The following is a 122,990-nucleotide window of genomic DNA, read 5'->3' as shown; positions in this document are numbered from 1 at the left end:
CACTCATCTCTTTTCTGTCTCTATAAATCTGTGTATCGTGGCTATTCCATATAAATGGAATTATACAGTTTGCTATGTCCATCTTTTACTTAGCATAGTATTTTTAAGGTTCATCCATATTACAGCACATATCAAGTCTCTATTCCTTTTTATTGTCAAATAACATTCCACTGTACAGATATACCACATTATCCATTCATCTGAGGATAAACCTTCCAGTTGTTTCTACTTTGAGTATGGTGAATAAGGCTGATATGAATATACACACGCAGGTTATAGTGTGGGATCTGTGTTGTTTTTTTCTCTTGGGTACATACCTAGGAGTGGAATCACGGGGTGCATGACTCAAGTGATTTTTCAAAGTTATTTGGATGCAACTGCAGTACTGTCTCTACATACTCAATGGATGAGGGAGTCAGGAGTATGCAACATTTTTCTAGCCCCATCTTACCATTCACCACCAACTCTCTCTCTCTTATTCTCTCCTTGTCTGATGTTACCCTCCACATTTGCTCTGCATATGCAAAGTACTCTGAGTTCTGCAGTATGAGAGCACATCAGAGCCGGATGGAATTTCCAAAGTTCTATTATCCCAATCATCTTTTTTTTTTTTTTTTTTGGTACCAGGGATTGAACTCAGGTCCTTGCACTTGAGCAGCAGGTGGCAAAACCACTGAGCTAAATCCCAGGCCCTCCCAATCATCTTTTCAAACAGGATTGACCTACAACCATCTAATTCTCAAATGTCCCCCGAAAAGAAACTGCAATTTCCCTTAGTTGCCCATTCTCAGAAATGCCTTCAAATCACTAATCCCAAAGTGTACACACACTATGCAGATACTGAAGGAGAACAATGTTCAGGTTTTCAAACAAGTTCAAGACATCCTCCATAGACCTTCTTTCTTCTCCCTGAACGCATTATCTTGATGCCAGCTCATTTTATGCATCTATAGTATTGCCATGTCTTAAACTGAGTTCCAGGGTGGGAGAGCTCTGCTATCCTTGCTTGAGGTATTTCTCTTCTCCTCCAGTAGTCTTATTAAATTTATTTTCAGAGCCAACAACAGTGCCGCACAATTTAACATCAAGAATTTGGGGCTGATACTGCTTCTTTAACGGCCTGGAATTTCTTTTTCTTCTCAGTTCCTCTCTGTGGCTGGCTGGGCCCCTTCTCAGCAGTGCAAAGGTTCAGGACATGTACCTCCTGTGGCAGCCTGGTGGTGCCTCTGCTGGCACAGCCTGACAGGATGCTGAAGGTCTCCAACAAGTCCTGGACAGGGTGGGAGGCATTGACAGGCGACAGTTCACACTGGGCACTGGGCTCTGGACCTGCTGCAGTGGCTAAACAGGAGCTCATCTAGGTTCTAACTAGAAAAAGAGGACATTGGAGTTAAGATTTCAGAGGGAAAGGAGATGATCATGAGCTCTGAGAGGGAGCCGGTTAATGAAGGAGATGAAAGGCACTATGTTTCTTAAGATCCTGGAGCATTAAGGAGTTTGCATTTTACTTGAAATTTATAGAAAATCAAAGTGACAGACAGTATTAATCTTTCAGAAACTACTCTGATGGCTGTGTGATAATGGGTGAAAAAAAGGTGATAACTGGCAGCAATCAGAGACACAGTAAGCTCATTGCTACAAATTTTTGCACCAAACGGAGGGTCTTGTTTCAGGAGGGGAGGTTTTCTGCCACATTTCCTACCCCCTTCACTAAACCCACTTAATTGAACTAACACCCCACCCCACCCTCTGTCTGGGAATTGAACTCGGGGAGCACTGAGCTGCATGTCCAGCCTTTTTTATTTTAACACAGCGTCTTCTTCTTTTTATTTTTTATTTTATTTTATTTTTTAACACAGGGTCTTCTTAAGTTGCCTAGGCTGACCTCAAACTTGTGATCATCCTACTTCAGACTCTGTGAGATTACAGATGTTCATTACCACGCCTGGCACCAATCTATCTTGAACTCCTGGAAAGATCACATCTCCTCAGCTGTATTTTGTCCATAGTCATCGTTATTATATACAATTAGAACTTTCTTTTCTGGATTACACCAAGGAAAGGCTGACTTGATGTTTTTATTATATTGAAGTTGTGGGGTCAGGGCTGCAGTGGATGAAAACAGTGTAACCCTTTTCTTTACTTTTTATTACTTTTCTGAGAGGGCCTGGGATTTTTCTGAAACTGACATACAAATTCTGACTTCAATGTTTTTACACTCTGAAACTATATCTTTTATGTTACTTGTCCTGTCGAATTGTGAGTTCCTTCATGTTAACCTGAATCTAATTCATCTTGTTCTTAAAAATCCTAGTATTCTGCTTAAAATATATATAAGAAGTGTTCACTGAGTGAATGAATGAACGATGGCTTTCACATAGGAGGGAACTGTATGTATTCTTCTGTAGAATGCATGGTCTCAAGGTTCCTAATCTCTCCTGGAACAGGCTCAGCTGTGATGCCCAAACAGTTCTCGGGCTAACAAAAAGTGTCGCTCCATCTAGCTATGCTTAATTTGCAAGCAGCTGTCAGGAAACAGGCGGCCGGCTCAAGTTTCTCCCACTAGGGAAGAGGCAGGAGATTGTTTCCCGTACAACAACATGGCGCCTGGGTGGTGGCGCTCGGCCGCGGTGTTCCCCCTCGAGGGAAGAAGCCGAGACACTCTCCGTACAGAGTCATGGCGGCCGCCTACAGGAGCGGGTCAGGGCCTTACGAAAGGGGCTGTCGTAAAGGAGGCACCGCTTCCTCCTCTTCTCCCGCCTCCCACCGGCTGTCGTAAAAGGGTGAATGGAGAGCGAATTGTGGGGGGGGAAAGGGGGAAAATAGGGGGCGCGGAGTCGGAGTGGCGCAGCAAGTGGCTGCAGGTGGTGACGGTGGCGGCGGGTAGGGAGTGAGGTAGGGTAGGGGTCGAGGAGGAGGAGGCCCAGCGGGTCCCAGGAAAGCTGAAGCTGCAGTCTGGCCTACTTGCCCGGGGGCCGCGGAGCCCCCAGCCGGGAAGATGGACCTCAACCGGATCATCCAGGCGCTGAAGGGCACCATCGACCCGAAGCTGCGCGTCGCCGCGGAAAGCGAGCTCAACCAGGTGAGGAGCGGGCCGCGCCGGGCCTCCACCTGCACCTGTGGCGCCTTCGCCTCCTCCCGGCCCGCCCGCCTGCCCGGCGGCGTGCTCAGCCTTAGCGGTTCTTGGGAGCGGTTGCTTCTCTGAGTGCGAGGACACGGGGGCGCCGATGGGAACTCGCCGCCTCGTCAGACCCGGGTGCACACTGCTCCACACCCAGCCCTCTTCAGGTGCAGCTGTGGGAAACCCAGCCCTCGCTTCGCCCGCCTGGCAGGACTGCTGTGACAGAGTGGCAGAGTTCTGTTGGCACTCAGGGCAGTGCTGTCGGGGACAGGTTGGGGGAGAGCAAGCGGTTTTGTGTTGTACCAAAGACACATCAAGTGTTTGGAGGTATTTCTTTCTTTTTGCCCTACTGATACTGAACCAAGGGCCTTACTCTTGCTAGGCAAGCACTCCACTACTAAGCTGCACTCCTAGCCTTTTATTTTATGGAACTGGGGCTTGAGCCAGGCCCTCTCGTGCTACATCCCCAGCCTGTTGTATTTATTTTTTTGAGACAGGGTCCAATGAGCTGCCCAGGCAGGCGTCGTGGAACTTGTGATCCTCCTGCTTCATCCTCATGAATAGCTGGGATTACAGACGTCCCAAACAGGCCGGGATGCTCTTTTAAAAGCTAAAATGTGTTAAGACTTTCTTTTGCTCTCCATTCACTGTTCTTCCTAACCGGCCTTGACCTTGATCCAGCGTCATCCCTGTTGAATGATCCCAAACACTAGTTGTTTCCCCCCTTTTCATACATGTACGAGTGAACCATGGACCTCTTACGAAAAGGTTCAAATTAAGGTGTACCCCTAGGAAGGGGCGAAGGCGGTTTGAGGTTGTGATAACCCTTAAAACATGAAGGAATATTCTAAATTGGGGGTTCTCAAATGTTGCCCAGGGCCAGATGCATTAGCGTCACCTGGGAACTTGTTGGAAATGCAAATTATGGGGCTTCAACCCAGACTTTAAAGAATCAGAATCTCTGTGGGTGGAAACCAGTTGTGTTTTAACTAGCTCTCTCTGTGGCTTCTACAGTGTGATAACAGCTGTCTTGAGTAAATGTTTCTGTTGGAGTTGATTTTTCAAGAACAGATACTGTTGCGAATCTTTGAAAGAGATTATTTAAATTGGAAATCTGTGTGGAGTTTGGAGTAGATGAGAATCAGGATTCCCAAGAGATAAGAGGTCAGCGAAACACTGTGGAACAGACGTTGTGTTGAACTGAAGCCCAAAATACCTCAAAAGGAAAGGACTGCCACCCAGAGTAGGGAAAGTTAAAGTCGGTACCTGTCTCACGCTTTGCAGAGTACAAGTGCTGCATGCAGGTTGATTGGCTGGAAGAATAGCAATTCCTGGGTTAGTTAGGAAGAACAAAACAAGGGCTGAGCTTGAAATCTACTAGTGTGAACAGAAGAGGAGGCCAGAGGTTACTTTGATAGTGTCAGTAAGCAACGTATTTTGGAGTTTACATTACACTTTCCTGCCCTTGTTAGCCTAACCTTGCTTTGTTTCTGATTCATCGGTATATAAGTGCAGTTAATGCTGCAGGAGTGGACAGGATAGGTAGTAGGAAGATTTGCAGAACTAGGAGGCATTTAAGGCTCAATTCTATTTTTTTGTGCATAGTATTTCAACCCCAGTCGATTTCATCTTCACCCTGCCCTGCCCTACATCTACACAACTTATCAAAGACCATTTCCCTGAAACTTCTTAAAGTCGCTTATTCATGCACAAGGCCCAGGGTTCACCTATAGGACTGCTAAAAAAATAAAAAGATTGTTATGCCGTTTATTTATCATTTATATTTTATATGTTTTGGATTCTAACATGCTCTAAGCTTTTTGGAATTGTCTGTACGAAGACTACCAAAGTAAAATATCATTTACCCTTATTGTAAAACATGGTTATATTGTTGGGTTTTATATGCTTGTCCTTTTTGTTTTTCTTTTTTAATAGCACTGGGGATTGCACCCAGGCCCTTCACACTGAGCTACATCTCCAGATTTATTTATTTATTTTTTGAGACAGGGTCTTATTAAGTTACTGTGTTGTCCAGGCTGGGCTGGAATTCAAGATCCTCCTGCCTCAGCCTCCCAGAATGCTGGGATTATAGGCATGTGCCACCAAGCTTGGCTGTATATTGTCCTTTACCACACTGTAATATCCTACTTTGTCAAATAAATGAGTGGGTAACCTACCCTAAGTGATTGTAGTCCAGCTCATATAAACATTTTATTTTATTTTTAAAATTTTATTTTTTTATTTTTTAATGTGCTTATTTTTGTAATGTTGGGAGTGGAACCCAAGGCACTGCACATGCTAGTCAAGTGCTCTCCTACCGACCTCTGTCCCTGGCCCCCAGCTTATTTGCTGTACTTTGGTTCTGGTCTCCCTCAGCAGACACACTCTATGAAGGAGGCGGGGCAGCTCCTGCAGTGCAGCTCATCAATCGATCAGTTGCTTGTTAAAAGAGGAGGCAGCTCATCCTAACAGCCTGCGTTCCCAGGGATAAATTCCTACTAGAAGGTCTGTTTTCTCAGGCACACATTTTTCTCTTACCAGAAACTGGTTTGCTGCCTGCCATTTGTGACATTGTTTCTATGGGAAATGGATTTTCAGTTTTTCTCAGGATGCTAAGAGTGAATCTTGCATGCCTTCCTCATTTTTTCTCTACCACAAGTCCCCTTAGCTTCAGCATAGGGGAGTAGGATTAGTAACACATCCTTTAAATCATCCTCCACTTGTTCTCATCAGGGAAATAGAGATATTCTCACTGCCAAGTTTGGAAACCCGCTTTCCATGTAGCTGTGTGTATCTTTTTCTTTCCATGTAGCTGTGTGTATCTTTCTTTCCATGTAGCTGTGTATCTTTTTTGCTTCTGCCTGTCCTGCATGCTGAGCCCAGGGTTCACCACATGCTCAGCAAGTGCTATCCCACTGAGCTGTGCCTCCTCCAGCCCATCTTGCTTATTGTCCTTTAAGAGCATTTCTATATGAATCATATATTTATTGAGTTACATAGTACAGGCAAGGTCACATGCTAGTGGAGTGGGCTGCAGAGAGGTGAGTGATATCTTTGAGGTCATCGGTGTGGGGACCTGTAAGTAGTGGAGTCACTGTGATCCCTTGGCTGAGACCCCCCAAGCTGGGGGGAGAACTGTAACAGAGTAGAGGGAAGAGTAAGCTCAGGAAAAAACCTCATCCTGGCATGTTGGGAAACTAGGAAGGTTATTGTGGTTGGAGCAGTGAGTCAGAAAATGGAAAAACAGCAGGACTTCACTCTATTTGAGGGCTCATAAAATGCAGAACTTAGCTAAGCAAGACAACTTTATTTTCAGAAAACATCACAGACACAAAGTAAATATCCTCAAGAAATCATTGAGAAATGAGTCGTCTTATTTTGTTAGAAATTTGGAGCCCAAAGAGGGACAAAGCCACTGGGTGATATTTGTGAGGAAAGTTGTATGAGAGTATACTTAAATTTACCCTTGAATACTCTAGCTGCCAAATTAACATAGATTGAATCGAAGTTGGAAGAGGACAGTCTTCGAAGTTTTGAAAATGGCAAACAAAATGTGTATAATGCCAACAATGTGAAATTAAATAACTACTTTAAGTAGCTTAATTTTAATGTAAAACTTTTTTTTGTATTTATATATCGTAAGATTTTAAAAAACAGTTTTTATGATTGGAATGAACTATATTTGTTTTATTTTGATTTACTGAAAGATCTTTCAGTAAAAAGTTATAAACTTGAGTTGTTTTATGATATATATGTGGAATTTGTAGAAAACTTGGCTGAATGTATATTAATTTTTCTCATGTAAACTGCTGTTAAAACAAATCTTTTTTTTTTTTTTTTGGGTACCGGGTGTTGAACTTAGGACCTTGGGCTTGCAAGGCAGGCAGCAGCACCACTGAGCTAAATCCCCTGCCCACAAATCTGTTTTTTAAAATATCTATTTTTAAGTTCTGGTGGTTTCGATTAGGGATAAAAAAGAATTTACCTTGAGTATAACAGATTTGAGATTCTGAAGATTGTGGCTGAAAGGAAGAATAATTACCAGGTAATTGAAAATTTTACTGAAGGATATGGAAAGACTTGAAAAGTAGTGTTCCTAGGTGGAAAGGATCAATACTTTGAAGATGTCACTTTTCTCCAAATTAATTTTTTAGTGTTTAATGTTTACACAAGCATTTACCTTAAGTGCTACTAGAAGTAAATTAATAAGAAGTGATTAAGTAAAAGTATGAGTAGTGTGCACAAGCCTAGCTGTGTGTTGAAGGGGTTGGTACCATAGATCCAGGCTCTGTCTAGGAGAAAGCTGACCAGACCCCTCTGGAGCACGGCCTGATCTGTTCTCAGAGTTCCTGAGTATGTTTTAGTAGTGTCCTGGGCAAGGCCACGTGTGGGCTCTGGGAGTGTGGCAGGGCTGCTGAGTAGCCCAGGCACTAGACCTCTGTACGGTGCATGGTCAGAAGGAAAAGGCTGCTCTGTTTTTGTTCTTCGTTTTTTTGCTTCTGAGGTCATGATGGCCAAACGGAGGAGCAGATCGAAGTGGAACCTGCCTGTGTGGTGAAATGACAGGCAGCAGGGTGGAGGTGGAGCTCCCTCAGCACTGTCTCCCTACACAGTGTTGAGTTTGAAAGACGCTGAAGTAGCAGAGGGCAGCTGTGCACATGGCTTTTGGCCCTGTCTTGTGAGTCACAGTGCTCCAGTCTGGACGGGCTCCTCCTTGTTTTGTGCACACTGTTTAACTTATCACGTCTGTTTCGCTGTGTTGGAGCACCTGTGTTCTGTAGATGACGTCTTCTGTTTTTTGTTTTAGTGCCATGAACAGATTTGAAGCACAAATAATCTGGGAAGAAACACTTGTGATGAATAGGTCAAATAAAAGGCTGAGATTTAAAATTCATAAATAGCTTTTTGAATTAAGAAAAAACCAAATATCCCATTTACAAAGTGATAAAGGGAACAAGGAATTTGTAGGAGAAACAGCCCACAAAAAGGAAACAACAAACTTAGAAAAACGCAACAAAATGCTTCCCCCAACAAAGAAACCCAGCAGCCTCCTTAGTAGCAGAGGAAATGTAATTTAAAAGGTTCTAAAGTTTCAAAGGAATGCTACTACTGTACCTATGTTAGATAGATGGACACTCACATTCTACTGTTGGGAGTGTAAATTGGTACACTCTTTCTGGAGAGCATTTTGGCAAACTTGAGTATGAAAGGGAATTATTTTGACTTAAAGTATTTTAGTAATCTTCATTTATCCTTGGAGAAGTTCTCTCACATTAAAAGTTTCTCTTTGACTAGTGATGTATTCAGTAGTAGGTGCTAGTAGCTATTCATTTATATTGCCTTATTTTATAAAAACATTTGTTTGTAATTTCAGTCCTACAAGATTATCAATTTTGCCCCCAGTTTACTTCGGATTATAGTCTCTGACCATGTGGAATTCCCAGTTCGCCAGGCAGGTGAGTTGATTTTTTTTAATCCGTTATAAATAGTTTATTTATAGATGAAAGTAGAATGAGAGTTTTAATTCTAAATATCTGTAATTTTTTGAAAAATTAAGCACCCCTTAAGTATTTCTAAGGCATAAAAACTCACTTGCTTTTACCATGGAAATTTGAGAGGTCAATCCTGAGCGCTCAGATCTTCCCTGGCCAACCCCTGGCCTGCTTCCACCCACCAGTTCCTTCCATTTGTAACATTTTCCTTCTCTCATTTAGCATTCCCAATTTAATAGCTTATCTCCCTAGTGTCTTATGATTTCCCCATAGCCTTACTTTTGGCCTCAGATTAAGACTGGATTTATGTATGTGTAGAATGTCAGTTGTTTTTCTGCGTGGTCTCATGGCTGACCAGGACCTGCAGCATACAGCCACTGCCTCACATCATGGTGTGGAGTATTTTACCACACATCGTTAAGTCCCAGAAAAGAGCAAAATTCAAAATTTCAAGTGTGGTTTCTACTGAATGCATATTGCTTTTGCATGGTTGTATAGTAAAAATATAAGTTAAACCATGGTAAGCCACAGTATTCATTAGCTGAAGAATATAGAGCAATATAAAATACAGAGAAGAAAGTGTCACTCAGAAGTGACCGTCATTGACATTAGGTGAACATTAGTTTTGCTGTATTTGGGTAGAAGGCAGTTTTATAGAAATAAGATCGTAATCTACCTGCTGATAAAAGCATTTAATTTCACTTGAACATAGACATGCTCTTTTTTTTTTTTTTTGAGACAGGGTCTCACTATGTAGTTCAGGCTGGACTTAAACTATGTAGCCCAGGCTGGCCTTGAACTCCTGGCAATCCCCCTGCCTCAGCCTCCCGAGTGCTGGGATTACAAGTGTATGCTGCCATGCCCAGCCACTTGAACATAGAAATGAAGAAAAGAATTACTAAGCTTTGGGAAAATGTTTGTAAAAATATACAGTGTCACTTGACAGGGACACATCCTGAGAAGGATGTTGATAGGCAGTTTGTGATTGTGTAAACATCAGAGTGTTGGTACAGAAACCCACATACATAATATGTTAAGGCCTACCACACATCTAGGCTATGCAGTGTAGACTTTGGTTGTGCAACCTGCGGTTTATGAAAATGTCATTATGTGGCCCATCACTGTATATGATTTCCTAAAAGATTCCTTTGTGATTAAGGTTAAAAAAAAAGAAAAACCAAAAAAAAAAAAAAGAGCCAGGGATTTGGCTCAGTGGCACCCATGCCTGCTTCACAAACGCAAGGTCCTGAGTTCGATCCCCGGTACCAAAAAAAAAAAAAAAAAAAGAAAAATGATGGGAAAAAATTCATGCTGTAATTGTTATTTACTTGAATAAGGTATATAAGGCTTCTATGTAAATTTTTTGCAGCTGTCGGTTGTTTAATCTTTGTTATAAAGTAGGGCAGTTCTGAAATTACATTTTGCTAAATGGAACTGTTTTAATAATCTAAGAATTTATAGTGCCATTGTGAACTTCCTATGAAACTTTTTAGAAGTAACATTTTAAAAGATCTTAATTTATTAATGTTTTGTTTACATGACATATAAACATTATAGAAACACAATTTATATATTAGGTTGCTCTTAATATTCTCTAAGATAGCTGCTGTCAAATTTGGTGCGTAGTTAACTGTTTTCTGTTTATATTATACATAAATATAATTCCTTGGGGATTATTCCATATTACTGCATATACATATGAGGTGCAATAAAAATATATGTTGAATGTTAAATTAAAATGTATTACAACAAAAGATATATCACCACTAATCTCCCTCAAAATAGACTCCCTCCCTTCAGACACACTTATTTCATCTTTCTTGCCACTTCCTGAAATAGTTCTGGAAGTCATCTTTCATGAGTGTCTGTATGAGCTGTGATCAAAAATATTTGTGCTGTCCAACAGAAATACAGGGTCATAAAAACATTAGAATGTCCTCATCCACCTTAGTCACCAGATCTAGCTCTTCCTCAAGGTCAAATGATAATGAAATGTAAAGGTTTTGAATTGATTTATGACATTGAGGCAGTCATAACAGTGTGACTAAAAACATTGATGAAAGGGGACTTCCACAACTGCTTCTAGAAATGAAATTAGGCAAAACAAAACAAAGTGATGGAATGATCTGTTTGGAGCAAAGAGGGGAGGTATTTTGAGGGAAATGATTGGCGATGTGTCTTTTACTGTAATATGTTTTAAAATGTCATGCATTCATCATATTTTTCAATCACATTTTGTATACTTTATAATAGCCACTCAGTATTTGTTGTATGGAGCTACCATGGCTTGTTTATTTATTTAAAAAACTTTTATTAGTAAATTTTGAGTTTGATTCTTACCTGCTCTGTCATGCCCCTTCTTGGTGGACTTTTCTACAAGAAAGGTTTCCTGTACTCTACCATACTTTCCTTAATGTATAGAATATTTATGGACACTGTATCATTTCCTTTTTAAGTTTTACTAGTACATATTTTCAGTACATAATGATTGCATTCATCTTGGGGAGCTCATAGATGTACATGACACATATTGATTATTTTTACATCCTCTTCCCCTCACGCTCTCCTCCTGCCATCTCTTGGTCCCCTTCCCATTTGCAAAAGATCTGTCTCCCTATTTTGTATTATTTATCTTTTATCTTGCTCTTTAATTTAGTTAAGTGCTGGGTTTCTCATATAACAGAAACTATACAATATATAAGCTGGAGTGTCTGATTTACTTAACGTTATGGTCTCAAGGTGCATCCATTTTCCTACAAACGACTCGAAGTTATCTTTCTTTATGGCAGACTAGTACTCCAATGTTTGTAAATGGCACATTTTCTTTATCCATTCATCTATTGATGGACGTATAGGCTGCTTCCAAGATTTAGCTGTAATAAATCATGCTGTTATAAATATGGGTATATGTGTATTACATTAATATGATGTTTTTAAGTCTTTTGGGAAAATATCTAAAGAGAAATACGTGAATAGAATGGAATTTCTATTTTTAGTTTTTTGAGGAATCTCCATACTGATTTCCATAGTAGTTGTATTAGTTTACACTCCCACCAACAATGCAGAAGAATTCCTTTGTCCTTGCAGCCTCTCCAGCATTTGTTATTGATTTTTTAAAAAAATTATTTTATTCTTTATTTTAATAAATTTTATTTTATCCCATCCCCTCTTACACCCCCGTCCCTCCCTATGTACAAAAGCTTTGTTTCCATTTTTCCTTCTATTTTCACTTTTTTTTCTTGTCTCTTCCTTCCTTTCTCCCTCTCTCCTCCTTTGTTCCCCTTCCCATTTGAATATTTTCTTCACATTCCCCTTTTTCCAGTATCTATTATACATTTTAGTCCTTATTTCCACTTTTGGTTTCTCACACCAGAGAAACAATGTGGTATTTAAACATGTGTGTTCGATTTCTCTCACTTAGGAGTATGGTATCAAGGTCCATCCATTTAGCTAGAAATGTCTGAAGCTCAACCTTTTTTATGGCAGAGTAATACTCCATTGTATAAAAAAAACCCCACATCTTCTTTATCCATTCATCAGTTGATGGGCATTTGGCTGTTTCCAAGATTTAGCTATTACAAACTGTGCTGCTCTAAACATGGGTGTGAATATATCACTGTGGTATGATGCTTTTAATTCTTTTGGGATGATACCAAGGAGAGGAATAGCTGGGTCAAATGGACCTCTAGTTTTAGTTTTTTGAGAAATCTCCACATTGATTTTCACAGTGGTTGTACCAGTCTACACTCCCACCAACAGTGGAGAAGGGTTCCTTTTTCCTCACAGCCCCGCCAGCATTTGTTATTGATTTCTTTTTAACAACCATTCTTTCTAGAGTGAGATGGAATCTCAGTGTTGTTTTAATTTGCATTTCACGAATCACCAGTTGGATGGTGAACATTTTTTCATATATTTATTTGCCATTTGTACTTCTTCATCTGGGAAGTGTCTTTTCATTTCAGATGCCTGTTTTTGGATTGGGTCTTTAAATTTGGTTTGTAGTTTTCTTTTTTTGGTACTGGGGATTGAACTCGGGACCTTGTGCTTGCAATGCAGGCAGCAGAACCACTGAGCTAAATCCCTGGCCCTGATCTTTAAATTTGGGGTGTCTAATTTTTTTGAGTTCTTTATATATTCTAGATAATAGTTGGGGATTTAGCTCAGTGGTGCCATGCTTGCCTGGCAAGCACAAGGTCCCAAGTTTGATTCCCAGTACCGGGGGAAAAAAGAAAGGGTGGGATATAGCTCAGTGGTGCTGCACCTGCCTGGCAAGTGCAAGGTCTTGAGTTTAATCCCTGGGATTGGGGGGAAAATACTCAAAAAAACTAGGTAATAGTACTCTATTTGATGAATAGCTGGTAAAAAATTTTTCACATGCTGTGGGTTGTCTCTTCACTCTGTTGATGGTTTCTCTTGCTGTGCAAAAGCTTTTTAATGAGATGAGGTCCCAGTTGTTGATTCTTTGTAGTATTTTCTGTGTGGTCTGGGATTTGTTCATGAAGTCTTTGACTGCTCCTATGTCCTCAAGGCATTCTATCTATTCTCTCTTGAAGCAGATTTAATGTTTTTGTTTTAATATTTTGATCTTTGATCCATTTTGATTTTAGGTTAGTGTGTGTTGAAAGATGTGGCTCTAGGTTCGATCTACAACATGTGGAAAGCCAGTTTTTCTAGCACCATTTATTAAAGAAGTTATCTTTCTTTTTGTTTTTGTTTTTTGTTACCGGTGATCAAACTTGGGACCTTGCGCTTGTGAGGCAGGGGCTGGAACCACTGAGCTAAATCCCCGGCCCCAACATTAGGTCGTTTTTTTGAGCCTGCTCTGTTTTCCTGATATGGGAATTCACTGCTATAAATTTCCCTCATAGGAGATTTTTCTATTAATTCCCAAAAGTTCTGGTATGTTATATTGTCATTATTGTTTAATTGTAGAAACTGTCTGATTTCTTCTTTAATTTCATCTGTGGCCCATTGGTTGTTCAGGAGGGTGTTATATAATTTCTATATGTTTATGAAATTCTTGTGGTTCCTTTTGCCATTGATTTCCAATTTCTTTGCACTATGGTCTGATAATACGCATGGGATAATTTCAGTTCCTTTGCATTTACTTAAGCATGTTCTATGTGCTAGTAAATGGTTTGTTTTGGAGAATGTCCCTTGTGCAGCTGAAAAGAATTTGTATTCTGATGTTGTGGGGTGGAACACTGTAGACATCTACTAAGTCCATTTTTTCAAAAGTTTGGTTCAGTTCTAATATTTCATTGTTGATTTTTTTGTCTAGTTGATCTTTCTATTTGTGACAGTGGGGTATTGAGGTCTCCCATTGCAATGGTATTAGTGCTTATATGATTTTTCATGTCCATTAATAATTGTTTTATATAGTTGGGTGCACTGCTATTTGGTGCATATATATTTATGATTGTTGTCTCTTCCTCTTGGATTGTTTCCTTTACAAGGATGTAGTGACCTTCTTTGTCTCTCTTAATCAATGTTGGCTTGAAATCTACTTTGTCTTTGAATATAATAGCTACCCCTGCTTTTTTCTGGGTTCCTGTCACACGAAATACTGTTTTCCATACCTTGACTTTCAGTCTGTGAATTTGTTTGTTTTTGCTTAAATTCTTTTATTGGTATATTTTAGGTATACAATATGTTTACATTTATCATTGGGTGCTTGTACCTGTACATGATGTATCTTGGTTCTTATTTTTTCCCCATTACCTGTGCGCCCTTCACCCCTCCACCCTTCCCTGTTTACATAGACTTCGTTTCCATTTTTTTTTCTTTTCTCATAATTTTTCCTTTCCATTCTTTCCTTTCCCCATCTCCACCCACCACCCCTATCCCTTTGGACCTTTTCCTATTTCAAAGTATCAATTATTAGTTATTAATCCTTTTAATCCTTATTTACACTCTCAGTTTCTCACACTAGAGAAACTATTTGGTATTTACACATGTGTGTCCTATTTATTTCACTGAAGAGTATGGCCTCAGTATGCATCCATTTAGCTATCAATGACTAGTTTCTTGTTCTTTATGGCTGAGTAGTACTCCATTTTATAAAAAACCCACACCTTCTTTATCCAGTTTCAAGTTGATGGACACTTGGGCTATTTCCAAGCTTTAGCTGTTACAAACTGTGCCGCTGTAAACATGGGTGCACATATATCACTGTGGTATGATTCTTTTACTTCTTTGGGGAAGATACCCAGCAGGGGAGTAGCTGGGTCAAATGGGACCTCCAGCCCTAGTTCTTTGAGGTATCTCCATACTGATTTCCATAGTGGTCGCACCAGTCTGCAATCCCACCAGCAATGGAGAAGGGTTCCTTTCTTTCACCCCCCACCAGCATTTGTTATTTGTTAATTTCTTGATAGCAGCCACTCTTTCTGGGGTGAGGTGAAACCTCAGTGTTGTTTTCATCGGCATCTCTCGAATGACCAGTGATGTTGAACATTTTTTCATATGTTTATTTGCTGTTTTTCCTTCTTTGTCTGAGAAATGTCTGTTCATTTCAGATGCCCATTTTTGAACTGGGTCTTTGAATTTGGGGGGGCTGATTTTTTTCAGTTCTTCATATATTCTAGATAGTAGCCCTTTGTCTGAGTTATAGCTGCTAAAATTTTTTTCCCACATTGTAGGTTGTCTCTTAGCTCTGTTGGTGGTTTCTCTTGCAGTGCAGAAGCTTTTTAATAAGATGAAATCCCAGTTGTTGATTCTTTCTGCTAGTTCCCATGTTGTTGAGGTTTTGTTCATAAAGTCTTTTCCTATGCCAATGTCTTCAAGAGTTCTACCTAACTTATCTTCCAGCAAGTTTAGTGTTTCTGTCTTAATATTTAGATCTTTAATCCACTTCGATCTTACTTAAGTACATGGTGATAGTGATAGGTATGGGTCTAGTTTTAATCTTTGGCAGGTTGAAATCCAGTTTTTCCAACACCATTTATTAAATAGGCTATCTTTCCTCCAATGAGGGTGGTTTACTCCTTTGTCAAAGATGAGGTGGCTGAGTATGTCTGAAGTTGTTTCTGTGTCTTCTAAACTATTCCACTGATTCTTGGGTCTGTTTCTTTGCCAGTACCATGCTGTTTTTATCACAATAGCTTTGTAGTATAGCTTCAAGTTTGGTAATGTGATACCCCTAGCTATGTCTCTGTTGCCCAGAATTGCTTTTGCTATTCTAGGTCTCTTCTGGTTCCAAATGAAGTTTTGAATTGTTTTCTCTAGTTCTGTGAAGTATATTGTTGGAATTTCAATCGGCATTGTATTAAATCTATATAGTAGTTTTGGAAGTATGGCCATTTTCACTATATTGGTTCTTCCTACCCAGGAACAAGGGATGTCTTTACATTTTCTTATATCCTCCTCAATCTCCTTTTTCAGGGTGCTGTAATTTTCAGTGTAGAGGTCTTTTGCTTCCTTTGTTAGATTGATTCCTAGATATTTTGTTTTTTTGGATGCTATTGTAAAAGGAATTGTTTCCCTAATTTCTCTCTCAGCGATTCTACTATTTTTGTATAAGAAGGCTATTGGTTTTTGAGTGTTGACCTTGTATCCAGCTACTCTCTTGAATCTGTCAATTAAGTCTAGAAGTCTTTTGGTAGAGTTTTTTGGGTCTTCTGTGTAAAGTATCATATCATCAGCAGATAATGACAGTTTAACTTCTTCCTTCCCTAACTTTATTCCTTTTATTTCTTTCTCTTTTCTAATTTCTGTGGCTAATGTTTCCAGAACTATATTGAACAGGAGTGGTGATAGTGGGCATCCTTGTCTTGTTCCTGATTTTAGTGTGAAAGTTTTCAGTTTTTGACCATTTAGTATGATGTTGGCTGTTGGTTTTTCATAGACAGCCTTAATCAGGTAGAGATAAAGACTTTTTATTCCAATTTTCTGTAGAGTTTTTAATCATGAATGGGTGTTGGATTTTGTCGAATGCTTTTTCTGCATCTGTTGAGATGATCATATGGTTTTTGTCCTTGACTCTGTTAATATAGTGTATTACATTTTTTGATTTACGAATGTTGAACCATCCTTGCATCCCTGGGATAAATCCGACTTGGTCATGGTGAATGATCTTCTTGATGACCCTCTGTATTCTGTTTGCCAGTATCTTGTTGAGGATTTTTGCATCTATGTTCATTAGGGAGATTGGCCTGTAGTTCTCTTTGTGGGTTGGGTCTTTCCCTGGGTTTGGAATCAAAGTCACACTTGCTTCCAGGAATGAATTTGGAAGTATTGCTTCCCTTTCAATTTCCTTGATGAGTTTAAAGAGTAATGGTGATAGTTCTTCTTTAAATGTCTTGTAGAATTCAGCAGTGAAGCCATTAGGACCTGGGCTTTTCTTTGTTGGTAAATATTTTATTATATTTTCATTTTCAGTGATTGTAATTGGGGTGTTAAGAATTTCTATATCTTCTTCATTTAACTTTGGCAATTCATATGTATCTAGGAATCTGTCCATTTCTTCTGTGTTTTCCATTTTATTAGAGTACAGGTTCTCGAAGTAGGTATTGATGATCCTCTGGATTTCTGCTGGGCCTGTTGTGACTTCCCCTTTTTCATTCTTAATTGCATGGATTTGAGCCTTTTCTTTCCTTTTTTTGATAAGGTTGGCTAAAAGTTTATCGATTTTATTTATTCTTTCAAAAAATCAACTCTTTGATTCATTAATTTTTTTGTATCGTTCTCTTAGTTTCCATTGCATTGATTTCTGCTCTGATCTTTATAATTTCCTCTCTTGTGTGAGCTTCAGGTTTGTTATTCTCTTCTTTTTCTAGGAGTTTGAGGTTCTGCATTAGGTTGTTTATTTGAGCTCTCTCTGTTTTCATAATATGGGCATTCACTGCTATGAATTTTCATGTAGAACTGCTTTCATTGTGTCCCATAGATTCCTGTATTTTGTACTGGCATTATCATTTACTTGTAGAAACTAATTTCTTTAATTTCCTCTGTGACTCATTGGTTGTTCAGGAGAGTGTTTTCAATTTCCAGGTGTTTGTGGGAGTTTTGCAGTTTCTCATGTTAGTGATCTCCAATTTTATTGCACTATGGTCTGATAATATACAGGGGGTAATTTCAATTCTTTTACATTGACTTAGACATGTCCTGTGGGCTAGCATGTGGTCTGTTTTGTAGAATGACCCATGTGCAGCCAAAAAGAATGTGTATTCCGATTTTGTGGGTTGGAACACTCTGTAAACATCTATTAAGTCCATTTGTTCAATAGCTTGGTTCAGTTCTAGAATTTCGTTGTTAATTTTTTGTCTAGATGATCTGTCTATTTGTGATAGTGGGGTATTGAGGTCCCCCACTACAGTTGTATTAGTGCTCATTTGGTTTTTCATGTCCATTAATACTAGTTTTGTATAGTTAGGGCATTCGTATTTGGGGTGTGTGTGTGTGTGTGTGTGTGTGTGTGTATATATATATATATATATATATATATATATATTTTATTTTATTTTTTTTTTGTACCAGGGATTGAACTTGGGTCCTTGCGCTTGCGAGGCAGGTGCCAGAACCACTGAGCTAAATCCCTGGCCCTTTTAATTAAGTGCATATATATTTTTGATTGTCATTTCCTTTTGGATTGTTCACTTCCCAAGGATGTAGTGACCATCTTTGTCTCTCTTAATTATTTTTGGTTTGAAATCTACTTTGTCTGCAATTAAGATTGCTACCCCTGCCTTTTTCTAGGTGCCTGTCACTTGGAGAGCCATTTTCCATTCTTTTACTTTCAGTGTATGAATTTCTTTTTGAGTTAGGTGTGTTTCTTGGATACAGCATATTGCTGGATTTTGCTTCTTAATCCATTCTGCCAGTCTACTTCTTTTGATTGGTGAATTGAGGCCATTAACATTGATAGTTACAATTGATATTGACTTATCCTTGTCATGATGTTTTACTATTGTTGGCTCTTTTATTTCTTGGGTTTTTCCCCCCCTTTCCCTTTAGTTTCTTACCTTGCCTGGTGGCCTCCCTCTGTTGGGCCTCATGGAGTTGAGACCTTCATTGCCTTTTTCTAGGGTATTGCTTAGAATTGTTTGGAGTGATGGTTTGGTGTTCCTGAAATTTCTCAAGTGTTCTTTATCATGGAAGTATTTAATTTCCCCATTGATTTTGAAAGATAATTTTGCAGGATACAACAGTCCAGGTTGGAAGTTGTTTTCTTTAAGGGCTCGAAATACTTGACTCCAGGCTCTCCTTGATTTGAGGGTTTGTGTTGAGAAGTCTGTCGTGATTCTGATGGGCTTTTCTTTATAAGTGATTTGTTTCTTTTCTCTAACTGCCTGTAGGATTTTGTTCTTCTGTTGGGTTTCTGGGATCTTGACTATTATATGTCTAGGTGTAGGTTTTTTTTTGATTGTGGCTAGGTGGAGTTCTATATGCCTCATTTATCTGTATGTCCAATTCTCCACCTCTGTCTGGGAAGTTTTCTACTATTACTTCTGTGAACAGTTTTTTAATGTCAATTGTACTTTCTCCTCTTTTTTCGTGGATTCGTATCAGTCTTATGTTATTCTTCTTTGCATCATCTAGCAGCTGCTGAATTGATTTCTCATGGTCCTTTACTATTTTTTAAAAAATCTCTGTTTTCATGGTCCATTACTGCAATCCTGTCTTCTATTTCTGATATTCTAACTTCAGATTCTCTTAATCTGCTCTGCATGCTTTCAATGGAGTTTTTAATCTCCTGAATATCTGTTTGAATCTGTTTTCATGGATTCCATTTCTTTCTTATGCTGGATGATCATGGTTTCCATTTCTTTCTTATGTTGGGCAATCATGGTTTCCATTTCTTTATGCTGAGCATTCATGGCTTCCTGCATGTTTCTGAGCTCATCTATTTTTTTATGTTTCTGTTCTAGAGCCTCTAATCATGTCTTTCACTCTGCTCACCATCTCTGTAGTTATCTGGGAGATTATTTCTGCTTTGAATTTTTCTAGAGCCTCATTCATCTGTTTGGTTACTTCCTGTGCTATCAGTTCAGGGTGCCCAGGTGGGTGATTATCAGAGTTTTCCACCTCATTTCCCTCAGAATTTGCCTTTTGTGGGGTGGAAGTTTGAGTTTGTGACTTGCTTAAATGTCTTCTCATTTTTGTTTTTGGTGCTGTCCTTGGTTTAGTTCCTGGGTTGATATTTTGAAGTTGCTTATTCTAAGTGTCTTTGTTGATGTATCTAGAACCCTTATGGAATGATTGCTTCTCAGTGGTGTCTTCCAGATATAGCTGGTCTTTAGGTTTTGAGTCTCTAATGGCTCTGAGGCTATCTCATTTTCATTATACCAGGAAGGACAACTGATTAGGTCAACCACAACACCTTAGCCCAAGTGATACAATCAGCAACACCATAGCATCAAATACATCTCAGAGAATGACAATTTGTGGTAGTTATTAATCTACCACCTTTAAAAATGAAGGGCCTCCTTCAGGGTATGTCTCTGCTGTCACAATAGACAATGTGAGCAGCAGTGTGCAGTTATAAGTCAATGTGTCTCAGTAAGCTAGTCCCAGATCTGTGAGATTCAGGCAGGTTTCTGGCTGCAAGTCCCAAGTTGAGCTCCCTGTCCTCCTGTAGGGTTGCACTCTGCAAGGTTCTATTGCAAGTTTCAGCTGCCTTTCCCCTGAAGAAAGTCCAGGTTCCGATGGGAGCTCATGATCCCTCCAATTTACCAGGCATGGTGGTCTGGTGTGCCTTTATTCCAGAGATTCTCTTCACTTTTCCAGTGGGCTTGTTTTCATCAGGGAGCCTGAGAGAGACCCTCTCTCTGTTGTTCACTTCTGCAGCTCAGGACAGTAGCTTTTATGTTCCCCTGTGCCTTTGCAATGTGGAACCAAGTAGCTGCACAGCCAAAAGGCCAGAGGTGGTGGTGGGGTTGTTGTTTGAGGCACCCGTGCAGCCAAGCTGTCGACTGGTGGGGGGTCCTCCTCACCTTGTCTTGTTTGCAAGCCTGTCTTGGTCTCTAGCTGGTGGAACAAGCCGGAGAAAGCAGGTCCCAGTCAGCCTGCAACTGCTCGGCCCCACTCGGCCCCACTCCTGAATTTGTTTTTTAAGTAAACATGTTTCTTGTATGCAGCATATTGTTGGATCTTGCCTCTTGATCCTTTCTGCCAGTCTGTTTCTTTTGAATGGTGAATTGAGACCATTAACATTGATGGTTATAAATAATGTGTATTGTCGTACCTCTGTCATGTTATTTTCCTGTTGTTGGCTTCCTTCTTTCCTTTTCTGTTTAATTTCTTGCTTTGCCTGATAGATTTATTCTGTTGGGATTCTTGGAGTTGTAATCCTTCTTGTCTCTTTCTAGAATATCTTAAAGAATACTTAGGAGTGCTGGTTTGGTTGTCAAGAATTTCTTTAGGTATTCTTTGTCATGGAAGTATCTTATTTCTCCATCAGTTTTGAAAGATAGTTTTGCAAGGTACATCAATCTAGGTTGGCGGTTGTTTTCTTTTAGGGCTTGAAATACTTCAGTCCAAGCTCTCCTTGACTTGAGAGTTTGTATTGAGAAGGCTGCTGTGATTCTGATGGGTTTTCCTTCATAAGTGATTTGTTTCTTTTCTCTAACAGCTTTGAATATTCTGTCCTTGTGTTGAATTTCTGGAATCTTGATTAGTGTATGCCTTGGGGAAGATTTTTTTTGATCATGGATAATCGTAGTCCTATATGCCTCACTTATCAGTATGTCAAATTCTTTCACCTGTTTGGGACGTGTTCTGCCATTACTTCTGAAAACAGCTTTTTTATGTCATCTGCACTCTCTCGTGCTTTTTCATTGACTCCAATCAGTCTTATGTTATGCTTCTTTGCATCATGTAGCAGCTGCTGGATTGATTTCTCATGATCCCTTGCTATTTTTAAGAATTCTCTCTTTTCATGATTGCTAACTGCAATCCTGTCTTCTATATCTGATATTCTGTCCTCACACTGGCTTGTTCTGCTGCATATAGTTTCAATGGAGTTTTTAATGTCCTGGATATCTGTTTAAATCTGTTTCATGGTTTCCATTTGTTTCCTATGCTGGATGTTCATGGTTTCCATTTCTTTCCTATGCTGGGCATTCATGGTTTCCATCATGTTCCTGAGCCCCTCTATTTTTTTAATCTGTATGTGCTCTAGAGTCATTAACCATGTCTTTTATTCTGGTCACCATCTCTGTAGTTATCTGGGAAATTATTTCAGATTTGAGTTTTCTCTAGAGCCTCATTCATCTGCTTTGTTACTTGTGGTGTTACCACTTCAGAGAATCCAGGTGGGTGGCTTTCAGATTGTTCCATGTCATTGCCCCTGGGATTTGCCTTTGGTGAGCTGAAAGTCTGTTGGGGTTCTATTTTTTGTAAGTGTCTTCTCATTTTCTATTTTTTTTAAGTTTGATTTCTGGGTTGATGCTTATAAATTGCTTATGGCGAGTTGCTTCATTGCCAGTATTCAGAACTCTTAGGAAATGACTACTTCTCAGAAGTGTTTTACAGGTGTAGCTGGCTTTCGGGTTTTGAGTCTGTTGCAAGATGCTACTTTTCAATTTATTGGGGATGAGAAGTTTTTGCCTACTTGGCCCAGCCTGCAGTTCTTTGGCACTGGCCTGTAGGTTTGTTTTGTTTTTTTTTGGTACCGGGGATCGAACTTGGGTCCTTGTGCTTGCGAAGCAGGTGGTGGAACCACAGAGCTAAATCCCCAGCCCCTAGGTTTTTTTTTTTTTTAAAGACCCTTAGGCAATCTCAGTCTTGGTATAGTAGGAGGAACAACAGATTATCACAATTATGTTACCTTGGCTAAAATCGTTCAATTAGCAATAACAGCATCAAATACAACATAGAAAATGACAAACTGTGGTAACTATTATTTTGCTACCTTTACCAATATGATCTAGATTTGTGGTTATATAATGAAATCTAGAATGAATCCAAAAATTGTATGCAATACATAAGCTCTTAATATGGCAATTTTACCCTTAAGGGAGAAGATTTAAAAGGGGTTGCAGGTAAAAAATATAAATAGAAGAAGAGGAAGAGATCAGAAGTAAGTTTGGAGGACAAACTTTAGGAAACTGGTGAAGAAGACTAGTGAGAAAGAGAAAAGGAAAAAAATAAAAAGAACAGAACAGAACAACAACAAAACAAACTAGAAATCATGTTCATACAGTCAAGAAAAAACAAAACAAGAACCAGAAAGGAGGAAAAAAAGGAAGATAAAAGAAAAAAAGAGCTGGGGATTTAGCTCAGTGGTTCCAGCATCTGCCTCACAAGTGCATGTCCCAAGTTCGATCCCCAATATGGAAAAAAAAAAAAAAAAGAAAGAAAGAAAGGAAAAAGGAAAAGCATAAAAACATACCCAAAGAAAATTTAAAAAACCCCAAAACATCCAATTCAAGGTGTGTCTTTGCTGTCACTGGTAGGCAGCGTGAGCAAACAGAATTCAGAGCTGAATTGATCCCAGCAAGCCAGCTGGAGCTTCACAGTGGGGTAATGGATAATCCCAAGAAGACTACACCTTTAGTTCCTCTAAAGTTTAGGTCAGTTTCTGGTTATGAGGCTGCAACCGAATTTCTTGAGCCTACAACAGTCTGTATGCCTCCTGCTGGCTTGAACTCTGCTCCCTGGCTTCCTAAGGACCTGAACTCAGCACCTGCACTGAGGCACTTGGAGGCACTAAATGGGGCTGGCCCCTCTCTGAGATGGCTATCAGCCAATCACCCTCACCTGGGTTAGGTCTGAACCCAGATAACTCACTATCTGCTGCAGTCTGCTGTGTCCACTGGTCCGTTCCACTGATATGTTTCTCCTTGGAGGCCTCTGGGGTTGCCAGTAGTCACTGTGCTTCTCTAGGAATGGCCCACTGTTCCCTTGCCAAGAGTTTGTGCTCTGGGAGAGAGCACTGCTTGTTACCTCCGTCCTCTTCATTAAAGTCTCTCTTCACTCTGCCTATGGACTTCACTTCTCACCTCAGGTCCTTTCTGGGTCCTGGGGACCCACTTCCCTTTCTTCTTGCGCCATTATATTCCAGTGTCAAGACACCAAATCTTGGAGAGGTTCTTTCTCTGCTGCTCACCACTCTGCCATCTTCTGGAAATTCTATTACTTAATTTATTGATGACAACCATCCTTTCTGGAGTGAAATGAAATCTCTGTGTTATTTTAATTTGCATTTCTGTGATAGCCAGCGATGTTGAGCATTTTTTTTTGTTTCTTTTTTTTTTTTTTGGTACTGGGGATCAAACTCGGGACCTTATGCTTGCGAAGAAGGTGGAGGAACCACTGAGCTAAATCCCCAGCCCCTGTTGAGCATTTTTTAATGTATATGTTGGCCATTTGTACTTCTTTTGAGAAGTATGCATTTCAATTGGCCATTTTTTGATTGCATCTTTATTTTGGGTGATCTAAGTTTTTTTGAGTTCTTTATATATTCTAGATATTAGTCCTTTGAGGAATAGTTGGCAGAATTTTTTTTCTCATTCTTTTGGTTATCTCTTCATTCTGTTGCTTGTTTCCTTTGCTGTGCAAAATTTTATGTAATCCAACTTGTTGATTCTTGGTGTTATTTCTTGTGCAATTGGGGTTCTGTTCAAAAAATCCTTGCCTTTGCATATGTCTTCAAGAGTTTTACCTTTATTGCCTTCCAGCAAACTGTTTCTGTTTTAATATTTAGATCTTTGATCCATTTTGATTTTAGTAGATGGTGAGAGATAAGGGTGTAAATTCAGTCTTCAAACTGGATAGCCAGTTTTCCCAGCACCATTTGCTAAATAAGAAATTTTTTCCTTCAGTGTATGTTTTTTACCTCAGTCAAAGATCACATTGCTGAATGTGCTTGAGGTTGTTTCTGCATGCTCTATTCAGTTCCATTAATCCGCTTGTCTTTTTTATGCTTTTTTTTTTTTTTTTAAATCACTGCAGCTTTATAATATAACTTGAAATCTGGGATTGTGATGCCTCCTGCTTTTCCCCTTTTGCCCAGGATTAGTTTTGCTATTCTGGATCTCTTCTTGTTCTATATGATTTTGGGATTGTTTTCTCCTTCCGTGAGGAATGCCATTGGTATTTTTGATTAGAAATGCATTAAATCTGTATATCAATTTGGAAGTATGGCCATTTTGACAATATTGGTTCATTCTATCCAGGAACAGGGCATGTCTTTCCATTTTCCAATGTCCTCTTCAAGCTCTTTTTTCAGGGTACTGTAGTTTTCATTATAGAGATCTTTGACTTCCTTGGTTAGGTTAATTACTAAGAACTTAATTTTTCTTGATGGTATTTTAAATAGTATTGTTTTTCTAATTTCATTTTCAGTGAGTTCATTATTTGTGTTAGAAGAACACTATTGGTTTTTGTGTGTTGACTTTGTGTCCTGCTGTGTTGCTGAATTTAGTACTCAGGCTGGCCTTGCACTCACTATGTAGCCCAGGCTGGTTGTGCTTCAGCCTCCTGAGAGCTGGGATTACAAGCAGGTACCACCACGCCTGGCTGAATTTGATTTTTTTTTTTTTTTTGGTACCGGGGATTGAACTCGGGTCCTTGTGCTTGCTCAGCAGGCGGTGAAACCACTGAGCTAAATCCCCGGCCCCTGAATTTGGTTTTTAATTCTAAGAGTCTTGGTAGAATCTTTTGGATCTTCTATGTAGACAATAATGTCATCTGAAATTAATGATAATTTGATGTTTTCTTTCTGTATATTTCTCTTTTATTTCTTTCTCTTACCTGATTGCACTTACCTAATGCTTCAGTAGGAGCGGTGATAGTGGACATCCTTGTCTTGTTCCTGATTTTAGAGGCAAAGCTTTCAACTTTTGCCCCTTTAATATAGTACTGGCAGTAGATTTGCCATAAATTGCTTTTATCTAATTGGAATAAGGTCCTTCTATACCTATTCAGGTTTTTTTTTTTAATGATGAATGAATGTTGGATTTTGTCAAAAGCTTTTTCTGCATCTGTTGAGATAATCATGTGATTTTGTTTTTTCGGTCCTTGTTTCTGTTTATGTGGTACATTACAGTATTGATTTGCATGTGTTGAACCATCTTTGCATCCCTGGGGTGAAGTCTAGTGGTTATGATGTATGATCTTTTTGATGTTTTGCTGAATTCTGTTTGCCAGAATCTTGAAGACTTTTGCTCACTATAGAAATTTTTCTCTCTCGATTCCTTGTCTGGTTTTGGAATCAGGGTAATGATAGCTTCCAGGAATGATTTTGGGTGCACTCCTTCCCTTTTAATTTCATCAAAGAGTTTGAGGAGTATTGGTGTTAGATCTTCCCTGAAATTCTTGTAGAATTCAGCGGTGAATCTATTAGGTCCGAGGCTTTTCTTTGTTGGTAGGTTTTTAAAAAAATTATTATTATTACTGCCTCAATTTCATTGCCTATTATTTTTTGTTTTGTTTTGTTTTTTGGTACCGGGGATCGAACTCGGGTCCTTGCACTTGTGTAGCAGGCAGCGAAACCACTGAGCTAAATCCCTGGCCCTAATTATTGAGTCATTCAAGGTTTCTATACCTTGGTTCAGTTTTGGTAATTCGTATATACCTAGGTATCTGTCTGTTTCTTCTACATTCTCCCATTTGTTTTTTTTTTAGTTTCCCATTTGTTTGAATACACATTTTTATAGTATTTCCTAATAATCTTCTGAACTTTGGTTGTGTTTGTTGTGATTTTGCCCTTTTCACTTCTTATTGTATTAATATATGTACTGTGTTTCCTTGAAAATAAGACCTAAATAGAAAAATCAGCCCTGAATACTAGAGGTCAAAAATGCAGCCCTTGGGCTGGGGATTTAGCTCAGTGGTCCCGGCGCCTGCCTCGCAAGTGCAAGGTCCTGAGTTTAATCCCCGGTACCAAAAAAAAAAAAAATGCAGCCCCAATCACCTGCTTTACCTGCCATTACGGAATAGCAGCGGAATAGTGAGTCATGTATAATCTGCATGACACTGGCCATCACCATGGTAATGATCAGCACTTATTTTTCAGGTAGAACTTTTTTGGGGGGAAACACAGTAGTATGTTTTTTCTTTCCTTCTTTTGGTAAGATTGGCTAGGGTTTGCCTGTTTATTCTTTTCCAGAACCATTTCTTCAAAGCATTCTTTGTACTTTTTTTTGGTCTCAATTTCATTAATTTCTGCTCTCACTTTTATGATTTTCTTCCTTGTATTGGGTTTGGATTTAGACTGTTCTTGTTTGTCTGAGACCTTGAGGTACATTGTTAGGTTATTTAATTGGGCTTGCTCTATTTTTCTAATGTGGCCATTCACAACAATTAAACTTCCCTCTTAGGACTTCTTTCATTGTGTCCCTTAAGTTCTGCTTTGCTGTACTGGCATTATCATTTAATTCTTGGAATTGTTTAATTTCCTCTTTGATTTCTTCTGTGACCCATTGATTATTCAGGAGTATTTTGTTTAATTTCCACATGTTTATGTAATTTCTGTGGCTTCTTTTGCCATTGATTTCTAGTTGCATTGCAGTATGATCCAGTGATATGCATGAGATAATTTGTATTTCTTTGTGTGTGGTCTGTTTTGGAGAAAATTCCATGTGCTACTGAGAAGAATGTATAGTCTCTTGTTGGGTAGAACACTCTGTAGCCATCTATTAAGTCTATTTGTTTGAAGGTGTAGTTCAACTCTGTTATTTCTTTGTTGATTGTTTTTTGTCTAGTTGATCTATTTGTGATAGTGGAGTATTGTGATCTTTCACTATAATTGTGTTGATGTTCATCTGATTATTTGTTTGTTTTATGAAGTTAGGTGCACCACTATTGGGTACATACATTTTTATAATTGTTATCTTTTCCTGTTGAGTTGTTCCCTTAACCAATATGATGTGATATCTTTGCCTCTTCTGACCAGTTTTGACTTAAAATCCACTCTGTCTGAAAATAGGATAGCTATTCCTGCTTGTCTTCTGTGACCTGTTGCATGAAATATTGTTTTCCATCCCTTGATTTTAGTCAGTGAATTTCTTTTTGGATTAAATATGTTTCTTGTATATAACATATTATTGGGTTTTGCTTTTTACCTCATCTGACAACCTGTGTCTTTGACTGGGGAATTGAGACCATTTGCATTGAGGGTTGTTACTGAAAGGGATTGCTTTATTCTTGTCAGTGCACTATTTTCCTGTTGCTGGTTTCTTTTTTCCCTCTACTGCTTAACTACTTGCCATACCTAATGTATGTATTCCATTAGACTTTTTCACATTATTGCCTTTGTTGTCGTTTTCTAGGATATCCTTGAGAATTTTTGAATACTGGTTTGGTGGACATGAATTTCTTTCTTTTTTTTGGTACTGGGGATCAAACTCAGGACCTTGTGCTTGTGAGGCAGGCGGTGGAACCACTGAGCTAAATCCCCGGCCCAGATATGAATTTCTTAAGGTGTTCTTTGTCATGGAAGGACATTATTTTCCATCCAATTTTGAAAAATAGTTTTGCAGGATTTATCAATCTGGGTTGGAAGTTGTTTTCTTTTACAGCTTGAAACACTTCACTTCAGGTTCTTCTGTCTTTTAAGATTTGTGTTAAGTCTGATGTAATTCTAATAGATTTACCTTTTTATGTGATGTGTTGCTATTCTCTAACAGCTTTTAAGATTCTATCCTTGTGTTTGATTTATGAGATTTTGACTATGATGTATTGTGGAGAACTTCTTTTCCGATTGTGGTTACTTGTAGTTCTGTATCCCTCATTTATCTGTAGGTAAATTCTTTCCTCATATTTTGAAAGTTTTCTGGTATTATTTTTATAAGCAGGTTTTCAATTTTTTTTTTTTTTTGCTATTTGTACTGTCTTCTGATTTTCCACTAAATCTAATTAATCTTAGACTAGCCTTTGTGTTAGCTAGCAGCTGTTGGAACCATTTTTCATATTCTCATGTTGTTTTAAAGGTATCTCTGAGTATGGTCACCTGCATCAGGCCTGTCTTCTAGTTCTTCTAGTGACTGTCTTCTAGTGACTTTTTTTCTCACATTGGTCACTTCTGCTCCCCATATTTTCAGTAGACCTTTTTATCTCCTGGATTGCTGGGCTGGTACCTTTTCATGGACTCTAATTCTTTGCTATACTTGTCATTTATGTTTTATATTGTTTTATTTAGCTCAGTTAGATTTTTGTTAGTGTCTTTCATAAGCTCAGTGGTCATTTGTTGAATAAGTATTATCTATCTAGTTATATCATCTTTGAACTTACTGAGCACCTTATTGATCTGTTTTTTTTTTTGTCTCCACCTTTATTAATAGTGTCCTTTGTATAATTCAGGTGTTTGGCTTTTGATTTCCTCTCTATCAATGTCCAGGGATCAGCTTAGAGAGACTTGGAAATTTTTGGAGGCATTTTGTTTCCTTGTTTTCTCATATTTCTATTGTGGGTTTTTTTTTTCCCTGAGGGTTGTGGGTAGGGGAAAGACTTTGTTGCTAGTATGGAGATCTCTTTAGTTAGTGTCTGCTTTCCAGTGATATACTCTGAATGTTGTGAACTAAGGGGTCCTATTAGGAGTAAAAGGAAATTAATAGAATTATATAAAAATGGAAAAGAATAAATAAAAAAGTATATCAAAAGAAAAAACAGCAAAATAAAAAAAAAAAAGAGAAAGTAACTCCCCAAATCCCAAAAAAAAACCAAAGAAAAAAAAGAGATGAATCCCACCCCCTCCCCCTGCCAAAAAAATTGCTCTGTGTTTTTGATTTGAATCTGCCAGATATAGGGAGGGAATAGTGAGTCACTACTAAGACCTGTTTTATTTCTACACTCCTGTTTGTGTGTGTGAATGCTAAGTCCTGCCCTACCTTTCCTGCTGAATGTAGCTGGTTGATGGTGTCCATGCTAGGGCTGCATTCACTCCAGCTGCTTCCAGTTTCTGTGTTACTCTGTGCCCTAAGTCATAGCTTTCTCCACCTAGCTTTATGGCCTGTGGGTTTGCGAGGTTCCCCCATGCTCCAAGGTCCTTGTGTCTGTGTATCCCAGGCTGTGGCAACCATTCAAATAGAGTGTGTCCCTGCTGTGGTTGTAGATGGGGAAAGCAGTTATTCCTTTGAACTCTGTGTTGGATGGGTAGGGGGTCAGGCAGGTTAGTGGACTTAGTGCCAGCACTCTCATACCCACCCTTCTGAAACCCTCAGGCAGTTGATCTGGCTTCTCAGCTTGGCCAGTGAGACGCCAGTGACCTCTCAGGCTGAGCTTACACTTCTCAGGAGGTCTGTGTCTACTTTGGGGCCTCTCCGTGACTGTATCTTGTGGGCAGCTCCTACCCAGTCACTATGGTAGAGTGACACCAAAAACCCTGAATGTGGTTGTTGTGTAGCTTAGTCATGAACAATGAACCCCTTCCCCAAATGGCTCCTTAATACTCTCAAATACAGTGGTGCTGCAGTTTCTTCTCCATCTCTACCCTGTCGGGTGAAGGAAGTCACTTTCAGAGTAAAACCCCCACTCTAGCTGTGGGGTCTTCTTGGAGTGAGTGCTGCTGACCCTCTCCAGCCTTGTGTCAGCAGAGGCAGGTCCTTCTCTCTGGGACCTGGGCTGTTTTTCTGATGCTTTGTTATTTTTTTTCCACTGTGCTCTGTTGCTCCAGCTTCTCTGTAGTTTCCAGTTTTCCTGTCAGCTCCCTCCAAGTTCTTAGAGATCTACTTCTTTTTTCTTCACTGAGTTGTTTTCTAGGTACCTTGATTCCAGGTCCTGGAAAGGCTGTATTTTGCTGCTAGCTTCTACCTTGCTATTTTTAATGTACCATGGCTCACTTAAACAGTTTGATATTGATGGATATTTCTCTTACTAACTCTTTTTTTGTTTTTAATGGAGACAGTGCTAAAAGATGAGCATCTTTGGACATGTATTTCTGGATGCTTGTGGAAATGTTTTCTATAGAATGAATTATTTGAAATGGAAATGCTAGCTAAAACTGGCTAAGAATTTAATGGTATTAACATTTAGAATTTTCTTTTTGGTACCAGGGATTGAACTCAGGACCTTGTGCTTGTGAGGCAGGTGATGAAACCACTGAACTAAATCCCTGGCCCAACATTTAGAATTTTAAATCTTATCACTGAATTACTTTTTCTATCAATTGTACTCTAGATTGTTAGGTTCCCATATCCTTACCAACTTTGTGCAACTTTTCCTCTTCTTTTTTTTAAGTTTTATTTGTGGTGCTGGGGATTAAACCCAGGGCCTCATGCATGTTAGTCAAGAATTTTACCACTGATCTACATCTGTAGCCCCACAACTTTGAATCTTAATCAGTTGTGTAGTAAAGATTTGATACAAATGTAAACAGCATTTTAAAGCATTTTTTTCGTCATAACTTATGTGGATTTCCAGTCTGTTAGCCACAAGGTCAGAGTTTATCTTGGTGATTGGTCACTTCTAATTTATTAGGAAAATGTTCTATCTTAAAGCCCTTTTTATCATAGTTTGGAATATATTGTGTGAAATTCTAAAATTATCTAAAAGTACCATTTATACATTTTCTTCTCTACTTTGCCTATTATTAAAATCAGAAATACCCCAAGAACTTTATGATGTCATCCAGACAGATAATTCATTATTTTAGCATGACATTTAAAAAAGAATGATGTGATGTTTGTTTTTAGGAATAGTTATTTTATATAAAGCTGTAAAGAATTATGGTAATGTTAAGTACTTACCATAGCTCTGTGTAGTTTGGTTTTTATAGAAAAATAAACTTCTCTGTGAATTGGATTAACATTAGTATTTTGTTTTTTAGCTCTGACAATTGGTTTTCTTGATTTTTTTGTTTGTTTGTTTGGCTTGTGGGCCGTTCTGAAAATGACATTAATATTATGTAGTGTGCAAAGAAGGAAGCCCAATTCAGATATGGAATGCAAGAGTTGTGATTGGGAATCTCAAGTCACTTTTGTTTCCAAGCTTTTTTCCTTACGTATAAAGAGGCCCTTTTGTAAAATTTCTTTAATACAAGTAAAAAAGTTTAGAAATAACTTTTTAAAAATTAAGTTTATTGGTACATTTTAGGGTATACAGTACAGTTACATTCATCATTGGGATCTTGTACCTTTACATGATGTATCTCGGTTCTTATTTTTTCCCCATTCCCTGCCCTCCCTTCAACTCCTCCACCCTTCCCTATTTACAAAGACTTTCTTTCCATTTTTTCCTTTTCTTATGTTTTTTTCTTTTCCCTTCTTTCCTTTCCCCTACCCCTTCCACTTCCCCTACCTCTTTAGAACTTTTCTTCCTATTTCAATTATCAATTATACATTTCATCCTTATTTACACTTTGAGTTTTCACACCAGAGAAACTATTCGATATTTACACGTGTGTCCTATTTATAGAAATAACTCTTTATAGTGCATTTTGGAGTTGCTATGGGACGAGGCATAGTTTTGAATTTAACACTGGTGGTTGAGGGCATTATATTAGTCCTGAAGAAGTCATCAGGGTGACTGATGTGGGGTCATCATTTGAAAAACATCATGGAGCTGACCATGGTGGTGCACACCTGGAATCCCAGCTCTGTGTAAAGCTAAGGCAGAAGTATTTCAAGATTGAGGCTAGCCTGGGCAACTTAGTGGCTTATTGAGGCTGTCTCTAAAAATAAAAATAATTTTTTAAAAGGGTTGGAAATGAGAAAAAAAATGGCACGGTTTCCATTTCTGTAACCTGCTTGGTTTTTGTTCTTCTGGTATTTTTACTTTTTGTATGTCCAAAATATGGATAAGGAGATGATAAAAAATTTAGCTTACAGTTATCTAATCAGAGATTGGTGGGTTTTTTTTTTTTTTTGGTACCGAGGATCAAACTTGGGTCCTTGTGCTTGTGAGGCAGTCGAAATCAGATTGTTAAGACCAAGCTCAGTGTTCTAAAATGTAGTAACTAGAAACAAATAGAAGGAGGATGCTGATCAGTTAGAAGCAGCTCAAGAAACATGTTTATTAAAACTGTTTCATTTGTAGGTAGTTTCTCAGCTATTCCTCATAATGTATTTAATTTTATTTTAGTTATAGTTTACATATTTGTTTTTTAGTCTTTTAATAGGTTAGGGAAAGGTGACCAAATAAATTATGATAGAAAAAGGTGACCAGATTTAGAAAGACCTCTTAAAAGCATGGCATTCTGCTTCATCAGGTTTGTAACAGCACCTTCTCAGCCCTTTGAGCTTGTAGAACCCAGACTACTTCTGTAGTTCTGTTTCTGGGTCCAGAGAGTAGAGTTTAGGTGATGATTCACTGTGTTTGAGAAGGAGAGAGGCATGTGTATGTTTCAGAAAGTCCACTTCATACAAATCTGAGGCACGTGATATCATTGCACCTCAGAATAGCTATCATCAAAAAGACAAAAATGGCCTAGCAATCATGAGGCTGAGGCAGGAGGATCACTGCCAGGTTGAGGCAAGCTTGGGCTGCTTAGTAAGTTCAAGGCCAGCTTGTAGCAAGACCCTGTCTCAAAAAAACCCCAAACCAAATAAAAAACAAAACAAACAAACCCCAAAATCAAAAGCAAACAGACAAAAATTGACTGGGGACATAGTTCAGTGGTGGAACATTTGCCTCGCATATTTGAGGCCCTGGGTTCCATTCCCATCACCACAGGGGAAAACAAAAACAAACGTTGCTGAGAATGTAGAGAAAAAGGAACTCTTGGGGGTGGGGATTTAGCTCGGTGGTTCTGCTGCCTGCCTTGCAAGCATAAAGTCTCGAGTTTGATCCCTGGTACCGAAGAAAAAAAAAGAAAAAGGAACTCTTTTACAGTTGATGGAAATGTAAATTAGTAAAGCTACTATGGCAGTTGTGGAAATTCCTCAAAAAACTAAAAATAGATATACCATATGATCTAACAAGGCTGCTGCTGGGGATGTATCCAAAGGACATTAAATCATTCCAGAAAGACATTTGCACTTCCATGCTTATTTATTTATGTTTATTAGTAGCTAAAATACAGAATCAACCCAGATACCTTTTCATAGATGAGTGGATAAAAAAAAATTGGCACCTGTACAAAATAGAATACTATTTGTGTTACTTACTTTTCTCGTGGCTGAGACAAAATACCCAACACCCAAAGTTAAAGGGGAAAAGCTTTATTTGGCTTATAGTTCATAGAGATTTCAGTCCATAATCAGCTGGCTCCAGGGCAGGGTGGCAGAGGGGCAACAGTTCATGGCAGCAGAAGACAGCAAAACAATAAGAGACCTTAATAGCATCTTTCTGCCCCTTTTATCCCATTCTGACTACCTGGCTTAGAGCACTCAGGTGTAGTGGTTTAGTAATCACACACCTTTAATCCCAGCATCACACATTCCAGATTCAGCCACCTCTGACTGTATGAGGCTTTAGGGGGATATCCAGGCCCAAACCAGAACACTATTCCACTGTAAAAAAGAATGAAATCTTGTCTTTGTAGTAACATGGAAGGAACTGGTGGTCATTATGTTAAATGAAATTAGCAAACACAGAAAGACAAATGCCCAGTGTTCTCCTTTGTGGAAACTAATAAGCTAGTCTCACAGAAGAACAGAATGGAACAGTGGTCACTGAAGACTGGGAAGGGCAGGGGGACGGGGATGGAAGTTCAGTAAGGGGACCAGAACCCAGGGTGCAGAATTGCTTCTGGTTCTTCCTTAGCACAGTAAGATGTGTATAGGTTAAAACACACTCTGATAGGCCAGTTGTGGTGGTGCACACCTGTAATTGCAGCCCTTAGGAGACTGAGGCATGGAGATGGAGAGTTTGAGGCCACCCTGTATTACATCCTGAGACCTTGTCTTAAAATACAAGGCCAATCCATGATAGGTTTCAAGATGATTAGAAGAGTTCAAAATTCCTAACACAGGAAAATGGGTAATGTTTAAAGAGCTGGAAATGCTTATTATCCTGACTTGATTATTATATACTATATTCATGTGTTACATTTCATGAATTGTGTGTACTGAATTACTATAATATATTTTGTAAAAAAGTACAAATATTAAATAAAAATAAAATTTAAAAGTTAAAAGATACATAAAATGGTTAAGTGGATTTTGTAGGAAAACAAAATTTAATACTTTATGAATTGGATTATATTAGTGTTTTGTTTTTCAGCTTTGACAAGTAATTAAATTGATAATTTGAATTAAATGATTTAAGGGAGGTTTTTAGATTATTAATATGGTTACTATTATCTTTGGTATTTTTCCTTCATTATCCTTAGTAATCCATAATTATCTGTAAGGATAATTAATATTCTCTTCTCAAATTATTATATTAAATTAAATTTTAATTATATATATATTTAACCATATACAAATCAGTGTGCCTTTATAACAAGCTATCTTGTATGGTGACCCATAATAAAATCAATTTTTAGTTATAAAATTAACAGCATATAATTATAAATAAATTCATGATTTTACCATGCCTATATCTTTGCTGTCTGAAGTTTGCTTTTATTTTTAAGACTAGTCCTATGGGGATTGAAATGATTTTTTGTATAATACAGTTTATTTTCCTTTTTTAATTTTGGTTGTTCCTGAGGATCGAACTCAGGACCTTGTGCTTGCAAGGTGGCAGCACCACTGAGCTAAATCCCCAGCCTCAGTTGATTGTCCTTTTTCCAAAGATTAATTCCATGAAATCAATATGAACTATTGACAGGTTGGTTCATATCCTTAGATCATTCATTCATTCATTATTTTGAACTGTCTACACATTTTTAGTAAATGTGTACTCTGCCAATTACAGTTATAGAACGTAGTAATTATATTGAGATAAAAGATGGTACTAAGTGTAGCGCTTGGTCTAAATTAAAACAAAATCCCTCAGATTAACACAAAGATTATTAATATGGTTACTATTACTGGTTTTTTACCCAAATTGAAATCCTAGGTGAAATCTTTACAGAGATCTTTCATGAGTCAAAACTAATAAAAGAGGAGCATATAGAATGTCAAGTTTATAGTATCATTAAATTTTTATTATGTTTTAGCCAATGCAGAGCATATTGGTTTATACTCTTGTATAATTATTCCTCCTCCCCTTGAGGTACTGGGATCAGACCTAGGGACATATTCATGCTAGGCAAGCACTCTACTACTGAGCTACAACCCAGCCCTGGGGCAATGCTTTTACTAACCCATTTAGTTTTATGTTAAAAGTGTGGTGTGGTGGGCTGGGCTGGGCTGGGGATTTAGTTTAGTGCTTCTGCCGTCTGCTTCACAAGTGCAAGGTCCCAAGTTTGACCAAAAAAAAAAAAAAAACCAAAACAAGTGTGGTGGGTGGGCGGCATTTAGCTCAACACCTGCCTCGAAAGCTCAGGGTCCCGAGTTCGATCTCCTGTACCAAAAAACCAAAAAACCCAAACCACAAACAAAAGTGGGGTGAAAGAAGGGTTGGTGGGGGCAGCAGGGAATCTTAAAGTTACGATGTTTTATGGGTCATATCTTTATTCACATGAGTGTAAGAATATATATATTTAATTACATTCAATGTTCAACTGGGATAGTTAGAAAGTTTCACATTTCCTCTTAAATTCTTGTAGCAAGGGGGGCCGGGATTTAGCTCAGTGGTTTCATCACCTGCTGTGCAAGCTCAAGGACCCGAGTTTGATCCCCAATACCAAAAAAAAAAAAATCTTGTAGCAGTATTTCAGCTTATTTGTTTCAAAAGCTTTTTATTAAAAGTTGAAGGTGGTTAGAAAGGAACAGGAGCCAGGTGTTGTAACTCATACTAACAAACCAAAAACCCCTAAAGAATAGGAAGAAAACATTGTTTATGGATTTTGTTAGCAATAAACAGATAAAAATTTCCTGAGATTTTCCAAAAATATTTGAAGATTAATGTCTATTTTCTTACTAATTATATTTGAATAAATATTTCAAAAGAATTACATAAAAATCTGTTGGGGTCTCCTCGGTGGGAGACTGGAACCTGAAGACAGTATCTGACAAAACCTATTAAAAGAAGGGCACGGGGGACCAGAGCTCCATGAGGAGTTAAGGCAAGGTTTATTGTTAGTATTTTTCTTTTATACATTTTTCAGCGGGATACATCAATCATTAACAGTTTACAGTTTTAGTCAACTAACCACAGTTATACTGTGAGTACATAAAACATCTAAAGAACCATCTGTGCATGTTTAATCTTAATACATTTTATCTAAATCGTCTTTGTTAAAGCTTCTAAAGGATTAGCTACTTTTATCTATTCTTATGTCAAGCAAATATTTGAGAGTCTCAAGGGACCACTGGGGAACAACACTGTGGGAACAACAAACAGCTTTCTGAAGTTATTTTTAACTTCTCTATCTGGGCTTGCCACAGACATCAGGACCATCTGTCTTCCCAAGGCCTTCTGAGGGCCCAGAACTTCTCACATTTTTTTTTTTTTTTTGGTACCCGGGATTGAGCTTGGGTCCTTGCACTTGCTTGCGCAGCAGCTGGCGAAACCACTGAGCTAAATCCCTGGCCCCTCCAATTCTTTAAAAACCATAGAAATTCCAAAATGGTAGTGCAGGATAACAATAAAATCTACAGGAAGAGAAGTAGAACTGTACCTGTCATCAACTCAGCGCTGTGAGAAGTGTAATTTTACGATCTTAATGTGTACCTCATCTGGTCTGGTTTAGAACACCTGTGTTTAGTCTAAAGATACATACATTATGCCTAGATAATTTTTTTGTTATTTAGGCTCTGGAGGTTGATTTAACAAAATGTTTCTGCTTAGACTAGTTAAAGAGAAACCTTTAAATTCTTGCTCATTTCCACTTTACCTCTTGCTATTGATACCTCTAAGGTTTTCCATGCTTAACACTGAAGAATTTAGCCGTTCATGCTCTGTAAAGCTGAGTTAAAGCCATTTTTCTGATACTAACACATTAGAACTTTTTTCTCAAATGTAGCTGCTATCTATCTGAAGAACATGGTGACACAGTACTGGCCAGACCGAGAACCTCCACCAGGAGAAGCAGTCTTTCCATTCAACATTCATGAAAATGATCGCCAGCAGATACGTGATAATATTGTGGAAGGGATAATTCGGTCTCCTGATTTAGTGAGGTATGTTATGCTCTATATGTGGTTACCAGGAAGCATGAAATACTTGGAATTGGGGATGGGTCCTGTTGGATCTGATCATCAGCCTCAAGTTTATTTTTTTATTTTTTATTTATTTTTTGGTACTGGGGATCGAACTTGGGTCCTTGTGCTTTCAAGGCAGGCAGCGGAACCACTGAGCTAAATCCCCGGCCCTCAAGTTTATTTTTTAAAGAGGTATAATAATGAAGATGAACACTCAAAGAAGATTATTTTACTTATTTATCTTTGCATTTTTAATTGCCTCAAAATATTTTGGAAAATATTTAATTGCCATAAATTGCTATAAAAAGAGGTAAGGTAGAAATCACACTTAACCAAAATGTAAATCCTTGCAAAGAGAATAGCCTGAATTCTTAGTCATAGTCCCTTGATTTTTTTACTGTCTGCCTTTCTTTACTTTGATTAATAGAGATTGGTTCTGGGAATTCTCACCTACCACTTTTCATCACCCTTTATTTATATTTTTATTCATATTTTATGAACTGATTATCCTTTTCTTTGAAGGAGATAGGATAGAGTACGTGTAAACTAGAATAATTGACATCAGCTTTTAAAACTCATAGATGAAATTAGATGTGTCGGGCAGCACTGTCTGCTGCAGTGATAGAAACATTCTTTATTCTTGCTGTCCAGCCTTTAGCCATGTGGCATAGGTGGCTTTTCTCCACTTGAAATGTGGCTAGTCATAGGAACTGTACTTTACCTAATTTTGATTCATTTGAAGTGTGCACATGGAGCTAGTGGTGGCTGCTGTGTTGGATAACATAGCTGTAGAGTCATATCAATTTTGCAGTCCTACACTGAGAAGTTTTTTTGGTGTTTGTGGAACCAGGGATTAAATCTAGGATCTTACACATGTTAGGCAAGTACTCTACTATTGAGCCACACCCTCAGCCACTGATTTTGCAATCTTAAAACAGGAGAAACAAAGCCTATTCAAAATATGAGCTAGCAAGTTTCTTTTGAAAATGGAGGGGCAAACCAATAAAGCAGTGGTAGGGGAATATGATTATTAAGATGTTAGTTAGAACTTTAACCCTGAGTGTCTACTATACATTATGATATAAGCATAAAAAAGGAAAGAAGTTTGAGGAGAATGGTAACAGGAACAACAGACATTGAGCAGTTATTCTGATAGTTAAAAATCACCATTGTTCTCGTTGGTTGCCCAAATGCCAGTTGTGGCCCTGATACCCCTGTTGTGATAACATCATATATCCATTTCTTGTCAAATTCTTACAATTTATGACGTCTTTGAATCTTCCAATGATTCTACATAGTGATACATGAAGGGCCATCCTTTGCTTGGCTTGGCATGAGAAAGGACTGATGATGAAATTTTAAAAAAGCTTCAGTTTTTGTTGCAGTGTGTGACAGTGGTGGCACAGAGGATGAAAGATTACTCAGAGATGAGACTTGGATCAATCACTGAGAAACCCATAGGGGCTGCTTCTCTGCCTGAGAAAGCCTCAGGAAACAGCAGTGAGCTGAGACCTCCATGGTCATTTATTTGTAACTCAAGGACATGAGAACAAAGATATAGAAGAAAAGTCCTTGCAACATTTGTGTAGGAGTTTTGGTTGGGGAAAGGGAGAAATGGGGTGCTTTGTTACATGACACATGTTGACTTAGTTCAAGTAGTCTTATCAGGGCAGAGGGGATAAAATAGCCAAAGCAAACATCTCTGAGAATAATTATTGTTGATTCTGCTGACTGCTGTCTTGCAGATCTGCTCTAAACTTAACCATGTGTTCCAGGTGCCTGGGAACTGTTGTTCCCAAGATCCCTTCCTTTTCCCATTCATATCAATCACTCCTTTGGCCAAAGTCTCCCCACATTTTATTGCATAAAAATATGACTTATTCATTTAAGGACAGGTTACTATGGCACAAAAGGGATCTCTGTCTTTATTATGTAACACAGTTATTTGTGGCTTTGCTTCTTCTGTGTCCTTATGGCTTAATTGTAACTGTCCTTGGAGGCTGATTTTCTTATTCTCCAACTTTGTTTAAAAACATTGGAAAGAAAATTTTCTAATACATATTGCAATATAAGGAATCAAACTTATTGGCTCTTCAACTGAATAGTTTTTGTTCTTTTGCACTGTAGAATCCTTTTTGCCAGGTTAATTTTCTTACCAATTGCAAATGACCATGTAGGACATATTTAGTGATAATATTGATTGTAGTTTGTAGAAGGGATGTTTTTCCTCATTTCTTTTTAATCTCAAATACAGTGGAGGTCTCACTAAGGAAATGATAATTGATCTAAGTGTTATGAGCTAACATCTTTTACCTCTTTGTGTTTTCACTAAAGGCATATTCTCTTTTTCTGCCCATACCTTTCCTGTTGCTTTTCTCATTTATTCCTTTGAAAATGGCTCTTAGTTTTCCTCTCCAGAGATGCTTAGTTAATACATACTTCTTTCTCATGCTCAAAGAACAAAAGTTGTGTCTCAGGTTCAGCACACTAGGCTGGCTGAGGCTGATGAGGGGTGGTGGTCATGTTTGGCACACAGAGAGGGTCCTGCAGTGAGTAGGCTTCTGTATCCCTTATTCCTACCATCTGTAGACTAGGTTTGTGTGAAATGATAACATGCTTTTGCCTTCCTCTCCTTTAGGGTATGATTACCAAAATACAAAATATAGCAAGATGAGAAATTTTACAGAGCTGAAGTAGAGTCACTGTATTGAAATTTTTATGAAACTTATATTTATGTTCACTTTTTTAAAAGTTGCCTTTAGGATAAGATAGTTTGAGAGGTTTCATTCATTTTAAGATATCCTCCATTCTGTTTATTTTCAATAAATGAAGACATGAGTTTTTTTTATATGGGACTATTTTTTTTCCTCCCATCCCATGTAGATACAGCCAAGAGCTGCATAGTAATGTTTTGGTCACCCACATAAACAGTGGTGGTCCGTCAAGATTGCATCACCTGGTAGTGAGGTAGCCATCTTGGTTTATGAAAGTGCAGTCTTTAACTGCACTTAACACAACTTAACTGCATGAGACATTTCTTAGAACATTATCCAGGTTGTCAAGTGATGCACGACTGTAGCTGCAATACGGGTAAATAGGAGGTAAGAACACTTTTATGTAAAATATCAGAGGTTTTCGATACATGATACTTGTAACTACTTAAATTTTGCCTTTTTTCCCCTCACCTTATAGAGTCCAGTTAACAATGTGTCTCCGTGTTATCATTAAACATGATTTTCCTGGTCACTGGCCAGCGGTGGTTGACAAGATAGACTATTACTTGCAATCACAGAACAGTGGAAGCTGGCTTGGCAGTTTATTATGTCTATATCAACTGGTGAAGACTTATGAGTAAGTAACTTTGGAAATAAGTTGTATAGAGGGGTCCTTTGTTGGTGTTGTGCAGAATCAGTTTAGCTTGGAAAATGTAGCATTAAACACAATTAAACATATTTACTTGCTGCGTTTCTTTTCGTGTGTGTGTGTGTGTGTGTATGTGTGCACATGTGTGTGTTAGTGGAGATTGAACTCAGGGCCTTGTGTGTGTGAGGCAAGTGCTCTGTCACCGAGCTATAGCCCCAGACCATTTGACTGCAGTTATTTAAAGAGGCTTTAACTTTGTAGTGCATATTGCTGATTTCCAAGACAGTGACATAATACTGTGCAGTGCTTCTCAAATTTGTTAGTTTCAGAACATCATTTACTTACTAGCAGCTTATCCTGGAAACTATGATGTAGAGATATCAGAACATTTGATTTGAAATAAATCAAATCAGGTATCTTTCTGGATGCAAGATAGAAAATAGTTTTTTTTCAGTTTCTTTGTTAGTAACATTCTCCATAAAAGTTGTTTGGGAGGTGGAGGACTAGTATCACATTTAATACTGTTTTTTGGTTTCTCAATAGGATTGATACCTTTGCATACAAAATCCTATAGCTTTTTCTATATTGAATTGGTTAGTTCATGTTCTATTTGTAGATATTTTTAGAGAACATTTTAGATGTATAGCAATTAAAGTGATTTAAGAGCACTTTATAAACTGTTAACTTCTCAACATAGGGTAAATAAGAAAATTCTCCCCATATTATTTGGTATATAACATGAATGTCCATTGAAACTAGCATGTCAGCTTATATTTTATAGAAAAATTGTGGTTTGATGAAAATTAAATGCTAGATAAATTTACATAAGAAAGCTATAGAATAGTCCTCAATTCTTTTAAGCTATTCTTTCTAGAAAGATTTTAGGTATCTTGCCTAAAACAAGGAAATGTGCTCTTAAAATTCCTTTCAACTATTTCCACACTACAAACAGAATATAAGTCTGGCTTTTTTGATGTTGTTGTTATTTGTTTGTTTCTATGTAATTAAAATTTCTCAGTCATTATTTATAGATTGTTGAGGAAGAGGGAAGAAATTACTTTTCTTTTTGTCTTTCTCATGTAGATATAAGAAAGCAGAAGAAAGAGAGCCTCTTATTGCAGCAATGCAGATATTTCTGCCACGTATTCAGCAACAGATCATGCAACTCCTTCCGGATTCCTCCCATTATTCTGTGTTACTACAGAAACAGATTCTGAAGATCTTTTATGCACTTGTTCAGGTGAGTTTCTATTCCAAAAACAGACATGAGCCTTATATTTTTACCTGACACATCAAAAATGCTCAGTACTTGTCAATTATTATTAAAAATTGTATCTTTTCATAGATATTTCTTTAAAAAAACCTTTATGATATTCACAGAAATTAATTGCTCAGTGTTTTGGGCAGCAGAGGAGAGATTCAAAGTCTATGCTGTCACCTCAGTGTGTATGAAGTCTTGGGTGAACATGAACCAGGATTACTTGCCTTAAAAGCTGTGTCTGGGGCCAGGGATTTAGCTTAGTGGTTCCAGCACCTGGCTCGCAAGTGCAAGGTCCCGAGTTCAATCCCTGGTACCAAAAAAAATAAGGAAGAAAGTTAAAAAAAAAGCAAAACCTGTGTCTGAATTACTTGTTCCAAGCATCCGTCAGGCTACATAACTAGTGATGTTACAGCTAATTTCACTTTATGAAAGTACACTCTGTGTTGTTTACACAGCTTAAGTTGCATGATGACACACATTATAGGAGAAAAGGAAGGAGTCTTTTTTTATTGGGAAATCATATTGATAACAGTTTCTCTGTCTTCCATCCAACCTAAAGCTAACAAAGAAGGTTTAGTGTCTTATTTTCCTTGATTAAAATATCTTCTTTTCTTATCTGAAAACTATGATAGCTACTAACATGAGAATCGAAAATACTTAGAAGATAGAGATAATATGTTTGAAAAGCAAAGATATTTAACATTGAATTCTTAAAGGACTTGGTGAATTATTTAGGTCTGGATTAGGAAGAGTAATTGGTTATCAGCCTAAATCATTTGAGAATGAGTACATCAGAACTCACATATTTTCTATTTAAATTCCTTTTGCCAAAAGGATAGCTTTGTTCAGTTAGAAAGTTGAGATTGTTTAGATCTGTTCTATGCTTTCACTTAGGTACCTTTGCGTACCTAAAGTCTCATCTTCTTCATCTTTTAAACTTTTAATAGAGATAATCTAAGCAATATTTTTTTTCAGGTCAGCCTTTTTGTTTTTGGTACTTGGGATTGAACTCGGGACCTTGCGCTTGAGAGGCAGGCGCTGGAACCACTGAGCTAAATCCCAGGCCCACAGGTCAGCCTTTTGGAAGGAGGCAAATCTGAGAGAAGAAAGTAGACTACAGTGGACTGCGAACTTACAAACTCAATTTATTCTCGAGGGCCGGTTGTAACTCAAGGTGGTCCATGAAGGCTCAGGCTCCTCTGTACAGCCTTCATCATCTCTCTCCTGGATACAGGCAGATCTCAGTGTCCTTAGATATTGGCCTAGGATTTCTCACTTAACCCCACACGGGAAAGGATGTTGTCATGTTCCTCCCAGAACTCTTCAAGGGTTCAATCTGCATCTGAGACCATCTCAGCACAAGGGGCCAGCATCCGGCTTGTCACTCGACTTTTTTTGTAAGTTAAAACTAAAATTCTGGTTGTAACCCGAGTTGTTTGTATGTCAGGCCAGTCGTAACTCGAGGGTCCACTGTACTAGGAAAATATATTGCCCCATCTTTTTTAAAAAAAATAAGGAAGATGTATGGTTCCTTTATGAAAGCGATATTTAGAAATTGTCCTCAGGAGGATTGCTTTACCCTGAGGCAAAGTTTTTATTCAGCAAGATGTTCGGCCATGAGGTGCAGAAGTGGTCCATTTATCTAGGGCCAGACTTGCCTTTTCTTTTGGGAGAAAGATAGCTGGGAATCAGGCAATAAAGACAAAGGCTGAGGAAGTAATTGTTTTAAAGCCTCTTCCTCTACTTGGTCTGCTAAAAAGCCAAACTCTAAAATTTTTCTCTCAACCTATTATATATATGCTAAAAACCTATAAAAAACAATGAAAAACCCACAACATATGAAACTATTTTGGTAATCTCTTATGCACCAATCCTCTGAAAGCAATAATTTAAAAAGCTATAAGAGACCCCATTATAGTGATAATGTAAGTAAAACATGGAGCAGTATAAGAAGAGGTGGAGGAATTGTTTCTAAAAGTCTGAGAAGTCGGGCCAGGAATTTAGCTCAGTGGCACTGCACCTGCCTCAAAACCGCAAGGTCATGAGTTCAATCCCAGGTACCAGAAAAAGTCTGAGAAGTGAGATTGATTCTGTCTGTGTAGCATTTATCTGTACATGACTCTTGGATATTTCATACTTATCTCAGAAATTGCCCCTTTCTTCCTATCCCTCAGCCTGCTCCTCTGAATTTTATCTCAAGTTCAGATGCCTCTCCCAGGGCACTTGGAATGGACTGTAAACTTCTTAACCCATAACGCTTGGCCCTCTGCCTTTATCTTTTACCATTCCTTCCCTTTGTGCTTCTATGTGGTTTTTCTTCCAGCTCTGGGGTGTAAGCCTTGTGGGGGCACCGACTGTGTCTGACTAGCTCACTGTTAGGTCTTCAGTGTGCAGCAAGCACACGTGGAATGAGTGGGGTGGGCCCCCCAGTCCTCTCTTGTCACTTGCAGCAGGGGAGGAGGTGTGTGCATGTGCAGTACAGACTGTGCTTACGATGCCACAGTGCAGAGGAAAGTAGTGGAGAAGGGGTCTCGTGAGTGTTTAATAAAGTGAGGGTTTTCATCAAAGTGGTTAAAATGAACAGTTTGATAGAGGAGTAAATGGTAAAAATCACTCACCACAATCTCATGCAGAATAATGAGAATTTCATTAAAAATATTTTTCATTTTAAAAAGCCCAGAGAAACAAATCATAGCATATATATGTCTGAGTTTTAGAAGTTAAAATATATATGTGTATGGATTTAAGTTAAATTTTAAGTTAAATCATGAAATTATTATTTTTATGCTCAAACATTAGTTATTCTATATACTTAACACTCTAATATAGATAAAATCACCAAGTTCATGGAGAGGAGAAACGATTGTGCTGTTCTGTTTTGTAGTATGCATTGCCTCTTCAACTGGTGAATAACCAAACAATGACGACATGGATGGAGATCTTCCGAACCATCATTGACCGGACAGTGCCCCCGGTGAGGCAGGGCTTTTTTCTCTTCCTTGAGAGGCCTGGGAAACTTGGGTTTGGGGCCCTCTTCTAAGAACCTCGTGCATGGTTTAGCGAGCACTGTACCACCAAGCAGGTGGTGAGCCATGGTAGGGTAGACTTCATCACCCCAGCCTGCTATTCAAAAAACAATTCCGACTTTAACAAAACTAATTAATAAAATAATAATACTGTACTCATTTTTAGTAAGCTTAGATAGGCAAAAGTTAAAAAAAATGAATATATTCCTACTAAAGTGGAAAAATAATTTTAAGACAATAATTTCTCCTCTAGTCTCTTTTCTCTGCATTTATATATAATATTTGTAAAAATAGTACATGTAGATACAGTACATGTAGGTATCTCGAAGTTCATTTTTCATCTAAGATGAACATTTTCATATTTTTTATACATTGTCATTTTTATCAGATGCTTCATTTGCTGGATGTTTAGGTTTTTAATTTTTCAGGGTTTTAACTCTAGGGATGTTTATAAATTTTTGTGCACATACATGATTAGATTATTTTCTTTGGGTAAATGCCTAGAACTATACTTTAATGGGCAGTGATTGAGGATGCTGTCATAAGTATACACTTAATTCTAGGTTTGCCTATTTCTTAGGTAAAAGATAGTTTCTCATTTTTATCTGCAGTAATGATATTGTTTTTCATTTATTAAATTAACTTACATACAAGGGGTGATTGAAGAATATGGTGAATGCTTAAGTTAAAATTTTATAGTAAAAGACACATTGCCATTAATTTCCCTCAGAACTCCCCATTGGGTTTGAATACATCTATCCCATCATTCTTGCCACTTTCTGAAGCACTTCTGGAAGTCCTCATTTGTGTCTTTATGAGCTGTGATAAATACAGTGAACACTGCTGTTGAGTGCCATCCACCAGAAGGTGGGGTTGTACAAACACTACAGTGTCCTCATCCACCTCATTCCCTGGATCTGGTACTGTGCAACCTTTTGCTTGCCCCCAAAGTCAAAATGACCATGAAAGAGAAACATTTTGAATCGATTCAGGGCATCAAGGCAGCCAGGACATCACAATTAAAAGACACTCGTGAAAGAGGACTTGCAGGACTATTTCAGAAAGTGGCAGGAACGATGGGATAAGTGTGTCTGAAATGAGGGGTTGCATTTTGAGAGAGATTAAAGGTGATGTGCCTTTTACTGTAATGTATCTTAAAAAATATAAACATTCACTGTATTTCTCATTTGTATTTCATATTTAAAATTTAAGCCAACCTTAAAAGGTAGTTTTTTTTTCTTTTGGAAACCAGGGATTGAACCGAGGGCTAAGCGCTCTCTACTACTGAGCTACACCGCCAACCCCATTGTGGGTTTTCTTGAAACAAAGTGAAGGTTTAAGGTACATACATAAATACACAAAATTTGGTAAATGGTCCAGTGAATTTTGATAACATTGAGTTACTGGTGCTTACATCAAAATGTAGAACTGTTTCCTCATCTCAGAGAGTGTCATTAAGGGACTGTGGTGTTTGTATTTTGTTTTCTACTTATTTGATCCTTTTGAAGATAGGAGATAAAGTGAAGAGCAGCATTGGTTAGTTGAAATTTGCTACATAGTGTCTGTAAAGTGAGAATCTGCATTTGCATAGCAATCTAGCCTCATATTTAATAGTACTTAATCTGTACAAATATTTATTTTACTTTTGTTATTCACATAAATTGTTTTTGTGTAGAAATTTGATCTGGTGTTTTTCATTGTCTTAGGAGACGCTGCAGATTGACGAGGATGATAGACCAGAACTGGTGTGGTGGAAGTGTAAGAAGTGGGCACTGCATATTGTAGCTCGTCTTTTTGAGCGGTAATTCTTTATTATATTTATTATATTAACTCAGGACTGTGGATGATAAAACTGAATAGCTCTCTTGTTGCACTGCAGTATATGATTATTTTTCTTTAAAGCTGTAGAGGGGAAGGAGTCACTTTCTGTTTAAAGTGGCTTGTGATCATTGGTTTTGAGATGATGAGGTGGGCAGCTTTCTATCTTTTCTATTTTTCTATATGAAAATATGGAAAAATAACAAGTCAGTCCATTGGAAATATCCAGGAATTATGCAAGAAGGTGCAAGGCCACTAGCTCCTTAAGAAAAATCTTAATTTTAAAAGCATTTATTGAAAGAAATCTGTTCCATGTTAGATACAGCATTTTCATTCTTGATATTGGTCCTTTAGGGCCTCTTGGTTTAGAAAGCAATGTTTTTGTGTGAAATGTGTAAGTATAGTTAGGTCCTAAGTACGTAAATACATAGCCATAAGTATAGCTCCCCATGAGTTCATTTTGTGGCTTTGAAAAAGGGTAAAATGTTAGTTTTCTGCCCCAAGAAAATATGTCTTTTAATGATTAATTTAAATGAGTGAGCACGGTTTGTTTTAAAATTTCACATTTTAAACATTTTATCTTTGAATTTTAAGGTATGGAAGCCCAGGAAATGTCACAAAAGAATACTTTGAATTTTCTGAATTCTTTTTGAAAACCTATGCAGTGGGAATTCAGCAGGTAATACACATATGCTTTTGGAAGAGAAGCATGATTATTGCTGAAGAGGTAGTTAAGCCATTTCTATGACTTTAAAAATAGATCACAGGGCAGGGGATGTAGCTCAGTGGTGCTGCCGCCTGCCTCACAAGCGCAAGGTCTGATCTTTGGTACCAAAAACAAAACAAAACAAACAAAAAAGTAGATCACAAACACATTACTTCATTACACATTTGTAGAGGATGAAATGGCTGCTCTGGGAACCAATACAGTGCAATTAGTTCTATTATCAAACGTCGCAAGGGAGCTGCCCCAGGACTGCCTATGCTTGACTGCTAGACTGTGGCCCAGACCTTCTAAGTTGCAGAAATGGGGTTAGGTTAGATTGGGTTCACCTGTGAACTCTCTGACCTCTTACAAGTTTCTTTAAACTTTTATGTCTCTGAGCTTTGCCTCTTTCTTTCTTTTTTTTTTTTTTCTTGCAGTACTAAGGATAGAGTCTAAGGGTTGTGCCTGCTCTGCTACTAAGCTGCATAGGCAGTATTTTATTTTATTATATTTATTATTACCATTTTTTGGTGACAGTATTTTACTGAGTTTCCCAAGTGGCCTCAAACTGATCCTCCTGTCTCAGTGTCCCAAGAAGCTAGGAGCTTCACCTCTGTCTATACTTTTATCTTAAAAGTTTTATATAACATGAATTGATCTCTTTTAAGAGTAGTTGAGCTTAGATGTTAAGACTCTCAACTGAGAATTGATGCATCTTAAGCTGCTTGCTGTGACACTCCTGTAATCCAACTACTTGGGAGGCTGAGGTAGGAGTATCACAAGTTTGAGCCCAGCCATGGCACTTTAGTGAGATCTTATCTCAAAATAAAAAAAGGGTTGAAAATGTAGCACAGTGATAGAGCTCTTGCCTAGCATGTGTGAGATCTTAGGTTCAATCTCCAGCATTACAAAAAAAGAAAAAAAAACAACTCCCAAAAAACAAAAACAAAACTTACACATGTGTGTAAGTACAGAATTTGGGAAACATTGTGAAATGTTTCCCTAGTGAAAATTAGGAGTTCTTGAGAAACTTAAGTTAATACAAATATTTAAAGACGTTCAAAACTATAGAGGAGTGTTGCCATTTGGATCATGATATTTTTGTTTATATTTAAACAAAACTTAATTATTAACTACCTGCTGTACCAGGACCAAGATTAATTAGACATAGGCAATGGCTTTAATGATAAAGGAGTATTTTGGGGTTTTCACACATCTTTATTGTCAGTGATACAAAGTTAAGTACATTTAGCCTGGCACCTTAGGGTGGAGTATTTCTGTTTATGGACCATCATTTTGGCTACTAGAACACGTCTAAAAAGTACTATGGTACAATTCAGGAAAACTAGCTATAATTTCCTCACAATTATTTTGTTGGTCCAAAGGACAAATCATTAGGGAAAATTAGTGAATAGTGAATAAAATGATCTATTTAGTAATTCACTGTGGATACCAAGATAATCAGGGAGCCTATGAGCCCTGTTTTCTGTTCCTCTGCGGTTGTGAAATTCCATTAAGCATCCAAGGTTGATGTCCATTTGAAGTGTGTTCAGTAGGATTTTTCTAGTATCATATAAACATATATTTAAAAATAAATCTCATGCCATTGTATCCTTGTCACAAATCCTTTGTACTTGGCTATTTAAGATAAAGGTTTCTGATACTTAAAAATAGTTTTCTTGTGAAGAATTGTTCATTCCACTTTGTGTGAGCTACTTTTTGTTCTCCACTTTGTGTGAGCCACACCTGTGCTAGGAAGAGTGATGGTCGGTATTATTTTTTAGAATTCATTGAGGAAGGAGTTTCTAGGTGATCGTAGGACTTCTAACAAATCTTGTAAACCCGAATAAATGTTACTTGAGTACAATTCATATTCTGAATTTATAAAATTTTGTATGTATTTTGAAAGATTTGGCAGTTCTCTGAGGCAGCGAAGTGCTGGAGACTAGGGTTTGGGCTGTGCAGTAGCACTGCCTCTACCTGATGGCCTCTGGCCCACACTGTGCTCCTGTGTGTGGCTCTCTCCTTATACACAGCTGCTTAGTCAGCCTTAGAGAAAGAGAACTCCTCACTTGTTGGATGTTTACAGAGAACTTCTGTGGTCTGAGATTATAAAGTAAAATTCTCCAATGTTTTCTTCTAAGAACTATTATGATTTTGTTGTTTTTGAAATATTTTTCCATCTGGAGTTTATTTGGGTATGAAGTTTAATTAGGGATCTAATTTAACTTTTTTTCAGAGGGCTAATCAGTGGTACAAGTACAGTTTTTTAAAATAACATTTCTCTTCAATCTGAAAGAATCTTTTGTATCAAGTAATAAAATCTGTTCTGTCTCTTGCTATGTGGAAGTTTTTATTTTTTTATTTTTTAAAATATTTTTATTTTTTGGTACCGGGGATTGAACTCAGGTCCTTGCTCTTGTGCAGCAGGTGGTGAAACCACTGAGCTAAATCCCTGGTCCTATATGGAAGTTTTTAAATGTTTATTCAATCACATCTGTCATTTTTAAAAACAGGAGACTTACTTTATTCTGGAGAGCTAGAAGTAGAATAGAATTTAGATTTTTCTTGAGTAGTTCGACAAGTCAGACAGGACACATACCTAGAAACTGTGATAAGATACCCTTAGCTCAGTATAACAGGGACATATATTAAAAGTACCATGTGAGCTTTCTCACAAAATACTGACTTCCCTCAAAATCTGTTAATTTTTATCTCTGTCTGGATTTTATATCATGCTTAAAATGTTCCCTACTTCTTTTAACCTTATAATTATTCTCTTATCTTTTTCTTCCTATTTTCCTGTAGGTGCTACTAAAAATTTTAGATCAATATAGACAGAAAGAATACATTGCACCCCGTGTTCTTCAGCAAGCATTCAATTACCTCAACCAAGGGGTTGTGCATTCTGTAACCTGGAAACAGATGAAGCCACACATACAGGTAGTGTACAGACAGCAGCTTTCCAAAATTATCCCTCTGTTCAATTAGGTTTTCTAGATATAAGTACTTCCAATCTTATATTTTATGCTTAATATAATTTTATTTCTGTTAATAACTTCTAATGAGTAGTTTTCTGTCTGATATGAAAGGCTTGGGAATTTAAGCTTTGAGATGATTCTGTGAGTGGAAAGACTTGGATTCAGTTGATCATGTTTGAAATCTCGTTTGGCCTGTTTGTTTTCTGTTAAGGCATGTAGTATTTTTCTACCCTTATCGAAAGGTTGCTAGGATTAAATGAAGAATTTTGAAAGAATTTTGAAAACTGTCAGTGGGGCCTCACTAAGGTGGTATTTTGCAGAAAATGATATCTGATACATGACCATTTTCTTCTGTAGGTATGAGCAAAAAAGTTTCTATGCCTTTCTTTAGACAATTAAGTTCTATAGCAGAAATTAAAAATTTTCTTTTTTTATACCAACTGTTTACTTAAAGATAGAATTCAGTATTGCTATTTAAAGAAATAGAGAATGGAAAATTATAGGCCATTTAAGATCTGAATCTTCTCTAAAATGTAAGTTCTTAAATTCTGTAAGATGGTATGTGACAAGAAAAATTCTTTCCCTTTGCCTTTGGTATGTGGGTAGAGTTTGGCTAGTGTTATTTTATTAAAGATCTGACAGATATAATATCTCTTTATTTTGTTTTTGTGAACATCTTAATAACTGTTTGCCTACTCACTTTGATCTAATAGTAATTCTATGCAGTTAATAAAATACTGAGTTTATTTCCTGTATCTCTGTAAAGTAAGAATGAGTAGTGATAGTGTTTGTTCTCCACTTGATATCTTTGGCCTTATTTCTACATGGCTGTGATGTAGGAATAAGAAAGCAACCCTTAGGTTGACTTTTTTTTCTTAGAATTATTCAATTTGAGTAAACAATAAAAGACACTCCTGTTTTTATATAAGTAGTTACTAGAGCATAGAGGGCCTATGGAACGTTGGTGGCAGTGTACAGAGGGACGGCTGGCTAGGAATTTTTTCCCTGAAGCGCACTGTTGTCAAGTAGTTTTTTGAAAATGGAAAAAGAAAATTAAATTTTAGTACTTACTTTGGCAGCACATGTACTAAAATTGGAATAAGACAGAGAAGATTAGCATGGCCCCTGTGCAAGGATGACATGCAAATTCATGACGTATTCTATATTTAAAAAAAAATTTAATATTGCTCATATATTGGCATTTACAACCAAAATGGAAATGTTAGAAATTTTAAAAATAAGAAATCTAACAGTAAATATAATTCTGAGTTGATATTTTCTTCTTTAAGGAACTCAACATCTGTTTAATGTTGAATTGTTAGTAAAACTTTATTATCCCTGTTGTTGCTTCAAAGAATAGTGTTTACATGGTCTCTTTCTCTGTGCTTTTAATCACCTGCTGTTCAAAAAGAGTACTGTAACTCTTCAATGCCATGCCCTCTCAGGGGCTCTTGCTCTTCCACTGTCACTGTAGTGCATTCAGGCTTAAAAGAAGCATTAAAATAAGTGGAAAACTCACACCATAAATGTTGTCCATAAATACATGTTGGCAGTCCCCAAGTTTCAATAGTCTGTACCCTTTGTGCCATTTGTTGTTTTGTTTCTCATCTTAGGAAATCTCTGAAGACGTGATTTTTTCTGTGATGTGCTATAAAGATGAAGATGAGGAGCTATGGCAAGAAGATCCATACGAATACATAAGGATGAAATTTGGTAATAGAGATGGTTTATTTTATTTGTTCATTCCCAGATATGTGAAGTCATATAACTAAATGTATAATTTTAAGCTGGTTTTATTCACTAAATTCCCAAAGTTCTGTTTTACATGATAAACTCTTGGAACTCATGAGTTTGATGTTCTTTTGAACCAAAGAACCTGAGGCCTGTGGATGTCAGAGAGGAAGAGCCACCTACTCCTTCCTTCTGGGGGCTGAAGCACTCATGGAGCCATTGATTACTTTGCTGTGGTGCAGATCTGCAGGGACCAGGCTTTCCTGTGCTTGTGGGATTCTCCATTGTAGATCAGGTTGCTTTCAACTCTGTGGATCCCAATTCTTCTTTTCCTGTGAACAAACTATCCCACAAGGGAATTTGATTTCTCTCCGTGGCTGTATGCAGTGTCTCTGGGGGTCCTTTTAGCTTGCATCTTCCTAGAGCTGTTGAACTACTACATGGGTTATCTGAGTCATTTCCTTTTAACCCCAGTAATAGCAAAACGTTAATTTGTGTACTTCTGGCTCTTCTACAGTTAGAAGCTGTCAGAGAGCAGGAACTTTAATTTGCTTTATTTTGCATTCTTTTTCTTTCTTTTCTTCCTTCGTATTCCTCCCTAGAGTGCCTTCAAAAAATGTTGAAATGATTGCTGGAACTGTAACTAAGGCATGCCCAAGGCACTGTGACAGAGCAGTGCTGTCCCTTGGAGCCTGATGCCTCCACCTGTCTGAGTTAAATCCGTTGGTGTGGATGCCAGGTTATGGGATAGTACTCTTCGAGTGCTTTGTGTGACCTGACTCAGTAAGTGAGGAGGCGCCTCTTCTGGGGACAATAAGTGCAGGAAAGGCAAATGAATGGGTAATAGCATTCACTATCTGCTTTATCTCTCCATTCTACCTTTTTCTTTAGAAAATAATTTCTCGTGCAAAATTTATTATTTTCCTTTCCTCATGCCTCTGTTTTCCTAGTTTGCTTTGACAGAGCAGAATCATGAGCTAAGTTTTTCGTGTCTGTAAGGCATTGTGTTAGTGTTTTATCTTTTTCCTAGTATCTGTGTGTGTGTTTAGCTTCCAGGAAACTCCCACTGTTTCACTTACCATATCTGATAATGTAGTATCTCAGTTTTTAAAAAATGGAGTAATTAAAAGTTTTCTGTATTAACAGTGGGAATTTACATTTTATTGACTGTTTAAAAGAGAATATGAGTAAATCAAGACTATCTAGTTTGCGTTTTTCTTAATCATTTCCTTTTTTGGACTAGAATGCAGTAAGCATTGTTTGATGTGTGTATTTGCTTATGAGTAATTATAGGAAAGAATAATTACTGTATTTTTATATTTCTGTTGTTTGCAATTATGTATACAAAGACAACATGCATATTATCTATTGCATAAATTAATGTGTGTAAGACAATATGCATATTGATATTAATAGTATTATTTTATTTAATAGTATTATTTTATTTATTCTTTCTTTTTATTATACCCTTTGATAAATTTCACCATTTTCCCTAATAGTACTATGATTTGGTAAAAACTGACAAAGAGTTCAGGCTTTGATGTTAAGTTGGCCTGAATATGATTGCCGGCGTAGCCATTTACTTGTATAATGCTGGGCAGGTTATGTAACCTCTCTAAGATGTAGTATCTTAGCTATAAAACAGGTAATGATGGGCCAGGGATTTAACTCAGTGGTTCAGGCGCCTGCCTTGCAAGCACAAGGTCCTGAGTTCGATCCCCGGTACCAAAAAAAAGCCCAAATAGACAGGTAATGATAATGATAATGATATTGGGAGGATTGAATAAGACAATACATAGTAACTAAAATCATAATATAAGCTTGTGCTGTAAAAATCATAGTTTGCTGTCTGGTACAGAGGTACTGTCAAAATACACAGTGAATGTTTAAATTAAAACAAATGTAATACATTTGTAATACAACAATGCCATTACCGTTAATTCCCCCTTATTATACTCCCCCTTATTTAGAACATACTTACCCCATCACTCTTGCCACTTTCTGAAGCCCTTCTGAAAGTCCTCTCTCACCAGTTTTTCAAATGACACCTGAGAGTTTGAGCAGCACCTCTGTGCATGAGCGCTCTGCTGAGATGTCCACAGCTGCTCTCCACTGTGAACCAGCCTCATGTGGCCTGATGTGTTCCTTGGTGTGAGTGATGGTCAGTTAGGGTTAAAATCTGTATGATAATTAACTATATTTTTACTAACATGGTTTAACTTTTTGCAATCTTAGATATTTTTGAAGATTATGCTTCTCCCACTACAGCAGCCCAGACTCTTCTATATACTGCTGCAAAGAAAAGGAAAGAGGTACGTAGTTACCTTCTTAAAATGCAGACTAAAAGATGACCTGTGTTGATTTGATATTCTGTGTTTGTAGTATTTGAAAAGTCATATTGTTAATAGTTATAACTTGTTACTTTTAAGAACTTTTTCCGTGTTAAAGGAAAAAGGTGAAGTATCTTTTATTGTATTTTCTTAATAAATTGTCCTTACTGAGCTTATAGTTGCTTAAAAAAAACCACATTAAAATGGCTTTACTTTTGAAAATGGATTCTTCCATTTCTTTAGGTGTTGCCAAAAATGATGGCGTTCTGTTACCAAATCCTCACAGACCCGAACTTTGACCCTAGGAAGAAAGATGGGGCCTTGCATGTGATTGGTTCCTTGGCGGAGATTTTATTGAAGGTTAAGATTATCAAAATTTAATTTATTTAATAAAACTGTGAAGCACGGGCAAATAAATGTATGAAAGTTGTGGATAATTTAAAACTGGAGGGCCGGGGATTTAGCTCAGTGGTGCTGCACCTGTCTCGCAAGCACAAGGTCCTGAGTTTGGTACCAGAAAAAACAAAACAAAACAAAACAAAACTGGAGACTACTTCTGGATGATTTATTGACTGTAAATATTCTTCCTCTTGCCTGTTTCTTTAATTGAAAAGAAAATTTGGCTTTGATCTGTCGATTTTTCAGTATGAAACTAGTGCTGTGTAAAAAGGATACAAAATAACATTAGTGTTCTTATTTCTACAAAAATCAGTATCAAATTGATCTAAAGAATTGTGATAGAAGTATATTAAATGGAAATCTTTATTAGGAAATGATTCTGACATATGAAAAACCCTTTGATAAGCTGAACTTTCTTTTTCCTGACAGAAAAGTTTATTCAAGGACCAAATTGAGTTATTTCTACAGAACCATGTGTTTCCACTATTACTGTCTAACCTGGGATATCTTCGAGCTAGAGTAAGTTTTCCACGCATTTGTTATATGTCTTAAAGCCTTCATCTGTAAGGTAATTATTGACATAAATATGTTTCCTTAAGAAGTTCTCATATATGTGACATTATTGCAGAATGCCACAATCCCAGTAGCTTCCTACTTTTCTTTTCATAGTCCTGCTGGGTGCTTCATGCATTTAGTTCTTTGAAGTTTCATAATGAGCTCAACCTGAGAACTGCTGTGGAATTGGCAAAGAAGAGCCTGATTGAAGATAAGGAGATGCCTGTCAAAGTTGAGGCTGCCCTCGCCCTCCAGTCATTAATTTCTAACCAGATACAAGGTAAACCAAAGCACTGCTTAGGGGGTTTATTTTTTATATTTTGGAATGATCTTCTTAATTCATTTACTTCCTTCCCTGAGGAAGGTGGGCTTTTATCTCCTTAGAACTTTTTAAGAGTTTATTCTTGCTCTTTTTTAGGAATTCCTATTGATTGTGGTTTCTAGAAAAAATTGAGAAGGAAACAAGTTAGTGACTGGTGTGCAGTGGGGTTGGCTAGAAATTAAATGCCTTGGGTCCACTTTTGATCCTGCTGATTTGCCGTGTTAGGTCAGGTGAAGCATATGTCTGTATTTACATTGTGCGGGTTGACAAGATGGCTTCATGATGCCTTTCAACTCCAGGATGCTATGCTTCTATCAGTTCTGAAAGTAGCAATCTTTCTAGAGAATAATAGCATAGATGATTCATTTATTTGCTTAAAAGAATGTTCTGTTCAAAGTTCAGATAAACCTCTGCAGATAATTCCAGCTTTATGAAGAATACAAGCCTTGTTTACCTCTATTCAGCAGTGTTTCAGTGGACGGACTGGATGTTGTAAACAGATGTGCTGGGAGGAGGGACAGTAGAGATGGGTTAGGGCAGGCTATAGGGCCCATCAGTGTTGGATGTGTTTCTCATTGTTTATGTTTGATATCATAATATTCATGTTCTCCAAGTCAGACTGATGAAAGAGCACATGTATAATTAGAATTTCTCTGAGGGACCATGGCATTTGGAGCAGAACAGTCCTTTCATGTGCAGAACTGCTTATCTGGGTTATGTGTGGGACACCCTTACAGGAGTGGGCATTATTTAGTGCTACCGTATTATTTATTCCCTGCAGGGCAAGTTGGCAGCTAGAATTCTCTGTGGGTATTAACCTGTGTCCCTTGGCCTTGTGCCTGAGATCGTTCCTTTCACCATCTGTGCATAGATATTTTTCACTAATTTTGTTTTATTGCATTAGCTAAGGAATATATGAAGCCACATGTGAGGCCCATTATGCAGGAGCTGTTGCACATTGTCAGAGAGACAGAAAATGATGATGTTACTAATGTCATCCAAAAGATGATATGCGAATATAGTCAGGAGGTAGCATCATTTGCTGTCGACATGACCCAACACTTGGTAAGACTGACATAAATTATTTTATTATGTTAAGTTCTAGGGATTGAACCAAGGTTCTCCTATATGTTAGGCAAGCATTCTGCCACTTTGCTAATCCCCAGCCCTTTTAAAACTTTAGAGTCAAAGTCTTAAAAAGTTGAAGACTGGGCAGAATTTTATGTTAGTTTGGTATAGAAGGTTTTAATGAGCTAAGTAAATTAAACTCCAAAATTTAGAGTTCTGTTTTACTTATAATATTAATATAAAAAGTTTTACTGTAATGACTGATATTCTTGTACGTAATTAGACTTACATGTAATAACATTCAGTCGATCTCTTTTCATCTATAATATTCTGAGATTTCATAGTGGTGTGCCTTGATATAAGCCTTCTAAATTTTCTCTTTCTGGACTTTGAATTCGCAATCTCATTTCCTTTAGTTTAGAGCAAATTTTATATTACATCTTTAATAAATTTCTCCATACTTTTTCCCCCATTCTATATTTCCAAATATGGAATATCAGAGCTGGACTGAGTCTCTAGTTTCCTTAGCCCAACACCCTTTCCAGGCCTGTTCTTCATGTTTTGTTTTCTAGGTGACCTTTTTTAAATCTTCTATTACATTTTTCTTTTTGGTATTGAGTTTTTTTTTCTAAGATTTTGATTTTTGTTTAATAACAACCAGAAGTTAAATATTAGGCAATGGTTGTAATTGCTAATGGATCTTCTACCCTGGTGATTAGAAAAGGAAAGACAGTTGTGTTTAAGACGTGACAGGTTCTGTGATTGTAAGAAAAAACATTCAGCAAAGTGCAGAGCTTAATGTTTGAACAGTGTTGACATTTAGATGTGTGATATTTCCTTTTATTAACTTTTATAGTGGGAAGGAGTTTAACTAAATGAATATTTTAATGTGATTTTCATAGGCTGAGATATTTGGCAAAGTTCTTCAGAGTGATGAATATGAAGAAGTTGAAGACAAAACAGTGATGGCAATGGGAATTTTACATACTATTGATACTATTTTAACAGTTGTAGAAGATCATAAAGAGGTGAGATTTCTGTTTTATTATGATATAATAGTAATATTAACTGAACTTTATATGACCAGTAGGCATGAATTTTAAAGTTTTGGCTGCTGCTGCTTTTCCCTTCCTCTACTGGGGATTGAGCACAGGGCCTTCGCACTGACCCACATCACCAGTCCTTTTCTGAGACAGAATTGGACTGAGTTGCTGAGTTGCCCATGCTGGACTCAAAGTTGCAATCCTCCTGCCTTAGCCTCCTTGAGTGCCAGGATTATAGGTATGCACCGCCATGCCTGCCAAGTCTTGGCCTTTAAATTGCTCCTTACTTTTGGTGCTAGGCTTTAAAAATTGCTCTCAAATTTTAAAGAAACGTTTTAAAATGATTAAGGGGAACTATTACATGTGTATTTACATAGTATATCCTTTTGTATTAAACGGTTCAGTTCTTTTGTGTCCAGGCTAGGTTTTGGGGGACTATCAAATGCCATCCCTGCCTTCTGGGAACCCACAGTCTAATTTTCTTGGTAGAGTGACAGTCATTCAGTCACAGTGACACTCTGTATTAGTCAGCTTTTTTGTTGCTGGACAAAGTACCTGACACCCACAACTTAAAGGAGGAGAGGTTTCATTTGGCTCATGGTTTTAGGGTTTTCAGTCCGTGGTTGGCTGGCTCCAAGGCAGGAGCATCATAGGCAAACGATGTGGTGGAGCAAAGTTGCTTAGTTCCTGGCAGCTGGGAAGCAGACAAGGCAGTGCCAGAGAGGAAAGGGCCAGGGAGCAGACGTAGACCCAAGGTCATGACCCACCCAGACACAGCCTCAAGTGGGTTTTACCCGTTTCTGGGCAGCTCCCAAGCCACTCAAGTGGACAGTCCAGTTTACCTGTAAAAGGACAGCATTCTGATGTAACACGTAGTAGTGGTAGCACAAGACCAGAAGGGAATAAGGGCAAGAGCTTCATAAACCAAATTCTTGAATAGTGTTGGAATAAGAATGTACAGACATTTATGCAGTGCTGTCACAGTGCTGATGTGATCTTATTAATGCCACTGAGAGAGAACAGGTAGCCATGATGTCCTTGTGCAAAAGTGGAAAACAAGGTTCAGGTCAGTTCAGGAGATCTGTTGGCAATCAGAGAGCTAGTAAGATATACATTTTAGTTTATAGTCTGCTTATTCTGATAATGTATCATTTTTTTCCTACTTACGACCTGCAGTTCTTGCCAAGTATAACATGACCTTACCTCAAATTAGATTTTGTTCACTACTTCTGTGAGCCCAGGTTGACTTGTTTGGCTTTCTGTGGCGAGGTCTTAGGAAGCAGGTGCAAATTCTTTAAATAAATTATTAAACCACATGGCTGTTGACATGTGCTGTGTTTATCAGTTACCAGTGGGAGATTGCTTGGTTCTTACAGATGGTTCAGTAGTCTTCTCTTGGACCCAAAGGGATTAATGTGAAATTTTTCCCATATTAATTATTTTATTATTTTTTATTTTATTTTTATATCCTTCCATGTTGAAATTCTGTGGTCTTCTAACAGTAAGACATTCCAAATAAAATTACAAGTAACTTAACAGTATTCTTTTACCTTATATATTTGGAACTTATATTTTAAATTTAAAGAAGTCTTAGGAATCATCTGGTCCATTTTACCTAGTGTGTTGGGGGTGTGAGTAGGAGAATTAGCTGCAGGATTAGTTTAAAATCATAATAGCATTTTATCTTTTTTAAAAAATTTTTTGCTCTTGATATTTATTTTGAATGTCAAATGGTAATGGAGCATGTGAAGTTACTGTGATTACCAAGGGAGAAATGGGTTAAAATAGAGAAACACTAATTGAATCTGGGTTTCGTACCCAAAGATGAGAACACTTAAAACCTTCAGCTAAATAATTTTCCCAATTTTCCCAGTGGATAATTAAAGACAAAACCACCTGGAATCTTTGGCTCCTGATGCCCTCCTTTAATTTGGAACTTTGATTCATTACAAGCAAACTTCAAAAATAGTATTTCCTTAAGAGGAAAAACTACATGTGTATGAAAACATGTGCAGGTACTTAATGTTTGAAGAGCAAAGTTGGAAATTAGACTGGGTGATAAGCAAGTGCATTTTTTAAAAGCATGTACATTTTAATCTAATGGTTGTGTGAGTAATATTCGCAGTTTTTTAAGTTGGAAAATTTTGGATTATTTGAATTTTAACAGCTTTTTAACATGTATTATGAAACTACACCCTACAAATATGTACAATTATTACGTGTCAATTAAAAATTTAAAAATACAAAAAATTGAAACAGTATTAAAATATGCTTCAAAGGATATTTACATGAAAGATACAACTATTACTTATTTGAAAAATATTTAATAGAAACATGTTGAATAATTTAAGTTATAAAATGATATTCAGTGAAATTTTACCTTATCACTCTGTAGTCATTTTACCCCTCTCAGAATGTAGCAATTTTTATCAAGTTTTTTTTCCTAAAAGGTAGAGTTTATATTTTTTCATGACAACAACCACATATTACATGCAGCTTTTAGCTGCCATTTTTTTTTTGTACTGGGGATTGAACTTGAGACCTTGCACTTGCGAGGCAGGTGCTGGAACTACTGAGCTAAATCCTAGGCCCTTAGCTGCCATTTTTAACTTAATCTTGGTGATCCTTATTTATCTTGGTAATCCCACTGTATCAGTTGATAAACAATGTATTTTTAGTGGCTGCATAATATTCTTGCATGATATGTCAAATTTATATTACCATTCCCCAGTTAATGGATGTGTTTTAGCTGTCCCTTGTTTAAGTGGACAGTTGGCTGCAATGACAAGTACTGGTGTAATGGATGCCCTTTGGCATGTCATTAGCACAGGTTAAGAATATGTCTGGATGTTAGAATTGGTGGGTCACAGGCACTGTGTATGAGGAGGCTCGAAGGATGTTGCTCACTTGTCCTACATAGTGTGTACTAGCTTACTGTCCACAATTTGGTCTTCCTAGCCCCATGCTTTCTGATCACTGCCAGTCTAATAGGTTAAAAATGTAATACTGCATTTTGAATTTGTAATCTTATTGTGTATTAGTGAGCATCTTTTTATCAGCTTAAGCCTTGTTCATATTTATTTTTTGTAACCTTTGCCTTTGTTGGCTTGATGTAAGGGGAATTTGACCTTTGTGATACCATTTGATAATATTTCACTCAACTTTTCATTTGTCTTCTCTTCCTCATGCCTTGAGCAGAAATTTCTAATTTTTGGTATCACATTGTTTAGTTTTTTAAATTTCTTTTTTTTCTTTTTTCAGTACCAGGGATTGAACTCAGGACCTTGTGCTTGAGAGGCAGGCGCAGTACCAATGAGCTAAATCCCTGGCCCGTATTTTTTTTAATTTCTTATTTCTGGGTTTGCAGTCACTTTCCCTCTTCAAGATTATAAAACTTTTGTATTTCTTCTATTATTTTCTATTTTATGTTTCAATTCTCTACATCAAAATCTCTCTCATCTAGTAGGAATTTATTTTGATATGAAGTATATGAGAAGGAACTAATTTAATTCACAGTAGCTTTAACAACTCACTATGGATTTAACCCCTGTCCCTGTCATTGGGCTACATTTTGGAATTTTCTTGTATTTTTGCATGTTTAATTTTTCACATGAAGAGTAAAATTAACTTTTGAGAGGGGTCAAGTTCCCCTTTCAAAAATGTCCTGTAGGTATTTTTATTGGAATATTAACATATATTAATTTGAGGATTATGCTGAATTTTAAACGTATTTGTCATTTATCTTTAGATTACACAGCAACTAGAGAATATCTGTCTACGGATTATTGATCTTGTTATACAGAAACATATAATGGGTAAGTTGAAAGGTTTACTAAAAAAGGTAAACTGAGGTTTTGTTTTTAAGTTGATGTACTCAGATGCATTTTTAGCTCTTGAAATTTAACAAGATGGATGATTTGAGAAGGAGAAATTTGGATTCTTTTCAATTTGGGATATTCTTTCTAATGTTAGATACTACTTTTTCATTCAGATAGACCTGTAATACATCCAATTGAGAATTGTTGGCCTTGGAAACTTAAAGGACAGAGAATGTGATTAGATTTAGTTTTTTTCATTTCTTATTTCTGGGCTTGGAGTCACTTTCCCCCTTTAGGATTATAAAATAATTTTTTGTATTTCTTCTATTATTTTCCATTTTCTGTTTTAATTCTCTACATCAAAATCTTTCATCTAGTAGGAATTTATTTTGGTATGAACATTCTCTGGTAGGACATGTTTTCAGAAATGAACTGGGACAGTTGTTAAAAACAGTCATGTTTCTTGCCAGAAGTGGGAATTGTCCTGTTGCAGCCTGTCTTCTGAGTGGAGTCAGTAATGAATGGCAGATGTGACAGTGGCTGGGTGTTTTGTAGAGTATGCAGAGTATTCAGACCCATGCAGTCTGAAATTGGCAGCCCCAGGTCACTTGGATGTGAGGGAAATTCAGGTTGTATATGAAGATGTAAGAAGAGAGATAACTGTGGTCTCCAGTCTTCTTTTTTTTGTTTTGTTTTTTGGTACCAGGGATCAAACTTGGGACCTTGCGCTTGCGAGGCAGGAGGCAGAACCACTGAACTAAATCCCTGGCCCATTAAATTTTTACTTTTTTTTTTTTTTTGTACCGGGGATCGAACTCAGGACCTTGCATTTGCGAGGCAAGTGGTGGAATCACTGAGCTGAATCCCCGGCCCTCCAGTCTTCTGTAGTTCACTTCACTAATAAAAATGTCTAAATATTTGAATATTATTTGAGTAAAATATGATATATATATACACAATGGAAAGACAGCGTTAAAAAAAAAGGAAATCCTGTGTTAACAACCTGGATGAACCTGTAGGACATTATTCTGAGTAAAATAAGCCAGCGCAGAAAGACAGATACTACAGAATCTCACTTATGTGAAACCTAAAAAAATGGAACTCATCGAGAGACTATAGAATGATGGTTACAGGCATGATGCTGGGTTGGAATGGAGAGATACTGGTCAAGATACATGGCTGTCATGAGCAGCAAGGTATTGCATACTTGAAAATTGCCAAGAGAGTAACTTCAAGTATTCTCAGAACAGAAATGGGTATATGAAATAAGGGATATGTTAATTCGCTGGATTTAGCCATTCTACAAAATAATACATATTTTAAAATATGTTGTACACCATAAATATATATGATTTTAATTTGTCAATTAAAAAATAAGTATAATAATTTTTAAAGAGTTTGTCAGTAAAGACCAGTGCTTTCCAAGGGTTGGGAGTGAGAAATAGGGATGAGTTTTAGGGCAGTGAGACTGTTTTGTGTGGTATGGAAATGATGGATGTATGCGCTATACCTCTGTCAAAAGGCATAAAATGGACCATGCAGAGTGAACCCTCGTGTAAGCTATGGGCTTTTGTTAATAATAATAGAAAAACTTTTGTGAGTATTTTTATGGCTTATTTCACATAGCACAGTGACCTCAAGGTCTGTCCATGTTGTAGTAATGATGGAATGTCCATTTCTTCTGAATATATACCACATTTTCTTTATTCAGTCATTTAGGCTTTTCTGTATCTTGGCTGTTGTGAATGGTACTGCAGCAAACATGGAGATACAGACAGCTCTTCAAGATCTTGGATTTAGTTTCTTTGGATAAATATTAGTAGTGAGATTGTTGAATCATGTGGTAGGTCTAATTTGCACTTTCAAGCAATCTCTATTTTCCCCAGGGGCTGCACAAGTATCCATTCCCACCGACACTATAAAAGCGTTCCCTTTTCTTATACCCTCTCCAGTAGTGATCCTTTGTCTTTATAATAGCCATCCTAACAAGTATGATGTGATTTTAATTTGCGTTTGCCTAATGATCGGTCATGTTGAACATTTTTATTTTTGAGACTTCTTTAACTTTTAAATTGCCTTGCTGGCCTTGAATTTGCAATTCTGCCTCAGCCTCCCAGGAAGCTCAGTGTGTCACTGAGCCTGGCCTATGTTGATCATTTTTGCATACACCTGCTAGCCATTTGTATGTCTTGGGGTCTCTCAATGTTACCCAGCCTGGCCTTGAATCCCTCGACTCAAGCAGTCATCCTGCCCCTGCCTTCTGAGTAGCTGGAACTACGATGCATGGCCCATGCCTGGTTCCCATTTTTAAATTATTTATTTTCTTGCTGTAGAGTTCCTAATGTATTTTAAATATTAATTCTTTTTTTTTTGGTACTGGGGATGGAACTCGGGTCCTTGCGCTTTTGAGACAGGTGGCATAACCACTGAGCTAAATCCCCGGCCCTTAAATATTAATTCTTTATCAGATCCATTGCAAATATTTTCTTGCATTCTGGAGGTTGTCTCTTTTCCCTCATTCCCTTTACTCTACAGAAACCTTTTAGGTTGATATAATCCCATTTGTCTATTTTTTGGTGTTGTTTCCTAGATTTTTCGGGTTGTATCAAAAAACATTTCTTAGATCAATGTCATAGAGCTTTCCCCCAGTATTTTCTTCTAGTTCTTTTACAATTTCAGGTGCTAATTTTTTTTAATTCATTAAGTGTATTGGTATACTTTAGATATACAATATGATGACATTCATCATTGGGAATTTGTACCTTTACATGATATATCTTGGTTCTTATTTTTTCCCCATTCCCCTGCCCTCCCTTCAGCCCCTCCACCCCTCCTTATTTACAAAGACTTTGTTTCCATTTTTTCCTTTTCTCATATTTTTTCCTTGCTAATGTTTGTTTAAACCATTCTGAGTTGATTTTTGTAACACAGATGTCTAGTTTTACCAGCATCATCTACTAAAAAGACTGTCCCTCCCCAGTGTCATCTTATTCTCTTTTCAGAAAACTGGTTGACTATAAATACATGGATTTATTTGTAGTGCTCTTTGCTATTCTTTTGGTCTATTTATCTGTTTTAATGCTATGCTAGAACTTTCAGGAATCCTATGTGCAGATAATTTGTTGTTCTACAAGTGATTGTTTCCCAGTACTTGTGATTTCCATCTCATTTTGTTTTCAATAAGGCAAATGTATTATTAACTTCTGAGTGTGTTTTAAATGTTATACAAAAAATATTCAAGTTTCTAGGGTAAGTATTAGTTCCTCCTATGAGAGAAAAACAAAACTTTCAGGTTAGACTTTGCTCAAGAACATGATAGGAGTTATTTGTAATTTTTGTATTGAGGTTTATATTTCTGATTGTGTAAAGATACAATTTACTTTTGACTGATGGTAATTATAATAAATATGTGTGAGAATATAAGAACATTTCCTTTGGGCTCTTCCTTATAGTGGGTGTAACCCTTTTGAGGTAAATTGAAGAATTTTTGCACAAATGTTTAAGTTTCATAAAATGAAAAAAATACAGTATATAGTTATTTGTAAAAATATAACGTGAGCTAAGCAGATATTTTTACCCTGTGTAATTAAGCACTCCGAAGAAAATTTCTAATCATTTGTAAACTTAAAATCCACTATGAGTGAGGCGTGATCATCAATTTCTTCTCTCATATATTTCTAATACAATTTTATAAATATAAACCATATTTAACATGTTATAAAATAAGAAATTAATTTTTAGTATTATAAGAAATGTTAGTAAAAACATCTTTTTGCCTTACTGCAAAGGCAGTGAGGGGAGGACAGGTGTTGGGAAGGAATAAAAGATGGTGAATCTGTAGCTGCTGAGGCAGAGCCAAGAAAGGGGTGCGTGGAACCCATGTGAGATACAAGAGGCCGCATGTGTGGAAACCCACTCTGTGTGGTCTCTGTGTGGAGTTTATGCTGTTTCCTAGCATTCTAACTGGACATTTTCTTCCAGAGTTCTATGAAGAAATTCTTTCACTGGCATACAGTTTAACCTGCCACACTATTTCCCCTCAAATGTGGCAGCTTCTAGGTATTTTATATGAAGTTTTTCAGCAGGATTGCTTTGAATACTTCACAGGTATGGCTTTAGTCATATAATATGTTTGCTTTTCTGTATCTAGGTATTACTTTGCCACTTGAAGTAAATACACATGAGTCCAGTACTAGTAAGAAAATGTTCTTTTTTACCTGTTGAAGGGTGGAGCTATTGTAGCAGTGTCTTTCAGCTGTCAGTAGAGGTAGAGTCTTTTTTTTTTCTTTTCATTACTAAGGATCAAACCCAGGGCCTTTGCACTGAACCACATCTAAGTGCCTTTAAAAAAAAATTTTTTTTGGTACTGGGGATCGAACTCAGGACCTTGTGCTTGCGAGGCAGGCGGTGGCACCACTGAGCCAAATCCCTGGCCCCTTGCCTTTTGAAATTTTGAGGCAGTGTCTAAGTTGCCCAGAGTAGGCTTGAACTTGGAATCCTCCTGCTTCAGCCTCCCAGAGAGGCCTGAGCCACCATGCTCAGTTTATTATGTCTTTAGTTGGTTTGTCCTAGAGTGTATATCCATGTTTAATTCAGTAAATATTTTCTGAGTACTAGCTATATTCTCAGCAGTATTCTAAGCTTAGCAGTACAGCTGTGCACTTTGGTGGCTCTTTTGAAGCTCATATTCTAGCGGGGAAGAGATGGAGGACGCACTCAGGTGACAAAGCGAGAAAATTTACAGTGTCAGATGTTGATGAGTGCAGCGGAGCAGAAAAAGATTTGAAGCAATCACTACAATACATTGTGCACATTGTAATCTTTCTGCCCCACATTTTCTTTACAAGTAGGGCGGAGGTGTCACTCTCATGCCTAGTGTTCTGTGGTCCCTGGGAAAACAGTAAAGTGTGGGGTCCACAGAAGTGTGGTGTTGGGGGGAATAATTTGTTTCTACTCCTGTTGCTTAAGTCTCATTGGAGTTTTGAATTTCCTCCTTAGACATGATGCCTCTCCTGCATAATTATGTGACAATAGATACAAACACCTTACTCTCAAATCCAAAGCATTTAGAAGTACTTTTTACAATGTGTAGAAAGGTAAGTGTGTTCTAGTCAGTTGTTCCAGCGTTCTTACTGGTGTTTGAGTGTTTAGCTTCTTTCTTATCTGTACTCTGCCTTACCCTTATCAACGTATGTTGATCAATTCGCATCTTCAGAATGTGCTTGCAATTGTAATTTGAAAGTTTCATGATATGTGTTGTGTCCAGAAATGTTTAGCACTTTAATATCTGTGTACTTTTTAATTTTCAAAGTACCTGTAGTCATCCCTTGGCTTCAGCCTTGGGAACTGGTTCCAGGACTCCTGGGTGCCCAGATCCATGGATGCTTAGGTCCTTTAAAGAAAATAGAACAGTATCTGCATATAACCATTGTCCATCCTCCTATATACTTTAAGTCACGCTTAAACCACACAGTTTGTCAATCTATGACCAAAGGGCACTAATCTTTTTTATTCTAGGTGAGGGTATATATTAGAATCTGTTAGATGAACATAAAAGTATAAGATAAAACAGTTGTGATACTGTAGTTGGAAAAGGACACCATTAAAAAAAAAAGAATGCTATTCAGTGCATACAAGATAATTTATAATCCTCATAATGGCTGTTGCTATATTTACACCCAGACATGATTGTTCATCGTGTATCTTTGTCACAGGTTAGATTTGCCCTGCTAGGGGTTACAACTTGGAATCTTTGATGACTAAATGTTTTCCTCTCCTCTTTTTTTTTTTTGGTACCGGGAATCAAACTCAGGACCTTGTGCTTTAGAGGCAGGCAGCGGCACCACTGAGCTAAATCCCCGGCCCCTCTTCTCCTTTTAATGAATATATGAATATACAAAACATAAAACTAGATTTTCATAGAGCTGGCAGCAGATTTTAGAAACCTCAAATATCCAGAAACCAAAAAGTTTGCTGTAGATTTGGAAATAAAATATTAAATGTAAAACCTATTGCTTTACTAGAAGACTTGTATTACCAAGGTCTGGTGAGTGCTCTGAATTAGTATATCTAGCTTAGGACCCAGTTCAGTTATGAAAAGTCTATGAAATTTTGAGAAGTTAAGTCAATTTCACATCTAAGCCAAAGGGTTTGAACTGTGTTTAAAAGACTCCCTGAGCTCTGCGATAACCCGTCTTCCTCCATTATAGCCCCAATCTTGTTTCCCCCTTGGTTGTAGTGAAAGTGAGAGAAAGAGAGAAAGCAGTGAATAGACAAGACAGGTCTTCGATTTATCAAGTTGTTAAAATATATTTCATATTGTTGGTTTTAGTGCTAGCTCATATTTGTTGAATTCTTAAAATTAACCAGGTATTTCCTGAGCACTTTATTAACTTATTTCATCTTAGGAGCGAGTTGTCACATTTTTATCAATGAAAAAAACAGAGCTATAATTTCTTTCACTGTGCCTGAAGTGTAGGAAATTGTTCTAAGTCACATAACTATTGTGTTGGAGGCAGATGTGAACCCAGTAGCCTGACTGCAGAGGCTCCCCACACCCTTTAATTACAAGATATAGCTTCTTTCTGTTCTGCCAAATAAAAATTCACCAGGTACACCCCCAAGTGGATGCAGTTTTGGGAAAAGGCAATGAATTGTTGTTCTTTCTCTATCATGCAGTCCCACGTAATGATACCATCGTTGTTTATAGATGGGGTCAGTAAGACACAGAGGTTAAATAGCTTTTCTCAGAACATAACTAACATGACAGAGTTGTGCTGATTCTAGAGCCTGTTTGTATTTAGGTAGGACTCAGGTCTTGATACACTACCCTAAAGGTGGAATTTTACATTTATATAAATAGGGCTGATTATCTGCTTATGAGTTGTTTTCCAACTTGCAAAAATTTTATTGTTCTCTTTGTCTTTGTGGATGTGAAACTTTAAAATCTTTTTGCTGTTATTTTAGTGGCCTTGGGGAGGAAATAAAGTTAAATAGAAATGTTTAATCTATCATCTTTATCTAGGATTTCTTTTTTTGCTTTGTTTTGTTTAGTTTTTCTATGTAGCCCAGGCTGGCCTCAAACTCACAGTGATCCTCCTGCCTTAGCCTTGGAGGGCTGGGATTACAGGCATGTGCTGCCAGGCCAGGCTTGGAATTTCTTTTTTTTCGGTACTGGGGATCGAACTTGGAACCTTGTGCTTGCAAGGCAGACGTGGTGCCACTAAGCTAAATTCCTGGCTAGAATTTCTTTTTAATTCAGTTTTCTTAAACTGTATTTTTCTAGGCAATTACCCAGTGTTTTAAGTTTTAAAAAGTATAAAGATTATGGAGTTCTCCAAAATGTTCTATTTCTAATTTGTATTTATCTCTTACATTCCTAATATTTTAAAAGTTTGCTTTCTTTTTAAAAATAATTTTGGCAAAAGCTATGTAATTCACTGTCTTTTTAAAATTAATCTGCTTTTTTCTGTCATCTCTTTTTGTCTATAATTTTTCTGCTCTATTTCTTTGGGTTTATCTAGATCTTCTTAAGTTTTTGTGTTTGGACTCTTTAATTTACTAACTTTCGATCTTTCTTAATTTCCAATATATAAGCAAGCTATATTCCAAATCATTTCAAATTTTATATATGAGCATGTACATTGTAGAATTATTTATAATAGTGAAAATATGGATTTGATGATAGGACAATAGTCTAGTAACTGTTATAATTCATCTTCTGTGATACAGTACTTACTGGTTAATTAATTATGGAAAATATATCTAATTATGAAGTCCAGGTGGGGAAATGGAAAGGTGTGTAATATCAAATTACAATATGAAAATACAGGTGTATATGGATAAGAATTCAGAAGGAACAGAAAAGAGCGTTTGATTTCTTATAAAGATTTTTCTTTTTATTTGATTTGTTTTGCTGCTTTTAAAGGGAGGCTTCATTTACCTGAACAGTTAACTCAGATAGCTTACTTTATAACTCATATAGCTTTACTTTAATTCAAAGTCAAATAAGTGAATTAATTGTTTCATCTTCTGAGGATTAGAGAAGATATGATAGATATGTAAAAAATAGATTGGCCTTTAACCTTCCTTCTCTGGGTTGACAAGGTGAACTTGAAAGCCATGATTCCCGTGACTGAATTTGTGTGGGAATTGACTTCAAGTGGCCTTGACTGAACACCATGCGGTGCCACTCAGGGCTGACCCGCATTGTGGTCACTGCAGGTCCTGTGTGGAGATGCAGGAGAAGACGCCGAATGCCACGCAGCCAAACTTCTAGAAGTCATCATTCTTCAGTGCAGAGGAAGGGGAATTGATCAGGTAACATGTGTCTGGAAAGTATCTTACTAGACATTATCATTTAAAATGTACCTGCCCAATTGATATTGTGTTATATTTTGGTGCAAAATTTAAAAAAGATCGCCTACAGTTTGTGCTTGCTGGTGTAAATCTTATTTAAATGACAAGAGCCATGCAGTTTTAAAATTGTACCTTGTGTTCTGAGAAAGGGATGCACAGAGAAATACTGTATATAGTAAGTTAAGGAGCTACTAGTAAAATAATGAAAGAAATGCAGGTGTAAATTTTCTTTGGGAGCCCCAGTGATCTACCTGTTCTTTGTGTGTGTGTGTGTGTTTGTGTGTGTGTGTGACTAAGGATCAAATCCAGGACTCCTATATGTAAGTGCACTACTCTGAGCCCTATCAGACCCTGCCCCTCTCTTTGTTTTTTGTATGCTATTTGAATACTCCCTGGGTATTTTTTTTTTATTGGTACATGTTTGCAGTATACAGTGATTACAGTAAATGATAAACATGGGAAGTGGTGCATGTGCACAACACATCTTAATTCTTTTTTCCCTACCTCACTCTCTTGCTCTCTCCAAGTTTCAATCCCCTTCCCATTTGCAAAAGCTCTATTTTCATCATTTTCCCCCTTCAATTCTTTTTTTATCCCTTTTACCACCCTTCCTCTTCCCTCTTGTTCCTTTGAAAAAGAGCTCCCTGCTTCCTATTTATCTTCTACTTTGCCTCATATATTTTTTTCTTATATAAAAGATATATATATATATATTTCTTATATAAGAGAAACTACAATATTTAAGCTTGTGTGTCTGACTTCACTTAATATTGTGGTCTCAAGTTGCATCCATTTATCTAGGAATGCCTCAAATTTATCTTTTTTATGGCAGAATAGTACTCTGTTGTGTATAAATATCACATTTATCCACTCATCTGTTGATGGGATAGGCTCTTTAAAGATTCAGCTGTTAAAACTGTTCTCTTATAAACATGGGTGTACATGTATCATTATGATGTGTTGTCTTGAACTCTTTGAAAAGATACCTAGAAGGGGAATAGCTGGGTGAAATGGAATTTCTGGTTTTAGTTTTTTGAGGAATCTCCATACTGATTTCTATAGTCATTGTACTAGTTTACGTTTGCATCAACAATGTAGAAGGGTTCCTTTTTCCCCTGCAGCCTCACCAGCATTTGTTATTATTTGATTTCTTAATGATAGCCATTCTTTCTGGAGTAAGATGGAATGTCAGTGTTGTTTTAATTTGCATTTCTCTAATGGTCAGGAATGTTTAATCTTTTCTCATGTATTTATTGGCCATTTGTACTTCGGAGAAGTGTCTGTTCATTTTGATTGCTCCCTAGGTATCTTTTCTAACAAGAAATTAAGATAGTGTGAAAAAAATGAAAAAACTTTCTCTTGACCAATTTAAGAAGTATAAATTTGGGGCCAAGGATTTAGCTCAGTGGTTCTGGCGCCTGCCTCGCAAGTGCAAGGTCACGAGTTTGATCCCCGGTACCAAAAAAAAAAAAAAAAAGAAGTATAAATTTACACTATATGTTCTTTGAATATAAATATATATATTTTGATAAGATTAATTTTTGGCACTATAGTGGTATTATATTTAATTACTAAAGAATGTTGAAGCACTTGAGTGAAGTGAATTTTTCTTTTCTTACAGTTTTGTAATAGTACAAAACTGTCATTTAACTCATTTAACTCATTTAAAGTATACACTTTAATGATTTTATGTTCACAGAATTCTGTAACTATTACAACAATTTTAGAACTTTTCATTGTCCTCCCCCCCAAAAAACCCCATGTACCTACTAGCAGTCACTCCTTGTTTCCACAACCTGAGTGTACTCTCAGTCTTCATAGGTTTGCCTGTTTTGGACGCATCACATAAGTGCAGTCAATATTATATGTGGCCCTTTTCTGTAGGCTTCTTGCACTTCGCATAAGGTTTTCAAGGTTGGCCCATATGGTAATGTGCATCAGTACCTTATTCTTTTGAATTGCTGAATAATAGTCTGTTGTATAGGTATATTTATTGTATCTGTCAGTTGCTCATTTGAATTGTTTCCACTTCTGGACTGTTGTAAGTTGTGGATGCTGGTAAGAGTGTTCATATACAAGTTTTTAGATGGACATGTTTTCATTTTCTAGGAGTGGAAATGCTGTGTCACATGGTAAACCTGAGTTTCATCATTTGAGGAAACGTGAGACCATTTTCAAAGGAACTGCACTATTTTCTTTTTTCCATTCCCACCAGCAGTGAATGGGAGTTCCCATTTCTCCATGTCCTGGATAACACTTGTTTTGTCTTTTTTGTTATAGCCATCTTACTGGTCATATGTGTGACATGGTGTCGCCTGTAGTTTTCATTTGGATTTCTCTGATAGCTAAGGATGTTGACTGTCTTTTCTTGTGCTATCTGGCCTTTTGTAAATCTTGTTTTGCAGAAATACAGAATCAGAGTCTATGCTCATTTTTAATTGCATTATTTGTATCACTATTATCGAGTTGTTGGAATTAATTATGTATTCTAGATTTGAGCTCCTTACCAGATACAGGATCTCCAAAAATGTTCCCCTAACTTATGAGCTCTCTCTTCACTTTCTAGATGGTAACCTTTGAAGCATAACAGTTTTAATTTTGATGCTATCAGATTTATTTTTTATTGTTTTGGTTGGTGTCATAGTTAAGAAACATTGCTAAATCTAAGATCATAAGATTTCCTCTGGTTTTCTTCAAAGAGTTTTATGTTCTATGTCTTAGCTTAGGCCTTTGATCCATCTTGAGTTAATTTTTGTTTTTTCTGTGAGGAAGAGATCAAAATTCATCATTACATGTGGATATTCAGTTGTTTCAGTACTACTTCTTGAGAAGACTGTCTTTTCCCCATTGAGTTGTCTTGTGTTCTTGTCAAATCAACTAATCATAAATGTAATATTTGTCCCTTTACTCTTTTTTTTTTGTATTAAATTCTTTTATTGGTACATTGTAGGTATATAACAGAATTACATTTCTCATTGGGAATTGTACCTTTCTCTAATGCATCTTGGTTCTTATTTTTTCCCCATTCCTAGCCCTCCCTTCACGCCCTCCACCCTTCCCTATTTACAAAGACTTTATTTCCATTTTTTCCATTTCTCATCATTTTTTCCTTTCCCTTCTTTCCTTTCCCCTGTGCCTCCCATTACCCCTACCCCTACCCCTTTGTTGTCCCTTTACTCTTATTTTATTGACTTACTTATCTGCTCTTGTACTAGTATTACATTGTCTTTATTACTTTAACTTTGTAGTAAGTTTTGAAATCAGGAAGTTTGAGTCCTTCATCTTTGTTCTTCTGCAAAACCATTTTGGCAATGCAGGGTCCCTTGAATTTCATATAAAGTTTGAGCTTAGCTTGTCAACTTCAGTAAAAAAGTCAGCTGGATTGTGGTAGCTCTTCTGGTAAATCTGGAGATCCTTTGATAAGTGTTCCCATTTTAAGAGTATTTAGTTTTTCAATCCTTGAACATTGAATGTCTTCCTTTCTTCCTTTTATTTAGATCACCTTAAATTTTTTCAACATTTGGTGGTTATTCTATTCTTAAAATATTTGTATTTTATTCTTTTTGATGCTATTTATTACCCATATATTTAAGAAATACAAATGTGTTTTGTGTCTTCCTACCTTGCTGAATTTATTTATTAGTTTTGACAGTGTATTGGTGGATTCTTTATGATTGTCTTTTTTTTTTCCGTGCTGGGTATTGAACCTGGGGCCTTATGCATGCTAGGCAAACACTCTACCATAGAATATGTACCTAGCAAGGATTCTCTGTATATAAGATTATCTGCAAATAGACTTGCCTTTTTTGTTGTTGTTGTTGTTTCTTTCTCTTAGTTGTCATGGCTAAAGTCTTGAATGTAGAATAGGCATGCTGAGAGGAGACAGTTCATCTTGTTTCTGCTCTTAGGGAGGAAAACATTGTCTTTCACCATTAAGTCTAATGTCAGTTGTAGGTTTTTCATAAATGTCCTTCATCAAGTTGAGGAAAATCTTTACTGCTGGTTGGTGAGTGTTTATTTTTTTTTCTCTTTTTGTACCGGGGATTGAACTTGGGTCCTTGAGCTTGCACAGCAGGTGGCGAAACCATTGAGCTAAATCCTCGGCCCTGCTGAGTGTTTTTAATATGAAGAAATGTTGAGTTTTGTCAGATGTTTCTTTTTTCTTGCATCTATTGAGATGACCACGTGGTTTTTGTCCTTTATTCTGTTAAAGTTTAGATGTTCAGTCAATCTTACATTTCTCATATAAACCTCATTTAGGTATAAGTATAGTCCATTTTATATATTTTTTGCCTAAGTTTGCTTTGTTGAACTTAGCATTGTATATGCTAAGTAAATGCTCTAAAACAGCTTTATCATTAGCTATGTTATTTTTTTAAAGTATTTTTGTGCCTGTATTCATAAGAGCTATTAATCTCTTTTCCTTGGTGTCTTTTCCTCTGATGTCTTTGGTTGGTTTTGGTATCAGTAATGCTGGCCTCATAGAGTGATTTTGATATAGGACCTCCAAATGATATAAAGGAAATAATATAACTCCCATTCTGCTAGATGTCAGATACACTGAGTTCGTGTTCCCCAAAATAGGAGAATGAATTGTAAGGAACAAAGAGGTTATAAGTAGGAAATATTTATTGAGAGGGAGAGATTTTAGCTCCTGAGAGACAGGAGGGGGCTCCATTTCACAGGGGAGGTTTTTGGGTTTTGTTTTTTTTTGAGATACTGGGAATTGAACTCAGGACCTTGCACTTGCGAGGTTGCCACTGGATCACTGAGCTAAATCCCTGGCCCACAGGGAAAATCTTATAGAGCAAAATCATGAGGTGGGTACAACGTGGAACAAAATTATGATTAACCAATAAGATTACAAGTATAGCCACTTAGGTAATATTGACCCAATGGGGAAGCAAGCCATGTAGCAAGTGTACATGGAAAGAACAAAGAACTTTTTGGGAAGGGATAGAATCGGAGGTCTTGGTCACCCACCTTGGGGAAGTATGTAGGCCTGGTCGTTTTGTCTTTAACTTGAGACCTGGCCTCCAGCAGATGTGCCTCCAGCCCCAGTTGTAATGTGTTTTCATCTTTTGTATTTGACTCTCTTGAGGGCCTAGCCTTGTCTCACTGCCTGTAATATTTCTACCTAACTTAGCTGTCTATAATAATTTGGGAATCATTTGGCCTTTATTTTTTCAAACAGCTTGTGAGGTATTAGTATTCTTCTTTGTATGCACGCTGGACTTCAGCAGTGAAGCCATCTGGGCTGGTCTTTTCTTTGTGGATACCTTTCAAATTACCAACACAATCTCTATATTTGTTACAGTCAATTTGTATTTTGCTTCTTTTAAAATTTATTTCATTAGTTTGTGTCTTTCTTCATCTAAATTACCTAATATGTTAACATATGGTCAAAATTCTTTCTAATTTAGTCCATTGTAAGTGGAGAAGATAAAGGAGTAATTTAACTCCTTTTTAGGATGATGATACTTGTTTTATTGCTTCCCAATGTGATCTGTCCTAGAGAATGTCCATGTGCACTTGAGAATAATGCATCTCCTGCTGCTGTTGCGTGGTGTGTTCCAAACTGTTATGTCCAGTTGGTTTATAATACTAAGTCTTGCATGTCCTTATTGATCTTCTACCTAGTTGTTCTATCCCTTTTTGAAAGTGAAGCATTCTAGCTGCTGGCATTGAATTGTCCATTTTTTCATTAATTTCTGCTCATTTTGCTTCATATATTTTGATACTCTGTAGTTTCAGTGGTTATATCTTTGTGATGTACTGATCTTTTTATCAATCTCCTTATCTTTATGACTTTTGTGTTTTACTGTTTTGTCTGATATTAGTGTCCTCTCATGGTTGTTGTTTGTATGATATATCTTATGTTTTTCTGTACAGCGTATCGTGAGATGTTTTTAATCCAATCTGACATATTCTACCTTTTGTTTAAATACATTCACAGTTAATATTATTTCCATTATACATGGATTTAGTCTGCTGTTTTATGTTTTCTGTTATGTATTTTTGTTCTCTTTATTCATTCTTGTACTGTTCCTGAACATTGAGTAATTTTTTAATGTCACAATTTAATTCCTTTAATGTTTTTTCACTACATTTTAAAATTTTCGTTCTTTTTTTTTTAAATTAAATTCTTTTATTGGTACATTGTAGGTATACAACACAATTACATTTCTCATTGGGAATTGTACCTTTACATAATGCATCTTGGTTCTTATTTTTTCCCCATTGCTAGCCCTCCCTTCACCCCCTCCACCCTTCCCTATTTACAAAGACTTTATTTCCATTTTGTCCATTTCTCATCATTTTTCCTTTCCCTTCTTTCCTTTCCCCTGCCCCTCCCACTACCCCTACCCTTTTGGACCTTTTCTTCCTATTTTACATTATCGATTATTCATTCTAATCATTGGTACATTTTAGGTATACAGTATAATGACATTCATCATTGGAAATTTGCACCTTTACATAGTCTCTCTTGGTTCTTATTTTTCACCCTTGCCCAGCCCTCCCTTCAACCCCTCCATTCCTCCCTATTTACAAAGATTTTGTTCCTATTTTTCCATGTTCTCATATTAATCCCATTCCCTTCTATCCTTTCCCCTAGCCCTCCCACTTCCTTCCCCTTTGCCCCTTTTCTTCCTATTTCACATTACCTATTATACATTTAGTCTTTATTTACACTTTGAGTTTCTCACACCAGAGAAACTATTTGGTATTTATACATGTGTGTCCTATTTATTTCACTTAAGAGTATCGCCTCAATGTGCCTCCACTTCGGTATAAATGTCTCTAATTTCTCATTTTTTATGGCTGAGTAGTACTCCATTTTATAAAAAAACCACATTTTCTTTATCCAGTCTCCAGTTGATGGGCATTTGGGCTGTTTCCAAGTTTCAGCTATCACAAACTGTGCTGCTATGAACATGGGCGCACATATATCACTGTGGTATGATTCTTTTAATTCTTTGGGGAAGATCCCCAGCAGTGGAATAGCAGGGTCAAATGGGACTTCCAGTCCTAGTTCTTTGAGGTATCTCCATACTGATTTCCACAGTGGTTGCACCAGTCTACACTCCCACCAGCAGTGAAGCAGGGTTCCTCTTTCCCCACAGCCCTGCCAGCATTTGTTATTGGTTGATTTCATGATAGCAGCCATTCTTTCTGGAGTGAAGTGGAATCTCAGCATTGTTTTCATTTGCATCTCTCGAATGACCAGTGATGTTGAACATTTTTTCATGTATTTATTTGCTATTTCTACTTCTTTGTCTGAGAAATGTCTGTTCATTTCAGATGCCCATTTTTGGATGGGGTCTTTAAATTTGGGAGGTCTGATCTTTTTAAGTTCTTTATAGATTCGAGATAGTAGACCTTTGTCTGAGGAAGAGCAGGTGAAGATTTTTTCTCACATTGTGGGTTGTCTTTTCACACAGCTGGTGGTTTCTCTTGCTCTGCAGAAGCCTTTTAATAAGAAGAGATCCCACTTGTTGATTGTTTGTGCTAGTTCATGGGCAACTGAGGTTTTGTTCATAAAATCTTTTCCTACACCGATGTCTTCAAGGGTTCTACCTAACCTCTGTTCCAACTGGTTCAGAATTTCTATTTTAATATTTAGATCTTTAATCCATTTTGATTTTAGTTTAGTGCATGGTGAGAGATACAGGTCTAGTTTTAATCTTTGGCAAGTTGAAGCCCAATTTTTCCAGCACCATTTATTAAAGAGGCTATCTTTCCTCCAGTGAGGGTGTTTGTCTCCTTTATCGAAGATGAGATTGCTGAGAGTGTCTGGCATTGTTTCTGCATCTTCTAATCTGTTTCACTGGTCCTCAAGTCTGTTTCTTTGCCATTACCATGCTGTTTTTATCACAGTAGCTTTGTAATATAGTTGCAGGTTGGGGATTGTGATACCCCCTGCCATGTCTCTGTTACCTAGAATTGCTTTTGCTATTCTGGGTCTCTTCTTGTTCCAAAGGAATTTTTGGATTGTTTTCTCAAGGTCCCTGAAGTATGCTGCTGGGATCTCAATTGGAATTGCATTAAATCTATATAGCAGTTTTGGAAGTATGGCCATTTTCACTATATTAATCCTTCCTACCCAGGAGCAGGGGATGTCTGTCCATTTTCTGATATCATCTTCAATCCCTCTTTTCAGAGTGCCATAGTTTTCAGAGAAGAGGTCTTTGATTTCTTTCGTTAGGATGATTCCTAGGTATTTCAGTTTTTTGGATGCTATTGTGAAAGGAATTATTTGCCCTATTTCTCTCTTAGTGAGTCTGTCATTTGTGTAGAGGAAAGCTATTGATTTTTGTGTGTTGACCTTGTAACCAGCTACTTGACTGAATTTAGTTATTAAGTCTAGAAGACTTTTGGTGGAGTTCTTGGGGTCTTCTATATAGAGTATCATGTCATCTGCAATAATGACAATTTGACTTCTTCATTTCCTATCTTTATTCCTTTTATTTCTTTCTCTTGTCTAATTGCCATGGCTAATGTTTCCAGAACTATATTGAACAAGAGTGGTGATAGTGGACATCCTTGTCTTGTTCCTGATTTGAGTGTGAAGGATTTCAGTTTTTGACCATTTAGTATGATATTGGTTGTTGGTTTTTCATAGATGGCTTTTATCAGGTTGAGGTAGAGACCATCTATTCCAATTTTTTGTAGGGTTTTTCTCATAAATGCATGTTGGATTTTGTCAAATGCTTTTTCTGCCTCTATGGAGATAATCATATGGTTTTTGTCCTTGGCTCTATTGATATAGTGTATTCCATTAATTGATTTTCGTATATTGAACCATCCCTGCATCCCTGGGATGAATCCCACTTGATCAGGGTGTATGATCTTGATGATCTTCTGCATTCTGTTTCCCATTATCATTTTAAGGATTTTTGCATCTATGTTTATTAGTGAGATTGGCCTATAGTTCTCCTTTTCGGTTGGGTCTTTCTCTGCTTTGGGGATCAAGGTGATGCTTGCTTCCAGAAATGAATTTGGGAGTATTGCTTCCCTTTCAATTTCATTGAAGAGTTTAAACAGTAGTGGGAGCAGTTCCTCTCTAAATGTCTTGTAGAATTCAGCAGTGAAGCCATCAGGGCCCAGGCTTTTCTTAGTTGATAAGTTTTTAGTTACCTTTTCAATTTCATTGGTTGATATTGGGTTGTTCAGAATTTTTAGGTCTTCTTCGTTCAACTTTGGTAATTTATATGTATCTAGGAATCTGTCCATTTCTTCTGTGTTTTCCGTCTTATTGGCATATAGGTTCTTGAAGTAGGTATTGATGATCCTCTGGATTTCTGTTGGGTCTGTTGTAATTTCACCCTTTTCATTCCTAATTGCATGGATTTGGGCCTTTTCTTTCCTTTTTCTGACAAGGTTGGCCAATTTTGTTGATTCTTTTGAAGAACCAACTCTTGGCCTCATTGATTTTTTGTATCATTCTCTTAGTCTCCATTGCATTGATTTCTCCTCTGATCTTTATAATTTCCTCCCTTGTTTGAACTCTGGGGTTGTCCTGTTCTTCTTTTTCTAGAAGCTTGAGGTTCAGCATCAGGTTGTTTAATTGGGCTCATTCTGTTTTCCTAATATGCATATTCACTGCTATGAATTTCCCTCGTAAGACTGCTTTCATTGTGTCCCATAGATTCTGATATGTTGTATTGTCACTGTCATTTGATTGAAGGAACTGTCTGATTTCTTCTTTAATTTCCTCTGTGACCCATTGGTTATTCAGGAGCATGTTGTTCAATTTCCACGTATTTATGAAATTTTTTGAGTTTCTTTTGCTATTGATCTCCAATTTCATCACACTATGGTCTGATAATATACAGGGGATAACTTCAATTCCTTTGCACTTACTTAAACATGTTCTATGAGTGAGTATGTGGTCTATTTCAGAGAATGACCCATGTGCAGCTGAGAAGAATGTGTATTCTGATTTTGTGGGGTGGAACACTCTGTAAACATCTGTTAAGTTCATTTGTTCAAGAGTTCGATTGAGTTCTAGTATTTCATTACTCATTTTTTGTCTAGTTGATCTATCTATTTGTGACAGTGGGGTGTTGAGGTCCCCCACTACAATTGTATTAGTGCATATATGACTTTTCATGTCCGTTAGTATTTGTTTTATATAGTTGGGCGCACTAGTGTTTGGTGCATAGATATTTATGATTGTCATCTCTTCCTCTTGGATTGTTCCCTTTACAAGGATGTAGTGTCCTTCTTCGTCTCTCTTAATCAGTGTTGGTTTGAAATCTACTTGATATGCCAAGAGGATAGCTACTCCTGCTTTTTTTCGGGTTCCTGTCACATGGAGTATTGTTTTCCACCCTTTAACTCTTTCAGTCTATGAGTTTCCTTTTGAATTAAGTGTGTTTCTTGTATGCAGCATATTGTTGGATTTTCTTCTTGACCCATTCTGCCAGTCTATTTCTTTTGATTGGTGAATTGAGACCATTAACATTGATGCTTATAACTGAAACGTATTGACTTGTCATTGCCATGACTTTTTCTTTTTGTTGGTTCTCCCTCTTTACATTTAATTTCTTGTCATGCCAGATGGGTTCATTCTGCTTTGCTTCCTGGGGTTGTGATCCTCAATGTCTGTTCCTAAGATATTGTGTAAAATTCTTTGGAGTGCTGGTTTGGTATTCACAAAGTTCCTAAGGTGCTCTTTGTCATGAAAGTATCTTATTTCTCCATCCATTTTGAAAGATAGTTTTGCAGGGTACATCAATCTGGGTTGGAGGCTGTTTTCTTTTAGGGCTTGGAATATGTCACTCCAAGCTCTTCTTGCCTTGATGGTTTGTGTTGAGAAGTCTGCTGTGATTGTGATGGGCTTTCCTTTGTATGTGATTTGTTTCTTTTCTCTGACTGCTTGTAGAACTTTGTTCTTCTGTTGAGTTTCTGGAATCTTAACAATTATATGCCTATGTGTAGTTTTTTTTGATCAAGGCTAGTTGGAGTCCTATATGCCTCACTTATCTGTATGTCAAACTCTTTTCCCCTGCTTGGGAAGTTTTCTGCCATTATTTCTGTGAAGAGATTTTTTTATGTTATCTCCACTCTCTCCTGTTTCTTCATTGAGCCCAATCAGTCTTATGTTATTCTTCTTTGCATCATCTAGCAGCTGCTGGATTGATTTCTCATGTTCCCTTATAATTTTGAAGCAATTTTTCTTTTCCTGGTCACTAATTGCAATCTATATCTGAAATTCTGTCCTCACATTGGCTCATTCTGCTGTGTAGACTTTCAATGGAGTTTTTCATGTCCTGGAAATCTATTTGCATCTGTTTTATGGATTCCATTTGTTTCCTATGTTGGGATTCCATCATGGTCCTGAGCTCTTCTCTAGATTTATTAATCATGTCTTGCACTAGGGGCACAATTTCTCCTGTTATCTGAGAAATTATTTCTGATTTCATTTTTTCCAGATCCTCTTTTGTTGTCAGTTCAGGGCGTCCAGGTGGTTGAGTATCAGAGTGTTCCATCTCATTTCCCTTTGGGGTTGCTGTAGGTGATCTGGAAGTCTGGTTTTGAGACTTATTTACGTGTTTTCTCATTTCGACTGGGGCAGGGGGCTGTTAGCACCTGCATGGATTACCTCCTCTGGGCTGGGAGAGGTGGGACAGGGGCTGGGAGCAGCGGTAGGGATGGTGACCCAAAAGCCCTTTCCTGTGGGCTGGGAGCAGCCGGAGGGATGGTGGCCGGGAAGCCCGTTCCTCTGGACCAGGAGCAGTGGGATGGTGGCTCAGAAGCTCCTACCTCTGGGCCGGGAGCGGTGGATGGGATGGTAGCCCAGAAGCCCCTTCCTCTGGGCCAGGAGCAGCGGGACAGAAGGTGGCCCCAAAGCCCTTTTTTCTGGGATGGGAGCAGTGGGAGGAATGGTGACCAGGAAGCCCCTTCCTCTGGACCAGGAGCAGTGGGACGGGGGCTCAGAAGCCCCTACCTCTGGGCCGGGAGCAGCGGGACTCAGTACCTTGGTCTGGTGGTCTGGTGACCTCTGTGTCTTTGTAGTGTGGAACCAGGTGGCTGCCTGTCTGCAGCGGGGTGATTCGGCGTCTTCCGCGTGACTCAGGACCTTGGTAGGGTGTGCACAGACCTGCCTGTCTGCAGCGGGCTCATGCGGCATATTCCGCACGACTGGGGACCTCGGTAGGGCGTGGGCAGACCTGCCTGCGTGCAGCAGGCTGCCCTTTTAAAATTTTCTTAATGGTTGCTCTGTGTTTTTCATTACTTTTACATCTCTTAGTGGCTTAATATGTATTTTATCTCAGAATATACTTCAGATAAATATTAACTTAATTTCAGTAAGATATATAAATATTACTTCTGTATAACTCTCCTCTTTTTGTATTAGACATATTATATTTATATGTTACAAAGTCAGGAAGCATTTTTTATAATTATTATTTGTAATTTTGTGTTAAACTGAGAAGGGAAAAACAGTGAAGTATATGTTTATAGTTTTTAATATTAACCTTCTAAGTTACTACTTCTGCTTCTTTTCATTTTTTCCAGTGGATTCAAGTCACCATGTAATGTCCTTTATTTGTCCCAGTACAACCTTGCCTACCTCTTTGGTGTCCTTAATGTCAAGTATATTACATTTCCATAAATTATAGGCCCATCAATACAAGTATAACATTGTTTTATACAGTTTTTTTAAAAACAGTTAAGAGAAGTTAGAGAAATATTGTTATTTTTTATAATTATTTAATTATATTTATTGATGCTCTTGTGTGTGTGTCTTTGAATTACCATCTGGGTCATTTGCTTTCAGCCTAAATAACTTCCTTTAGTATTTATTTATAAGGCAGACCTGCTAGCAATAAATTTTCTTCCTTTTGTTTATCTGAGAACATCTTTATTTTATCTTCTTTTTTTTTTTAATCTTCATTTTTGAAAGATACTTTTGCTGGGATTTTCGCTGACAAACTTTTTTTAACATTTTGCTTATGCCGTCCCGCTGCATGTGGCCTCTGTTGTTTCTGATAAGCAGTAATGACTCATATCTTTTGATCCTATTGGGCTTCCCTTGCTCACTAGGGTGATGTATGTTTTTCTGTCTTTCATTATTTTTACTGTGTATATGCATTTGGCTTGCTCTGTGTATATCCTATTTAGAATCTGTGAGCTTCTTGGAAGATTATTTTTGTCAGATTGGGAGGTCTTCAACTATTAGGTCTTTGAACATTTTTTCTATTCCTTCTTTCTGGTACTTCTCTTAAACATACACTGGTCTGCTTAATTGTGTTCCACATTTCCTTGAGACTTTGGACATTTTTTTTGAGTTCCCTCTTTTCCTCTGGTATTTGGACTGCATAATCTTTATCACTCTAAGTGTGTTAATTCTCTCTTCTGCCATTTCTAATCTGTTGTTGAATTCCTCTGGTGAATTTTTAATTTTGCTAATAGCACTGTGTCCCAAAGTTCATTTTGCTTCTTTTTTTTATAATGTTTGTGCTTGCTGATATTTTGAGATTGATAATTTGAGATAATATAATCAGAGCTTCTTTTTTAAAAAATTAATTTTATTGGTACATTTTAGTTATACAATATAATGACATTCATCATTGCAAATTTTCACCTTTACGTAATCTCCCTTGGTTCTTATTTTTTCCCCATTCCCCTGCCCTCCCATCAACCCCTCCATCCCTCCATATTTACAAAGATTTTGTTTCTATTTTTTCATTTTCTCATATTAATTCCATTTCCTTCTTTCCTTTCCCCTACCCCTCCCACTTCCTTCCTCTTTGCCCCTTTTCTTCCTATTTCACATTATCTATTATACCTTAAAAAGTGTCCTTATCGACACTTTCAGTTTCTCACACCAGAGAAACTATTTGGTATTTACACATATGTGTCCTATTTATTTCACTTAAGAGTATGGCTTGCATGTGCATCCATTTAGCTATTAATGTCTCTAATTTCTCATTTGTTATGGCTGGGTAATACTCCCATTTTATAAATAACGCACGTTTTCTTTATCCAGTCTCCAGTTGATGGGCTATTGGGCTGCTTCCAAGTTTTAGCTATTACAAATTGTGTTGCTTTGAACATGAGTGCACATATATCACTGTGGTATGATTCTTTTAATTCTTTGGGGAAGATACCCAACAGAGGAATAGCTGGGTCAAATGGGACCTCTAGTTCTAGCTCTTTGAGGTATCTCCATACTGACTTCCACAGTGGTTATACCAGTCTGCACTCCCACCAGCAGTGGAGCAAGGTTCCTCTTTCCCCACAGCCCCACCAGCATTTGTTATTGGTTGATTTAATCAGAACTTCTTTTAAGAATGGTTTCCTTGGGCTGGGGATTTAGCTCAGTGGTTCTGCTGCCTGCCTCGTAAGCGCAAGGTCCTGAGTTCGATTCCCAGTACCAAAAAAAGAGAATGGTTTCCTTTATTCTTTAAACATGCGTAATGGCTGATTTGAAGTTTTCAGAGTCTGTCTTTGAGGCTTGTCCTGATTCACTGCTGACCCATCTCATTGTCCTTAATAGAGGAACTTCCAGCCCCTTCTTTTTGTTTACCAACAAATTCTCCTCCACAAGCATTATTGAGGTATAATAGACAAATAAAAATTTTGTAACCTTTTTTAATTGATAAAATCACACAGATTGTCTTGGTTACTGTCTTTGTTGCTGGGACAAAATATCTGGCCTTTATAGCTTAAAGGAGGAGTGGTTTAATTTGGCTCATGCTCTAGAAGTTTCAGTCCTTGCATGTCAATGGCATGGTGGAAGAGCTGCAGAGGAAAGCAGCTCAGGTCATGGTGTCTAGAAAGCTGAGGGGATGGAGGCCAGGGGAGGAACCTTCCAGGTCACACCCCTGTGACCTACCTCTGCAAGGTCCCACCTTCTAACAGCAAGCCAGCAGTGGCTCCTGGATAATCAAAAGCTATGCCTGTGAATGTGTGAGGCTTCTGGGGGACATCTAGACATAAATCATAACACAGATATCTTCAAAGGCTGCTTTTTTCTCTTTGTTATTGTGTTGTATTTTAGGTGATGATAGTGGAGGTAAAAAGAAAATTTGAAGTTAACAAAATAAACAGGTAAAGTACGACTGGAATGGGGTATAGACATGTTTAGCTCCATGATTGAGTTGCGGAGAGTTCTGAGCAGTAGGATTCAGTAATGAAAGACAAGATCAGAAGAGTATTGATAAATCCATACCTGAGAGTTGAGAATCTATCCTATAAACCAGTTTATAGGATAGATATATGCAAACAGGTTGGGCCAACCTGTTTTTGTGTGGCTTGGTAACTAAGAATGGTTTTTAGATTTTTGAAGTGTTGTTAAAAGAAAACAAAGCAAAGCAACAGCAAACCAGCTAAAACAAACCAAAACAACACTAACAATAATAACAGAAAATAAGAAGAAGTATATACAATAGAAATTATATGTGGCACACAAAGGAAAAAAAAAATACTAGCTACTTACAGAAAAGTTTCCAAATCCTTGCCATAAACATTTGAACAGAGAACTGCTGACTCACCCCAGTGTGACCTGCCTCCCCCGGCCAATCCCCATCTCCTAAGGTTTCTGTCACCTTTTAATACAGGCATTAAATTATGAGCCCATCAGTGGATTAATCCACTGATGAGGTGAGAGCCCTCATGATCCAGTCACCTCCTGGAAGGTCCCACCTGTAATAATTAGTGTAGATTATATACATATTCAGTATATTCATTGATATCAAGTTGGTCATTGCTCTATGAAGAAGAGTCAGCAAATATATATTTTAAAATATTAATGTATTAATATACACAGATAATTCTAATTCAGACTTAGGATTACATTGTTTTTCCTTAACCCAATTGATCCTTATTTGTATAAATTAAACCAAAAATCTTGGTTCACATCCTAATTACTTTATCTCATACATGTAGTCTCAGAATAATTGATATTATTATTCACATATGATTACTGTTAACATTTTAAGATTACTTGGAATGCTTTTCAACCCCAAAGTATGTGTTTATACTTTAGGGCTGTTATAGTCCAAAATACAGTCAAATAATGAAATTTTAGTCAGAAAGTAAAAAGAATTAAGATATGTATAAGTAACAACTCCTCATGATGAATGTCATCATTATGTACTGTAAATATGTCCTAATAAAAATTATAAAATAGTCACTGAAAATCCCTTATCCATTTTATTCATTTTATCCTAATTTTTAAATTGCTTTTAAAAAAATTAACGGATAACTGCTGGTGGGAGTGTAGACTGGTGCAACCACTGTGGAAATCAGTATGGAGATACCTCAGAGAACTAGGACTGGAAGTCCCACTTGACCCTGCTATTCCACTGCTGGGGATCTTCCCCAAAGAATTAAAAGAATCATACCACAGTGATATATGTGCGCCCATGTTCATAGCAGCACAGTTTGTGATAGCTAAAACTTGGAAACAGCCCAAATGCCCATCAACTGGAGACTGGATAAAGAAAATGTAGTTTTTTTAATAAAATGGAGTACTACTCAGCCATAAAAAATGAGAAATTAGAGACATTTATACCGAAGTGGATGCACATTGAGGCAATACTCTTAAGTGAAATAAATAGGACACACATATATAAATACTGAATAGTTTCTCTGGTGTGAGAAACTGAAAGTGTAAATAAGGACTAAATGTATAATAGGTAATGTGAAATAGGAAGAAAAGGGGCAAAGGGGAAGGAAGTGGGAGGGCTAGGGGAAAGGATAGAAGGGAATGAGATTAATATGAGAAAATGGAAAAAAAGGAACAAAATCTTTGTAAATAGGTTGGAATGGAGGGGTTGAAGAGAGGGCTGGGCAAGGGTGAAAAATAAGAACCAAAAGAGACTATGTAAAGGTGCAAATTTCCAATGATGAATGTCATTATATTGTATACCTAAAATGTACCAATGATTAGAATGAATAATCGATAATGCAAAATAGGAAGAAAAGGTCCAAAGGAGTAGGGGTAGTGGGAGGGGCAGGGGAAAGGAAAGAAGGGAAAGGAAAAATGATGAGAAATGGACAAAATGGAAATAAAGTCTTTGTAAATAGGGAAGGGTGGGGGGGGTGAAGGGAGGGCTAGGAATGGGGAAAAAGTAAGAACCAAGATGCATTATGTAAAGGTACAATTCCCAATGAGAAATGTAATTGTGTTGTATACCTACAATGTACCAATAAAAGAATTTAAGAAAAAAAATTTAATGGATATATAGAACATACACGTGGTCCCAAGTCTAATTTATAAAACAAAGTACAGGGCCGGGGCTTTAGCTCAGTGGTTTCACCCCCTGCTGCGCAAGCTGAAGGACCCGAGTTCGATCCCTGGTACCACAAAAAAAAAACCAAACAAAAAAACAAAGTACATTCAGGGAAGTCCAGCTCCCATCTCTTACCACTCTACCCTTCTTTCTTCCCTGGTTTTTCCCCCATTATTAGTTCATTTTATCATTTAAAAAACAGTAGTTACTTTCATTATCGAGAAACAGTAGCATACTACTGGCTTGCCCTGAAAATAAGACCTGACTAGAAAATAATCAGCTTTGACAACTAGGGATAAAAAATGCCAGCCCTACACAGCTTATCCTTGCCTTAACTTCCCTTACAGAGTGGCCACTGAACAAGAGAATGGTGATGGCAGATAAGGCAAGGATGGGTGGTTTGGGGCTGGCATTTCTGAGCTCTAGCTGTCAAGGCTGATTAGTTACCAGCTGGGTCTTATTTTTGGGGGAACACAACACGCACATTTGTTCCCATCTTGCCACCCTCGCATACTAGTAGTAGATCTTGTAGGTCACACTACAGTCACGCACAGAGATTTGCATTCCTTTTGCAGCCCTGTAGTGCTGTATTTGTGAATTCACTCAGTTTGTCCAGCCAGGCCCCACAATTGATTGTGTTATAATATGTAAAGGGGTAATCTTAGTGTTACTAGGTTATTAAGACTTCAAGATTCCTTTGTATTCTTAGCTGCTTTGCATGTAATAATAAATGTTCATTAAAATGAAATTTTAAAGCATCTCAAAAAGATCCTTTCAAAGTTAGTTTACATTTCCTGTGGTTTCATTGTTTCTTAACTAATTATTTGACCATGGTGTTAATTTTTAATGTAGTTTGTAGCATACATGTGTTATGCTATCCAGTCAGAACTGTGAATACTTTGTATCTAGTGAGAAATAAATTCAGAGTTGTAATTGGAGTTAGATGATTTTATTTTAATATTTGGGACTCTCCACTTTTTGGCCTTTTTCATCTTTTATGTATACTAATAGAATTTTTTTTACAAGAGATATCTGCATGTGTCATACTTATTCTCTGCTCTGTTCATTTATTTCCAATATGATTTGTCAGAGAAAAATCCCACTGCCATCACTTTGCCTTAACCAGAGAAACAGCTAAGTCCACATGTGAGTTATTGCCACCAATGGAGTGTGGCTCTTACAGGATGATCTCCCACTAAAGCCATTGTGCACTTAAGGAGGAAGGAGAGTTCCTGGCACTATTTTGGGACTTTTTATTTATTCCGCTCTCTGGGTTTTGTAAGAATATAAAACTTATAAATAAGTCTTAAAAACAATGTGAGTAAACATATATTGTCGTCATGACTCTTATTTACTGCTAACACTCTCCATCAGCAGGCAGTGTTTGGTGAGTGACTTGGTTGCTCTGTGTGTAGCTGACTCTTGTTTTCCCTTTTTCTTATAGTGCATCCCACTCTTTGTCCAACTTGTTCTGGAGAGATTAACCCGAGGGGTCAAAACAAGTGAGCTCCGCACAATGTGTCTGCAGGTTGCGATCGCTGCCCTGTACTACAACCCTGACCTGCTGCTGCACACCTTAGAACGAGTTCGGCTGCCTCACAACCCTGGACCTATTACTGTACAGTTTGTAAATCAGTGGATGAATGATACAGATTATTTTCTTGGGTATGTGCCTTTTGGATTTTATACTACTTTACTATTTTTGCAAAGTTTACTTTTTAATATGTACATGTGCAAAAATAATGTATTTAGTGGACTGTTAACATAATATTTAATTTTTAGAGAATTAAGACTTTGTTTCAGCAATATAATCTAGTAAAAGAACACAGCTTGGGATAATTAAGGGTCCTATCTCCACTTGCTTTTTACTTATGTGTATCATTATGTCTAGGCAATAAGTTAAATATCCATGTGGATTATGAGACTATAAGTGTCTGTGGCTAAGCATTATGAATAGAGTCAGGTTTCTCAGGAAGGTCCCAGTTGGGTAAAGACAATGTGCTGAGTGTTCCAGAGTGTTTATACCTCTTTGCAGATCTCAAGATAAGCTGTTCTCAAGTGTGGGGTTGGAGGAGTGTTAGTTGTAGCAAGTGCTGCCAATGTAGGAGAGTTTGGCTTTGTGGGAAGCACTCTCTTTGTTTTCAAATGTAGGAAAAGTGAGGTCCCAAGTAGTGGTTATGTTCCTATCTTGGGTCAAACAAACATTGTAGTGACCATGTTGTACTGGAATTTGAGCTAGACTGCTGTCTAATTATTTAAAAGTACTGGAAATAAGCAGTGCTCTTTTTAAGTTTTGTAAAATATCACTGAAGACAGTTTGCTGAGAGAAGTAGACATCCAGCAGGGGTTAGCATGCTGCCATGTGGGTGGGAGATGGCCGAGGTCTAGATTAGGCTGGTAGAGTAGGATTGGGTGAATGTATTATGTATTTACAAGATGCTATGTATGTCCTATACTGTCCACTTTTTTTTTTTTTTTTTTTTGGTACCGGGGATTGAACTCGGGTCCTTTGCACTTGCGCAGCAGGTGGCAAAACCACTGAGCTAAATCCCCGGCCCTTATACTGTCTACTTTTTAGGAAACTGGTTGTTTTAGTTACTTTTCTCGTTGCTGAGACAAAATACCTGACACCCAAAGTTAAAGGAGGAAAGATTTATTGTAGCTCACAATTTGTAGAGGTTTCAGTCTGCTGGCTTCAAGACAGGGTGGCATAGCAGAGGGGTATCACAGAGGAGAAACAAACTATGGCAAGCAGGCAGGAGTCAGTAAAACAGCAAGTAGCAGCAGCCATAACAACCTGCCTCTCCCCTTTTATCCCTTCCAGGCTACCTATCTTTTGGGTGGTAGCCACGCACAGGCATTGTCCACACCCAGAACTATGCTAAACCAATCAGTGGACTAATTTAGTACTCACACATTGTTAATCCCAGCATCACACACCCTAGAACAGTGTGGTGAACCTCTGCATGTGTGTTGCAGCCAGCTGTTTGTTATCATTGAAAGCTCTGATAGGTTTGCCATCACTGCCTTAGATCTGCTACCTCCAAAAAGCCCCACCTATGGCTACCTGAGGCTTTTGGGGGACACCTGGATATAAGACGTAACACTGATATTTATCTTATATTAAGATTAACAAAGTTAAAACTTTGAAGGGAAGAACATACTTCAAAAAGAAATTATGCTAGGGCCAGGGAATTAGCTGAATGGCTCCGCCTCCTGCCTCACAAGCACAAGGTCCCTAGTTCAATCCCCGGCACCAAAAAAAACCCCCAAAAAACAGAAAAGAAAAGAAATTATGCTAAAAGTTATCACTGACAAAGATTTAGAGAGTAGAAATTTGTTCATGTAGTTATGCACTTGGTATTTGTTATAAATGGCATGTGTGGGGCCACATGTAGACAGGCTTTGTGAGAAAAAAAAAGGTTTATTACAGTCCAGGCGTGAATAGAGACTGAGATTGGGGACAGATTTCAGCAGCTACCTGGGAAAGGAAAGTACATTTCTATAGGTTTTTGGAAAGGGGCTGTGATCATAAGGAATATTTATGACTGAGGGTTCAAGGACAGTCAGTGCAGGTGTGCAGACAATTGCTGGACTTCTCAGTGCCAGGGAGATTGAATTTTCTTTATGGCCATCTGTCCTATTTACTTCTTTTTTTTTTTGGTGCCGGGGATTGAACTCAGGACCTTGCACTTTTCAAGGCAAGTGCAGTGCCACTGAGCTAAATCCCCGGCCCCTCATCTGTCCTATTTACTGAGATTAGCCAGTTGTTTGCTGAGAGCGGCCTGTTTGCTTGTGAAGGTCTCATTCAGGCAGGCATGACCTTATTCATATGTGTTTTTCAGTATTTGCAAGCAATTTTTCAGATAGAAAGGCTCTCTCTCTTAGCTATGGCATAGTTGGCCATCCTTGGATAGTGCTTTTTTGGATTCTGTAGAGGCCCACTAGAGAATCCTCTTCCTGCTATGACCAGTTGCTTCTGGTGTACCCTCCCAGTCAGGAACTACATGAATGAGAAAAACTTCAGGTCAAGTGTAGGTCCTGTCATATCCTACTGCTTGGGCATTAGTGACTTAAATAAGCAAGCAGTGTGGATAATGAAGAATAACAGTAGGTCATGATATACTCATCAATTTGTTCTAGTCTTATTTTAAATAAATCATGGCAAGTGATTTTTTTTCTTCATGCTTGCTCTTTTAAGAGTGTTTTACTAATATAGTAGTCTTTTAAAATCTGTAGCTTGTAACACTTTCAAGAAGCACTTCATAGAAAAGTGTCTAATGGCCAGTTTTCCTTCAGGATTGAATTCTTCTTATGCTGTGCTGTAGCAGAGGATACTCAGATTTACTCATAGCCATTAGGATCAGTACACTAGATGTGAGGTTTGTGAACGTGTTTTTGGCACCCGGGTTAGTACAGAGTACATGTACCAAGAAACCTTGAAGACCAGTCTCATGGCAGAGGAGTCTAGGGAACTTCATTTTTTTCCCATTGTATAGGAATTTTATGTTGTCAAATGCACATGTTTGTACTTTAACAGCATTCATTATGCCAACATTTAGAGAATTAGCCTTAACCACAAATTGATATTACAGCAAGATTCATTATAATAATTTCAGGTTCCCATAGGTCCTTGATGGTAATAATTGGTTTACAAAATTTGATTTTTATAGCACTTCATACAGTACAAAATTGGGACTATTTCTGTATAATTCTGATGAATCTTAGCGTATATCTTGGGCATTTTTTTGGTAGTTTCTCTGGATATTGTCTTTATTGCTTTTTGTGTGTGTGTGGTACTGGGGATTGAACTTGGACTTACGCATGCTAGGCAGGTGCTCTACCACTGGTCTACATCCCCACCCCCTTCACTGCATTTTTCATGTTTTTTCTTCACAATTTGGATTTTTCAATTTTTTTCTTCACAATTTACAGGCATCATGACCGGAAGATGTGTATAATAGGACTGAGCATCCTTCTGGAATTACAAAATCGACCTCCTGCAGTAGAAGCTGTGGTGGGACAAATTGTTCCCTCAATTCTTTTCCTTTTCCTTGGCCTAAAGCAGGTCTGTGCTACTAGACAACTGGTAAACCGGGAAGATCATTCAAAAGCAGAGAAAGCTGATATGGAAGAAAATGGTAAAGTTTTCTAATTACAATGCATGTTGGAATTGATTTTGAATTGAGCTTGTGTTTTCTTTGAATTTTAGTTGTTTAGAGTCATTAAGGAGATTTATATTCATTGGTGTACTGCACATTAATAAATATCATGGGCTTGGTTCCTTGTAATTGATTATCTCAAGTGGGATAAATTTAGCTTTGACACTTAAAACTGCCATGATTTTTAAGTGGAGCCTCATGGGTGTTGTTTTAGGTTGAGAAATATATTTGTAACAGAATCAAATGGTCTTGACTATAGGTTAGAAACCTACTGTTTCATTTTCTTGTTTGTGCTAATAGATTTAAGGCAGTAGCCTTGAATTAAATGAACCACTAAGAACAGAAGTGTCAGGACAATAGATTGATAGAAATTGTCTGATTAAAAAAAAAAAAGAAAACAAAAGGACTGATCTTCAAAAATTATAAGTGCTTTACATGTAAATTGAGAACAGAGGACATAAATATGATTTTCTCAATTGAGAGATTGTTAGTGTCCAGACTTTTAGACCATCATTTTATTTAACGATGAGATTATAGAACGTTATGCTGGGGACTAGGAAGGAGCACTGTCCACCTCTTCAGTAGAGTTTTTTCTCTTCTGTTTAAAAACAATTCTTTCTTTCTTTTTTTTTTTTGCCAAAAAAATCAGAATTCTTCCAGAAAAACACATAAGTCTATTTTTATGCTATATTCTGGGATTTTTAGCAAGGATAGATTTAAAACACTCTTCATTTAATTGGCAGTTTGTTCATATACACGGATGTTAAACTGCCCTTCTCCCACTGAAGACACAAAACACCTTCTGATTTGTTTTTCTGAATTCAAAGTAGGTCTTTTGAAGTAATATTTCTTTCTAGATGTTTCCTTTTGTTATATGGAGGGAGCTAAGCATATGCCAATAATTGTAGAATTCTTTTTTTGCTATGTTACGTTCTCTAATTTTTTGCTTTCCTATTTATTAGCTTCTAACTAATGGCTTGAAGGAAAAATTTCTAGTAATATCCCCAGAGTGGCTTGTTAAATTGCCCACTAAAGTGTGGAATGATTAACTAGGAACATTATTTCTTGCTGTCTTTGCAATCATACCTTTGACATGTTTTATTTTTCCTTCCACACATCTGGTCCAAAACTATGATTTCTTTTTTTTTTTTTTGGTACCAGGGATCAAACTTGGGACTTTGCCCTTATGAAGCAGGCAGTGGAACCACCAAGTTGAATCTCTGGCCTAAAACTATGGTTTTTTTGATTTATCCCTAAAACTATCCATGTTTAATGTGGTAGTTTCAGTATGGCATGTTTTATGGAACCAGTTTTATATTAATATTTCCTGGATTGGATTTACTCCAGGATTTTCTTCTTAGGTTGATGTTTATTCTGCATTTAATGCCTTCTGATTACAGAATTCCAGCTGCAGTGCACATCTAACTGAACAGATTATTACTGAAAATAGGTGATATCTAATTTGGGTTTTTACTTTTCCAAGCCGTGTGTAGCTACCTCTTTATTTTTCTTTACATTTTTGTATTTTTATTATTTCTGTGACAGAAATGACCTCCCCATTTGAGCATTTTGGAGCAGTTCATAATGTGCTTAGTTAATTGTTAAGAGACCTTAATTCTCAATGAGAGGTCCTTGTTACTTAGAACATGCATACAGACTCTACAATCATTTTGTCCTTTTTTGACAAAAAGAAGTTATGGGGAACCTGTAGTTAAAAAGTATTCTTACATTAATGGGGCAGCCATAGCATAACAGTACTAATGTTCAGCTGGACCACAGGTTTAGGGAAATTGTGTTCAAAGGGGATGAAGACATTCTCAATTTGGCAAACTACAATAAAGTTTATTTTTATAATTCCAGGTAAGATTATGTGGTAAAATGTCCATTTCCAGAATATTTTATAATCTTTTTTTAATGGACCCTTATGTCCTTTTGTGTTTGATTCTTTTTAAATGATGAATGGATTCACAGAGGAGATTTCCAGTGATGAGGAGGAGATGAATGTGAGTGCTCAAGCCATGCAGTCAAATAACAGGAGGGGTGAGGAGGAGGAGGAGGAGGAGGAGGAGGAGGACTGGGATGAAGAAGTGCTGGAAGAAACTGCCCTGGAAGGGTTCAGCACTCCGCTTGACCTCGACAACAGTGTGGATGAATATCAGTTTTTCACACAGGCTCTGCTGAGTATGTCTTTATGAATCTTGAGATACTTTTTCTAAACTTTATTTCTTCTTGCTAGAAGTTGTTTTAGAATCTGCCCAAAAATTGGTCTGGAGTCTTTTTAAAAAATACATTTTTGTTACAGAAATATCTAAACATACACAAACTGAGAAATTAAGCATATTGAAGCACTCATCAGCCAGTCCTACCAACTTCTTCTCTGTAAAGTGCATGGCAAGGCTTGTAGGTTATCCTCACAGACGAATTTCAGGAGATCTACAGATACTGTTTATCCTTGTGGCATAAATGGGTCAGGCATTGCAACAGAAAAGCAGGAAGTACTGGAGATTGAAGCCAGGGCTTTCATACTGAGCTACACTCCCAGCCCTTTTTTAATTGTTGACTTTGAGACAATGGTCTTGCTAAGTTGCTCAGTTTCTAGGCTGGGCTCAAACTTTTGATCTTCCTGCCTCAGCCTCCCAAAGTGTTGGGATTACAGGCTTGGACCACTGCACCTGCCAAAGGTGTTAAGGGTTCACAGTGGTTACCTAGAAGAGACTAAAGAGAGACTAAAGGAATAGTGATGGAAATGGGGACATAAGGAGAGGCTGGAATGAAAAAGTAAATTTCCTTTTATTTGTGCTGAGTTTGAGGGGAACTGTTGAAACGGAAAGTCCCAGTAGGGTAAGGGGAAGATTCAGCCTAAAGGTATGCAGATCAGAGTCTTGGTGTAGAAGCAGTGCTGAAGTAGGAGTGTGAAAGTTCCACAGCAAAATAGGTTAATAAGTGACTGCAGGTGTTCCCTAAGACCAGACTTCAGGGAACACCCGCAATTAGTAAACTCCAGAAAGAAGTAGAGGAGATGGACTCCACAAGGTGGAGCTCGGTCCCACCTTCCTCTGATGTGCCCCATAGTTGAGTTCTGAGAGGGTGCTCAGAAGGAATTCTCTGTTCATCACTCTGGTTCTTAGGCATTCCTCTGAGATAATAACTGTCTCTGGACTCTTCTCTTTCCCTCCTCCTCCCACACACCCCTGAAACAACAGGTGTGCAGAGTCGGGATGCTGCCTGGTACCAGCTGCTGATGGCCCCTCTGAGTGATGACCAGAAGAGGATGCTGCAGGAGGTGTACACGTTGGCAGAGCACCGAAGGACGGTGGCAGGTCAGCTGGTCACCTCCACAGTGGAGTGCGTGTGGCAGTGCTAGGGGTCAGGCTTCTTTGATGTGCCAGGTGACACTGAAGTAGTATTTTTTAAATTGTTAGAGGCCAAACCTCCAACAATTTCATCCCAGCACACAGGAGGCTGAGGCAGGAGAATTACTGCAAGTTCAAGGCCAGCCTAGGCTACACAGTGAGGCCCTGTCTTAAAAAACAAAATTGTTAGAGACCAAACTTTCATGATAGTGATGAATTGTCATTATTGAATAGTTGTTTTTTTAATCACTCATCACATTCCTTAGCTCTGTAAAAACCTGTGCTTCATTAGTTCTTACAAGGAGCTAGTACCCCTAGAAATGAAAGGTGCATCAGTCAGCATTCTGTTGCAGTGACAAAATATCCGAGGAAATCAACTTACGAGGGGGAACAGAGCATTTTGGCTCACAGTTTTAGCTCATGTCCCCTGGCCCTGTGGCGAGGCAGTGCATCCCAGCACAAGCATGTTGCACAGGAGACCTGCTCACCTCAAGGCCGCTGGGGAGTGGAAGAAAGGGAAGAAGGGGCAAGCATCCCCATGTCCCCTTCAAGGGCAGCCCAGGGACTGACTTCCTCCTGGGACTCACTCCTGAGGCCCCCACCCCTCCTGTCACAGCCTGCTGCCCAGGTCTTTGACATGTGCCTTTGGGGAAATTTAGTAGCTAAACTATAACATGCTCTCCATTTCTATTTTTTGGGCTTTATGTTGGTAACTATTGTTGATTTTCAGTTTTAAGCTGGATGAATTATTTTGTATCGAGATTAGTCACTCCTAGATTATCAGCGGAAAAGATTTTGCAGAAATTTAATAGGAAATATGAACTATATGCATCTAGAGTTTAGAACTCTGGTTCTTCTGTAGAGATTCAGGTCTTCAGATTGTCTGGGTGACGTTTGGGTCCCCTTTCATCCATAGAGATGGAAGATATTAAAAATTCAGCCTTGAGCCAGGGATTTAGCTCAGTGGTGCCACTGCCTGCCTCACAAGCACAAGGTCCTGAGTTCTATCCCTGGTACCCCCCCCCCTAAAAAAAAAAATTCAGCATCAAGGGCTGGGGTTTTAGCTCAGTGGCACCATGCCTGCCTTGCAAGTGCAAGGTTCTGAGTTTGATCCCCTGTACTAAAAAAAAAAAAATCAGCATTGAGACTTGTTATTTCACTCATTTTTAGAAGTTTTTCTGTGAAAAATAAGCATAATTACTTATTGAGATGGATCTGTTAAGGGCTGACATTTACTTTGGCAGAGTAACTAATACTGTGAGTCACATTTCTTCACAGGTCCAAGTATATAACAGAGATGGTGAACCTTTTAGAGCTTTTGATAATAAGCAGCTGGCTGCAGCATGTCTGCCATGGGTTCGCCACCACTGTTATATAAAGAATCTGGCTCTTTTGAGGTTATTCCCAATTTTGTCGTCTTAAATACTCTTTTTTTTTTTTTTAATTACTAGAGGCAAAGAAGAAGATTGAACAGCAGGGTGGCTTCACGTTTGAAAACAAAGGCGTTCTCTCTGCATTTAACTTTGGGACTATGCCCAGCAACAACTGAAGAAAGGGACATCAGCTGATGTGTCACAGATGTGTGTGATTTCACAGGGTGTGAGGTCAGGGGTGGAGGTGAGGGATGCTTTCAGGGCCTCCTGCCGCACCAGGCAGCACTTCTGTCCACTCCTTTCCCTGTGACCCTGCCCACCCCGAGACACATATTTTCAGCAGCTACTGTAATGTATGAGTGTCAGGAAAACAGAATCGTTGCATTGAAAAGGACAACCGTCTGCTCCACACACCGAAAGCCCCGGGTGGCTTTTACAGGATTGGGTCAACATGCACGTCTCAGGTTTTTGCCGTGCAGAATCAATAGATTTATGCGGATAACAGTGCCTTCTGTTGTACATGAATTATCAGAACATTTTTTGGAGTGTATTACAATTTTTTTAAAGCATAAAACATATTTCTAGATATAATGTAAACCTTGGTTACATGTTGACTTATTCTGCATTTTACTCTGTGAATTTACTGTTAGGCAGTTAGCTGCAAGTCATTCTGGTTTCAGAAACACCACTGCTCCCTTCGCCCACCTGACCTGCTGCAGGGGCTCTCTTCAGGGGTTGTAAAATATGCACTGGCTCTGGTTTTTCGTAAGATGTTCTGTGACTTTCTTAAGTAGTGTCTTAGTCCCCCTTCCACCATACTTTTCTACCTTGAAAGGGGTGGTATTTCTTTCAAGATCAGCAAATATGTGTATCAGTTTCATTTGTAACCTGGTAAGTGTAAGTTCAGGAACCAACAGTTGTTTGGCAGCATGTGGCAGGGCCTTATTTGTCACTGGTGTTAACGGCAAGTCTGAGTGCATTCTGAATCATGTTCTTATGCAGTGAATTAATTGTTACACCTGTAGCACATGCGCTGCTAGTAGAGAGGTGCTCCACGTTCATGTTGTCCCATCTTCAGTAACTCATCATTCCGGCTGTGTTGGGCCAGGGTCCAAAGCATTTTATAATGGCATTTTTTTTTTTTATTTAACAAAAGATCCAAACAAATGTAATTTCTTGCTTTCTCACACAGCTGAATTTTTTCCTACCTAATTTGTTTTAGTCGTTATTATAGCTCAGTTTGGCTTCTTAGGTTTTCTAAGCATTGAGTGTGGTAAGATGATCTACAGGAAATATTGCAGGTGGGAGGTTTTTCTGAATTATTCAGAACACAGATCACTGTGTATTCATTTAGTACAATGAAATGTACCTTGAGAACTTGGCATATTATGGGGTGTGATTCAGATTTTCCTTGTTTTCTTTTCCTGTGGGATGTCTGCAGGTTAAATTTCCCATCCATGACTAGTGAAAGTTTTCCCAGGTGCTTCCCCTATTACCATCCCTTATTCACATTAACTGTTTAAAATTTTAGGTTATTTAAGTAATTTTTTATAGGAATAGCCTGACAAGCCATGAGTTTTGGAATCAAATGACCCTTTGCTTTCCCACCCTTCCTTCTCGAGGCATTGAAGCTGAGTGTCTGTCTCCCCCCACCCCCTGGCAATTAGAAGATGGCACTGGGGGAAATTTTAGAGGATTTCGAAACTTATGTCCTATAAGGTCTAATTTTAACGTAATTATAATGCCTTCACACTGGATTGTACAAGGCATGTGATTTTAAAGATTTATTTTGTGATGTATTGTCTTCTGCAGTATTAAAGGGAAAGAAGTATTAATGTGTATCACCTTATCTTGTTTTTAAGCCAGGGTAGTTGTATGATTTTGTTACCAGCAGAGCTAACCTGAATGTGATCTGGTTACCTTGGAAATGCAGGAACTTACATGAATGTACTGTACAATAAAATGAGAACTGATTCCCAGGATTCCAAACTTCTGTGTGAAGCATTTTCTGAGATGTGGAGGTGGTTTAGGCAGGCGATGACCTCTGGGGACCTGGAGCAACGTGACTATTCATCTGGGAGGGCAGTGAGGCTTTATCTGAGTTGATGCAATTCTGCAGGAACTGCACAAGTACGGGGAGTGGTAGGGAGGTCAGGTTGTCTCCTAGACCAGGGCTTCCAGTTGGGCGACAGAGTCTGAGAGAGCAAAAGTCACTTATCCGAATGAAAGGAAGGAAAGGGTGACTAAAAAGGAGCAGTTTTCTAATGGGCTACCACTGAAGAGGAGTGGCTAAAAACGGTCAGGAAAACACTAGCCTTTTGATTCTCAGCATGTCCCTGGGTGACAGTAAGACCCTTCTCCCCACCTCTGAAGTATGTTAGGCCACCCTGAGCCAGTGCATTTTAAGGTAGAAAAGTTATTTTAAATTGCCCTTTCAGGCTGGGGATTTAGCTCAGTGGCACTGCAATCTGCCTCTCAAGCACAAGGTTGTGAGTTGATCTCCGGTACCAAAAACACCAACAAACAGAAACAGGTAAATTACCCTTTCAGTAATAAAATCGACTATTATACAGTTTTCTGCATAGGAAACTGAAAACTATAATAAATCCATGGAGGAAATCAAAGGACACTTGGCCATGTATTAAGGATCTCTTCTGTGTACACACACGTACACACTCTTCATCCGTGAAAAAATCCAGATGTGCCTTCCATGGTAATCCTCCCTGTCCTTCCTCTATGCTCTCCATTGGGATGAATGTATAATGCAGACTCTGAGTGACTGGGAACGCTTTTGCAGTCTGCCAGTGAGTGAGGCTGCTGGATCGGTTAAGAGGATAGTCTGTACTTTGGGAGTGGACTGTGCTTGGAAAGAAGCACAGCAATCATGGCTGATCCTGTGGGCAACAGAATATGTTGCTAGGCAACAGGAGAGGCTGGGGCAGATGGGTGCTGTAAAGGAGGAAAAAGGCTGTGTTACGGGGAAGGGGCTGCATGTGTTCCCCGCGGGGCACGTAAAAAGCCCACCTGGGAGGCCACCCAGCTTGGAGGGGGCTGTAGGGCTTCCCAAATGATCTGGAATGTACAGGGGCTAAGACCACCCCAGGCAGGAGTGACCAGCTGGGACTATCTGGAGGAGCTCTGCAGGCTTGAAGGGAGAGCCCGAGAGATGAGAGCTTCACAGCAGGGTCCCATGAGCACCTTTCAACCGTGGCTAGTGTCTCAGCACACATTTCCTGCTGCCTACTGAGGACAGTGCTCTTTCTCTTCCTTGCAGTCAGACTCTGGGACCTTTGCTGAGGCTGTACCTTCTCCTTGCTGATTTCCATGCTATCTGATTCCTCCAGTCTCACCATGCTCTAGCTCATGAGCATGCCAAGGAGCTAGAATTCCTCCTTTTTTGCACCACTGTTTTGCCTTGCTGTGAATTGCTGTCATCATCAGTCATAGACTAGAAGGTATTTTATAGACATGTTATTGTACTCATATGCCTTGCATCTGGTGGCCAAGCATGGTTAGTAGAATGAACAAATGAATAATTGAGTATCTGAGGCTCTGCCAAAGAGCTTGGAGCCTAGAGACATCTCATAGTCCACAAGACCTACAGACAGGTCCCTGGGGAGGCCCCTGGCTTTTATAAGTAGTGCATGCCACTTCAAGGGAGATGTGTAGGGTCGCTGTGGCCCTGTTTCTTGTTTCTATACCCAGTGCAGTTTTGTGTGCTGGGGCATTCGAGGTAGTTTGGGGTTTTTCCCTCCTCAGCCCTGTTTTCCTGTAGTTTCCCTGACATAGCAGGCCTTTCTCCTAACTCCTTCCACAGCGCAAGTCTCTGCCTGATGCCTAAGCTTGTCTGTCCTGAGGACGCTCACTGCACACCCAAACACATTTCCCTGATTCAAGTCTATTTCCTTCTTGTGTCACCTCAGTGAAAGCCACAGTCATCTCTCTGCCAGTGTCCTCGTATCTTTAAATCTGAGAACTTGCACTCCTGCTCCTGTGTCCTACCTCACTGCCCTTACCTATTGTCCTCACAATAGGATGATTCTTAAAAGTGCAGATCTCAGCTGTATCACAGACTTGGCTAAGACGTCTCAGTGTCTTTAGAATGAAGTCCTTACATGACCTATACTGGCCTAAGTAATTTGGCCTGTTCTCAACTGTCTCATGTGCTAGGTTCCAAGTGCACTCCAGCTGCCTGTTTTCACTGCCTTCAGCTAACTGGTTTCTTCTCTTTCCAATTGGCTCCTGAGCCTTTTGTTGTTGGAAGATTTTAGTTACTGATTCACTCTTACTGGTCTGCTTGGATAGGTTTTATATTTGTAGGAAATTATCCATTTTTTTCTAGGTTGTCCAGTTTGTTCCCCTTACGGCTTTACAGCTGTAATACCAATTTATCAGCATATAATTGTTCATAGTAGTCCTTTATGATCTTTTGAAAAACATTCTGTGCCATTGGTTACAATGTGCCCTCTTCTGTCAAGAAAATATCTCCTGTCAAAGTACAGCCAGGACCTGAGAGCTTCACTGCTGAATTTTACCAAACATGTAAAGAAGAACTAGTGCTAATTCTTCTCAAAATCTTAAAAAAAAATGGAGGAGGGGATTCACCCAAGTTCATTCTATGAGACCAGCATTACCCCAATAACCAAATGGAATAGGGACACAGTAACAAAAGAAAAATTCAAACCAATATTTCTGATGAACATAGATGCAGAAATTCTCAATAAAACACCAGCAAACCAAACCCATCAAAAGAGATTATACGTGATAATTAGGATTTACCTCAAGGGTGCAAGGCTGTTTGATATAAACAAACCAATAAACATGATACATTAACAAAGAACAAAAACCTCTTGATCATCTCTGTAACCACAGAAAAACCATTTGATAAAACTTCAAGATTCGTCATGGTAAAAACTAACAAATTAGGTATAGTAAGAATACACTTCAACAAGAGGCCGTATTTGCCAAATTCACAGCTAACATTGTACTAAGTGGGGAAAAGTTAAAAGCATATCCTTCAAGATCTGGAACAAAACAAGGAGATTTAGGGCCAGGAATTTAGCTCAGTGGTTTCTCCACCTGTTGTGCAAGCGCAAGGACCCGAGTTTGATCCCTGGTACCAAAAATAAAAAAAACAAGGAGACTTGCTTTTACCACTCTTACTCAACATAGTTCTGCAAGTTCTAGCCAGGGCAATTAGGTAAGAGAAAAAAAAAAAAGCATCCAAATCAGGAAAGAAGAAGTCCAACTAGCCCTGTTTGCAGGTGGGATGATCTCACATAGAGGAGAAACCTAAGGGTTCCACCAAAAAAATTGTTAGAAGTGATAAATTCAGTTGAATTGCAAAATACGTCAATATACAGAAATTAGCATTTCACCAATAATGAATTAGCTGAAAGAAATAAAGAAATAGACTACAGATGGACCCCAAGGACAGGAGACAACCAGTGTGCATTGTGCTGAGAGGAGGGTTAATAAAGAGGGAAATGTTCCCATGCTTCCAAGGGAAGCCATGTGGTCTAGCAAAGACCATGACCCTTCCTGGAAGATGACACAACTAGTAGAGGAAAAACAAAGAGCTAAGAGGGTTTGCCCTTGGCCCCAGAAGTAGTGCCTGAGGAGCCTGAGCTGACTTTGATATATCCATAGAGGGCATGATTAATTTTGCTTAACATAAGTCTTGCTTTGACTTGGATTTAAACATCCAAAGGTAAAGTATAACCAACATTATAAAGAGTAATAGTAATAAATCAAATGCTTGATAAATATACAACAAGGGCAACTCTGCCAACTAGCACTCCTTTGTTGGGAACAAAAAAGCCATACTTATGATAAGTGGAGCAATGCCTCCTGAGATATTGGGTGGATTCCTACCCAAGGCTGCAATCACACTGTTGTGTTAAGAGATGCTGACTTGTTTGCTACTGACTGGAGGGCAAGAACTGGGATAAGATGGTTAGCACCAAATGGTACCCAGTGTATCCAGTGGCTCTGTGGTACAAACCTGTGGGCTTGGTTGCTTCCAGGGTGGATAGGAAGATGTACATTAGGATATTCATGGGTCCAAAAGTGCTGGGTTACAGCCATAGATCAACCAGCTGACCTCCCAGTCCTAAGGCACTGATGAACCAGATCAGTTTCCTCCTGGTATAATTGTCTGGGTGGTATCTTTATTCCTTAAATAGGACTTGAGGATGTAATGGGGCACATTGAATCTCTTAGTAACTATCCACAAAAAGGGTTATGAATTCAGAAGTAAAAATGATGATGAGAAAAGCCATTCTACAAAACTAAATGGCCTTAGATATTCTAACAGCAGCACAAGGTGGAATGTGTGCCATTATCAAAGCAGAACATTGTATGTACATTCCTGACAACTCTGCAAATGTATTCTCTGCATCTTGCGATGTACAAATCAATGCAATCTCAGACTGCCACAAGCTTTAATGACTGGCTGGCATCCGATTCCTGGACAACCTGATACAAGAAACTCCTCATTTTTGGGGCTACGATTCTGTGGTTTGAAATTCTTGTCTGTTGCATGATTCATTATTGTTGTGGGCTAATATCTTGTATGTCCTTGCCCTCTTTTTCAGACTATTGAAGGATGATGGTTCTTTAAAAGATGGAAGCTGGTATTCCTATGTCTCCTTTGGATCAGTCAGGATGAGACTTTCTGTCCCTGGCTACTAAGGATCTATGCCCCTCCTTAGCATGAAGCAGTTACTGAAGACAGACCATTGGTCTTTTTCAATCCCTTAAAAATAAGGGACTGACAGAGAGGGAAAATGGGGTGGGATACAAGAAATAAAACTAGGTAAAAGAGGAGCCAAGGGAATCGAGATTTTAAAAATTATACTTTTAAGAAAAACTGCAGCTTCAGGACACTAGCCCATTTAATTATTTTTTCATTTTCTTCTTCAAAAACAGCAAATCTGGGCAGCTCCCTTTCAGCTGCAAATAGGTCTGCCTATTCCCTTTTTACTTGCAAACGGTTCTCTTTCACCGATGAATGGACCATCATTTTGGGATTTCCAATATGAATAGATCATTATCTTATTATGGGTGGGGCATCCTCTCCTACCCACTAGCAATTCCACAGACTCCCAGCACTCAAAACACATAAAAGACCTCCAGTTTCCAACTTTTTTGTGCCTCATTTCTCTGAGCACCCCCAGTAGATTGTCTACTTTCAGACTAAGCTATAGCTGAGGACAATTTAGATTCAGTTTGTGTCAGTTTATACATGTTCTCAAAGAACTATTTTTTTTTTTGCACTTTATTAAATTCTTTCATTGGTACATTGTAGGTATACAACACAATTGCATTTCTCATTGGGAATTGTACCTTTACATGATGCGTCTTGGTTCTTATTTTCTCCCCATTCCTAGCCCTCCCTTCATGCCCTCCACCCTTCCCTATTTACAAAGACTTTATTTCCATTTTTTCCATTTCTCATCATTTTTCCTTTCCCTTCTTTCCTTTCCCCTGCCCCTCCCACTACCCCTAACCCTTTGGACCTTTTCTTCCTATTTTGCATTATCGATTATTCATTCTAATCATTGATACATTTTAGGTATACAAAATAATGACATTCATCATTGGAAATTTGCACCTTTACATAATCTCTCTTGGTTCTTATTTTTCACCCTTGCCCAGCCCTCTCTTCAACCCCTCCATTCCTCCCTATTTACAAAGATTTTGTTCCTATTTTTCCATTTTCTCATATAAATCCCATTCCCTTCTATCCTTTCCCCTAGCCCTCCCACTTCCTTCCCCTTTGCCCCTTTTCTTCTTATTTCACATTACCTATTATACATTTTAGTCCTTATTTATACTTTGAGTTTCTTACACCAGAGAAACTATTCGGTATTTATACATGTGTGTCCTATTTATTTCACTTAAAGTGTATCGCCTCAATGTGCATCCACTTCGGTATAAATGTCTCTAATTTCTCATTTTTTATGGCTGAATAATACTCCATTTTATAAAAACACCACATTTTCTTGATCCAGTCTCCAGTTGATGGGCATTTGGGCTGTTTCCAAGTTTTAGCTATCACAAACTGTGCTGCTGTGAACATGGGTGCACATATATCACTGTGGTATGATTCTTTTAATTCGTTGGGGAAGATCCCCAGCAGTGGAATAGCAGGGTCAAATGGGACTTCCAGTCCTAGTTCTTTGAGGTATCTCCATACTGATTTCCACAGTGGTTGCATCAGTCTACACTCCCACCAGCAGTGGAGCAGGGTTCCTCTTTCCCCACAGCTCTGCCAGCATTTGTTATTGGTTGATTTCATGATAGCAGCCATTCTTTCTGGGGTGAGGTGGAATCTCAGCATTGTTTTCATTTGCATCTCTCGAATGACCAGTGATGTTGAACATTTTTTCATGTATTTATTTGCTATTTCTACTTCTTTGTCTGAGAAATGTCTGTTCATTTCAGATGCCCATTTTTGGATGGGGTCTTTAAATTTGGGAGGTCTGATCTTTTTAAGTTCTTTATAGATTCGAGATAGTAGACCTTTGTCTGAGGAAGAGTAGGTGAAGATTTTTTCTCACATTGTGGGTTGTCTCCTCACATTGCTGGTGGTTTCTCTTGCTCTGCAGAAGCCTTTTAATAAGAAGAGATCCCACTTGTTGATTGTTTGTGCTAGTTCATGGGCAACTGAGGTTTTGTTCATAAAATCTTTTCCTACACCGATGTCTTCAAGGGTTCTACCTAACCTCTGTTCCAACTGGTTCAGAGTTTCTATTTTAATATTTAGATCTTTAATCCATTTTGATTTTAGTTTAGTGCATGGTGAGAGATACAGGTCTAGTTTTAATCTTTGGCAAGTTGAAGCCCAATTTTTCCAGCACCATTTATTAAAGAGGCTATCTTTCCTCCAGTGAGGGTGTTTGGCTCCTTTATCAAAGATGGGATGGCTGAGAGTGTCTGGCATTGTTTCTGCATCTTCTAATCTGTTCCACTGGTCCTCAAGTCTGTTTCTTTGCCATTACCATGCTGTTTTTATCACAGTAGCTTTGTAATATAGTTGCAGGTTGGGGATTGTGATACCCCCTGCCATGTCTCTGTTACCTAGAATTGTTTTTGCTATTCTGGGTCTCTTCTTGTTCCAAAGGAATTTTTGGATTGTTTTCTCAAGGTCCCTGAAGTATGCTGCTGGGATCTCAATTGGAATTGCATTAAATCTATATAGTAGTTTTGGAAGTATGGCCATTTTCACTATATTAATCCTTCCTAACCAGGAGCAGGGGATGTCTGTCCATTTTCTGATATCATCTTCAATCTTTCTTATCAGACTACCATAGTTTTCAGAGAAGAGGTCTTTGATTTCTTTCATTAGGTTGATTCCTAGGTATTTCAGCTTTTTGGATGCTATTGTGAAAGGAATTACTTGCCCTATTTCTCTCTCAGTGAGTCTGTCATTGGTGTAGAGGAAAGCTATTGATTTTTGTGTTTTAACCTTGTAACCAGCTACTTGACTGAATTTGGTTATTAAGTCTAGAAGACTTTTGGTGGAGTTCTTGGGGTCTTCTACATAGAGTATCATGTCATCTGCAAATAATGACAATTTGACTTCTTCATTTCCTATCTTTATTCCTTTTATTTCTTTCTCTTGTCTAATTGCCATGACTAATGTTTCCAGAACTATATTGAACAAGAGTGGTGATAGTGGACATCCTTGTCTTGTTCCTGATTTTAGTGTGAAGGATTTCAGTTTTTGACCATTTAGTATGATATTGGCTGTTGGTTTTTCATAGATGGCTTTTATCAGGTTGAGGTAGAGACCATCTATTCCAATTTTTTGTAGGGTTTTTCTCATAAATGCATGTTGGATTTTGTCAAATGCTTTTTCTGCGTCTATGAAGACAATCATATGGTTTTTGTCCTTGGCTCTATTGATATAGTGTATTACATTGATTGATTTTCATATATTGAACCATCCCTGCATCCCTGGGATGAATCCCACTTGATCAGGGTGTATGATCTTGATGATCTTCTGCATTCTGTTTCCCAGTATCTTATTAAGGATTTTTGCATCTATGTTCATTAGTGAGATTGGCCTATAGTTCTCCTTTTCGGTTGGGTCTTTCTCTGCTTTGGGGATCAAGGTGATGCTTGCTTCCAGAAATGAATTTGGGAGTATTGCTTCCCTTTCAATTTCATTGAAGAGTTTAAACAGTAGTGGGAGCAGTTCCTCTCTAAATGTCTTGTAGAATTCAGCAGTGAAGCCATCAGGGCCCAGGCTTTTCTTAGTTGATAAGTTTTTAGTTACCTTTTCAATTTCATTGGTTGATATTGGGTTGTTCAGAATTTTTAGGTCTTCTTCGTTCAACTTTGGTAATTTATATGTATCTAGGAATCTGTCCATTTCTTCTGTGTTTTCCGTCTTATTGGCATATAGGTTCTTGAAGTAGGTATTGATGATCCTCTGGATTTCTGTTGGGTCTGTTGTAATTTCACCCTTTTCATTCCTAATTGCATGGATTTGGGCCTTTTCTTTCCTTTTTCTGACAAGGCTGGCCAATTTTGTTGATTCTTTTGAAGAACCAACTCTTGGCCTCATTGATTTTTTGTATCATTCTCTTAGTCTCCATTGCATTGATTTCTCCTCTGATCTTTATAATTTCCTCCCTTGTTTGAACTCTGGGGTTGTCCTGTTCTTCTTTTTCTAGAAGCTTGAGGTTCAGCATCAGGTTGTTTAATTGGGCTCATTCTGTTTTCCTAATATGCATATTCACTGCTATGAATTTCCCTCGTAAGACTGCTTTCATTGTGTCCCATAGATTCTGATATGTTGTATTGTCACTGTCATTTGATTGAAGGAACTGTCTGATTTCTTCTTTAATTTCCTCTGTGACCCATTGGTTATTCAGGAGCATGTTGTTCAATTTCCACGTATTTATGAAATTTTTTGAGTTTCTTTTGCTATTGATCTCCAATTTCATCACACTATGGTCTGATAATATACAGGGGATAACTTCAATTCCTTTGCACTTACTTAAACATGTTCTATGCGTGAGTATGTGGTCTATTTTGGAGAATGACCCATGTGCAGCTGAGAAGAATGTGTATTCTGATTTTGTGGGGTGGAACACTCTGTAAACATCTGTTAAGTTCATTTGTTCAAGAGTTCGATTGAGTTCTAGTATTTCATTACTCATTTTTTGTCTAGTTGATCTATCTATTTGTGACAGTGGGGTGTTGAGGTCCCCCACTACAATTGTATTAGTGCATATATGACTTTTCATGTCCGTTAGTATTTGTTTTATATAGTTGGGCGCACTAGTGTTTGGTGCATAGATATTTATGATTGTCATCTCTTCCTCTTGGATTGTTCCCTTTACAAGGATGTAGTGTCCTTCTTCGTCTCTCTTAATCAGTGTTGGTTTGAAATCTACTTGATATGCCAAGAGGATAGCTACTCCTGCTTTTTTTTGGGTTCCTGTCACATGGAGTATTGTTTTCCACCCTTTAACTCTTTCAGTCTATGAGTTTCCTTTTGAATTAAGTGTGTTTCTTGTATGCAGCATATTGTTGGATTTTCTTCTTGACCCATTCTGCCAGTCTATTTCTTTTGATTGGTGAATTGAGACCATTAACATTGATGCTTATAACTGAAACGTATTGACTTGTCATTGCCATGACTTTTTCTTTTTGTTGGGTTCTCCCTCTTTACATTTAATTTCTTGTCATGCCAGATGGGTTCATTCTGCTTTGCTTCCTGGGGTTGTGATCCTCAATGTCTGTTCCTAGGATGTTGTGTAAAATTCTTTGGAGAGCTGGTTTGATATTCACGAAGTTCCTAAGGTGCTCTTTGTCATGAAAGTATCTTATTTCTCCATCCATTTTGAAAGATAGTTTTGCAGGGTACATCAATCTGGTTTGGAGGCTGTTTTCTTTTAGGGCTTGGAATATGTCACTCCAAGCTCTTCTTGCCTTGATGGTTTGTGTTGAGAAGTCGGCTGTGATTGTGATGGGCTTTCCTTTGTGTGTGATTTGTTTCTTTTCTCTAACTGCTTGTAGAACTTTGAAGAACTAATTTTTTATTTTTAGTCCATTTTACCTTCTAATATTTAAAACTTTCTACAAGGCATGATCTTAAGGTGTTGTTTATATGGCCATAAAGTCCTATTTGCAAGCATGCCTGAGTTAAATTTCTACATATTTAGGCCTTATCTCAAGCTATCCTTATAAGTTTGCTCACTTGTGGTAATTAATGTGTTGCTTGCTTAGTGAGTCAGCTCTACTAGCTTACGCACTGCACTGTTTCTCAGGCCCATTCCTGAGGATTCACATGCCTCTCTGCCCTTGGGTTCTATTTTTAGCATCTCATGTTTATATTCAACTCGGAAATTTGATTTTCAGAGGTGCCAGGGTTTAACATTGTGGGGTTAAAGTGATATAGGTTCCCACCTGCTAGATGTAAGTTATGCCAACTTCATGTCCTCTGAAATTGAAGAACTAATTCCAAAGGACAAAAGAGGTTAAGAGTAGTGTCAAGTAAAAGGGCTGAAAACCAAGACCAGACCAGGCCACAACAAGCCTTTATTAGAGGAATAGATCTGCCGAGCTGTCTCTGAACAAAGGAGAGACAAAAGCAATATGGCTGGGGCAGGGAGCATCTTTTATAGAGACTGGGGTGGGGTTTGTAGGGGCTGAGGTGGGGTTGAGTGAGGTAGTGACTAGGGAATGGAGGAGCCAGTGACGTCACTAGCTGGTAGGAGGTGAGCGAGTATTAGGTTACTCTCTAGGCAGGAACAAGGGCATGCTGGGAAGAAGGGTTTGTTCTTTGGTGGGAGCAACCATCTTGGCATAATGTCACACAGGGGAGAGGGCAAGGCACGATAGGAAGAGGACAGCTACTATACATAATAGCTGCTGAGGTAGTGGGAGACCTATCATTCCAGGCTTTTGTTTTATGATAGTTGGATGAAGGTCTCTTCTTCTGGAGCTGCTTCCTGCTGACAAGGGGTGAAGATTGGGGCTAGACCTGGATCTGATGAGGCCCATGGCAAGTGGGGACCTCTTCCTTTTGTCGTACTGGCTGGTACCCTGCCATGATGAACTCCGTGACTGTCTGGCTGGTGAATGTCCTCATTTGTTCCTGCAAGAAATTTTGAAAACAGCGAACCAGGCACAGTCCAAAACAGAATTAAACAGATAATACTGAGGGGTCCCAAGAGTAGTAATAGCCAGGCGAGCCATGAGATCCAGGAACCAAACGTACCCCACCATTGATTAGTACCCTGGGGGACATATCTATCTGGCCCATTGAGTTTTAATTTTTTTCATTTGACATGTAATTTTTAAAATTATTATTATTTGCATAGGTTTTACAGAGACAGCTGGATGTTTAGGGGCTCATTTGTTGTAGAATTAAGAGACTGTTAGGGAAGAGATCATAGCTCCTGATCTAAGGGCCCATGTGTCATGTCCTTGCTCTTAGAGAATGAGTGGAAAAGTGAAAAACACAATTTATATAATCTTTATAATCCTTTTTTTTAAATATAAAAGGTGTATGTAACTGAGCAAATGTCTTTTGGAGGCCAACATACCGATGAATGTAGTGTTACTATGAGCCTGACTTGTCCTTTAAATTCAAGGCCATGAAAACACACAGTTTAGGTTGATAGTTCCAGCAAAGCCATGGAATAGTTGTGTAAAGGACAGTTTTATTCCTGTATCTCTTAGTTTTTGGAGGCCTCCTAGATATATTTAAAAATAAAGAGAACTGATAACCCCAACAAGGACACTGGCCAACTTAAGGTGATGAAGTATAACATAAAAGGCTTGATCTTTTTAGATACAGGTAGGTATCCAGGAAATATGAGCACAATGAGAGAAGAGGCATCATAAACCAAGAACAAGGATGTACATTATTTTAAAAGGAATAAATCTTGTAGCTGCTCAATATAGAACTTATCCTGACTGTGGCTGACAAGCAGGTGATTTTTTCCCAATACTCTTACTTTATGGTTTTTTGTTTTTTTTGTTTTTGATCACTACATGATAGTTAATTAGTTATCACAGAATCAGAAAAACACATCTAAAAGGAGAGATCTGGAGACCAGTGGTTTTTAAGATTGGACACCTGTAAAGAACTTATTTTAATTTTTCTGAAAAGAATCTGTACACGCTTGTAGCTAATTAATGATTTTCACTTCTATTTAGTACCCAAAGTTTTGTCTTTTTGAAATGGCTGTGTCATGAGTGAATCAAAAGATTTTAATGGGTGGGCTGTGTCTTAATTTTTCTGAAGTCTAGCTTTATTATTATGTCATTGTTTTATACCTCTTTTGGTTATTTTTTCTGCAGGGGGTTTAAGACCAGTTAAAATGAGACCTGTGTCAATCAATATGAACCTCTTGTTATCTATTAAGGTCAGTTAAGTCTCCCCAGGCCATTACTTTGGAACCATGCATAGTGCATCTCTGCTTTTCTGTCAGTGTCAGCCATCAGGATGGGTCATGGCCTTGCTTGACCAAGTTGCTTTCAGTGAAAGCATTGGAGATTTTTTTCTTGGTAAACCCTCCTTTGGCACACAGTACATTGTCCTCTGGTGTCCAGCAATCTCCCAGTTTAGGAGGTTGAGTGACTTACCAAAGATGTAGGACCCTGTAGAGAAGGTTCCCTCATGTCCTGGAACTTTGATGACCTTGAGGGGCCAGGGCCAAAATATTGGCTGTCCTCATAGCCCAGTTACCTTTTAGTTTTGGTCTCCAAACTTTAGTTGTTGAACACCCAGAAGAGAGGGTCAATAGCGTTAGCATTGTAACAAGAGTAATGAACTTAACTATTATAATTTTACCTGAATAACAAGCATTTTGGAATTTAAAATATAGAGAACTCTTACTGTTATCAGTCATGGTTGTTTTTTAGTAGTTGAATTCCTGTAGAATAGTAACAGAAAAAGAGCCACAAATAATATTTTAACATGACAATTATGATGACTTTCCCTTTGTAACACATTTAAATGTCCATCTTGGTATAAAATAGCCATTGTTAAATGTACTCATTTTTTAAAAACACCAAAAGTTTTTATCTAAATTATTATCTTTCAAAAAATAAATAAATAAATAATCTTTTGATAGGATATCATCTAAAGAAAATATCTCAGCCCATATATGTATCTGTTGTCATAAATAGCTGGAGTGTATGAAAAAGGCAAATACCTGAATCAAAAAGAGGTTATTATCATAAACAAATATTAGAAAACCTGTACAGTCAGAAAGTATAAATACATTTAGCACACCAGAAAAAATAAAAACTTGTTGTTGTTGTTTTTTTACAGGATATTTAGTCCTTTGAAAATGACCAGTGTAAGCATATCATAATAACATATTTAGAATTTATCCCTTTGATGACAATTGATATAAACAGTATAATAATATATTTAAATAATATTTATTGATATAAGTCTTTTATAAGGCTATGAAAACTATCGGGTCAGTCTGTCGTAAGATGAAAACTGTTGAGGTCCCCCTAGTGAACAAAGACTGGAAAATATTTCCATGCAGCCACTCCTCTGTTCACCAAGGGGAGCCTGCCTTGAACTTAATAACTTTTATAAACAAAACAGCTGTACGATTGGACAAAAACCAAAGATATAAGACAATTCATAAAACTAGAGTCCACTCAAATATATTTAACCCAATGGAATTAAAATATCTTTATAATTTTAGGTTTATAATTACAAATAAAACTATTTAAAACTTTTTATAAGTCGATTAACAGAGATCTCTTGTAGAATTAGAATCAGAAGAAATGAAAACTCCATTCCTGTAAAACTTTATAACAAACTTAAAACCAACAAGCAAACATATATATTTCCTTCACAAATCACTTTTGCATACCTTCTTGACATACCTAGGCCTTTTGGTCTTGTCCTTTTAACCAGACATATAAAATCCTTTTATATCAAAAATATATCTTTTACTTATAGGTTTTTAAATATTTTGTCTCTGACTAACTATAAACCTTTTATGAGGCAGAGAGTCATATGGTCTCTGTGGCCTCTATCTGTCTAGCCTAGCTGAGAGTCCCATTGTGGGAAATTTTTTGATATAGACATCAGGATTAGAGAAGAAGGAGCCTAAGCAGTTTTTAATTTGAGAAAGATCAAAGAAAGAGAATGGCACATGTACTCTAACAATGGTCTCAGTCCCAGCAACCTCTCAGAGAGGCATCTGTGTGGGTGGGGCCAATGTTGGAAGGGTGGGTAGCGAGAATGGGTTTGGGAGATGGTGGGGAATGGGGGAGGAGGAGGTAAAGGAGGGTCACAAGGTGGCAGCAGATGAGGATCACAAGATGGTGGAGAAGGGCCATGTGGTGAGGTGGAAGGAGACAAGGGAGAGGTACAAGATGGCGGAGGAGGATGGTCACAAGATGGTGGGGGAGAAGAAGCATGGGACGAGGCAGAAGGGTTTAGAGGGTTATAAGGTGGGGGAAATGTGAGTGGTGAGTGATCAGCTGGATTGAATATTTTGGAATCAGAAGGAGTGGAATCGGGACGGGTGGGCGGCGAAGCTCAGGGTAGGAGTACTTGAGGAGAACAGGTTTGACAGAGGGAGGGTCGAGAGCATAGGTAGAAAAAAGGCTTGTATGTAAGGGATTTCTGACCATTTGCCATTGCACTGACAGAAGTTGTGTAAATCACACAGTAAGTTAAAATCGAAAGTGCCATTTTGGGGCCATGGAAACCCATTATCTAATTTATACTGAGTCCAAAACTGATTACAATAGAAAACAAGTCTTTTTGGCTTAAAGTCTGGTTCCAACAATCCAAGGGGTTTGAGTTGTGCCAGGAGGCAGCCCAGAGGCACTGAGGGAGGGGTTTAGATTGTTGGGCCCCCATGTTAGAGCGAGTGAGGAGGAGGCAGCTCCCGGGGAGAAGGACAAAGGGGAGAAGCATCCTTGTCCCCTTTGACAATCTCCGAGTGAGTCTCCCAGAGGGAGAGAACGAGAGGAGGTGGGCTGATGGGACATCTCCCAGGGGCATGGTCCTGGGCCCAGTGGCCATGGAGGATTCTCTGACCAAGCACTTGGATTTCTGAGAAGTCCCTAGAGGGAGAGAGAAAGAGACAGAGAACTCGATGAGAGGGAGGCTGAACTCCCTACTCACCCAGACATTGGTGACTGGTGTGGATGTGTAGCATCAGCAATGGCAAAGGTAGAAAGCCCTGGAGGGTCCTGGCAATGGCAGATAGGCTCCGTCCAATGGAGATGGCCAAAAGGTCAATCAACCCTGTCCTGCAGGGGATCATCCATTAATGGACCATCTACCATCTGAGTCACGGGACCAGAAATGTCAAGTAAAAGGGCTGAAAACCAAGACCACACCAGGCCACAACAAACCTTTATTAGGGGACTAGATCTGCCGAGCTGTCTCTGAACAAAGGAGAGACAAAAGCAATATGGCTGGGGCAGGGAGCATCTTTTATAGAGACTGGGGTGGGGTTTGTAGGGGCTGAGGTGGGGTTGAGTGAGGTAGTGACTAGGGAATGGAGGAGCCAGTGACGTCACTAGCTGGTAGGAGGTGAGCGAGTATTAGGTTACTCTCTAGGCAGGAACAAGGGCATGCTGGGAAGAAGGGTTTGTTCTTTGGTGGGAGCAACCATCTTGGCATAATGTCACACAGGGGAGAGGGCAAGGCACGATAGGAAGAGGACAGCTACTATACATAATAGCTGCTGAGGTAGTGGGAGACCTATCATTCCAGGCTTTTGTTTTATGATAGTTGGATGAAGGTCTCTTCTTCTGGAGCTGCTTCCTGCTGACAAGGGGTGAAGATCAGGGCTAGACCTGGATCTGATGAGGCCCATGGCAAGTGGGGACCTCTTCCTTTTGTCGTACTGGCTGGTACCCTGCCATGATGAACTCCGTGACTGTCTGGCTGGTGAATGTCCTCATTTGTTCCTGCAAGAAATTTTGAAAACAGCGAACCAGGCACAGTCCAAAACAGAATTAAACAGATAATACTGAGGGGTCCCAAGAGTAGTAATAGCCAGGCGAGCCATGAGATCCAGGAACCAAACGTACCCCACCATTGATTAGTACCCTGGGGGACATATCTATCTGGCCCATTGAGTTTTAATTTTTTTCATTTGACATGTAATTTTTTAAATTATTATTATTTGCATAGGTTTTACAGAGACAGCTGGATGTTTAGGGGCTCATTTGTTGTAGAATTAAGAGACTGTTAGGGAAGAGATCATAGCTCCTGATCTAAGGGCCCATGTGTCATGTCCTTGCTCTTAGAGAATGAGTGGAAAAGTGAAAAACACAATTTATATAATCTTTATAATCCTTTTTTTTTAAATATAAAAGGTGTATGTAACTGAGCAAATGTCTTTTGGAGGCCAACATACCGATGAATGTAGTGTTACTATGAGCCTGACTTGTCCTTTAAATTCAAGGCCATGAAAACACACAGTTTAGGTTGATAGTTCCAGCAAAGCCATGGAATAGTTGTGTAAAGGACAGTTTTATTCCTGTATCTCTTAGTTTTTGGAGGCCTCCTAGATATATTTAAAAATAAAGAGAACTGATAACCCCAACAAGGACACTGGCCAACTTAAGGTGATGAAGTATAACATAAAAGGCTTGATCTTTTTAGATACAGGTAGGTATCCAGGAAATATGAGCACAATGAGAGAAGAGGCATCATAAACCAAGAACAAGGATGTACATTATTTTAAAAGGAATAAATCTTGTAGCTGCTCAATATAGAACTTATCCTGACTGTGGCTGACAAGCAGGTGATTTTTTCCCAATACTCTTACTTTATGGTTTTTTGTTTTTTTTTGTTTTTGATCACTACATGATAGTTAATTAGTTATCACAGAATCAGAAAAACACATCTAAAAGGAGAGATCTGGAGACCAGTGGTTTTTAAGATTGGACACCTGTAAAGAACTTATTTTAATTTTTCTGAAAAGAATCTGTACACGCTTGTAGCTAATTAATGATTTTCACTTCTATTTAGTACCCAAAGTTTTGTCTTTTTGAAATGGCTGTGTCATGAGTGAATCAAAAGATTTTAATGGGTGGGCTGTGTCTTAATTTTTCTGAAGTCTAGCTTTATTATTATGTCATTGTTTTATACCTCTTTTGGTTATTTTTTCTGCAGGGGGTTTAAGACCAGTTAAAATGAGACCTGTGTCAATCAATATGAACCTCTTGTTATCTATTAAGGTCAGTTAAGTCTCCCCAGGCCATTACTTTGGAACCATGCATAGTGCATCTCTGCTTTTCTGTCAGTGTCAGCCATCAGGATGGGTCATGGCCTTGCTTGACCAAGTTGCTTTCAGTGAAAGCATTGGAGATTTTTTTCTTGGTAAACCCTCCTTTGGCACACAGTACATTGTCCTCTGGTGTCCAGCAATCTCCCAGTTTAGGAGGTTGAGTGACTTACCAAAGATGTAGGACCCTGTAGAGAAGGTTCCCTCATGTCCTGGAACTTTGATGACCTTGAGGGGCCAGGGCCAAAATATTGGCTGTCCTCATAGCCCAGTTACCTTTTAGTTTTGGTCTCCAAACTTTAGTTGTTGAACACCCAGAAGAGAGGGTCAATAGCGTTAGCATTGTAACAAGAGTAATGAACTTAACTATTATAATTTTACCTGAATAACAAGCATTTTGGAATTTAAAATATAGAGAACTCTTACTGTTATCAGTCATGGTTGTTTTTTAGTAGTTGAATTCCTGTAGAATAGTAACAGAAAAAGAGCCACAAATAATATTTTAACATGACAATTATGATGACTTTCCCTTTGTAACACATTTAAATGTCCATCTTGGTATAAAATAGCCATTGTTAAATGTACTCATTTTTTAAAAACACCAAAAGTTTTTATCTAAATTATTATCTTTCAAAAAATAAATAAATAAATAATCTTTTGATAGGATATCATCTAAAGAAAATATCTCAGCCCATATATGTATCTGTTGTCATAAATAGCTGGAGTGTATGAAAAAGGCAAATACCTGAATCAAAAAGAGGTTATTATCATAAACAAATATTAGAAAACCTGTACAGTCAGAAAGTATAAATACATTTAGCACACCAGAAAAAATAAAAACTTGTTGTTGTTGTTTTTTTACAGGATATTTAGTCCTTTGAAAATGACCAGTGTAAGCATATCATAATAACATATTTAGAATTTATCCCTTTGATGACAATTGATATAAACAGTATAATAATATATTTAAATAACATTTATTGATATAAGTCTTTTATAAGGCTATGAAAACTATCGGGTCAGTCTGTCGTAAGATGAAAACTGTTGAGGTCCCCCTAGTGAACAAAGACTGGAAAATATTTCCATGCAGCCACTCCTCTGTTCACCAAGGGGAGCCTGCCTTGAACTTAATAACTTTTATAAACAAAACAGCTGTACGATTGGACAAAAACCAAAGATATAAGACAATTCATAAAACTAGAGTCCACTCAAATATATTTAACCCAATGGAATTAAAATATCTTTATAATTTTAGGTTTATAATTACAAATAAGACTATTTAAAACTTTTTATAAGTCGATTAACAGAGATCTCTTGTAGAATTAGAATCAGAAGAAATGAAAACTCCATTCCTGTAAAACTTTATAACAAACTTAAAACCAACAAGCAAACATATATATTTCCTTCACAAATCACTTTTGCATACCTTCTTGACATACCTAGGCCTTTTGGTCTTGTCCTTTTAACCAGACATATAAAATCCTTTTATATCAAAAATATATCTTTTACTTATAGGTTTTTAAATATTTTGTCTCTGACTAACTATAAACCTTTTATGAGGCAGAGAGTCATATGGTCTCTGTGGCCTCTATCTGTCTAGCCTAGCTGAGAGTCCCATTGTGGGAAATTTTTTGATATAGACATCAGGATTAGAGAAGAAGGAGCCTAAGCAGTTTTTAATTTGAGAAAGATCAAAGAAAGAGAATGGCACATGTACTCTAACAATGGTCTCAGTCCCAGCAACCTCTCAGAGAGGCATCTGTGTGGGTGGGGCCAATGTTGGAAGGGTGGGTAGCGAGAATGGGTTTGGGAGATGGTGGGGAATGGGGGAGGAGGAGGTAAAGGAGGGTCACAAGGTGGCAGCAGATGAGGATCACAAGATGGTGGAGAAGGGCCATGTGGTGAGGTGGAAGGAGACAAGGGAGAGGTACAAGATGGCGGAGGAGGATGGTCACAAGATGGTGGGGGAGAAGAAGCATGGGACGAGGCAGAAGGGTTTAGAGGGTTATAAGGTGGGGGAAATGTGAGTGGTGAGTGATCAGCTGGATTGAATATTTTGGAATCAGAAGGAGTGGAATCGGGACGGGTGGGCGGCGAAGCTCAGGGTAGGAGTACTTGAGGAGAACAGGTTTGACAGAGGGAGGGTCGAGAGCATAGGTAGAAAAAAGGCTTGTATGTAAGGGATTTCTGACCATTTGCCATTGCACTGACAGAAGTTGTGTAAATCACACAGTAAGTTAAAATCGAAAGTGCCATTTTGGGGCCATGGAAACCCATTATCTAATTTATACTGAGTCCAAAACTGATTACAATAGAAAACAAGTCTTTTTGGCTTAAAGTCTGGTTCCAACAATCCAAGGGGTTTGAGTTGTGCCAGGAGGCAGCCCAGAGGCACTGAGGGAGGGGTTTAGATTGTTGGGCCCCCATGTTAGAGCGAGTGAGGAGGAGGCAGCTCCCGGGGAGAAGGACAAAGGGGAGAAGCATCCTTGTCCCCTTTGACAATCTCCGAGTGAGTCTCCCAGAGGGAGAGAACGAGAGGAGGTGGGCTGATGGGACATCTCCCAGGGGCATGGTCCTGGGCCCAGTGGCCATGGAGGATTCTCTGACCAAGCACTTGGATTTCTGAGAAGTCCCTAGAGGGAGAGAGAAAGAGACAGAGAACTCGATGAGAGGGAGGCTGAACTCCCTACTCACCCAGACATTGGTGACTGGTGTGGATGTGTAGCATCAGCAATGGCAAAGGTAGAAAGCCCTGGAGGGTCCTGGCAATGGCAGATAGGCTCCGTCCAATGGAGATGGCCAAAAGGTCAATCAACCCTGTCCTGCAGGGGATCATCCATTAATGGACCATCTACCATCTGAGTCACGGGACCAGAAATGTCAAGTAAAAGGGCTGAAAACCAAGACCACACCAGGCCACAACAAACCTTTATTAGGGGACTAGATCTGCCGAGCTGTCTCTGAACAAAGGAGAGACAAAAGCAATATGGCTGGGGCAGGGAGCATCTTTTATAGAGACTGGGGTGGGGTTTGTAGGGGCTGAGGTGGGGTTGAGTGAGGTAGTGACTAGGGAATGGAGGAGCCAGTGACGTCACTAGCTGGTAGGAGGTGAGCGAGTATTAGGTTACTCTCTAGGCAGGAACAAGGGCATGCTGGGAAGAAGGGTTTGTTCTTTGGTGGGAGCAACCATCTTGGCATAATGTCACACAGGGGAGGGGACAAGGCACGATAGGAAGAGGACAGCTACTATACATAATAGCTGCTGAGGTAGTGGGAGACCTATCAAATAGGAAAGGTTTATTGAGGAACAGGAATAGCTCTTGAGAGACAGGAGGTGTCCTGAGTGGGTGGCCACTGAGACCCTTTGTCAGGTGAATTTATATAGTAAAGTCACAATGTGGGTACAACATGGGTCAGACTATAATCAAACAATAAGACCACAAGTATAGGCCTTTCCACTGCTCCCAGCCCAGAGGTAGGGGCTTCCAGGACACTGTTCCACCACTCCCAGCCAGGAGGAAGGGGCTTCTGGGGCACCTTTCCACTACTCCCAGACCAGAGGAAGGGGTTTCCAGGCCACTGTTCCACTGCTCCCAGCCCAGAGGAAGGGGCTTCCAGACAACCTTTCCACTGCTTCCAGCCAGGAGAAAGGGGCTTCTGGGCTGCCTTTCCACTGTTCCCAGCCCTGAGGTAGGGGGTTCTTGGCTGCAGTTCCACTGCTCACAGCCTGGAGGAAGGGGCTTCTGGGCTGTCATTCCAGTGCTCCCAGCCCAGAGGTGAGCCAAGTGGGCACCAATAGCACCCCGCCCCCCATCGAAATGGGAAGACACGTAAACAAGTCTCAAGACTTCCAGATCACCTACAACAACCCCAAAGGGAAATGAGAAGCATCTGGACTCCCTGAACTGGCAACAAAAGAGGATCTGGAAAAAATGAAATCAGAAATAATTTCTCAGATAACAGCAGAGATTGTGCCCATAGTGCAAGACATGATTAATAAATCTAGAGAGGACACAGATAAAAAAATAGGGGAGCTGAGGAACATGATGGAATCCCAACATAGGAAACAAATGGAATCCATAAAATAGATACAGATTTCTAGGAGATTAAAAACTCCACTGAAATTCTACACAGCAGAATGAGTCAATGTGAGGACAGAATTTCAGATATAGAAGATAAGATTGCAATTAGTAACCAGGAAAAGAAAAATTGCTTCAAAATTGTAAGGGACCATAAGAAATCAATTCAGCAGCTGCTGGACGATGCAAAGAAGAATGACATAAGCCTGATTGGAGTCAAAGAAGAAGCAGGAGAGAGTGGAGATGACATAAAAAAACTGTTCACAGAAGTCATGGCAGAAAACTTCCCAAGCAGGGGAAAAGAACTTGACATACAGATAAGTGAGGCAAATAGGACTCCAAATAACCTTGATAAAAAAAAATCTACACATAGGCATATAATTGTTAAGATTCCCAACAGAAACCCAACAGAAGAACAAAGTTCTACAAGCAGTTAGAAAAGAAACAAATTACATACAAAGGAAAGCCCATCACAATCACAGCAGACTTCTCAACGCAAAGGCAAGAAGAGCTTGGAGTGACGTATTCCAAGCCCTAAAAGAAAACAGCCTCCAACCCAGATTGATATACCCTGCAAAACTATCTTTCAAAATTGATGGTGAAATAACATACTTTCATGAAAAAGAGCACCTTAGGAACTTCATGAATACCAAACCAGCACTCCAAAAAATTCTAGACAAATTCCTAGGAAAAGACAACGAGGATCACAATCCCAGGAAGCACAGCAGAATGAATCCACTGGGCACAACAAGAAATTAAAAGCAAAGGGGGAGGATCCAACCAAAAGAAAAAGTCATGACAATGATAACTCAATATGTATAAGTTATACCCATCAATGCTAATGGTCCCAACTCACCAATCAAAAGAAATAGACTGGCAGAATGGGTCAAGAAGCAAGATCCAACAATATGCTGCATACAAGAAACACACTTAATTCAAAAAGAAACTCATAGATTGAAAGTTAAAGGGTGGAAAACAATACTCCATGTGATGGGAACCTGAAAAAAAGCAGGAGTAGCTATCCTCTTTGCAGATCAAGTGGATTTCAAACCAACACTGATTAAGAGAGACGAAGAAGGACATTACACCCTTGTAAAAGGTACAATCCAAGAGAAAGAGAGGACAATCATAAATATCTATGCACCAAACACTAGTGTGCCCAACTATATAAAACAAATACTAACAGGCATGAAAAGTCATATACACACTAATACAAAGTAGTGGGGAACCTCAACACACTGCTGTCACAAATAGGTCAATTAGACAAAAAATAAGAAATGAAATACTAGAACTCAATCGAACTCTTGAACAAATGAACTTAACAGATATTTACAGAGTGATCTACTCAACAAAATCAGAACACACATTCTTCTCAGCTGCACATGGGTCATTCTCCAAAATAGACCACATACTCACTCATAGAACATGTTTAAGTAAGTGCAAAGGAATTGAAGTTATCCCGTGTATTATCAGACCATAGTGTGATGAAATTGGAGATCAATAGCAAAAGAAACCACAGAAATTCATAAACACATGGAAATTGAACAACACATTCCTGAATAACCAATGGGTCAGAGAGGAAATTAAAGAAGAAATCAGACAATTCCTTCAATTAAATGACAGTGACAATACAACATATCGGAATCTATGGGACACAACGAAAGCAGTCTTACAAGGGAAATTCATAGCAGTGAATATGCATATTAGGAAAACAGAATGAGCCCAATTAAACAACCTGATGCTGAACCTCAAGCTTCTAGAAAAAGAAGAACAGGACAACCCCAGCATTCATACAAGGGAGGAAATTATAAAGATCAGAGGAGAAATCAATGCAATGGAGACTAAGAGAATGATACAAAAAATCAATGAAGACAAGAGTTGGTTCTTCTAAAGAATAAACAAAATTGACAAACCTTTAGGCAATCTTATCAGAAAAAGGAAAGAAAAGGCCCAAATCCATGCAATTAGGAATGAAAAGGGTGAAATTACAACAGACCCAACAGAAATCCAGAGGATCATCAATACCTACTTCGAGAACCTATATGCCAATAAGATGGAAAATATAGAAGAAATGAACAGATTCCTAGATACATATGAATTACCAAAGTTGAACG

At 38.2% G+C, this 122,990-nt stretch overlaps 1 protein-coding gene and 1 non-coding gene across 5 annotated transcripts; both read left to right on the top strand.

The window, feature by feature from the left end:
- Positions 1-2,631: 2,631 nt before the first annotated feature.
- On the top strand, positions 2,632-99,533 carry Ipo8 (importin 8). Of its 4 annotated transcripts, none has more exons than XM_004855062.4 (25): positions 2,639-3,082; positions 8,496-8,577; positions 37,451-37,607; positions 40,821-40,979; positions 42,075-42,231; positions 45,137-45,226; positions 46,985-47,079; positions 47,691-47,775; positions 50,611-50,745; positions 52,397-52,496; positions 54,750-54,826; positions 55,088-55,204; positions 55,673-55,762; positions 55,913-56,078; positions 57,025-57,185; positions 58,091-58,216; positions 61,980-62,046; positions 66,031-66,156; positions 67,048-67,145; positions 70,273-70,368; positions 89,101-89,321; positions 92,592-92,797; positions 94,790-94,999; positions 96,022-96,138; positions 97,623-99,533. In XM_004855062.4, exons 1-25 carry the CDS (start codon positions 2,999-3,001, stop codon positions 97,718-97,720), a joined length of 3,120 nt encoding a protein of 1,039 aa, XP_004855119.1. In that variant the 5' UTR covers positions 2,639-2,998; the 3' UTR covers positions 97,721-99,533. The 4 variants fall into 4 exon arrangements, with proteins under 4 accessions (XP_087056145.1, XP_004855119.1, XP_021092231.1 ...); XM_021236571.2 differs by lacking the exon at positions 2,639-3,082 and adding an exon at positions 3,123-3,448; XM_087200019.1 differs by lacking the exon at positions 70,273-70,368 and having other exon boundaries at positions 2,632-3,082.
- LOC147821465 (U6 spliceosomal RNA) lies at positions 51,847-51,953 on the top strand. Its single transcript, XR_015446995.1, has one exon. It is a non-coding gene; the product is annotated as a U6 spliceosomal RNA (small nuclear RNA).
- Positions 99,534-122,990: the final 23,457 nt, after the last annotated feature.

This window comes from Heterocephalus glaber, unplaced genomic scaffold, assembly GCF_053883595.1.
Source record: "Heterocephalus glaber isolate CG9 unplaced genomic scaffold, H.glaber_assembly_v1.0 deba00001733, whole genome shotgun sequence".
Taxonomy (NCBI): domain Eukaryota; kingdom Metazoa; phylum Chordata; class Mammalia; order Rodentia; family Bathyergidae; genus Heterocephalus; species Heterocephalus glaber.
Note: the sequence above shows the minus strand (reverse complement) of the source record. Positions and strands in the feature narration are given on the sequence as shown.

Excerpts from the sequence above, each read along its gene's own strand:
- Ipo8 (XM_004855062.4), top strand. The coding sequence starts at position 2,999 with ATGGACCTCAACCGGATCATCCAGGCGCTGAAGGGCACCATCGACCCG. Across the intron at positions 37,608-40,820 it reads CGGTCTCCTGATTTAGTGAG|AGTCCAGTTAACAATGTGTC; the intron begins GTATGTTATGCT and ends CTCACCTTATAG. Across the intron at positions 45,227-46,984 it reads TTGACCGGACAGTGCCCCCG|GAGACGCTGCAGATTGACGA; the intron begins GTGAGGCAGGGC and ends TCATTGTCTTAG.